General features: G+C 34.8%; 7 protein-coding genes, 6 non-coding genes and 1 pseudogene across 22 annotated transcripts in view; 10 read left to right on the top strand and 4 right to left on the bottom strand.

Annotated features, from left to right (window-relative positions):
- LOC107939737 (polygalacturonase) overlaps nt 1-1,071 on the top strand; it is a 1,621-nt gene extending 550 nt beyond the window's left edge. Inside the window, exons 2-4 of the mRNA XM_041110728.1 lie at nt 1-19; nt 144-659; nt 736-1,071. The exon at nt 1-19 is cut by the window's left edge and continues 290 nt beyond it. Of these exons, the coding sequence (XP_040966662.1) occupies nt 1-19; nt 144-659; nt 736-993 (793 nt within the window). The 3' untranslated portion in view covers nt 994-1,071. The remainder of the gene's footprint in view (nt 20-143; nt 660-735) is intronic.
- A 25,052-nt stretch (nt 1,072-26,123) lies between these two features.
- Nucleotides 26,124-27,590, top strand: LOC107939738 (polygalacturonase-like). The gene is made up of 4 exons (XM_041110727.1): nt 26,124-26,207; nt 26,299-26,607; nt 26,732-27,247; nt 27,324-27,590. The coding sequence occupies exons 1-4, from the start codon at nt 26,139-26,141 to the stop codon at nt 27,525-27,527; spliced, it is 1,098 nt and encodes a 365-aa protein (XP_040966661.1). The 5' UTR covers nt 26,124-26,138; the 3' UTR covers nt 27,528-27,590.
- Nucleotides 27,591-47,949: 20,359 nt separating this feature from the next.
- On the top strand, nt 47,950-48,031 carry TRNAS-GCU (transfer RNA serine (anticodon GCU)). Its single transcript has one exon. It is a non-coding gene; the product is annotated as a tRNA-Ser (tRNA).
- A 519-nt stretch (nt 48,032-48,550) lies between these two features.
- TRNAS-GCU (transfer RNA serine (anticodon GCU)) lies at nt 48,551-48,632 on the top strand. Its single transcript has one exon. It is a non-coding gene; the product is annotated as a tRNA-Ser (tRNA).
- A 13,180-nt stretch (nt 48,633-61,812) lies between these two features.
- On the top strand, nt 61,813-61,894 carry TRNAS-GCU (transfer RNA serine (anticodon GCU)). The gene has a single exon. It is a non-coding gene; the product is annotated as a tRNA-Ser (tRNA).
- A 312-nt stretch (nt 61,895-62,206) lies between these two features.
- LOC121227993 (uncharacterized) lies at nt 62,207-70,649 on the bottom strand. The gene is made up of 10 exons (XM_041111017.1): nt 70,589-70,649; nt 66,911-67,012; nt 64,816-65,639; nt 64,591-64,728; nt 64,396-64,518; nt 64,061-64,212; nt 63,728-63,832; nt 63,559-63,655; nt 62,680-62,859; nt 62,207-62,602 (listed from the first exon to the last, which is right to left on the bottom strand). Exons 1-10 carry the CDS (start codon nt 70,647-70,649, stop codon nt 62,207-62,209), a joined length of 2,178 nt encoding a protein of 725 aa, XP_040966951.1.
- Nucleotides 70,650-75,271: 4,622 nt separating this feature from the next.
- LOC107941771 (sugar transporter ERD6-like 5) lies at nt 75,272-80,267 on the top strand. 10 transcript variants are annotated; one of them, XM_016875385.2, is made up of 12 exons: nt 75,547-75,711; nt 75,855-75,972; nt 76,414-76,662; nt 77,090-77,161; nt 77,822-77,927; nt 78,593-78,721; nt 78,806-78,870; nt 79,111-79,226; nt 79,312-79,369; nt 79,455-79,539; nt 79,633-79,676; nt 80,030-80,267. In XM_016875385.2, exons 6-12 carry the CDS (start codon nt 78,673-78,675, stop codon nt 80,084-80,086), a joined length of 474 nt encoding a protein of 157 aa, XP_016730874.1. In that variant the 5' UTR covers nt 75,547-75,711; nt 75,855-75,972; nt 76,414-76,662; nt 77,090-77,161; nt 77,822-77,927; nt 78,593-78,672; the 3' UTR covers nt 80,087-80,267. The 10 variants fall into 10 exon arrangements, with proteins under 10 accessions (XP_016730872.1, XP_016730870.1, XP_040966659.1 ...); XM_016875379.2 differs by lacking the exons at nt 79,633-79,676; nt 80,030-80,267 and adding an exon at nt 76,881-76,926 and having other exon boundaries at nt 75,327-75,711; nt 75,867-75,972; nt 76,430-76,541; nt 78,806-79,369; nt 79,455-79,545; XM_016875378.2 differs by lacking the exons at nt 79,633-79,676; nt 80,030-80,267 and adding an exon at nt 76,881-76,926 and having other exon boundaries at nt 75,327-75,711; nt 75,867-75,972; nt 76,430-76,541; ... (1 more) ...; nt 79,111-79,369; nt 79,455-79,545.
- Nucleotides 80,268-84,319: 4,052 nt separating this feature from the next.
- LOC107941773 (uncharacterized) lies at nt 84,320-89,631 on the bottom strand. The gene is made up of 6 exons (XM_016875386.2): nt 86,447-89,631; nt 86,207-86,374; nt 85,929-86,123; nt 85,650-85,748; nt 85,008-85,571; nt 84,320-84,893 (listed from the first exon to the last, which is right to left on the bottom strand). The coding sequence occupies exons 1-6, from the start codon at nt 89,558-89,560 to the stop codon at nt 84,567-84,569; spliced, it is 4,467 nt and encodes a 1,488-aa protein (XP_016730875.2). The 5' UTR covers nt 89,561-89,631; the 3' UTR covers nt 84,320-84,566.
- Nucleotides 89,632-91,725: 2,094 nt separating this feature from the next.
- On the top strand, nt 91,726-91,807 carry TRNAS-GCU (transfer RNA serine (anticodon GCU)). The gene has a single exon. It is a non-coding gene; the product is annotated as a tRNA-Ser (tRNA).
- A 1,438-nt stretch (nt 91,808-93,245) lies between these two features.
- On the top strand, nt 93,246-93,327 carry TRNAS-GCU (transfer RNA serine (anticodon GCU)). Its single transcript has one exon. It is a non-coding gene; the product is annotated as a tRNA-Ser (tRNA).
- A 3,164-nt stretch (nt 93,328-96,491) lies between these two features.
- TRNAS-GCU (transfer RNA serine (anticodon GCU)) lies at nt 96,492-96,573 on the top strand. Its single transcript has one exon. It is a non-coding gene; the product is annotated as a tRNA-Ser (tRNA).
- Nucleotides 96,574-99,312: 2,739 nt separating this feature from the next.
- On the bottom strand, nt 99,313-100,683 carry LOC107941774 (cyanidin 3-O-galactoside 2''-O-xylosyltransferase FGGT1). Its single transcript, XM_041111016.1, has one exon. It carries the CDS (start codon nt 100,681-100,683, stop codon nt 99,313-99,315), a length of 1,371 nt encoding a protein of 456 aa, XP_040966950.1.
- A 6,635-nt stretch (nt 100,684-107,318) lies between these two features.
- Nucleotides 107,319-109,666, bottom strand: LOC107941775 (pectate lyase). Its single transcript, XM_016875387.2, has 4 exons — nt 109,314-109,666; nt 108,181-108,883; nt 107,855-108,097; nt 107,319-107,718 (listed from the first exon to the last, which is right to left on the bottom strand). The coding sequence occupies exons 1-4, from the start codon at nt 109,493-109,495 to the stop codon at nt 107,491-107,493; spliced, it is 1,356 nt and encodes a 451-aa protein (XP_016730876.1). The 5' UTR covers nt 109,496-109,666; the 3' UTR covers nt 107,319-107,490.
- Nucleotides 109,667-131,858: 22,192 nt separating this feature from the next.
- On the top strand, nt 131,859-133,464 carry LOC107941776 (polygalacturonase-like; annotated as a pseudogene).
- The last annotated feature ends 10,715 nt before the right edge of the window (nt 133,465-144,179 follow it).

Genomic DNA, 144,179 nt, shown 5'->3' with positions numbered 1-144,179 from the left:
TCGTTCCAAACTTCCCGTTGTCAGCTTTCTTCCCTCTTGCCAGAATTTATTTATTCTTTTTCCTCTTATTATTATTATCAAAATATAATTATAACTAACATCTTTTTTTCGTGTGTTACTTTGCTAACTCCAAAATTAAACAGAATATAAGGTTTGACTTTGTGACCAATGCATTGATACAAGACATAACTAGCAAAGACAGTAAACTATTCCACATTAATGTTTTTGCTTGCAAAAACATTACCCTCGAACGTTTGAAGATAGAGGCACCGGACGAGAGCCCAAACACAGATGGGATTCACATGGGCAAATCAGAGGGGGTCAATATTATTGCCTCTGACATTAAAACTGGTGATGATTGTATTTCTATCGGAGATGGCACTAAAAATATGGTCATAAAAGAAATAACTTGTGGACCAGGACATGGTATAAGTATCGGTAGTCTTGGAAAGTTCCAAAATGAAGAGCCAGTTGAGGGAATCAAAATCTCAAACTGCACCATCACTAATACTTCGAATGGAGCTCGAATCAAAACTTGGCCAGGCGAACATGGTGGGGCAGTATCAGAAATACATTTCGAGGATATTACCATGAATAATGTCTCTTCCCCTATCCTAATTGATCAACAATATTGCCCATGGAATAAATGCAAGAAAAATGTATAACATTCTTATCAAAATCCTAATTGAGTGACAATATTTAATCGATGATTGAATCATTGTTGTGTTGATGCAGGAAGAATCCAAAGTTAAACTAAGCAACATTAGCTTCAAGAACATCCGTGGCACATCTGCGCTTCCAGAAGCTATCAAGTTTATTTGCAGCGGTTCTTCGCCATGTCAAAATGTGGAACTTGCGGACATTGACATTAAGCACAACGGAGCTGAACCCGCAACATCCCAATGTTTGAATGTCAAGCCTATAACTAGTGGCAAATTAAACCCGATTCCATGTTCCGGCCCTGTCCCAAAAACCCCTAGCGCCACCGCTTAAAGCATACCAACAAATTCAATGCAATTGTAATCAATATATTTATTCATATTATATAAAAACAATTATTTTTCATTTTAATTCTTTGCTATTAATAAACTTTTGCTATGAATTCAATGCTTTTAATATACACATCAATACAAAGAGCCGAAATGTGATAAAATTTAGTTCATTTAAACTAATAACAAAACCATTACTGAGTTTCTATATTGAATTAGAATTAATTATTGAAGTTTTCTTTATCTAAGTATAATTTTTTTATAAAATCCATCTTCCAATGCAGTACTTTTAAGGAAAAATAAAATATTAAATTCGAGATTCTAATTAAAATAAAAGTTCGTCGTCCAATTTTTTTGAGCAACATATTCCTGTATTATTTGTGTGCTTAAACATATGATTATATTTGTGCATTGGTTTGTTTCTTTTCCCGTTGACTTTACATTTTTCATGGAATAAGATGTAATGGTTACCATGAGATATGACCAGATCATTTTGGGTGAACGGATATAAATTAAAGAGATTGAGGATATCCTATGAGGCTAAAGCACATACGAAAAATTCATTGGACGAGCACTTGGTGAGTTGTTTTCATAATGATATATAATAAGGAGAGGTCGGTCGTCGCACTTAATTACAAACTATTTGAGCTCTAATTATATATCCAGTGGGCCCCTCTACTTGCTCTATACAACCTTGATGGTTTGCATTTAAATTGATGAGATGAATAAATAAAATTGATGAATTATAGAAAAAGATCGAATGTATCATTATCTGTAGTGAATGGAATCATAAAACTCCCTAGATATTTTAGTTTGTTGGGTAGCTTATTCTGAAGAATGGTTGAGCAAACCGTGTTCAGCTCCACATGCGAAATTTCATCTAACTTTCATTTATTTGCTAGAAGCTCCTTTAAAAATTTGACTGCATTTGGCATCTGCGAAAGTGCTTCAATAAATGGTAAGTTAATATGTAGTTTCTTTAAAAGTTTAAGGAATTTACCAAATTGTTCATCTGAGCGGTCTTTCCTTGTCACATTGGGGTATGGCACACGAGGTTTATATTCTGTACTTAGCGATTTTCGTTCGTTTTGGCCTACCTCATTCTCACATTCGCTTACCACTGGTTCTGGCCTTGGTTTTGCAACTAACCCTTCCTCATCTCGAATGGCAATTACGTTGAGTTGCTCCCTTAGATTAGATTTAGTGTTGCTTGGTAGGCTACCTTGTGGTCGTTCGGAAATCAACTTGGCGAGCTGTCCAATCTGTGTTTCGAGCCCCTGGATTGATGCTTGTTGATTTTTTAGTGTCGTTTCTGTATTCTGGAAACGAGTATCTGACATAGAGATAAATTTGGTTAGCATCTCTTCAAGGTTTGGTTTTTTCTCCTGCTGGTACGGTGGTTGCTAAAAGCCTAGAGAGGGTGGTGGTTTCTGATTTCCTTGGCCTCCCTACAAAAAAATTGGGTGGTTCCTCCAACCTGCATTGTAAGTATTGTTATAAGGATTGTTTTGAGATCAAGGATTGTTACCCATGTAATTTAACGTCTCGTTGTCCAAGTTGTGGCCATAAGGTGGGTATTCTGAACTGCTTGATCCTCATCCACTTGCTTAGCACTGCATTTCTGGGTGAACCTTTAAAAAACTAAGAACACCATCAATTTTCTTATTCAAGAGTTCTACCTGATTAGAGAGCATGGTGACTGAATCGATGTTATAAACACCGTCTGTTTTCGTTGGCTTTGTCCTCATGACTTGCCATTGTTAATTATTCAATGACATCACCTCTATAAATTCATAGACATCTTCAGGTGTTTTATTATTGATGGTTCTGCCAGCAGCTGCGTCAACCATTTGTCAAGTCGAAGGATTCAAGCCATTATGAAATGTTTGAACCTGTAGCCAGAATGGTAAACCATTATGAGGGCATCTTCGCAAAAGGTCATTGTACCTCTCCCATGCATTGTAGAGTGTTTCTAAATCCATCTACACAAAAAAAAGATATAGCATTACGTAATTTAGCCGTTTTAGCCGACGGAAAGTATTTTAATAAGAACTTTTCTATCATTTGTTCTCAAGTAGTGATTGACCCCCGTGGTAACGAATTCAACCACTGTTTAGCTTTGTTTCTCAATGAAAAGGGGAATAACCTCAGAAACACCATTAATTTTAAATGTATCAAAAAACTCCAGAAAATTTGCCAAGTGAGTGCTTGGATCCTTATCCTGCAAACCATCAAACTGAACAAATTGTTGTATCATTTGAATTGTGTTAGGTTTCAGTTCAAAGTTATTTGCAGCAATAGCAGGTCTAACTATGCTTGATTCAGTTCCTGTTAAAGAAGGTTTAGCATAATCATACATAGTACGCGGAGCAGGATTCTAATTAACAGCAATCGCAGGAGGTAGCGGATTTTCTTGGTTTTCAGCCATCTCCTCGGTGGTGGTTGAAGTATCGTCCTCTTGCTCTTCTGTGTATCATAAGCTTCACCCTATTTCTCTTCAGTTTCTGCGAACGGTGCGATCGATCTCACTATCAAACAATAATGGTCCTGACGGGTTTCTCCTGGTCATAAACTAGAAAAACTGTCAGAAGAAAATAAATGAAGAATTAGAAAATAAAATAAAAGTTTAAATTGCAATAAAAGTAAAATGGTAAAGTAATAAAAATCGAGTTTTCTTAATATCCTAATTCCCCAACAACGGCGCCAAAAACTTGATGCGTGATATTCGTAACAAGTTTTAAAGATTTATAAATGAAACGTTCTTGAGACTAACTTATTATCACGATTGAGGGAAGTGTACCTATCGAACAGTAGTATAGTTCAGCAAGACTGGATTGTCGAACCCAAAAGAACTACAAGAACTAGTATTTACTTCTTTTTTATTATCTAGCCTAAAAATTAAGATGTTTGGTCATCTAAACTAATTACTAATGAAGAATGCACATAAAGAAAATTTGGGAAAATACTTTTGGGAAAATTCGATTGATTGAGACAATACCTAAGGAAAAATCCACCTAGACTTCACTTGTTATTTGACTCTGAATCGGACGATTTTTTCATTTGACTTGATTCGTAGAAATCCCTAAGTTATATTATTATCTCTCTCGAGACTAATAACGTCTAACCCTAGGTTGAATAATTGAAATCTCTTTCTAATTAACACTCTAGAATTGCATTAACTCGATCTATGGATTCCCTTATTAGGTTTCACCCTAATCCGGAAAAATCTTGTCACCCTATCTCTAGACGCGCAATCAACTCCGCTTAATTATGACAAATGTACTCTTAGATAGGGTCTATTCCTCCTCTGAATAAGAGCTTAACTTGAATCAATATCCTGGAATATTAAAACAAGAATTAAGAACACATAATTAAGAACAATTCAAATATTTATCATACAATTCAGATAATAATAACAAAATCTGTCTTAGGTTTCATTCCCCTTAGGTATTTAGGGGTTTAGTTCATACTTATGAAAGAAAACATCTCAAAAGCATAAAGATAACAAAACATAAGAAAACCCAAAGCTCCTGAGAATATTCAGTCATGATGACGAATCCTGCTTCTGAGATGGATCAATCGGCTTTCCTTGGGCAATTCCCTCTTCCTCCTCTGCGTCCCATTTTCCTCCTCCTCTAGGGTGTATTTATAGGCTTTAGAATGCCTAAGAAACCCTTAAAAGTGCTCTTTTCTAAATTTGACTCAACTTGGGCTCGACAGGGACAAGCCCGTGCGCGATTGCTCCAGGCCGTGGTCGAACCTGTTAAATGGGCACGGGCATGTGATCTACCCGTGTGAAGAGGTTCAGGTCATGCTAGAGCCTGTTAAACCTACACGGGTGTGTGTTCTACCCATGTGGCAAACTTTAGGCCGTGCTGATTTCCCAAGTTGGCTCGTTTTCTCCATTTTTGGCCCGTTTCTCGGTCCTTTTACTCTCCTATGCTCACCTAAGTATAAAACATGAAATTAAAGGATTAGGAGCATCAAATTCACCAAATCTAAGGAGAAATCATCCATAAAATGTGTTAAGCATGGGGTAAAAATATGTATAAATTACGGTTTATCAATTCTCTTTCTCAGCAGCAATATCCACCTCTGTGGCTACATGCAACACTGTCACCTCCGCTTTTGTCATATTCGCTCTACATTAGAATCAAAACTCAAAAATTTGCAAATCAAAACTTACTGAAACACAATGCTGCGGAATACCCGGAAAAGGTAGCAAATATTAGATTAAGAGTAATAATAAATATTCATCTATCATATTATATAGAAGTAAAAAGACAAAAAAAAAAGTGTTTGATTCCATATCAAACTCTTCAAAAAAATTATTATTTGTTATTTCTAGAAATTAATTATTTTTTTTAAATTTTAAAACTGAATTTAGCTCAGAAATTAAATTAAATTATAAAAATAATTATTCTTTTATAAATTTAAATTCTAATGTAATTAATTTAACACTTTCAGTGCTATTAGGATTTTTATTTGGAAATTAACTCACGCCACTGTAACGGGTGTCATGTCATTATTTTTTTGGGTATATTACACCAACAGTCACTCAACTTTGAGAAAGTTGAAAAAATAGACACTTAACTTTTGAAAAATAACAAAACAGTCACTAACGTTATCGAAAAGTGACAAATTAGTCACCCATTAGCATTTTCTATTACAGGCATAACAGGACAGGTGACGTGGCCAGTTAACTTGTCATGTTGGATGAGGCAAAGTTTCAGTTCAATCAATCAACTTTAAAAAAATAACAAATCAGTCACTAACGTTATCGAAAAGTGACAAATTAGTCAGTCATTAACATTTTCGGTTATAGGTCTAACGAGACAGGTAACGTAGCCAATAAATTAGCTAATGTGGTTAATTAACTTGCCACGTTAGACAAGGCAAAGTTGAGTGACTATTTTTTTCATCCTTCCTTTTTTTTCATAAATGGCCCAATATTTTTACTTTTTATGTAAAATACCCAATATGTTTATACTTATTCTTCTCCATCCCAATAATCTTGCCGTCACCATCCCCACCACAACCATCTTTAGCGTCACCATCACTGACCTCCAAACCACCACCCTATCTTTTTTTTCTTTTCCACCCCCTAATAGAGGAGCCACACGGTTGGGATCCGATTGTCTTTTTCTATCGCCCAAAGTCATTAACTTTGAAAAAACTAGATCGAAATGGGATGAGATTGAAGATAATTTTGGGTCAAACTATCAGTACCCACAACCAAATCGGTGAGGAGAAAATCCTCCAAAGCAATATTCAAGCGATTCAAGAACCAAAATGAATTGGATTTGTCGAGATCTTCATGGGATATGATGATATAAAAAAAAGATTCGTTGATTAAGCTAAACAACACTAACTTCATTGCCAACATTATCAAGTTGCATAAAACAAAATCAAAAGCAAAACAAGGGGAACATCCAGACAAACCAAACAATCGATTGAACCCATCATTTTTGGGAACAAAGGAAACAGTTCCTTTAAAGGGACAACCAAATGTCGAAAAGTGAAATTATAGGTTAGGTCAGTGATTAGTAAGATCCCAAAGTTGAAATCGGACTAGGTATTGTAGCAAAGGAGGATGAGAGATGGATTAGAAGAAGAGCGGCGGAGATGGTCGGCAACGAAAGTTGGGGTCGAGGTGAGCTAAGCCCAATCATTGGAAAGGGATTTGAATCGAGTCACAAAACTAAGGGATAATTTAGAAAGGATATCAAAAATGATATTTTAGGTTAATGACAATGAGGAATCCATGGTTCTCTACTTTCTTTTTGAATAAGAAGAATTCACTCAACGGTTTTATTTGTTCTTCTTTTTAGGTGTTCTATTTATTAAATTGAGTAGGACCGATTTGTTATTTTTTGTCATTTACCCTTATATATTTTTTGGGTTGGAAATAACGTGGTGGTTGGTTAATTGTCATGTCACTTTTCCATTACAGACGTAACAAAAAATGGTTAAAAGGATTGTTTTGTTATTTTTCAGAAGTTGAGTGATTGGATTAAAACTAGAGTGACTGTTTTGTTAACTACTTCAAAGTTGAGTGACTATTGATGTAATCTACCCTTATTTTTTGTGGGTTTTGAGTTACCTCAAAGATCCTCTATTTTTCTTCAACAACATGAAGAGCCATCACTATTGAACCCTCAACCTATCTTGTTTTTGCAGGAGCCATAAGTCCTATTGAACAAGAAGAACATGACGATTTTTCAATGAAATACTCGAAACCTTAGCTTCATCTTCGACCTTTAGCAACAAAGTCTTAACTTGACCCATAGTAATGCCTCACCAGAACCAAGAGTCGTCATCTTCGTTTTATTGGCTTTCTATTGCAAGCCCGATGATGGGTGAATCATTCGCTATATCGATAAGTGCAGGCCTTTCTTGTAGATGATGATGGGTCTCTATTGAAAAATCGATAAATTTGTTTAAAAATTAGATTTTGTAGCAGGAAAGAATGTAACAGCCCGTTTTTAGGTCAAATCAGAATAGTGATTTCGGAACCACAAATCTGAAGTCAAAATATTTATTTTATTATTTTAATAAGGTCTACATCATGATAGATTGATTACGTGAAAGTTTCGTAAAGAAATTTTACCGTTTAAATGCTTAATTCGATAAAAAGGACTAAATCGCGTAAAGTGCAAAAATAGTGTTCTAAAATTTACCTTTTGGTAATCATCAAATACACTAGCACCTCCTTGATTATTGTGAGTATTAAACTTTCTCTATTCTTTATTCTTCTAATCAAATAAATTATAAAGAGTATTAATTGTATCGATATCTAAACATAGATAAAAAACTAGTTTTTTTTTACCTGTGCATTGTTTTCAAAATGGATAATGTTGTTTCAAAGGGGCACAAACGATTTTTCCAGTCTCCATAAAAATATGTTAGTGAATCTTTACAAGGTCAGGTGCGAAAGATTAAGAATGCTCATGCATATAAGGGCATGCTTAAAGAAATTAAAGAAAATTTTGTTTTCATGAGAGCTATTAATTTGTTGAAGGATTTCAAAAAATAAAAATGGCGTAAGATATAAAATCAACCAGAAATTTTCAACATTACAACCAGACTCAGACTTGTGGTTTCCAGCAAGAGGTTGAAAATTTTGTAGTATATTTTACAAAATATAAGCTATGTTTGTAGCCAAAAAAAAACTATTTGAAAGCCCTTCTTCCATTCAACATTTTGAAATAGGGAGAGAAAAATGGTAACTATTCTTCCTTCACTTCATCTACATTAGCTTTTGCAGATTCAAGTTCATGAACCTGATCAATATATATATTAAATTTGAACAGATCATCAAAGTCTCCAGTTCCTCTGTGATCAACAAGCGATTACAGCTTTCCAACAACGATGGGTGGCCAAAATGTTGGGGTGCGATTATTACGTCACTTGCAGGAGGGGAAATCACAACTTAGGTTCTGATGCCTTTTCAAGGAAGCAACTGTAGCACCCCAAACCCGTCCCAGACGTTAAGTCCGAATCCAACGTGCCACATTGAAGTCAAAAACCCGTGTTCCCTTTTCAGTGTTTTAAAAGTCGACTTTTGTCAAACTAACCAAGTGAATGGAAGCTGGGCACCAGGTAGGTATCCATAATAGAGGAGGTGAGCCATGAAGGCTGCTTAAGTACCAAGCTCTCCGATTGGATCCAATCCTAGACAAGCCCACATCCATTGCCACACTTGTTATAACAAGTTGAAATTTCTTTGAGTGATTATCTTTGGTAAATTGAATATTCGTGACGTCGTGTTATTTAAAAAAAAGTATCATTTTGAAATCACGCCCTAAGTCTAGCCCATTTGAATTAGTATCCATCAATTTAAAGTTGTTTAAAATAATATAATCCTAGAAAATCAAAGAAGAAAATAAAGTTAAAATGGCCTTTTTACAACCCAAAAACTAAATAGTAATTAAAAATAACTTAAGAAAACCAGTCTCTTTTTCAAACCCAAAAGTATTCACCGTGGCCACTCTAAATCCCCTCCGGCTCCAAGTCACCCACATCAAGGCTCACCTGCAAGGTTAAAGAAGGGGTGAGTTTGGGGAAACTCAGTGTGTAAGGAAAACCCATTCAAAGCCCAAGTCAGCTCAAGCCCATTGGGCCTAAGCCCATTTAGGTAACAGTGATACTGGGCCAGAGCCCTTTTCAGATTACAATAAACTGAGCCTTAGCCCCTTATTCAGATAACAGTATGGCCCATAGGCCCATTTCAAAATACATGCAACATCAATAAACATATGCAAGCCCATTTGGAGAGACTACTCAACCCACCAACCACTACACTGCACCCGTACCAACCATACACTTCATGCGGGGAATAGCTCAACCCACCCAGCCCAACACTCCACAGTTGCAGCCTCGCTGCTCAGTTAACAGTAAATTGAGGCAAAGCCTCCAATACGTGGACAAGCCACTTTCAGTACTTCCTCCGTCAATATCCCAGTCCCATGCATCAGATAATAACAACATGGCATGCAGTAAATAACAACAGTCAACATGCATTTACGTCAATTTAACCCTAGGGGTATTTCGGTAATTTATCTCCTAGGGGTAAAACTGTATATTTTCCACTTTTAATGGTATTTCAGTAATTTATCTATTTTAGGATTTTTCATGCATATTCCTACCTTTCACATACTAACAGAATCACTACCGAGGGTTCTTACCGAATTGGGCTCGTTGGCCCATCATTCCAGTTTTGGCCCATTAAGCCCAAAAATATCGAGGGCACAAAAATCATTCACTTTGCAGTCCAAACATTGCAGCTTACCAAAAACATTAATCAATTTACCTCACAAGCATTCGCACACTCACAAATCTACAAAATACCGGTTTTCGGCATTTCGAATTTTCAACTTTTGCCGATCTAGACTAAGAAAGAGGGTGTTAGTTACACACCTGTTTGCGACGATATGCTGACGAGATCCACACACGAACTGCCTACAATTGGATTACTAACACGTTAATCTAACTATTCAAATATAAACTACGTATTAACCCCTTACGATATTCGGCCAACCACACCTACAGATCATAGTAAGCATATAAGAAATCAATAAGCAACTCATTAGCAAATTTTTGTCAATGTTTACCACATAATCATAATTTCACTGCAAGCTGTCTTCCTGAGCAACAGTCACTAAATTATTTATAAATGGAGCTACGAAACTCCAAATCAAGTTCCGTTAATTTTCCCTGAAAATAGACTCATATATCTTATATCCATAAAATTTTCAGAATTTTTGGTTTGGCCAATCAATACCAGATTTTTCTTAAAGTTTCGCATGTTTCAATGTTTGACTAATCTGACCACTCTTCATTATGAATCAAATTTCTCATTGTACAGAATTCAAAATATGTTCTCGTTTATTTCATTTGAAACTAGACTCAACAAGATTTAATTACATAATTTATTCAGCTTCTAATTCATCTCCCATAATTTATGGTGATTTTCCAAAGTCACGTTACTGCTGCTGTCCCAAGCAGATTTATTACCAAATTCACTCTTTCACACATAACTTGCATGCATGTTATTTAAACATGTATATCACCAATCAATCTTCACATATCTATGATTTTACTCAAGATTAATCTCCATTTCATTATTTTAAAGCACAACATGTTAGCCGATTTTTCCCCTTAGCATCCAAGGCACATGCATGCTCATTTGTTTGGCTCAACTTCACCTATCTTCCATTTTTCATCAAAAGAACATGAAACAACAACCATTTCCTTCATTTTAATTCATGACTAAATGCTCACAACACAACTAAAACCAAAATATGCTTCAAGAGTTAAGGTAGAATCAAGAAGAACTCATGAACCTCAAAATAAAAGCAAACTACCATGAATTTACCTTCAATTTTTCTTCCCCAAGTGACCGAACATTCAAGAGCTTTCTCCTCTCCTTTCTCTTCTCTAACTTTAGGCTATGATGAACAAAGATGGACAAAACTTTGTTCTTTTCACCCCTTTTTTTTAATAAAATTTCATATTTCATCCATTTAATTCTTTAATACAAAAGACATGAAATTCCCATCATGGAACATTTACCTAACCCATTATCAATTTGTATCAATTTGTACCATAAATTATGGATATCAAGTGCACATTTTGTCTACAACAACATGATGACCAACCACTACATGTAAAATGGGAGGTTTGTCATGCAAATCCTCCTATTTTGCACTCCTATTTATTTGGCCACTTCAATTTAGCCTATAGCATTTTCAAACATTTTCACATAGGTCCTATTTTATAATTTCACTCACAAATGACAAAATCAAAGCATGAAATTTTGCCAACATTCACAGAATTCCCGAAAATTGGGGCGTTACAGCAACAGGTTCAGTCTGGACAACTACTTCAAGTTACTGGCAGCTCGATTATCTCTGAACTGTTGGCAAGAGTCCAAGACTCTAGGCAGACAGATTCCAAACTTAACAAACTGTGTTTAGAAATTCAGCAGCAAGCATCCTCACATCCCAAATACTTGTGGGAAGGTGGCTTATTAAATTATTTCCTGGGATTAAAACATTAATCTCGATAGTGTATTTTTTTGGTTTTTCATGCAAATGCACCATTAGTCTTCCATTACCATTTAACTAAAAAAATCATATAAAGGATTTCACTAATAATTGTTACATGGGTGAAGTTTAGGCTGAAGTTGTAAACAGAAAAATATATAGGATCTTTCCTAAATAATTTCTCACTTTTTTACTTAAATTCATTGTTAAAACTTAGTAATTGTTTAATAAATTAATTAAATATGTGAAAATATAAAATTAGGACATAGAAATTATTAAAATATGATTTTATGCTTTATTATATAGTTTTCATGCATAAAATGGCTTATTTTATATTAATTTGAGCATATTATATTTTTATGACATAAAGTAGGTCATGCATGATTAAATTAAATAATAAAATATAAAACTATATTTAATAATTCATTCTAAAATTTTTCATTAATAATTTGGGTTTTGATTAACTAATTAAATTGGATAAATTTCATTCTTTGGTCTTCTAATTCATTGATTTATTTTGGACAAGTCTAGTAACTTATTTGATTACAAAACTGTCCAGATTGGGGAAAAAGTCAACCCAAAATTCGGCTGCACATGGCCCACTCTTTGGTTTAATTGCACAAGGTCCTTGAAGAGTTGAAGAAATTAGAGATTTACCTGAAGATTTGCACTTGACCGAGTCTTAGTCCTGAGTTGTTGTTGTAGACACTCAATTTTGCCCGGGCCCAGAAATAAGTCCAAAAATAATAACCCCCCAAAAAAAAACGAAGTCCAAGCTCAGTCCAGAATTACAAATATAATTTGGCCCGATCGGAATGGCCCATTACTTGAAAAGATTTAAGGTCCATCTACAAGTTTGACTCATATGGAAATATAATCTTCAATGATATGCAATCTTAGATGTGATATGCAATCTTAGATATGATACAATCTTAGATATGATTGCAATCTTAGATATGATTGCAATTTTAGATATGATTGCAATCTTAGATATGATATACAATCTTAGAAGATATGATTTTGTAATCTTGGAGATTTAATTTGTAGATATCCTTTAATCTTAACCGTTGATGTAATTGATCTGTACCGTTGGATTTGGGGAGGCTCAACTATAAATAGAGGCCTCTCCCCTCATTGTAAAACAACTTGACTTCACTTGAGTTTTGGGAAGCAATAAGAATTCTTGAGAGCATTCACTCTAATTTCTCTCCCTCTTGTGTTCTTATTTTCTACGGTTTGTTCTTATTTATTCTTTGTTCATCTTCTTTTTCAACATTTTTATTTAATCCCTATCTCCTTAATTTTTTTAAATTCTCTTTTATATTTTATTTTTAATAATTTTAGTATTTATATCAAATTATTTTTTATTTAAATTCTATATTATTCATTATTTTAAAAAATATATTTCATTTAATTGAAAAAGTTTTTTCTTAAATAAGGCAATGTTTGGTGTTTAGAAATTCGGAAAATAGTGCCCCAACATGCTGGGTTGCAATTTTTTTCGTTTGACTAAATAACCAAATATCCTTTTAATAAATTTTCAAAATCATGAGATAATTTTAGTTACAAGGATTTAAAACATCGTGTCCTAACATGCTGGATGTGATGTTTGTATACTTTTGGAACAAAGGAATCTCAAGTTTCAACTTTAAATTGTTCAAGTTTTAAAATCTTTTCAAATTTTCTAACATTAAGACAAAAAAATTATTCAATTTGGTACCAATTTTGGGCGTTACGAGGGTGCTAATCCTTCCTCATACGTAACTGACTCCCAAACCTATTTTTCTCATAATTTCGTAGACCAAAATTAATGTTTTAAAACAAAACATTTTATAAGGTGATCCAATCACACCTAAAAAGATTGGTGGCGACTCCCGTTTTCGTTTTTCAAAAGTCAAACCCCGTTATTAAAACATCCCTTTAAAAAATAGGTTTCGACAGCTTGGCGACTCTGCTGGGGACGTATAAGAGAGTCAAGCCAAAAATTGATTATTTTCTGTCTTAATGTTGGAAATTTGGAAAATTTTTAAAATACGTCATTTTTTACATGTGTTTGTTGCATATGTTTGTTATTGTTTACGCACACATTGCATTTGCATGACCGTTGAGGTCACACCCTTAAGTGGGAGTGAGAAGCTATGCTTTCGTGAGGTTTTCACCTCCGCATGGGCTAGTGGATTGCTTCCGGGATACATCCGTACCTATGTCTTCATGAGATTTTCATCTCCGAATGGCCATAGGGAAATGTGTCCCCCTGAACTGAACTTGGTCCATATGAGCCTATAATTGGTGAGGATCGAGGAATCTGCTGGTTCAGGTACCCTTGCTTTAGAACCGAACTACATATAGTGAACTTTAAGTGCTTGCCCCAGGCAGTATGATGATGACCTTTAGTGCCTACCTTTATAAGTTCTTATTTATTATATTTTTTTATATATGTGACACTGACTTGTTTTTCTTATTTTGCTATCATTGCATGTCATTTATCATTAAAAGATGTCGATTCAAGGTTCAATTTCTGAGTTAGAAAGTTTTGTAATGGGGAACGAATATCTTAATAAAGTGGAGGACAACTCTTTCGTTTGTGCTTGGTTAGACAAACCCCAGATAGAAAAAGAAAATAGTGTCACCGAAGGATACACATCAGAATTATGGGATTACACTCTCATTAGTGTGATGCAAAATAACCTCCAAGAGTTCAAGGAAATATTGGATTAATGGAGTAACGAAGCCAAGCAGTTGTTCTACAACAGTTATGGGGAATTGCAGTATTTATTTGACATGAAGATAGATGAACAATTCAAGGTGAGCGTGGGGAGTACTGATGGACACTTCTACTATTACAGATGAAGATAGTCACCTCGTGGATGGTAAGGGTTAAAGACCTACAAAATTGAATTGGATGGAAAGAATTTTTCTTATGATGGTAGAAAGGCTCACTTACTATAGGACCACTACCAAACAATAGGCTGGAATTTACTGTGGTACTTTAGGATGTTGTACTTATCAGAAATAATGGAAATGCAAACCCTGATGGCCGGGACAACCCAAATGAGCATGAAAGAAAGAGATTATAGAAGATCGTATCATTTAAAGACCTTTAAAGTTGAGATTAGCTATACTGCGAAGATACCCATGCAAGCAATTCGAAATGTTCTGTGGAGGCGGAAATTTAAAGACTCTCAAGAAGCACTGAGGATGTTTTTAAGGCAGTATGCTGCGAAGTTGGAATGCCTACTTGTTCGCTTATCTTTCTTTCAAGGTAATCAGAGCAACTTCACAGACATTGGAGGAGGAGTTTTTGGCTGTAGAGCTTACTTCATAGGTGAAGCCATAATTCAAATTCAAGAGATAGTTGATCATTTACAGATACTGGTAGAAAGGGCAAGCACGTTGAGCACCAATATGAGCTACAGTTAAGATAGAGGTCGAGATTTAGCTTTGTTATTAGATAGGGTTAAGACTCTGGGCCTACGAGCGAAAGCGTATTTGTAATCCATTTTATGAAAAGACTTTTGTTCCTTAAATAACGTTTTCTAAAATGAAACTGAATCGAGATTGATACCTTTTTGCATTCATGCATTTGCATTACATTACATCAAAGAAAAGAAGGTGTTGATTTGAAATTCGATTCCTGAATAGAATAGTTTGTCATAAGGAAACAAATTTCTTGATAAAGTAGATTATAGTACGGTCGTCTGAATATAGTCCAAGTAAACACGACGAGAGAAAGCTGGTAGTCCACGGAGGAATACATGATGTAATTGCCAGAGATTCAAGCCAACAAAGGTTATCCAAGAGCATGACAAGAGAAAGCCAGAAGTCCACGAAGGAATACATGACTTGATTTAATTGCCAACGAATATTATCCAAGAGCCAGCACTTTTTGATGAGTATCATGAAGATAAGCGAGCAAGAAATCGAGACTCAGATTAAGCAGCAAGGAGCTAGCAAAGGCATCTTTTGGAGAATTTACAGGATTCGACCATGAAGAAAAGATCAGCGTTTACTTGGACTATGAAGGGCAAGATCGCATATGTAATCTATTTTCATGTAAAGAAATCTGTTTTCTAGAAAAGTTATTCTAATGGAATTGAATTCAAGATCAAAATCTCCTTTTCTTTTGCATTCATGCATTTGCATTGCATCACATCAAATGCATTTAAATCTATAAAAAGACCCTAGTTAGTTAAAGTTATTAAAAAGAGAAAGAAAAAGAAAGAGAGAGAAGAGGGTCACGGCTGAGTGAAAAAGAAGTTGAATGGGAATTAACAATGTTCCCTTACATATCCTCGACTTTTGTGTCAGGAGGGATAGCTTACCCGGAGAAGGGGGTGTTTGGAAATGAAAATCATCCCATCAATGTCATACATGAGGAAGGGACTGAACAAAGAAACCGTGAAGGCATTCGCCCTTACGAACCGGGAAGTTCTTTAAACAATTGGACTGTAAAGGAACTTCCTGTAATCTTTAGAAATTTTATGGATTAATATTCAGAACACTCTTGTTGCTCTAAAGCCTAGGAGTAATGAGATTTCTTTTGAGAAGTGGGCTCATGTTCATACATTTTTATTTTCAATAAAACATACTTTTATTATTCATCTGAGTAAATATTCTTTCATTCTGATTCTTTTGACCTTTAACATTCTTTATAAATTTTCATTTCATGTAAATAGTCATTTTTGAATTCATTTATTCCTTGTATATTCTTTTGTGTGCCTATCATAGATCCCTAGATATCAATGACAGGAGCAACGATACTATAGATTCAGAGTTCCTTTTGAGTGCGATATGTGTTTAGAGGAATCTCAGTACTTTGAAGGTGACAGAAATTGTAACTTGTTTCTGAATTTGTTGAAAATGGTTTTTACCCCATGAAGTGGTGGTAGGAAATATAGCCTTAGAGGAAGGAAATATTGTGAAATTGGAATTAGCTGAGGAGACAAGACAAGACCTTGTTGAGACTATTATGGGAATTCAAAAATGTGGTCCAAAAACGCATGCAGGAGGATTTGCAATTGCCAGAATAAACATGAGGTTTTGGGGCACTGTTGGTCCACCATGAAAAGGGATCACATCAGTTGTACAATGAATGCCAAATTTAAGGGAGTCAAGACTTATGGGGCATGTATGTTATGGGCCCAAGCTCGTCAAAAGTTTCAAGCTGACAATGACTTATCTTTGTGGACGTCAACTGCTCCATTAGGAGGGGAGATAGCTTCATATGCCAATATTACAAAGTCAAAATTCATCCATCTCAAAAAAAAGAAAAGAAAAAAGATTATATATAACTGCACAATGCCAAAAGTTTGCAGTCTTTTCAAAGATAATACGCCACACCACAGTACAACAAAGGTTGCCAAAAGAAAAGAAAAAGAAAAAAAATTACAGAAGATGACCAAGACTGGTAAAAATTGGCATAAGAAACTACCACCTACTCTTTATGCTTACACTGGGGCAAACAACTTCAATTCCAGTTGTTTCAAAGGTTCCAACCATCATCCTTGGAATGGGTGCATTGTTTGGCTTTCCTGAGCAGTCTAATGTGCCGTCAATAGCTGCGATGGTTAGCTCCAGACGGTGGCCATTGATTTCTAGCTATGGAGCATTAGGCTGTACACAGTCTCTGAAGCTTAAAATGATAGATTCTTTCTTCAAAACCAGTTTCTGACAAAGTGGATGACGGTATCATGAAGGAAGCTCTCTTAGACTTCTATACAAGTTCAGGGAAGAAGAAACCTAATCAAATCATTATTTTCATGGATGGGGTTAGCGAATCTCAATTCAATCAAATTTTGATCAAGTTATTGAGGCTTGCAAGTTCCTTGACGAGAAGTGGAACCCGAAAGATTGTGGTTATTATTGTACGAAAAACCATCATACCAAGTTTTTTCAGCAGGGATCTCCTGACAATGTGCTACATGGTACTGTCATTGACAAAGAAGTATGCCATCCAAAGAACAATGATTTTTACCTTGGTACCCATGCTGGAATGATTGAAATCACGAGGCAAACCCACTATCATGTTCTCTTAGACCAGGCTGAGTTTTCGGCTGATGATCTGCAAGAGTTTATTCATTCTCTATCCTATATGTATCAAAAGAGCACCACAGCCATATTTTTTGTGGCTCCTATTTGCTATGCTCATTTGGCAGCTTCACAGTTGGGGGCAATTTATGAAGATTAGGGATGCTTCAGAAACATCATCGAGCCATGGTGGGATGTATGCTCCGGGAGTAATCTCTGTACCTCAGCTTTTCAGGTTGAAGGATAAAGTCAGCAACTTCATTCTTGTCTACTGAGAATCATTGAACCATCTTTTTGTAGGGTTTGACAAACAATAGCCAGGACTGTTGCTGGGGCAATCCTTTTCTCATAGGTTTATGAATCAAGATTTTCCCTCCAAGCTTTGATCGATTCAAGAATTCAATACCTCTAGTAAACTTAACTTGAAAGTATTCATCCTAAGCAAATGTACCAAGAATAGATGACACAGAATTATGACAAAGAAGGTTCGTCCAAAAGAATTTCATAAAGAAAACCTTGTGCTGAAAGAGATCCTTCCCATGCAAAAGGATGCCGAATTGGGAATGGTCATATGTTGCGAAGAGGGCTTTCTCTAGAGTGCACTGATTTTGACAAGAAATGGATAGGAAGAATTTATTTGATCCAGTGAATTCGGACTCGGTCAAAGAGTACTTTGTCTGAAAGAGAAAGGAAGCCAAGGTAAAAACCCGCAAAGGGCACTTTGGGACTTCTATTTCAAAAAAAAGGCAAAAAAATAAAAGAAAAAGAGAAAAATAAAAAGAAAAAATAGAGAGGCCAAGGTGAAAACCCACAAAGGGCGCCTTGAGACCAAAGGGGTTTTGAGTTGAAAAGCCGAAAGGGCAGCTCAAATTTAGAAAGTCATGCAGTGACCTTTCTATACCGGATTCAACGAGAAGTGAAGTATGTTACATATCGAGGCATCAACGAATTACTTTGGATCTTTTAAACACATGTTGAACTCAAGAAAGTCTTCATGGAGCTGGTATATAGACGCTCAACCGGCGATATCTGGGGCATTTGATTTCTGTCCTATTTACTATCTTTGGATTCTTTTTCTTCGCAAAGATATGTTCTCAGGTTAATCTTTTTGCATTCCTTCCAATAATTTGTCCAAATCTAATTATCCTTAGGATCAATTTATTTGTCTCCCATTATTCATAAAGCATGTTGCATTGAAATAATGATAGATGAACTAAAATATCTTCACAAATGAAGTTTTGTATATTACTTTGGAAATTTCTAGATAATACAAGAAACTGAAACAAGACAATTGTTTAAGGAATTCCCATATGTATGGGTTGGAGATACTCGAGAGATTTTCTTCTTCAGTCCAAAAGGTGGTTGGACGTTTTAAGCAATATTGATCTTAAGAAAGGATCATTTCATAAACATCTTCAGTGGGTCGTAACATTCGGGGAATGGTACGGTAGACCAATTTGATGGAGAAAATTCGAGGCATACGAGCAGAGTATGATTGATATGTCGAGAAGAATGAGGTGGGAAGCTCGATAGATGAATGAGTGATGACGTCCGAAATAAGAGTTATTTTCATAAACATTTTGCATCATAATATGTCTAATTAGGAGCATTTGACTCATTTCGATCATGGCATCTTAATTATTTGACATAAGCATAAATTCCAGGAAATCAATTCTACAAGTGGATTCCCCAGTGGACAATGTAGCAAGATTGACTGAAAATTACAAAATTCAGCGCCTTAATCCCCTAAGCAGTAGGGTAACAGGTTAAATTTGCAGATCTTATCTCTCTAAGCAGTAATGGAGCAGATCGAAGACTCGCCTTAACCCTCTAAGCAGTAGGGTAACAGGCTAAAATTACAGATCTTATCTCCCTAAGCAGTAGTGGAACAGATCAACGATGACTCGCCTTAATCCCCTAAGCAGTAGGGTAACAGGTCAAAATTACGGATCTTATCTCCCTAAGTAGTAGTGGAGCAGATCGAAGATGCGCCTTAACCCCCTAAGTAGTAGGGTAACAGGTTAAAGCATAGCAGATCTGGCCTTCAGATGTTTATACTGAAGTAAGATCCAAGATGGTTTGGCATCCTTGTGCTTACAAGGAACAAATCGAAGACATAGTTGATTTGGCTTTCACGTGCTTACGATGAAGCAAATCTAAGATGATTTGGCATCTCTGTATTGTCAGAGAACAAATCGAAGTTTGGCGTCTCTATATTCGACAGAGGGCAGACACATAGCAGATCTGGCCTTCAGATGTTTCTACTGAAGCAAGATCCAAGATGGTTTGGCATCCTTATGCTTACAAGGAACAAATCAAAGACATAGCTGATTTGGCTTTCACGTGTTTACGTTGAAGCAAGTCTAAGATGATTTGGCATCTCTGTATTGTCAGAGAACAAATCAGAGTTTGGCATCTCCTTATTCGACGGAGGGCAGACACATAGCAGATCTGGCCTTCAGATGTTTATACTGAAGCAAGATCCAAGATGGTTTGGCATCCTTGTGCTTACAAGGAACAAATCGAAGACATAGTTTATTTGGCTTTCACGTGTTTACGTTGAAGCAAGTCTAAGATGATTTGGCATCTCTGTATTGTCAGAGAACAAATCGAAGTTTGGCATCTCCATATTCGACGGAGGGCAGACACATAGCAGATCTGGCCTTCAGATGTTTATACTGAAGCAAGATCCAAGATGGTTTGGCATCCTTGTGCTTACAAGGAACAAATCGAAGACATAGCTGATTTGGCTTTCACGTGTTTACGTTGAAGCAAGTCTAAGATGATTTGGCATCTCTGTATTGTCAGAGAACAAATCGAAGTTTGGCATCTCCATATTCGACGAAGGACAGACATATAGCAGATCTAACCTTCAAATGATTAGACTGAAGCGGATCCAAGATGGTTTGGTATCCTTGTGCTTACAAGGAGCAAATCGAAGACATAGCTGATTTGGCTTTCGCGTGTTTACGCTGAAGCAAATCTAAGATGATTTGGCATCTCAATATTGTCAGGGAACAAATTGAAGAAGTAGATTTGGCGTCTCTGTGTTCGATGGAGAGCAGATCGAAGATATCAACATGACAGTCATGAGTTTGCAAGAAGTAGATTGAAGCCGTCAAGAGGCCATTTAAAGAAGATCAAGAACTCAAGACTCAGCAAGATAGGGCAAAATTGGTCTTTTATAGTCTTTTCTCTATTCCTATTACACAGCAATGAGCAAAGAGGGGCAGCTATAGACATTCAATTTTCCCGGGCCCAGAAATAAGTCCAAAAATAATAAACCCCCCAAAAAAACGAAGTCCAAGTTCAGTCCAAAATAAAAATATAATTTGGCCCGATCAAAATGGCCCTGTAGCAGCCCAAACCCGGCCCAGACGTTAAGGCCGAATCCGACGTGCCACTTTGAAGTCAAAAACCCGAGTTCCCTTTTTAATGTTTTAAAAAGCCGACTTTTGTAAAACTAACCAAGTGAATGGAAGCTGGGCACCAGGTAGGTATCCATAACAGAGGAGGTGAGCCATGAAGGCTGCTTAAGTACCAAGCTCTTCGATTGGATCCAATCCTAGACATGTCCACATCCATTGCCACACTTGGTTCTAACAAGTTGAAATTTCTTTGGTAAATCGAATATTCGTGACGTCGTGTTATTTTAAAAAAAAACAAGTATTGTTTTGAAATCACGCCCTAAGTCTAGCCCATTTGAATTAGTATCCATCAATTTAAAGTTGTTTTTAATAATATAATCCCAGAAAAATCAAATAAGAAAATAAAGTTAAAATGGCCTTATTACAACCCAAAAATTAAATAGTAATTAAAAATAACTTAAGAAAACCAGTCTCTTTTTTTTCAAACCCAAAAGTATTCACCATGGCCACTCTGAATCCCCTCCGGCTCCAAGTCACCCACATCAAGGCTCACCTGCAAGGTTAAAGAAGGGGTGAGTTTGGGGAAACTCAGTGTGTAAGGAAAACCCATTCAAAGCCCAAGTCAGCTCAAGCCCATTGGGCCTAATCCCATTCAAGTAACAGTGGTACTGGGCTAGAGCCCTTTTCAGATTACTATAAACTGGGCCTTAGCCCCTTATTCAGATAACAGTATGGCCCATAGGCCCATTTCAAAATACATGCAACATCAGTAAACATATGCAAGCCCATTTGGGGAGACTACTCAACCCACCAACCACTACACTCCACCCGTACCAGCCATACACTCCATGTGGTGAATAGCTCAACCCACCCAGCCCAACACTCCACAGTTGCAGCCTTGCTGCTCAGTTAACAGTAAATTGAGGCAAAGCCTCCAGTACATAGACAAGCCACTTTCAGTACTTCCTCCGTCAATATCCCAGTCCCATGCATCAGATAATAACAACATGGCATGCAGTAAATAACAACAGTCAAACATGCATTTAGGTCAATTTAACCCTAGGGGTATTTCGGTAATTTATCTCCTAGGGGTAAAACTGTAAATTTTCCACTTTTAAAGGTATTCCAGTAATTTATATATTTTAGGGTTTTTCATGCATATTCCTACCTTTCACGTACTAACAGAATCACTACCAAGGGTTCTTACCGAATTGGGCCCGTTGGCCAATCATTCCAGTTTTGGCCCATTAAGCCCAAAAATATCGAGGACACAGAAATCATGCACTTTGCAGTCCAAACATTGCAGCTTACCAAAAACATTAATTGATTTACCTCACGAGCATTCGCACACTCGCAAATCTACAAAATACCGATTTTCGGTATTTCGGCTTTTCGACTTTTACCGATCTAGACTAAGAAAGAGGGTGTTAGTTACACACCTGTTTGTGACGATATGCTGACGAGATCCACACACGAACCGCCTACAATTGGATTACTAACAAGTTAATCTAACTATTCAAATACAAACTACGTATTAACCCCTTACGATATTCGACCAACCACACCTACAGATCATAGTAAGCTTATAAGAAATCAATAAGCAACTCATTAACAAATTTTTGTCAATGTTTACCACATAATCATAATTTCACTGCAAGCTGTCTTCCTGAGCAACAGTCACTAAATCTTTTATAACTGGAGCTACGAAACTCCAAATCAAGTGCCGATAATTTTCCCTGAAAATAGACTCATATATCTTCTATCCATAAAATTATCAGAATTTTTGGTTTATCCAATCAATACCAGATTTTTCTCAAAGTTTCCCATGTTTCACTGTTTGACTAATCTGACCACTCTTCATTACGAATCAAATTTCTCATTGTACAGAATTCAAAATATGTTCTCGTTTATTCCATTTGAAACTAGACTCATTAAGCTTTAATTAAATAATTTATGCAGCTTCTAACTCATCTCCCACAATTTATGGTGATTTTCCAAAGTCACGTTACTGCTGCTGTCCCAAGCAGATTTATTACCAAATCACTCTTTCACACCTAACTTGCATGCTTGTTATTTAAACATGTATATCACCAATCAATCATCACATATCTATGATTTTACTTAAGTATAATCTCCATTTCATCATTTTAAAGCACAACATGTTAGCCGATTTTTCCCTTTAGCATCTAAGGCACATGCATGCTCATTTGTTTGGCTCAACTTCACCTATCTTCCATTTTTCATCAAAAGAACATGAAACAACAACCATTTCCTTCATTTTAATTCATGACTAAATGCTCACAACACAACTAAAAACCAAAATATGCTTCAAGAGTTAAGGTAGAATCAAGAAGAACTCATGAACATCAAGATAGAAGCAAACTACCATGAACTTACCTTCAATTTTCTTCCCCAAGTGACCGAACATTCAAAAGCTTTCTCCTCTCCTTTCTCTTCACTAACTTTTGGCTATGATGAACAAAGATGGACAAAACTTTGTTCTTTTCACCCCTTTTTCTTTTAATAAAATTTCATATTTCATCCATTTAATTCTTTAATACAAAAGACATGAAATGCCCATCATGGAACATTTACCTAACCCATTATCATGGAACATTTACCTAGCCCATTATCATGGAATATTTACCTAATCCATTATCATGGAACATTTACCTAACCCATTATCAATTTGTACCATGAATTATGGATATCAAGTGCTCATATTGTCTACAACAACATGATGGCTGGCCACTTCATGTAAAATGGGAGGTTTGTCATGCAAATCCTCCTATTTTGCATTCCTATTTATTTGGCCACTTCAATTTAGCCTATAGCATTTTCAAACATTTTCAAATAGGTCCTATTTCATAATTTCACCCCCTTTTTCTTATGGAACAAAAATTAACTAAAATTGTCGGGTTCTATCTTAAGCTTGGGCCTTCTAGAGGCCCACTAACATAATTAAATCTATGCCAACATTCACAGAATTCCCAAAAATTGGGGCATTACAAGCCCATTACTTGAAAAGATTTAAGGTCCATCTACAAGTTTGACTCATATGGAAATATAATCTTCATTGATATGCAATCTTACATGTGATATGCAATCTTAGATATGATACAATCTTAGATATGATTGCAATCTTAGATATGATACAATCTTAGATATGATTGCAATCTTAGATGTGATACAATCTTAGATATGATTCAATCTTAGATATGATTGCAATCTTAGATATGATATACAATCTTAGAAGATATGATTTTGTAATCTTGGAGATTTAATTTGTAGATATCCTTTAATCTTAACCGTTGATGTAATTGATCTGTACCGTTGGATTTGGGGAGGCTCAACTATAAATAGAGGCCTCTCCCCTCATTGTAAAACAACTTGACTTCACTTGAGTTTTGGGAAGCAATAAGAATTCTTGAGAGCATTCACTCAAATTTCTCTCCCTCTTGCGTTCTTATTTTCTACGGTTTGTTCTTATTTATACTTTGTTCATCTTCATTTTCAACCTTTTTATTTAATCCCTATCTCCTTAATTTTTTTAAATTCTCTTTTATATTTTATTTTTAATAATTTTAGTATTTATATCAAATTATTTTTTTATTTAAATTCTATATTATTCATTATTTTAAAAAATATATTTCATTTAATTGAAAAGGTTTTTTCTTAAATAAGGCAATGTTTGTTGTTTAGAAATTCGGAAAATAGTGCCCTAACATGCTGGGTTGCGATTTTTTTCGTTTGACTAAATAACCAAATATCCTTTTAATAAATTTTCAAAATCATGAGATAATTTTAGTTACGAGGATTTAAAACATCGTGTCCTAACATGCTGGATGTGATGTTTGTATACTTTCGGAACAAAGGAATCTCAAGTTTCAACTTTAAATTATTCAAGTTTTAAAATCTTTTCAAATTTTTTGACATTAAGACAAAAAAATTATTCAATTTGGTACCAATTTTGGGCGTTACGAGGGTGCTAATCCTTCCTCGTATGTAACCGACTCCCGAACCTATTTTTCTCATAATTTCATAGACCAAAATTAATGTTTTAAAACAAAACATTTTATAAGGTGACCCAATCACACCTAAAAAGATTGGTGGCGACTCCCGTTTTCGTTTTTCAAAAGTCGAACCCCGTTTTTAAAACATCCCTTTAAAAAATAGGTTTCGACAGTTGTGGCACTCAAATTGACCAAAAATCAAGCAAAAATCAGCTCAACTTCCCCAAATTATGGCCGGTCACCCATGGAAGATGCTTCAAAAGATGAAAACTCCTATTTTTAGTAAACTATCTTTCTCTCCTAACCTATAAATAAGACCTCACTCTCACATTTCTATTCATCCCTCATCATTCATCATTCTCTCTTCTCTCTAAATTCTCTTAGCCTTTTCCATTTCCCATGTCTAGCATCATCTCTTCATAGAGATTTTAGCAATTAAGCCTCTTAAAGAGCCCTTGGTCGGCCACCTTGGAGAGCCATCAGCAAAGGAGCAAAGGGAAGGAGCGAAAGAGCCTCGTCAGTTAGAGTATTGGGTGACAGCCACTTTGATTTGGGTTTAATCTTTCCTTTCTTTAATTTAATCTGAAAATGTTTGCTATGTGTTCTCTGTTCTTGTTTACAACAATGTTAGCTTAATTTTATTTAAGTTAGGATGATTATTTTGATTAAATAATATTTATTTGATTCATGCTTATAATGTTTGTGCCTCAATCGATTATGTTTTCAATTAAAATCAAGTCTGTATTTCATTAATACGTGATTGAAATGCATTTGAATTAGCTGAGTGATCCTAACCAGACGACAGCTAGTGCAAACATAATTGAAATGTGCATGCTCAATTTAGATCCTAACACGATTAAATTGCAGGTTGCATAACAGCTCTAACCAAGCTCTGTTATTTGCATAATTTTTAGATTTGTGTGATTAAACTGTTTCAAACCTAACACGTCTCTGTTACCTCACACGAACGTTAAGAAACCCTTAGTAAATAAGGATCAGTAAAATGCGTATTTACTAAGTAAAGGATTCCAAAAGGACCTAATGTGGTTTCCAAACTCATGAAAGATCAAGTTGCCATAGAATGTTTTTCTGAATATTATTAAGCATGATGATAATAAATTGAGTTGCATGTAAATATAATTTTACAATTAAGTGATTTAGCACAAACACAATCCCTCTGGAGACGATAACTCGATGCTTACTTATTACTTGATAATTAGTGAGTTTGGCGCAAAAGCTGACGGGAAAACGGATTTGAGCAAGGCAAGTTCAATTGCTCTTAACTTTGTACCCCAAAGGTGAAAATATGAAAAAATTATATTTCAAACTGATGTCTTTATTCATTTCATTTTAGCCATTTTTGGATGCTTGGAAAGAAGCATGTGCCTCTGTAACTCCATCAACAGTTGTGATTCCTAAAGGGACATATTTATTATCAAAAGTAAACTTAGAAGGTCCATGCAAGGCTCCTATTGAGATTAATGTTCAGGGCACTATACAGGCTCCAGCTGATCCTAGTGCTTTCAAAGACCCTAATTGGGTTAGATTCTATAGTGTTGAAAATTTCAAAATGTTTGGCGGAGGAATTTTCGATGGTCAAGGAAGCATTGCTTATGAGAAGAATACTTGCGAGAATTGTGAATTTCGTTCCAAACTTCCCGTTGTCAGCTTTCTTCCCTCTTGCCAGAATTTATTTATTCTTTTTCCTCTTATTATTATTATCAAAATATAATTATAACTAACATCTTTTTTTCGTGTGTTACTTTGCTAACTCCAAAATTAAACAGAATATAAGGTTTGACTTTGTGACCAATGCATTGATACAAGACATAACTAGCAAAGACAGTAAACTATTCCACATTAATGTTTTTGCTTGCAAAAACATTACCCTCGAACGTTTGAAGATAGAGGCACCGGACGAGAGCCCAAACACAGATGGGATTCACATGGGCAAGTCAGAGGGGGTCAATATTATTGCCTCTGACATTAAAACTGGTGATGATTGTATTTCTATCGGAGATGGCACTAAAAATATGGTCATAAAAGAAATAACTTGTGGACCAGGACATGGTATAAGTATCGGTAGTCTTGGAAAGTTCCAAAATGAAGAGCCAGTTGAGGGAATCAAAATCTCAAACTGCACCATCACTAATACTTCGAATGGAGCTCAAATCAAAACTTGGCCAGGCGAACATGGTGGGGCAGTATCAGAAATACATTTTGAGGATATTACCATGAATAATGTCTCTTCCCCTATCCTAATTGATCAACAATATTGCCCATGGAATAAATGCAAGAAAAATGTATAACATTCTTATCAAAATCCTAATAGAATGACAATATTTAATCGATCATTGAATCATTGTTGTGTTGATGCAGGAAGAATCCAAAGTTAAACTAAGCAACATTAGCTTCAAGAACATCCGTGGCACATCTGCGCTTCCAGAAGCTATCAAGTTTATTTGCAGCGGTTCTTCGCCATGTCAAAATGTGGAACTTGCGGACATTGATATTAAGCACAACGGAGCTGAACCCACAACATCCCAATGTTTGAATGTCAAGCCTATAACTAGTGGCAAATGAAACCCGATTCCATGTTCCGGCCCTATCCCAAAAACCCCTGGCGCCACCGCTTAAAGCATACCAACAAATTCAATGCAATTGTAATTAATATTTTTATTCATATTATATAAAAACAATTATTTTTCATTTTAATTTTTTGCTATTAATAAACTTTTGCTATGAATTCAATGCTTTTAATATACACATCAATACAAAGAGCCGAAATGTGATAAAATTCAGTTCATTTAAACTAATAACAAAACCATTACTGAGTTTCTATATTGAATTAGAATTAATTATTGAAGTTTTCTTTATCTAAGTATAATTTCTTTTATAAACTCCATCTTCCAACGTAGTACTTTTAAGGAAAAATAAAATATTAAATTCGAGATTCTGATTAAAATAAAAGTTCGTCGTCCAATTTTTTTGAATAACATATTCCTGTATTACTTGTGTGCTTAAACATATGATTATATTTGTGCATTGGTTTGTTTCTTTTTCCATTGACTTTACAGTTTTCATGGAAGAAGATGTAATGGTTACCATGAGATATGACCAAATCATTTTGGGTGAACGGATATAAATTAAAGGGATTGAGGATATCATATGAGGCTAAAGCACATATGAAAAATTCATTGGACGAGCATTTGGTGAGTTGTTTTCATAATGATATATAATAAGGAGAGGTCAATCGTCGCACTTAATTACAAACTATTTGAGCTCTAATTATATATCTAGTGGGCCCCTCTACTAGCTCTATACAACCTTGATGGTTTGCATTTAAATTGATGAGATGAATAAATAAAATTGATGAATTACAGAAAAGATCGAATGTATCACTATCGTAGTGAATGGAATCTCTCATTATAAAAGAGAGATGACTTAAAGACTAAATTAATTTATTCAAATTATTATTTAATTAATAGTAATCACTTAAATGATGCTTGAAGTAAAAATTAAATCAATTAATTAGTGCAGTCGTGTTGAACAAGATAATTAAATTCAATTACCCATACATTCTAGTGTGATAAACATGTCATGAATTTAATGGAATTAGAACTACGTTTGGAAAATAATTTAATTGTGTGAATTAGTAAAATTTATTTCAATTGATTAATTAAATTATTAATATTTTGGGAAATAGAAATTTTTTTTATTTGGTTGGTTAAATTATATGAGTCGATTAAATTTCTAAATAATACATATAATTATACCAAATACATCAGATAGACCCAATGACCCATCTCACGTAAGATAGGCGACAACCCTATCTCTAAAGGGTGTTGAAGCCCATACTTATTCCTACTAGAGAATTTTGTATATTCTCTCTTAAAATGTTATTATAATTTTTCTTCTTCTTGTTCGACCAAGACTCCTGCGATTTTTCTATAAATAGAGACCATAGGCTTGCGATGTGAAGCATCGACATTGTAAAACTTTATTGAGATTTAATTTCCAAAAAGAAAAATCTAAATTTGAATGTTTACATTTTCAGTTTTTGGCCCATAAAGAGACATCAATATTCGCCACTCCAACATCAATAGAAAGTTTTCATAGCTTTCATCCGTTCATGGATTAGAGCCTATGCTTTAACTATGTAATAGCCCAAATTTCAGTGAAATCGAAATAGTAGTTTCGGGACCACAAATCCGAGCCCGAAAAATAAAATTGTTTAAATTTCATAAAATGATAGGTAATATGATAGGAATATTGCATGAAAATTTTGATAGAAAAATTTTATCGATTATGTGTCTAATTGCAAAAAAAACTAAATTGAATAAAATGTCAAAGTTGGATTCTAATAGCTATAAGGATCAAATAGCATCCTTAAATAGCAATTAGACCATTGATGAAAAATATGTAGATATTCTTAGTGATTTATCCTTGGAAAAATTGAAAAAGGATAAGGACTAAATTGAAAATTGAATTAATTAATGTATGATAAATGATTAAATAGAAATAAAAACCTTATTTTATATCATCTTCTTCATAAAACACATGGAAACCCTAGGAGAGAGAAAGGAAACTTTTCAAGCTTGAATTGGTAAGTTCTATGTCTCGGGTTTTAGTGCTTTTTCATATTTTTGAAACGGGAAAAGCTTAATTTCTCTATTTGGGGGATTAATTTGAAAAGAAATCAAAGTTTAGAAAATTTTCCATTGATGAATATGCTGTAAATTGAAAGTTTATGATTGAAAATGAAAGGTTGTTGATAGATAAACAACTTTTACAAAGTGATTTTTAGTGAAAACATGTGTAGGGACTGAATTGAAAAGTGGTGAAATTCTTGGAACAATTCTAAAATTTGTGAAATAAATGTGCTGTAAAATTTATATTAGAATTTTGGTTAGGCTTGGAATAAGGAGTAAATTGCATGAATTTCAATTTTTGAGCCTAGGGACAAAACTAGAATTAATTAAAAGTTTAGGGGCAAAATGGTACTTTTGCCTAGAAAGTGAAATGGACTCAATTGAATGTGGAAATTATGGAATTGATGATTAAATTTATTTATATAGATCCAGATATATTGAATAAAGAAAAAGGTCGAGGAAAAGAAAAAGTCTCGAATTAAAAGATACGAACAATTGTCAAGGTAAGTTCGTATAACTTAATTAAGTATGAAAATGTATTAATTTAATTATTGACTTGTGCGAATTATGATATGTAAATGACATGTATATGTAGCATGAAATTACTGACACATGATATATGCAATTGATGAAAAGGTAAAAGAATCTGTTCAAATATTGATTTCCGATTGGACAAGTGATTACCGTTGTAAATGGGGTCCAGCATACGTTGCAGTAAAGGTTATTCCGAAAGAGGTAATTATTTGCTCTCATTATGAAAAGGAATTTCACCCGAAAGTTTGACACTTGAAAAGGAAACGTACACTTTGTGTGTACACTTGAAAAGGGTTTGTAGACTTTGTGTGTATACTTGAAAAGGAAACGTACACATTGTATATACACTTGAAAAGGATTTGTACACTTTGTATGTACACTTGAAAAGGAAATGTACCCCTTGTGTGTACACTTGAAAAGGAAATGTACACTTTATGTGTACCATTTGAAAAGGGAATGTGCACCTCGGGTGTGCAACAGGAAAAGGAAAGGTCTATCGGAAATTCAAATATTCAAACGAAAATGGTATAACAATTGAAATAAGAAGAATTGACATGATAAGCTCATCTATGCATATTAGTGTTTTTGTACTAACCAATTTGGTTGAATGTTTGTGAATAGGCAATATTTGCTAGTTTGTTAAATTGATGGATAATAGTTTTATATGTGATTTACTTGTTAAGCATGATTGGTAAGTGTAGTTTTAGTTATATGAACTTACTAAGCATAAAATGCTTATTAGGTTTATTTTCCTATTTTATAGTGCTCGAAGCTCGTGAAGGTTGGATTCGGGTCGAAGCAATCATCACACTATTGACTCTATGATCTTGGTATAAATGATAAACTTGTTTTGATATAATGGCATGTATAGGCTAATGTGGCCAAATGATGAAGTAATATGTTGATTTGTAAACTAGCCATTGGAATGGCTAGTAATGTGTATCTTGAGATGACTTGGTATGGTATGGTGTTATATGATAAGTTTTATATGTTTAACAAGTTAAACAACACTTTTTATGAGACATATTTTGTGAAGTAAAGAAAAGGTAAATTTGTGAGCATGATTAAGGTTAGTAATATATCAAATTGGATGATGGAAATTGGTTGGATTGGTTGGCATATACATGTAAGTTTCATGTAGGAAAATGGTTAAAGTTAGGTGAGAAATAGGGCTATGAAATGGCCTTATATTGTCCACACGGGTAAGACAAACAGGTGTGTGTCTAGGCCGTGTGTGATTCAAGGCCTGGGTACATGGGCATGTGATCCGGCTGTGTGTCCCCTACACCTTAATTAAATGAAAAAGAATGCTCAATGTTGGTCACACGGCTAAGACACAGCCGTGTGTCTTGGCTGTGGGAGAGACACGGTCTAGGGGTATGGGCATGGGCATATGCCCTGGACGTGTGAAGTTTGTAGCTATTTTTGAGAAATTAATTTACCGCAAGGCCTAAGCACACGGGTGTGTGCCTTAGCCGTGTGCCCCTAATTCGTTGATGACGTCATAAACAGAGAGTTACACGGGTGTGTCCCAAGTCACACGGGCGTGTGTAATCACACGGCCTGACCACACGGGCGTGTGTGGTACTATTATAAGTGAAATTTTGAAAATTTTGCAAAAAATTTTATGAGGTTTCGATTTAGTCTCGAATCGTTTCTAATGTTCATATTGGGCCTCGAGGGTCCAATTAAGGGATGTTATAAGTAATCTCGGAAAATGAATAATAAATTATATGTTTGATCTGTAAATGTTCTATAATATCGGTAATACCCTGTAACCCTGTTTCGGTGACGAATACGGGTTAGGGGTGTTACAAATTAGCTGAGGTTTGTGAATAGTAGAGAAGATCGTGTTGGTAGAATGTTGAGAAACAACTTAGACCACCTATTCTAGAACACAAGTATAACTTTGGTGAAAGGGTTTGTCCCTATAAATATGAAAACTGCTTGGTTTTAGAAATTTTTAATTTTTTTTGTTTAAAAAAATCATTTTCTAAATGAATGTTTCCAACACAATCAAGATTGATCTCTAATTTCTAAATTGAATAGGTCACTAATAATTACTTGGCCTTTCCAGTCCACAGCCAAACCTAGTGCTTTTCTAATCTCCCAAGCTTCTTTGACAGACTTGTGCAATGTCTTTCTTCTCAAACATCCGAATCTATTGATGACTCATTGACCACATTATTCGATAATGATGTGACATCATTTTATGTTTACTTATTACATATAAAAAAAATTGAACCCCAAAATGGAGAATGAGACAAAATTTTGTGTAACTATAAAGAGATTTTTAGAGAGGAATGATATTTACATCGAGATTAAGTGCAATGTTTGTGTATTTTGCGATTATCACTTAAAGATCCCGAAATTTGTTGATGCGATTTGGAGTTTTTGCTTTTAGATTCTCAATGGTTAGTCTCTTTTTTTGATTTTTGTGTGTTTTGGCTTGAAACTTTCTTTTTTCATGGTTTCTTTTCTGATTCGGGGTTCATTTTGGAAATTTATTTAGAAAAGTAGCCAGGGTAGGAACATTAGAGTTTTAATTTCTTTTGTAAAATGAGCGTTTACCGTGATATCTAATGTAACACCCCTTACCCGTGTCCGAGGCCAGGATAGGATACGAGGCATTACCGGACTTAAAATTTCATTCGAATTAAAATCAATCAAACACATGTACATTGTCCCTTCTACGGGCCTACGAGGCCCAAAACATACATCGGGGGTGATTCGAGACTAAACCGGGAACTTTAAAAACTTTTGGGAAACTTAAAAATTTTTATCATGAAACAGGGTCACACGCCTGTTTGGGTAGGCCATGTGGTCACACACGACCTTGTTGCTTGGGACACGCCCGTGTCCTCAGCCCGTGTAACTCTCTGTTTATGATGTCAGCAGTAAAATAGGGTCACACGGCCAAGGCACACGCCCGTGTCCTTAGGCCGTGTGTCACACACGGCTTAGGCACATGCCCATGTGTCTACCTGTGTGGACAACTTTGAGGCTATTTTCCAAGTCATTTGCCACCCTCATTTTCATACACACATGATTACTTTTATTAGCCATTAACATGGAACATTTAGACAATTAAACATCCACAATTATAGCTCAAGCATGACATTTCCACAACAACATACGCATACATAATACACCATTCTTATCAAGTCTAAACCTACCCAATCACTTGTAATATGCATCATTAGAATTGCTTCCATCTTACACATTTAAGTCTTAATTATCACCAAGCTAAAATGACACATTTCCATAATCAAGAATTCATGCAATATAACACCATCCATCTCTAGCAAACACCCACCACCACATCATAAAGGCATTGGCACATGCAAGCATGTATAATGAGATTTACAACACAATAATCAACATAAGCCACATCTCATGGTCATACACAAATTGAACGATAAATCATTATAGGCCATCATATTAGGCCACATTAATAATGACATAATTACAAAAGACAAAGCCCTATACATGCCATAAACTCAAGTGCTTGAATACTTATAACCCAAGTGGTAGCTTGATAGTTTGATAGAATCTCTGACGATTTCCAACCCGAGCTAGCTTACAGACCCTATAAGAGATGAGAAAGGAAGTGGAGTAAGCTATAAAGCTTAGTAAGTCCATATAAAAATAATAAGCAACTTATTAACATGCTTGTTTCAAATTCTAACATGTTTTCAAGGTAGCACAATCATAGTTGCACATAATTCTATTATTTGCTCATATTCCAGTCAAGCTATCTACTAGAGTCACAATTACTAAATTATTTATAACTTGAGCTAAAGAACTCCAAATTAGGATTCGCTAAATGCCTTTCATAAAATTTTCAGAATTTATGGATTAGCCAATAAGTACAGTTTATTTTTCAAAGTTACCCTTGTTCTGTTGTTTGATAGTTTCGACCTTCACTAAAAATTCATTATCCCTTAGTACGGGTTTCAGATGATGTTCCCATTTGTTTCTCTTAAAAATAGATTCATCAAATATTTTAAGCATATAAATTATAACCCATATTTTTTTATACAATTTTTAATGATTTTCCAAAGTCAAAATAGGGGAGCCTCGAATCATTCTGACCTTGTCTCACAAAAATTTAAATATCTCATAATATAAGATTTTTTTTGCTTACGTCGTTTCTTCTATGTGAAACTAGGCTCAATAGTATTTAATTTCATATTTTATTCAACCTCTAATTTGATTTTCACAATTTTTGGTGAATTTTCAAAGTCGAATTGCTGCTGATGTCCAAAACTGTTTAGTGCAAGAATAATGGTAACTAAGTTCATCACACCTTTGTTTCTTTTAAATTAGAAATATCTATGCATTTATAAACATATATCACAGTCCACAAAATTAACACAACACCATTTCACAATACTCATGGACGTACCATTCATGGATTTCATATTCAATTGAGTTTCTGTACATACCTGTACTCATTCATAACGTAACTCATATTCATTCTTACCATTGGCATACCCCATTGAGATTATCGTCAAACCATTCCTTAAACTACCCGTTGAACATTTAGAATACTAATGGATACTCCGGTGGTGGTAGAGGTTCATTAGTCCATAAGTCTTGCGCCAAAAGAATATTATATCTTGTGGTAGCTATGGTTGTGGCCGAGCAGGACATGGCAGTCGTGGAGAACCTTTTCCGGTGGAGTTTTTAATTCCTATGCTATGGTGAGCTTAGGAGCTCTTTATAACTGTGACAGAATTAGGATCTTTTTAGGAAATATAAGGAAGCATAAGTACTCATAATGGAATAGCTGAAATTGATAATTGTAAAATAAAAATTATAAAACCTAATAAAATAAAAAAAATAAAAAGTAGTCTGAAAAAGATAAAAGTAAAAACATAAAAATAATAAATAGAAGTTTTTAAACATCTTCATCGCTAGATGGTTCGCGAGGTGGGGGTGGCGATGAGATGTGGAAGTGTTGACAAATCTAGTGTAGTGTAGCATCAATGTGGTCGAAGCGCTGAAAACACTGCTGCTCGAATCGAGTTAAGCGCTCAGAGATGTCAGCGTATGAAGTCACCGCATAAACTGGACGAGAAGGAGGTGGTGGCTGAGTCGGTGGGTCCTCGTGACGTGGAGGGACATCATCAGTAATATCCTTCAGGGCCTCCTTCGCAGTGGATTGGGTGAGACAATATTGAGAAGGGTAGGTTCCACGACGCTTTTCAATCATCCTCATACTTAGCATGCTCAAGATGCCTTGTGGAGACATTTGACCAATGAGGGTGAGAGAGGATGATTGGACTGCTGTGTCGAGGAACCCGAAGAGTCGTGCTAGTCGAGTCACATAGGGGCCAATGGAGATGACTCCCTTCTAATGTCGCTCCGTCTGATGGCGAATGGCAAGTACGGTGAAATAGGCGAGGTCGAAGACGTGCCCGTGCGACATACACCATAAGTAGTAGACGTCGTGCGTGTTGATGATGCCGGTGTTGTTTCTCCGCCCTGTCAAAGTGTGAGATAAAATAGAATATAGGTGCCTTAACGACGAAGGGAGAGCTGATGCCTTGGAGTGACTAGGGTCGTAGGTGGCCAAATGTGGTACTAGCACGTTCTAGCTCTGTGAAGGAGAATGATGGATGTGGCGATTGAAAGTGTCAAGGTCGTTCTCTTTCATGAACTCTTCCGTATATAGGCCCAGTACGATACCAAACTCGGGGACGCTCAACTGGTGTACTAAACCGCTGAGCCTAAATTGGACCATTCCTGGATCATCATGGTTGGTCACCACGGTCTGAAGATGGAAGGTTGAGCATAGTTCCATCGTTGGCTCAAGATACGTCGGTTCAACAATCTCAAAGAAAAGCCCCCAAGGGTCAATGGTAAGGAGGGCCCGAATTGCATCTGCCCATTGGACCTGCTCAAGTGCAACCCAGTCAATGCAGCGGCCCGTTTCCAATGGTCGGGCCCGTAGGATTTGAAATAATTCCTCTTGATTGCCTGGTGGAAATTGGAAGAAGGGGTGTCGGATTTACAAAGTGGGGCTTGGAAAAGATAATGCCCCTTTCCTTTTCTTCGAGGTGGCGACGATAGTCTTTTTCCCACATGAGCTTGACATTGCATACCTACAAATGGAATGACAATACTTTCATGGGGCTTACATACTAGATTAAAAACAATGAACTAACACAATCAAGAATCAAGTTATGATGATGGGTAAGACTTTGTTAAATATGCATGTGGGTTTTAAAGCATGAAACCTTAAGAACAAAATGGGTGAATGTAGCATAATATATTAACTAAAAATGGCAAATTTCAAGTAAAAAGAATAAGCATTATTATCTTTTCTATGAATATTTACTCAATATAGGCAAATGAAGCAAAAAGAATCATGGAATAAGTAAAATAATTGAATAAAGTAGAGAGAAGAGTGCAAACAAACGCAAGGGGGTGCTTGAGTCGTCAGGAACACTGTTGTCGACGGCGCACGGGCGTGGAAGGTAGGCCGTGTGGACTTGCAGCTACTAGGGTTAGGGATTTTGGGTGAAGAAGATGATGAATAGTGAAGGGTATTTATAAATTTGGGGACACACGGCCAGGGGACACGCCCGTGTTCCCCAATTTTTGCCCGTGTGTTTCGCAAATGTCTGACATTCGGCCCACACCCATGTTCCTTGGGTGTGTGGGTGCACATGGCTATGTCGCATGGCTGTGTCTTGCTCCATTCACTTTTCCCACGCCCGTATGTGAAGGTCTTCGCCCGTGTTGTTTTGGCAGGTTCACCCACAGTTGCTTGGCACGGGCGTGTCGCACACCCGTTGTTAATTTGACAGGTTCGACCATGGTTTCAAGGCACGGGCATGTCGCACGCCCGTGTTATTTTGGCAGGCTCACCCACGACTATTTCGCACGGCCGTGGTGATTTATCGCAACCCATGTTTGGGAAAAAATTTACCCTATTTTCGCACGGTCTACGGCACGCCCGTGTTCCTGGTCATGTGGTCTTTAGAAATCCTGCGTTCCATGATTCGGTGAGTATGTTAGATGTTATAAAACTAAAATTTAAAGAAATTAATTTTGTTAGTGCTCGGGTTGCCTCCCGAAAAGTGCTTATTTATAGTCTAAGCTCGACTTACCTCCCCATTGAATGGTCATGGTGGTTTGAGCAGTTTATACTCCTCATTCCTGCTATGAATATCATCAAAATAAGGTTTTAGGCGGGTATTGTTTACCTTAAAAGTGCCAAATTTGGGGTGACTTACCTCGACTGTACCAAATGGGAAAATGCTAAGTACCGTAAGAGTAATTTCTTCATTTGGCTTGGCAGTGTCAATGTGAGGATCTGTGGCATCTAATGAAACTTTATCTCCAACCTTAAGTTGATTTGGTGATGCATTGAGCTCGTTCTGGCGTAGTTTTGGTTTATCATGTTCTCTAGGTTTAAATGTCAGCCATTCATCTAACTCCTCAATTTGTAACCTTCATTCTTCATGGGTATATCCTTTGTTGTGGAATGAACATGGCTCATATTTGTCCTTCGAACTTATTTCCTGTACAATAGGTTGTACTGTATGATCAATCTTAGTAGAACAATTTGTACAAACACCTTCAATTTTTGATGTGTTGCTCAGGTTCCGAGGTTGAAGGGTGATTGTTTCGTCTCCTACACGAAGTGTGAGTTCACCTGCGCCAACATCAATACCTATTCTAGCAGTTGCTAAAAAGGGCTTTTTCTAAGATTAAAGGAACGTTACTATCCTCTTCTATGTCTAACACAACAAAATCAACTAGGAATATAAATTTGTCAATTTTAACGAATACGTCTTCAATAATACCCCTAGGGAATCTGATAGTTTTATCTAATAATTGAACGCCCATCCTAGTTTATTTGGGTTTCCTTAGACTTAGTTGTTTAAACAATTTGTAAGGCATAACATTGATACTAGCCCCTAAATCAGCCAACGCATTATTAACATCTAAACTACCAATTAAACAAGGAATCATAAAACTCCCTGGATCTTTTATTTTGTTGGGTATCTTATTCTAAAGAATGGCTGAGTAAACCATGTTCAGCTCCACATGCGACGTTTCATCTAACTTTTGTTTATTTGCCAGAAGCTCCTTTAAAAATTTGACTGCGTTTGGCATCTGCGAAAGTGCTTCAATAAACGGTAAGTTAATATGTAGTTTCTTTAAAAGTTTAAGGAATTTACCAAATTGTTCATCGAGCGGTCTTTCCCCGTCTCATTGGGGTATGGCACATGAGGTTTATATTCTGTACTTACCGATTTTCGTTCGTTTTGGCCTACCTCATTCTCACCTTCGCTTACCACCGGTTCTGGCCTTGGTTTTGCAACTCACCTTTCCTCATCTCGAATGGAAATTATGTTGAGTTGCTCCATTGGATTAGATTCAGTGTTGCTTGGTAGGCTCCCTTGTGGTCATTCGGAAATCAACTTGGCGAGCTGTCCAATCTAAATTTCGAGCCCCTAGATTGATGCTTGTTGATTTTTGAGTGCCGTTTCTGTATTCTGGAAACGAGTGTCTGACAACGAGATGAATTTGGTTAGCATCTCCTCAAGGTTCAGCTTTTTCTCCTGCTGGTACGGTGGTTGCTAAAAGCCTGGAGAGGGTGGTGTTTTCTAATTTCCTTGTCCTCCCCACAAAAAATTTGGGTGGTTCCTCCAACCTACATTGTAAGTATTGCTACAAGGATTGTTTTGAGATCGATGATTGTTACCCATGTAATTTAACGTCTCATTGTCCATGTTGTGGCCATAATGTGGGTATTCTGAACTGCTTGATCCACCTCCACTTGCTTCGCACTGCATTACTGGGTGAACTTGTGAAGAACTAAGAAAACCATCAATTTTCTTATTCTGATTAACAGCAATCGCAGGAGGTAGCGAATTTTCTTGGTTTTCAGCCATCTCCTCAGTGGTGGTTGAAGTATCATCCTCTTGCTCTTCTATGTATCGTAAGCTTCGCCTTATTTCTCTTTGGTTTCTGCGAACTGTGCGATCGGTCTCACTATCAAACAATAATGGTCCTGACGGGTTTCTCCTGGTCATAAACTAGAAAACCTGTCAGAAGAAAATAAATAAAGAATTAGAAAAGCAAATAAAAGTTTAAATTGCAATAAAAGTAAAATGGCTAAAGTAATAAAAATCGAGTTTTCCTAATATCCTAGTTCCCCAGCAACGGCGCCAAAAACTTGATACGTGATATTCGTAACAAGTTTTAAAGATTTATAAATGAAAAGTTCTTGAGACTAACTTATTATCACGATTGAGAAAAGTGTACCTATCGAACAGTAGTATAGCTCAGCAAGACCGAATTGTCGAACCCAAAGGAACTACGAGTACTAGTATTTACTTCCTTCTTATTATCTAGCCTAAAAATTAAGAGGGTTGGTTATCTAAACTAATTACTAACAAAGAATGCATAGAAAAGAAAATTTGGGAAAATACTTTTGGGAAATTCGATTGATTGAGACAATACCTAAGGAAAAATCCACCTAGACTTCACTTGTTATTTGACTCTGAATCGGACGATTTTTTCATTTGGCTTGATCCGTAGAAATCCTTAAGTTATATTATTATCTCTCTGGAGACTAATAATGTCTAATCCTAGATTGAATAATTGAAATATCTTTCTAATTAAAACTTTAGAATTGCATTAATTCGATCTATAGATTCCTTTATTAGGTTTCACCCTAATCTGGCAAAATCTTGTTACCCTATCTCTAGACGCGCAATCAACTCCGCTTAATTATGACAAATGTACTTTTAGACAGGGTCTATTCCTTCTCTGAATAAGATCTTAACTTGAATCAATATCCTGGAATATCAAAACAAGAATTAAGAACACATAATTAAGAACAATTCAAATATTTATCATATAATTCAGATAATAATAACAAAATCTGTCTTAGGTTTCATTCCCCTTAGGTATTTAGGGGTTTAGTTCATACTTATGAAAGAAAACATCTCAAAAGCATGAAGATAACAAAACATAAGAAAACCCAAAGCTCCTGAGAGAATTTGAAGGGAGATCTTCAATCTTGATGATGAATCCGGCTTCTGAGATGGATCAATCAGCTTTCCTTGGGCAATTCCCTCTTCCTTCTCTACGTCCCCCTTTTCCTCCTCCTCTAGGGTGTATTTATAGGCTTTAGAATGCCTAAGAAACCCTTAAAAGTTCTCTTTTCTGAATTTGACTCAACTTGTGCTCGACAGGGACACGCCCGTGCGCGATTGCTCCAGGCCGTGGTCGAACCTATTAAATGGGCACAGGCATGTGATCTACCCGTGTGAAGAGGTTCAGGTCGTGCTAGAGCCTGTTAAACCTACACGGGCATGTGTTCTACCCATGTGGTAAACTTTAAGCAGTGCTGATTTCCCAAGTTGGCATGTTTTCTCCGTTTTTGGCCCGTTTCTCGGTCCTTTTACTCTCCTATGCTCACCTAAATATAAAACATGAAATTAAAGGATTAGGAGCATTAAATTCACCAAATCTAAGGAGAAATCATCCATAAAATGTGTTAAGCATGGGGTAAAAATATGTATAAATTACGGTTTATCAATTCTCTTTCTCAGCAGCAATATCCACCTCCGTGGCTACATGCAACACTGTCACCTCCGCTTTTGTCATATTCGCTCTACATTGGAATCAAAACTCAAAACTTTGCAAATCAAAACCTACTGAAACACAATGCTGCAGAATACCCGGAAAAGGTAGCAAATTTTAGATTAAGAGTAATAATAAATATTCATCTATCATATTATATAGAAGTAAAAAGACAAAAAAAAAGTGTTTGATTCCATATCAAACTCTTCAAAAAAATTATTATTTGTTATTTCTAGAAATTAATTATTTTTTTTAAAATTTTAAAACTGGATTTAGCTCAGAAGTTAAATTAAATTATAAAAATAATTTTTTTTATAAATTTAAATTCTAATGTAATTAATTTAACACTTTCAGTGCTATTAGGATTTTTATTTGGAAATTAACTCACGCCACTGTAATGGGTGTCATGTCATTATTTTTTTGGGTAAATTACACCAACAGTCACTCAACTTTGAGAAAGTTGAAAAAATAGTCACTTAACTTTTGAAAAATAACAAAACAGTCACTAACGTTATCGAAAAGTGACAAATTAGTCACCTATTAGCATTTTCTATTACAGGCCTAACAGGACAGGTGACGTGGCCAGTTAACTTGTCATGTTGGATGAGGCAAAGTTTCAATTCAATCAATCAACTTTAAAAAAATAAAAAATCAGTCACTAACGTTATCGAAAAGTGACAAATTAGTCAGTCATTAACATTTTCGGTTATAGGTCTAATGTAACACCCCTCGCCCGTATCCCTCGCCGAAATAGGGTTCGAGGTGTTACCTGACTTAAACTCAGTCAATCACACAAAAACCATGTCGAAAAATTTCAATCAATTTAAAATTTTTCTTTTCACATGCAATATGTCCCATATATGGGCTTACGAGGTCCAAAACATTAAAACCCTATACATGCCATAGACTCGAAATACTAGGATTTACTTACACCATTAGCGTGAGCTCGACAGTGTGATAATATCTTCGGCGAACTCCAACCCGAGCAAGTAACTGGAGCCAACAATCTATAAAATAGAGGAATGTAACAACGGAGAAAGCTTTCATAAACTTAGTAAGTTTTAAGCAATGCAAACAAACAAACGCAATTATACTTCGATTATTCAATTTCTCAAAAGGCCATTTTCTAGATATATTACCATTTGGCCGAATATACACAAGCACATACTGCATATTCAGCATTCTTATAATATTCAATCTAAATTCATATAACATAAATAAATCAAATGCTCTCACTTACTTTCACACCTTGACCGAATGTTTCATGGTCATAGATATAATTATAACATTTATTCACATATGTATCACATTATACACTTGTGATTCCATTCAAATCGAACTCACATATGAGTACATAGTGCGTACCTGGCCCACTTAATGTATTGAATGTATTCATTTGTCAATCTAATACGAGGTGCCTTAACCTTAGACTTTTATTCATTCACCGGCATTTTGCCTGTTAAACTGGAGGCCCGATATTGAAAGCCCGAATAGTATCTCACCGGCATTATAGCATGCTAGGCTCAAAGGTCCGAATAGTATTCCACCAGCATCATAGCCTGCTAGGCACGAAGGCCCGAATACACATCACCGGCACGCAGACTGCTAGGCACAAAGGCCCGAATACACATACCGGCACGAAGCCTACTAGGCACGAAGGCCCGAATACACATCACCGGCATAAAGCCTGCTAGGCACGAAGGCCCAAATATAATACCAGCACTAGGCCTACGGGATTTATCCCGGATATAATTCCAGCATATAGTCTGCGGGTCTTTAAGCCCGGATACACATCAAATATCATGCATATTAAATCATATATTAACACATCTCATTCAATATATCACATTAGTAGTTATTTGCTACATTCAAATATAAGCTCCATATGAACACCATCATTTACATTTCAGTTCAAAAGTCATACATAAATATCACACATCCATTTCACCATTCAAACTTAACCCATAGTGACTATTCGACTATAAGTCATATACATAAATTATTTATCGCACAACTTAATTCCAGTAGAACCAAAAGGTCACGATTCATCTAATATGTTCATATTGCTCACTGGTTTGTACACAATCTTTCAAATTAGCAATTATAAGATGGTTCCGCACATAGTCCGTCCTTATCGATAATTTACGATGGTTTTACCCTTACTCACATATAGGCATTTTTACCTATGCTTCTCAATTCACATTCATGATTCAATTCCAATCGATTTAACATGAATAAGTACATATCGCATACCTGACCAACTTAATGTATTTGAATGAATTCGATTGTCGATTTAACACAAGGTCTCATAGTTGAACATAAACATGAAACCATTTCTTATATGTTCGATTCACATCAATCATCAAATTCATTTAATTCACATGTACTTAATTAGGTTGTTCGTACTTGAATAATTTACTATACGGAACGAATCCACATATCGTATTAGCCCATAGTCTTATAGCACCACACTTTTAATAGTTTACCTCATCGAAGTTCACATTTAATCACTTTAGTATCAAGCCACCTTCGGCTACCACAACGGACTAAATATAATAATTTTATACACATCATGGTTTCCTTTAGATATTCAATAATCACAAATTGTGATATCTCCACCAGCACATATACGGCATAGTTTATTCATTGTAACACTCATTTAGTGCATCAAATTTCCAAATCCAATTCAACTTAGGCATAATAGCCATAATTGGCTAATAGCCTTAAATCATTACATATTCGGCACATTAACTAAATAAAATTTACATTCCCTTTACCATATTAATTTAACTCTTAGGCATATAAAAAGGAATCAAGCTTAAACACTTAAGAACTTACCTTGAATGTTGCCGAACGATTACAATGGCTATTCGATTACTTTCTCTTTTCCTTTATCTGAATTTTGCCCCTCTATGCTCTTGAGCTTCAATTCAAAGATTTTAAACTAGTCATTATTCGACTATTCGAGCATCACTTTCAAAATATAATATATATAATATTCGACTTTCACACCTACTAATCATAGTAAGCTTATAAGAAATCAATAAGCAACTCATTAACAAATTTTTGTCAATGTTTACCACATAATCAAAATTTCACTACAAGCTGTCTTCCTGAGCAACAGTCACTAAATCATTTATAACTGGAGCTACGAAACTCCAAATCAAGTGTCGTTAATTTTCCCTGAAAATAGACTCATATATCTTCCATCCATAAAATTTTCAGAATTTTTAGTTTGGCCAATCAATACCAGATTTTTCTTAAAGTTTCCCCTATTTTATTGTTTGACTAATCTGACCACTCCTCACTACGAATCAAATTTCTTATTGTACAGAATTCAAAATATGTTCTCGTTTATTTCATTTGAAGCTAGACTCATTAAGGAGTCTAAGCATATAAATTTCATCTTATGACCATTTTTGTACAATTTATAATGATTTTATAAAAACAGAACAGAGGATCTAGAAGTCATTCTGACCCTGTCCCACATCACTTCAAATATCTCATTATCGGCAATTCTTTTGCTTACACGGTTTCTTTTATAAGAAACTTTTTAATTACATAATTTATTATGCTTCTAACTCATCTCCCACAATTTATGGTGATTTTCCAAAATCACGTTACTGCTGCTGTCCCAAGCAGATTTATTTCCAAATCACTCTTTCACACATACCTTGCATGCCTGTTATTTAAACATGCATATCACAAATCAATCATCACATACCTATAACTTCACCTATCTTCCATTTTTCATCAAAAGAACATGAAACAACAATCATTTCCTTCATGCAAAAATTTATCATGTTTGCTAGTAAATATTAAGATAAAACCGAAAGTGTAAAGGTTTAAGTACCTTACGGCAACAGCATGGAAATAATCAATTTAGGTCATAAAACAACAATAGAAATTCATATTTGAACAGCATAAATTTGCTTACATTGGAACAATAAATCAGCAGCTATAATTCTTATTTCAACAATATAAAAACCCAAAATTTTGGACATTAAGGCAGCAACAAAAAATCATATTTGCGCACCACAAAACACATGATTTTGGTCAGCAAAAACCCATCTATTCATCTCATAAACTCAAGCCAAAAACCGAGAATCATGCATGGGGTTTGCATGCTATAACAACTTACTCAATAATCCAAAATCATCAAATTTTATTTCATTTCACTTACCAGCCAAAAGAATAGCAACGTACCAGTCGAATCCCATTCCGAGCCTAGCCTTGTGCAAGCTCCTTCCCTTTCTTCCTACTACATTCTCCCTTTCCCTTAGCAAGTTTCTTGAGGAAATCAGCCCCTAAAGCAAACATGCAATAAGCTATCCCCTCACCTCACCCTTCCAATGAACAAAGAAATTCCAGCTGAAAAATTCTCTCCTCCCCTTTTTTTTTCTCTAACTTTCGGCTATCAAGAACAAGGATGGACAACCTTGTTCTTTTCCCCTTTTCTTCTTCTTTTTTTTAATACTTATTTCCTATTATAAAACCATGTAGTCATTATAATATTAATGACTAGTGTTATGGTGTTATGTTTTGAGTTATGAAATTAGCCATGAGAGTTGGCTTATGAATGATGTAAATGTTGTTGTCTACTTGGCCATTTAGGTTGGCTTAATTTATGAGTTTGGTAAGTGATATATGATGTATAAATGGCCTTGTGTTTTGGCATGTTTGGTATAGTTGTTGTGATGGTTAGCTAGTTGTCAATTAGCTAGTTGTCAATTGGTGTATTATTGCTTGAAAAATGGCATGTTGTGGCTTGGTTTTAAGATGATGAATTGGTATGTTTGAGGCATGAAATAGTTGATAAGATGGTGAGAAAATGCATATAGAAGTTAGGTGAAATTTAAGGTTATGACATGTTGATTTGGTATGTTTTTGGGTTATGAATTTTAGTAGTGGAATGGATGGTTTATAAATGGCATTAAATGTATATGAAATAGTAAGTTTTGGCTGCCTATAAATGTATTGAAATTTTATAAAATGATGTGGTTTAGGTAAACTTGAGAAGGGTGAGAAATGTGGCTTAAACCAAGCCTAATTTCACCCCACAGAGTTGAGCACACGGGCATGTGACTCGACCGTGTGCCTATTGTAACTTAGTTAAAACAAGTCAGTGAGTTTCACGGCTTAGACACACGGGCCTGTCTATTGGTCATGTGTGGCACACAGGCTGGCACATAGGTGTATGGCCGGCCGTGTGACTCAAGTCAGTATACCCTCCTGATTTCATTCGACAATGGCACACGGACGTGTCTCCGGCCTTATGATGCAAGTCAGTATGTATGCTTTGTTTCCACACGACATGTGACACGAGCATGTCTGGAGGCCGTGTGAGGACATGACCTGTTCACATGGGCGTGTGAACCTTGTATGCATGAAAATTTTATAAGTTTCCCAAAGTTTTCAAAATGTTATCAATTTAGTCCCGAACCTCTTCCAAGCATATTTTAAGGTCTCGTAAAGCCTTATAAGGGACAATGTGATTATGTTTGATCGATGTTTATATGATAATGGATTCATGAATGAGAAATGTGTGTTGTGTGCTGTAAATTGATCGGTAATGCCTTGTAACCCTATTCTGGTGATGGATACGGGTTAAGGGTGTTACAAAGAAAGCCTTTTTTCCAAAGACCGATGATAGAGGGAAGCTATTCAAACTTAACTTTGAAATGAAATCAATGGAAAATTTTAATGGGCAAGAATTTGAAGGCCGCACCTTTTGAGAGAGAGAAAAAAATAAAAATTAATAAGAGGGAGAAATTATTTTAGGGATCTTTTCTACCACATCATCCATGTTCTTTTCTAATTGTTTAATTATATTTCAATAATTATTTTTCATATAATTGATACATAATTTTGGTAATTTTTTATCCTGAACTCTTGAACCCCAAATCACAATCTCAAACTTTAAACCTCGAATTCGAACTCAAAACTTTAACCTTGAATCTTGAACCTCGAACCCTAAATTCAAGATTTGAGGTTCAAAATTCAAGTTTGAGGTTTAAGGTTTGAAGTTCGAAGGGTTTAAGGGTTCAGGTTTGAGATTCGAGGTTTAAGGTTTAGAGGTTAGGATTTGATATTTATGGTTTAGGATTCAATGTTTAGTGTTCAAGTTCGAGGTTTAGGGTTTTTCAAGATTCAAAATAAAAAAATTACTAAAATGATATATTAATAATATGGAAAAAATTATTGATATGTTCTTAAATAATTGGAAATGGACTATGAATGACGTGGTCAGAATGGTCCACAAAATAATTTCTCAATAACTTGGCCCAACATTTAGTGAGTCACATGTGATTTTTTTTACACTTTTAATGGAAGATAATGCACAATGTTCAAAGTGTTATAAATCGATAATATTAATGATTAGATTTTAATAATTGAAACATATGTGACCAAAATATAAATTTAAACAAATAAACAAATAATATAAATGTGTATCATAGGCATTCAAATTTCTTTACAATAATATAATTTAGAAATAATTTTATTTATATAGTAATATCAAACTTGTTAATTTCATTTGATTCAATGCATGCACCACCGATGCACAACACAGTAATATATTGATTCAATGCATGCACAGCCAATGCACAACTCAACAATGATGTGATCGTAATGATTAGTTTTTCAGCCATGACAAGACCTCCCGAAACCGAGGGCTAAATGTCACCCTCTCAAATGCCAAACTGACGGATTTCTACAGTGAGATGATAAAGTCAAGGCCCGATCGGCTTCTTTAGGTGTCAGTTTCAAGGTTTTTTTTTTCTTTTTCAGTTTCTACGGCGTTGAAGCTGAAGTAAAAGGATCAAAACCTGGAACATTATTATCATTCAAAACATCTAAAAATAAAGATGATAAAATAGATTATTCAGTGTAACTGTAATGTAATGAGATTACATGCGAAAGCCAGTGAACTGTCTTATTGATGGACCAACATATTCAACTATAAGATAAATGCTAAAATAATATTAAATAATCTGAAATTTATTTTTAAATGCTAAAACAGCACTAAACCCGAGATTCTTCCAGCCCCTAAATACGGTCCTGCTCTCATCCCGACCTCGGCCCCATCCTCCAACCCCGAGGTGGACTGCCTTTTTCCCAATTATTGGTATAGCTTCAGCAATTTAGCTTGGACAGCATCTAAAATTATTTATTATTCTAATCTTAATTTCACTTGATCTATCAGTGTCGCTTTGGCCGAGTGGTTAAGGCGTGTGCCTGCTAAGTACATGGGATTTTCCCGCGAGAGTTCGAATCTCTCAGGCGACGCTAAATTTTTGTCAACCCCAGATGAGGTGCCCCCCACCGGCGACGTCAGGGGCGGGTGTTGGTGTTGATGGATCCTTCTTCGACAGTTGCGTGCTTGATCTCCTCTGTTGAGGTTCTCTCCCTATGTTGGCAGAGCCGGGAGTTTTATGGTGGTTTAGCTACGGCTTCATTCGCAGCTCGTTTAGCCTCTCGGGCTTCGGCCTTCTCCGCCTTTCGCCTCTTCCTTTCTAGTGCTTCCTTAGCTTTAGCTATCTCCTCCAGCCGGCGTTGCTCCTTTAATTTAGCCGCTTCCTCTTCCTTACTCAATTCCTCTGCCTTCCTGTCCGATTCGTCCTCCTCCTCTGTTCCCTTCGGCTTCTCTTCTTCCGCCTCATCGATTTTATCCCCATTAGAAGCAGTTGCTGAAACACTTTCTGTAGGAGCAGATTGCATAAACTTCTTTTGCTCCACAACCTTTGCATTTTCGACGAGGCATCTCGATATATTTCATAACTTAACATTCATTAAGGAGATGTGAAGGTCGCTTTGGCCGAGTGGTTAAAGGCGTGTGCCTGCTAAGTACATGGGATTTTCCCGCGAGAGTTTGAATCTCTCAGCGACGTAATTATTTTACTATTTTTAAAAAAAATTGCTTTGAGTACTTATTTTATTTTTGGATAAACTACATTAAAGGTCATTGAATTATTAATAAGTTTATATTTTAGTTATTTAATTTTAAAAAATTATAAAATAGTCATTGGACAGTTAAGATTTTCTTTTTTTAAAGTTCAGTTAGCAAGCCTAAGCGACAATTCGACGATTGATACGGTAGATTAGTATTCATTGACGAGTAGAAGAACATACTTTATATCTAACTCATTTAATCTTTTGCTTCTAAAAAGAAAGAAATCTCTTGCTTCTGATCCATTTGCACACAAAATTGGAACTCTTTATTTTGATTTAAAACCATATCCTGCAAGCACTTGAGATATTTTCTTTCTCTCTCGTTCCTAAGTATTTTCTTTAGGTTTTGTTGTTCCTCCCTATTTTTCTTGTAACAAAATAGCTTTTTGAACATTGAGGATACACTATGAACAAAATTTCCTAAGGACAATGTCCAACACGTCTAAACTTTAGCTTTTATATTTTCTACATTTCCTTGAAGTTAAACAAAAATGAATACATGTTTGAGAGTGATTCCGTCTAGGAAAAACTTAGTACTTAAAATCGTATATTGTGACCCACCTCTCTTCTTTAGGAATTTGCTTGGAGCACAAATTCTCCAACTTATGCATCATATTAATAGAAAGTATTAGACAAATGTGTTACATTAGGGATGCTTTGGACACCATAAAGTAGTAATTGGATAAAAGCATAATCACTAAGGAAGTAATTACACCCTTTGCAATTTTAAGGAATTATAATTTTCTATACATGCTTAGTTGATAGAGTGTAATTACATCATAATTCTCTATGTCATGTTTGATAGAATAAATTGTAATTACACAACTACATATAACTTTTAAATTAAAAAAATAATATTACTTTTTATAAAAATTATCAATAACACTTGAGAAAAAATTTCTTTAAATAAGTAACAAAATTTAAAATCGAATCATCATATGTGGAATGTTAGTTCGAGAAAGTATTCCATAACACCTATTACTATTAGCAAGAAAAATTAACACTACATGCAATTTTACCCAATTACTCTAATATAAAACGACGGCATTGTGTTTACTTTTTTTGCTCCTTTTTTTGAAAAGCGCCGCTAATAGTCGACCTATAGCGGCTCTTTTTGAAAAGCGCCGCTAATGCTCAAGCGAAAAACGCTGCTAATGCTCAATCTATAGCGACATTTTTTCAAAAAGCACCACAATCTATAGCAGCGTTGTGACAGCCCTAATTCGACCCTAGTCGGAATGTGGTTTCGGGACCACAAAACCGAGTCATAAAATTTAGTTAAAATTTTATTTGCATATCTTATATGTGTGATAGTACTTGTATAAAAATTCGATGTTTTAATTTTATATTAGGAATGTGAATTTTGCTTGAAAGGATCTAATTGAGAGACTTGGAAAATTATGATAGGTAAATAAGTAAGGACCAAATAGTATTAAAATAGGAAAGTTTGGGTTTGCATGTCAAAGTGCCCAATTCATGTTAAGTGGCCGGCCAAGCATGGTTCCATTCCTCCAAGTTTATGTTGTTTATTATTTAATATTGGTAAGTAAATTAGAATAAATAAAAGAAAGGAATTAAAAAGGAAAAAGATGAATAAAATAAGGGAGGAAGAAGGAGTGTTCATCCTTTTCCTTATTACAATTGCCGTACCTAAAGAAAGAAAAAGAAGAAATTGAAGTTAAGGCATTTGGTCACCTTTAAGTTGATTAAGAAGCTCTTGAATATTCGGTGCCTAAGGGAAAAGTTTCTAAGAAGTTTGGCCATGCATGTAACTAGATTGAGGTATGTTTGATATTATTCTTTGAGATTCATGTATATTTTAAGTTGTAAGTTTGAAATCTACCTAGCCATGGTTCAAATTTTGTTAATTGATGGAGATGATATTCGGCATGAATGTTACATTCTTGGTTGGTATTTTGATGTCTTTGGTGATGAGGTATGAAGATGGTTGATTTTGAGTTTTAATAAAAAGGATACATGAATTATTGTTAAATAATGGTCGAATGTAGCATGATTAAAGATGTGAATAAATTGAAGTTAAGGAGGTTGTCAATGAAAAATATGAGTTGGATGAGTTTTAAAGAATAAAAATTTAGGTGACTAGAGGTCAAGGACATTCGGTCAAAGGCTTGTGTGCTTGCAAAATCGGCCTAAATGTCGTTTTGATGTGTTGAATTGAGTAAGCTAGATGTTGGAACACATAAGGATTCGGCCTTCTAAAACAATAGAGATAAGTGTATGAAAGGCTAAGTTTAAGTAGTAAGGCCGAATAGGTTGTAGATAAGGCACTTGTGAGTTCTTGGCCAAGCAATTGACAAATTAAATTAGAGTTCTTGTGACGTATAATGTCAAGTCTAACTTGGTATATTTGGCCACCTAATTAAGTACATCGGTGGTGTTGAATGTAATCTTACACATTCGGCCATATGGGGTAAAAATGGGTCGAGTGTTCATGAGATGAAATTAGGTGTTTAAATAATGTTATAGTTGACATTGTGCATATATACATGCATTCGGCCATCTAATTGAGTATGAAGGTGGTGTTAAATCTAATTGTGATGCCCATTCCGAAGTATATATATATACATATATATGTATATATACATAAGTATGCCCATTCGTGATGTTACCTTTAATTATGTGTATAATCGACTAAATGGGTAATTAGTGAGGATGGTTGCTGAATATACAAACATACATATGCATGTGTAATTGAATTATGAATGTTTAGCAAGATGGTTAAACTAGTTGATTTATTGATTAAGCTCAAGGAGTTAAAGGAGGAGAATCAAGCAAAGGCAAAGAAAAGATCATCGAGTAGCCGAGTTGGAACCGTCTTACCCAACACAAAGTAAGTCACCAAGCATATATTTTGTATTGATCTAAATAGACATAATGTCTATGTAATTATGCCGAATGGAATGATAAATTTATATACATGTATGCATGTGGTGATGAAAGTGTTGAATGAAAAGAAAAGAGGTGAGATGTATTGAGTTGTTGATCTCGGCACTAAGTGTGCGGGTATAAACATTTATGATCATGAGATTGGCACTAAGTGTGCGGGTTTAAATTGTACAGCACTAAGTGTACGAGTTTGATTATATAGCACTAAGTGTGCGAGTTGATTATATAGCACTGAGTGTGCGGACTTAATATATATTTTTGAATCACTATGGGCACTAAGTGTGCGACATTATTGAGTTGATCACGGACAGCGGATTGGGTAAGTACCTTGAGTTCATGACTAATAGGCGCTATGTTTATATTTGGAGTTGAGCTTGGTAAGTTTGAACCTATGTGACAATTATAATTGAAGTCACGTACATAAGATTTATCGTGGAATAGGTGAAAGGTCATTTAGTTGTATGATTGTAACGAAAATAAAATGATGTATGAAAATGCCTCAAATATCCTATTGATTAGTATATGGAATGTGAATGCATGACTTGGTATGAGATTGAACCGATAGGTTTAAGGAACTATGGTATGGTTCGGTATGGATGGAGTAACTAGCCTCGTTCCATTTTGTTTCCTCTTGTGATAATGTTATTAATGGATGATAGTGCATTGCTTATGACTTACTGAGTTATATACTCACTCGGTGTTTCCTTGTCACCTATTTTAGGTTTCTTGGACTCGTCTCTTTTTGCGTGATCGGGCCGTCATCGAAGTCATCACACCGGCTAGCAACTTTTGGTATCTTCTTTTTAGTCGGTCTAGGAGAACATTTCGGCATGTATAGGCTAATATGTTTTGTTGAAATTTGGTATGTAAACTTTTAGCCATGCGAAAATGGCATAAATGTTCGGTTGGATTTGGTTCTATAATGTTAGGTCGTAAGTCTTGGAAATTCGATTTTTATGCCATATGTCATGGTTGATTATTTTTGGTGTTAAAATTCATGATATGGCAATAGTATAGTAGGGAGATGTTTGACAATGATTAGCCTTTGGCATGGCTAGTCATGATCATAATTTGTGATATGTATGATGAATTACTAGTTAGATCAAGGAGAAATCACGAAATAGGCATAGTTGCTTTAGTAACAGATGCTGGCAGCAGCAATGACGTGAGATTGAAAAATCACTAAAAATAGTAGGAGAGGAATTAATTAATGAATAAATTATGTAATCGAAGCTCGATGAGTCTATTTTCATATAGAAGAAATGAAACAACCATATGAGCTGTATGTTAGGAGATAATTAAACTCTTGTGAAACAGGGCCAGAGCGATTTCTGGATTCCCTGTTCCGACTTTGGAAATTCATTATAAATTAACCAGAGATAATTAGAAGTCATGCCATATGTGCATAGATTCCCCTTTGAGTCTAGTTTCTATAGAAACAAACCAAATCAGTATTGAAGCCCTGTACAGGGAGATATCCAAGTCGTAATGTGCAAAGGTCAGTGTAGTCGATCCCTGTAACATGGGAGACTTTGACTAATAAACTGTACTAATTGGCCTGACCAAAAATTCTAGAAAAAAATATGTAGATGGGCATATGAGTCTAGTTTCAGGGAAAATTCACGGAACTGGATTTCGAGTTTCAGAACTCAAGATATGATTTTTAAAGCGACTAGTACGCAGAGTGACAGCTTGTCTGGGAAATTTTTAATAAGTGGTTTGAAGTCTGTTAACACCTCGTGTTCGACTCCGGCGACGATCTCGGGTTCGGGGTGTTACAAGCGTTTTTTGTCCAAACGCCACTAAAAACTTGTTTTGTTGTAGTGATGCCATAATTGTTAGATTATTCCCTATCTAACATCAAACATATACTCATTGTCATCATCAATTAATTATAAGCGCTATTCAATTTAATTAAAATAAATATAAATAATTTATAATAAATACTATTTAATTTAGTAGGTTAAAAAGTATGTTAATCTATCTCTCTTCAATAAAAAAATTCAGATCACTTAAATAGAAAAATAATATACAACAATATGTTCAAAATAAAATATATGCCTTTTTAAAAAATATCTATGCTATACAATTAAAACACTATTGTTATCACATAAAAAATAATATTTTAAACTTAAATCATGTATGGGCGTGTGAAAAGTCACAGAAAAATTGGATTTGAATGTAATTGTTTGTAACCTGCGTAATTAATCCAACTTTTATTCTGTAGTTAGTTGCTCTAATTACACTCGGGGACGTTTGGTTAGTTGAATCTTACATTATAGTTTGTATTGTTACATTCTTGAATGAGATTACAGTGTTTGAATTCTTTAACATTTTAATCATCCCATTTTCACATTCTTAAACAGTGTCAAGATATCGTAATAAAGTATAATTTTGTTACAACTCATTTATTAGGTTATCTCATATTTTGGATGGAAGACAAAAGTAACCTTTGTTTTTATTATATTAGTGAATATAATCTTCCCAAAGTAAATATAATTAAAAACCAAAATGGTTTTTTTTCTTTTTCTTTTATCTCTTTACTTTAAAAACCTTGGTTTAACTTTTTCAATTTCTTCATGATGGAAAAAAAAAATGAATCACAGATTGTGAGTAATGCATAAGAAACAGATTGTGATTATATATATATATATATCACAACTATTTTGTGGAATTTTTAGTTTCAGATCTCAAAGGTAATCAATTCCTCAAAAAATAAATCATATAAACAAATAAGTTATCATAATTAAATTTAGAAAACTGAATTTATATGATAAATTAATATGAAATAAAAATTAATTTCTTAAATTATTATAATTTTGTGAATAAATTTAAGATTTTATTCAAGCCATTGGACGGTTAATGTAACACCTCTCACTCGATCCGGTCACCAAACCCGAGTTACAGGACGCTACATTATTGTCGAAATTTTATCACATGCACACATAGTTTCAAGAAAGATCAATTTCATGATAATTTATTGTTGGACAAAATACATTCGCGAACAAAATATTTAAATATAAATAAACACATATTTATATATAAAATAAAATATAAATAGAATGATTTATATTTAAATTGCCAAATATGTAAAATAATAAACACCGTAACAAAAAGTTAAAATCAAAAGGAAGAATAGAGATTTACTAAACGTAGAGGTATGCTTAACACAGTTTCTTTAAGACAGATTCATTTGCTCCTACAGTACTTGGAAAAACGTTAGTCGAATGTCTCCCAAGATATAACAACACAATGATCAAAAATAGTAGCACCTCTGTAGCGATCAATGATCGAACGTTGCCTTTTTCTATCTACAAAACGTTGGAAAAATATGGAGAGGAAAAGAAGAATTTTGAGAGAAAATAATCTCGGTGTGAAAGTGAAAATTTGAGCAAAAAATTCTGAAGAAGTCTTAGCCTTTTAGAGGCATTCAAAGTGGAGGAATTTTTGTAAATATCTTTGTATAAGGAGATTAAAGAGGCAATTGAATCAATTTGATTAAAATCAAATTAAATTGATTAGAATCAAATAAATCAAGATATATATGTCCTTTAATATCAGATTTTGTATCTATTTGCGGAGGAAAAATAAATTTCGTATTGGGCTAAAATATCCGTCGGACAATTCTGGGCCCAACCAGACTTAAAATTTTGCATCGCCCACGTCGTGTGGGTGTGCCCCAACCCTGACTAGTTTGGAACTGTACCCTCTGCACGCGAGATAAGGTTCCAAGCTTAATCATTCAATCACCCTTCAATAGGGTTCCCATATATAAGCGCATCTCACACTTGGTTGTATTTAACAAATGTAGCTTTTTTTTCACACAAGGTTCTAAGTTTTTTCTTTTCCTCAACAAATATTTCCATGTAGCTTACTTTAAGCATCAATTGCTCATTCATCACTCAACCATTTTGAGCATATGATATACCATTTTAAAGGTCTCATGGATTATTCAACTCTCCACCTTTACCTATTGAGAATATGTCTCAAAGTTCCCATAAATTACAATTTTACAAACATTTATAACATTTACAGAGGTGTTCGTGGTTAAATAAATATCATACGACCTCAGAAATAGTTTAATATGTGCTTAGGGACCATTGAGCAAATTTTCAAAGAAATCAATGTCGGTATCGATACGCAAGATAAGGTATCGATATTTTGTAAAATGAGTATCGATACTAACAAGAAAAACAATACCAAATTAACATTTTGTCAAATCTTGAATCCAAACATTCTATCGATACTCAGGCACAAGTATCAATATATTTACCCCAAGTATTGATACTCGTGGTATTGATACCAAATCGAGCTACTATTTTCCTGCACGATCATTCCAACACTAAGGTATCGATACTTATACCCTAAATATTGATACCTATGTACAAATGGACGAAAATACAGAAAAACAGGGCAAAATTCATGCTCAAACATTTTCCATTTCAACATGTATCCTTAACAGAGTATCTAACATCAAATTGACCATACTTATAGTCCAAAACAATATCAATACTTCGAGCTATTCAGACCCAAATAAAACCAATAAAATAACGATAAAATCCAACCAAACTCTTGTTGTTCCAATAGGGTCGGAAGCGTGTAATTTATTGTACTAAAAAATCACACAAAGTTCAATTCCCAGGGAAGAGAGGTGGATCACATGGATCTCTTAAATACCAAGTCTTTCCTTAGTCAGAATATCCCTTCTATAGTAATTTAATAGCACAATTAAATACTACTATTATACCCTCAAATATTGAAAGAAAAATAGGACAAAAAGAACACAAGAGTTTTAATGAGGTTCGGTAAATTATACCTACGTCCTCGGGCACTAACACCAGATGATAACTTTACTATTTCCAAAATATTACAAACAAATAGAAGTCCTTAAGAATTCTCAAATGGGAGAAGAGAGAAAACTAATAGAGAAAGATTGGTTGGGATAAATTGAAATGAGAAATGAGAAGGCCTATTTATAGTTGAGGTTCAAGGACCAAACAATAAATAACCCATTATCTCAAGGACCAAAAAAAATTATCCCATGCCACTTTTCCAAAGTTGGTGGTTGTCATTATTGATTGTCTCCCATTAATGTTAATGGCAACCATTATTAATTGTCTTCCATTAATGTTAACAATCTCCACCTTGAAGATTTGATTAGGATAATCACATCTTCACACACTTCCTTCAACTCCCCAAATTCGATAAAGCTATCTTTTGTAGTGCCTACAAATGCGCTCTCGAGCACCATACACCTGAAGGTGCTCAAATTCTCAGGATGTTAATCAAGTTCAAACAATGATTAAACTTGATTGTTGTTACCACCTTGGTCATCATATCTGCGGGATTATCTGCTGTCGGAATCTTCTGAAGTAGAATTTTTCCTTTTTCAAAGACTTCCCGCACAAAGTGATATCTTACGTCGATATGCTTGGTTCTTGAATGATAGACTTGATTTTTCGCTAAATGAATAGCGCTCTGACTGTCACAATATAGACTAATGTGACTTTGAACAACTCCCAAGTCTTTCAACAATCCATTAAGCCAAATAGCCTCCTTAACAGCTTCTGTAACTGCCATATATTCTGCCTCTGTAGTAGACACAGCTACTGTAGACTGTAAGGTAGACTTCCAACTCACTGGGGCTTTCGCAAGAGTAAACAGATACCCCGTAGTTGAACGACGTTTATCTAAATCACCAGCAAAGTCGGAATCAACATATCCAACTACAAACTGACCAAGTGCTTCATCCTGTTCAAAAATTAAACCAACATCTACGGTTTTTCGAAGATACCGTAGAATCCATTTTACAGCTTGCCAATGTCCTTTTCCAGGATCATGCATATACCTGCTCACAACTCCAACAGCTTGTGAAATGTCAGGCCGCGTACACACCATCGCATACATCAAACTCCCAACTGCATTAGCATATGGGACTTTTGCCATATATTCTCTTTCTTCTTCAGTCTTCGGAGATAATTGAGCACTAAGTTTCAAATGAGAAGCAAGTGGGGTACTTACATGTTTTGTGTTTTCATTTACACCAAAACATTGTAATACCTTTTTCAAATATTGCTTCTGATTCAAACAAAGCTTGCCTCTCTGTCTATCTCTACTTATCTCCATACCGAGAATCTTCTTGGCCTCACCTAGATCTTTCATCTCGAACTCTTGATTCAACTGAGCCTTCAGCTTATCTATCTCTTTTTGGCTCTTCAAAATGATTAACATATCATCAACATACAAGAGTAGATAAATGAAAGATCCGTCATACAGCTTCTGCAAATATACACAATTGTCATATTTGCTTCTTGTGTACTTCTGCCTTCTCATAAAGCTATCAAATCGCTTGTACCACTGCCTTGGGGATTGCTTCAATCCATATAGCGATTTGTTCAGCTTACAAACCCAATTTCTACCACCAGCATCTGTGTATCCTTCGGGCTGAGTCATATAGATCTCCTCTTCTAACTCACCATGCAAGAAAGCCGTCTTAACATCAAGTTGAGCTAGCTCCAAATTCAACTGTGCTACCAAGGCCAACAAAATTCTAATGGAAGAATGCTTCACAACAGGGGAAAATACATCATTGTAGTTAATTTCCTCCTTCTGAGCGTAGCCTTTAGCTACCAATCTTGCCTTGTAGCGAATATCCTTCTTGCTAGGAGATCCATCTTTCTTTGCGAATACACACTTGCATCCGATTGCCCTTTTACCTTTCGGTAATTGCGCCAACTCCCAAGTATTGTTCTTCCGAAGAGACTGCATTTCTTCATCCATGGCGCTTTTCCATTTATCACTTTCTAAGCTTTGCATTGCTTCTTGATAAGTGATAGGAATATTATCATCAACAACGGGAAGGGCGTAGGCCACCATATCAGTAAATCGAGCAGGTCTACGAATTTTTCTCCGTGGCCTTGTAACTGCAACTGGTTCTGGTGTACTTAACGGTTCTTGGGTCAGAACCTCTTCAACCTCTAATTCCTCCATTGTGGCTGGAGAATTAGACTTATTAACTGGGCAAATCCCCATCTGCTCAAACTCCACCTGTTTTGGAGTACACTCCACCTATTGTGGAGTATCGCTCGTCTGAATATCTTTATCTGCTACCTTTTTCAATGTTGCAGATTCATCAAAGGTAACATCTCTGCTACAGATCATTTTCTTTGTGTCTAAGCACCAAAGACGAAATCCCTTCACTCCAGAAGTGATTCCCATAAAGAGAGCTTTCTTTGCCCTCAGATCTAACTTTGATTCCTTCACATGGTAATATGTAGTGGATCCAAACACATGTAAGGAATCATAATCTGTAGTCGATTTTCCAGACCATACCTCCATAGGAGTTTTTCTTTCTAATGCAGATGATGGCAAACGATTAACAAGATGGCCAGCATATGTCACAGCCTCAGCCCAAAATTGCTTGTCCAACCCAGCATTGGACAACATACATCGAACTTTCTCCAGCAATGTTCGATTCATACGCTCTGCCACTCTATTCTGCTGTGGTGTATCCCTAACTGTGAAGTGTCGAACAATACCATACTCTTGGCACATATCAAAGAACGGATCACTTTTATATTCCCCTCCATTGTCCATCCTGAGCTACTTAATTTTCTTGCCAGTCTGGTTTTCAATCATAGTTTTCCATTTAAGAAAAACTTCAAGCACTTCATCCTTAGTTTTCATGGTATACACCCAAACTCTTCTAGAAAAGTCATCAACAAAAGTAACAAAATAGTGTTTTCCTCCCAACGAAGGTGTTTTGGAAGGCCCCCACACATCTGAGTGAATATATTCCAAAATACCTTTTGTATTATGGATAGTAGTGTCGAATTTCACTCTCTTTTGCTTTCCCAGAACACAATGCTCGCAAAATTTTAATTTGCAAGCCTTTGCACCTTTCAACAATCCTTGCTTTGCCAGAATTTGCAAGGATTTTTCGCTGGCATGTCCCAACTTCATATGCCACAACTGCATTGAGTCCAATGCTTTGTTACCGGAAGCTGCAGCGACTGCTCCAATAACTGTACTACCTTGGTAGTAATACAAGTTATTTTTCCTGATGCCCTTCAATATCACAAGTGAGCCAGATGTCACTTTCAAAACCCCATCTCTCATAGTAACAACTGAACCATTGGATTCCAAGGCTCCCAATGAGATGAGATTTTTCTTCAAACTGGGCACTACCGAACATCAGTCAGAACTCTAGTTGATCCATCTTGATTCTTTAATTGGATTGAACCTATCCCAACAGTTTTACAGGCATTGTCATTGCCCATATAAACAACTCCTCCATTTAGCTCAACTAAATCAGAGAACCACTCTTGGTTAGGGGACATATGATAGGTACAACCCGAATCCAATATCCACTCATCTGAATGGAACGACGATGATGATGCAACCAGTGATAGTTCAGAGTCACTGGTATCATGCTTTACAACACAAGCATTTACAGCAGCTTTTCCCTTATTCTTCAGCTTTGGACAATTTTTCTTCCAGTGGCCTTTCACATGACAAAAGGCACATTCATCTTTCCTGAGTCTGGACTTGGACTTTGATCTCCCCTTCTGAGTTTTCTTCTGAGTGTATGAACGACCTCGGACTACTAAAGTTTTTGTATCTCTGATTGAGGTTTTCTGTTTGTCCTTCTTTCTCTGTTCATAACTGTATAAGGCCGCACAGACTTCGCTCAGAGATATATCACTCCTGCCATGAAGTAGAGTAGTTTCTAGGAACTCAAACTCCTCAGGAAGTGACCCCAACAGCATCAAAGCCAAATCTTCATCTTTGAATGTCTCATCCATATTTAGCAAATCAGTGACTAACTGATTAAATTTGGTGATGTGATCATTCATTGTAGTACTTGGGACGTAAGTGAAGCGAAATAGTCTTTTCTTCAAGTGGAGTTTATTTTGACTGTTTTTCTTCAAAAAATTTTCTTCAAGTGCCACCCACAACTTATTTGCAGAAGTCTCCTTTGAAAAAGCATACCTCTGCTCTCGAGAAAGGCATGATCGAATTGTGCCACATGCCAACCGATTGATCGCCTTCCAATCTTTCTCCTATACATCATCTGGTTTCTCTTCATCAATGGCAATGTCTAGACCCTGCTGAAAAAGGGCATCTAGAACCTCACTTTGCCACATACCAAAATGGCCCGTGCCATCAAAGATCTCCACGGCCAATCTTGCATTTGCAATTGTCAGTCTTGTCCACATGGACGATGTTGAAGCTCCTACACCGACCGTTTTCTCCATAATCTTTCAATATACCTAAGGAAATCTTTTCTAATGTGGAAGATCAGTTTAAACTGCAACTACAGAGCATACTACGATTAACCTTCGGCTCTTGATACCATTTGTTGTTCCAATAGGGTCGGAAGCGTGTAATTTATTGTACTAAAAAATCACACAAAGTTCAATTCCCAGGGAAGAGAGGTGGATCACATGGATCTCTTAAATACCAAGTCTTTCCTTAGTCAGAATATCCCTTCTATAGTAATTTAATAGCACAATTAAATACTACTATTATACCCTCAAATATTGAAAGAAAAATAGGACAAAAAGAACACAAGAGTTTTAACGAGGTTCGGTAAATTATACCTACGTCCTCGGGCACTAACACCAGATGATAACTTTACTATCTCCAAAATATTACAAACAAATAGAATTCCTTAAGAATTCTCAAATGGGAGAAGAGAGAAAACTAAGAGAGAAAGATTGGTTGGAATAAATTGAAATGAGAAATGAGAAGGCCTATTTATAGTTGAGGTTCAAGGACCAAACAATAAATAACCCATTATCTCAATGACCAAAAAAATTTATCCCATGCCACTTTTCCAAAGTTGGTGGTTGTCATTATTGATTGTCTCCCATTAATGTTAATTGCAACCATTATTAATTGTCTTCCATTAATGTTAACAACTCTAAAATTCCAAAATCATAATAAACCATTAAGAACATAATAATAACCTTGGACATCCACCTCTCATCCCGACCTCGGCCCCATCCTCCAACTCGGAGGTCTACGTCAACTGCCCTTTTCTCAATTACTGGTAGATAATATTATTGTATTAGAACTAAATCTTTTTATATTATTCGCTGAATATTAACTGACCATCTATTCTTCCCACACGTAGCTTCAACTATTTAGCTTGGACAGCATCTAAAATTATTTGTTATTTCAATCTTAACTTTAGTTGATAAATAAGTGTCGCTTTGGCCGAGTGGTTAAGGCGTGTGCCTGCTAAGTACATGGGATTTTCCCGCGAGAGTTCGAATCTCTCAGGCGACGTTAAAATTTTTTTCAACCCCAGATGAGATGCCTGCCATCGGCAATGTCAGGGGCGGGTGTTGGTGTTGATGGATCCTTCTTCGACAGTTGCGTACTTGGTCTCCTCTGTTGAGGTTTTCTCCCTATGTTGGCAGTGCCGGGAGTTTTGTGATGGTTTAGCGACAACTTCATTCGCAGCTCGTTTAGCCTCTCGAGCTTCGACCTTCTCCGCCATTCGCCTCTTCCTTTCTAGTGCTTCCTTAGCTTTAGCTATCTCCTCCAACCGGCGTTGCTCCTTTAATTTAGCCGCTTGCTCTTCCTTTCTCAATTCCTCTACCTTCCTGTCCGATTTCTCTTCCTCATTCTCTCCAGCTTCTCTTCTTCCGCCTCTTTGATTTTATCTCTATTAGAAGCAGTTGCTGAAACACTTTCTGGAGGAGCAGATTTCATAAACTTCTTTTGCTCCACAACCTTTGCCGCAAGTACCTTTACAGCTTTTTCCACCGCCACTTCCTCTTGTGTTCGACCTTCCAAATTTAAGCCGGACATTGTATAATCCATGACCGCTCTTCCATTTACTGCTTGAGGAATTACAGGAGGCACTTCACCAGGACCAAGTGAACGTCCATCTAATGTCCTCAGTCTCCAAAGTGTGCTCCTTTCATTGCATCTAACATATTCTTTTTGGAATGCGTCGTTGTTTTTCCATAAGTCCATAAATTTCTCCACCTGGACCATCAACTGTTTACATCAAATATTGTACAAAATTTTCTATTTCGAAGAATAAAACAAATGCACAACCTCACCTGGTTAATACAAAAATTTTGGAGTGCCACTTTATCCCCTTTCCAACCCAACTCATTCGCTTTAATAAATTCATCCCTGTACTGTCGAAAGTGTTGGTTCTTGTTGGGATTATGAGCTAAGTTTAAGCAAGATTCAATAGAAGCTTCAGCACCAAGGCTCGAAGCTTGCAGAACAAACAACTAAATTTGCTTAAGAACAGAAAAAGAAAAGAAAGAAAAGAGAGAGTATTTTGAATGAAATGCTGATGATTTTCATTAACAATTGAAATTGGCATAAATCCAATACATATACCATACATGAGCTAGTCAAAAAGAATAAATTTCCCCTAAACAATCACCTACTACCACTAAGCAACATTGAAACTTGTTAAACATTGCTTGTACACTTTGACAAGCTAATTATCAGCTCAATACTACCTAATTACATCAATTACATCAGTGTTGAGTTTTTCACACAGGAAGAGAAACAAATCTATTTTACCCGGATAAAATATGAACCTCTTGTTGAAATTGGAGCAACAAAGTAATAAACCCGGATAAAGTATGTGTTAAGTTTCAATCAAATGATCAATGAAACAAAGCAAAGAAATTTTGTGTTTGAAAGCTCAAAACAGAAGCAAAATCGGATGAACAAATTGAGAGAACAAGTTGGCTATGCTTGTTACTTGAAAAGTTTAAAAATCCATATACATAAGTAGATGGATTACATTGGTAAAAAACAAAGCTTGCTTGTGCTAGTAAATAACCTGTTAAATCAGTATAATGACTTCCTAAACAGCTACTAAAACAACTAAGTATCTAACTAAACCTTAGCAAATACAAAAGGTTACATTGAAACAACAAAAGTCAACTGTCACATGGACATGCCAATCGAATTACTCCTTGGACAATAACATGCTTCAGCTGTGATGCTCGGTCACTTGCATGCTCGTGCATGATTGCATGGTTGCATGAATGTTGCTGCTGTAGTTGCCACCTTTGAACAATCAGCAAGTAAGTTGAAAACAAACTAAATTACATAACATCAACTTAAAGTAACAAAATGAACCAAAATGGAACAGCTGTATTGTCTTCAACTGATGCGCTTGGCTCGGGCTGCATGGTTTCTTCCTTGGCTGCTCCTTGTGCCACATGCTGGCCAACTTCAACGGTACTGCAAAATTCAAACAAGAGTAGCGTCGGTATATCTTTATCGGTACTTAGTTTATCAGTTTCAAAGAGCAATAGATTCAATCAGAACCAGAACAAAAATGCAGGTTTGTCTATGAGTCTCGGATATGATTAAGTGTCCAACACGATTATGTTCATTCACTCTAAGCTTACAGAATTTAAAAGTACCTTCTCATATAATTGTTTCTTCAAACTTTGCAGCTGTGCATACGCTTCTTCTTGGTTGTCATCTGCAGCTTTGAGCAGGTACAGCGATTCGCTTAACTTTTCGCTTTCCTTATAGTATTTCCTCCTAGTTACCTCAGTGATCGCCACAGCGTTTATGAGGTTGGCTCTCAATTGATCAGCTTCCTTCTTTAAAGACTACAGAAACAGAAGAATCTAGTAAGCAACCAAAAACCGTATTCAAATACGTGTTTTGAAAGGTTGTTGTTGGATTATATCCATCATCATACCCAAATTAGATTCTCATACTCGTATTCAAATATATACTTTCAAAAATTCATGGTTCCAACAGGTAACAAAGCAGATGTATATATATAATACCTTCAGACGCTCTTTCCGGTCCAAACCTTGTTGATTTTCTTCCTGTCTACTCATGGTAGATGACAGCTTTTCATCCTTTAGCGGTAGAGTTTGGTGTTGTATTGTCCATTCCATGTTTCGTATCTGCTTACAAAGTATATATTTAGAACAAATAATCACATCATCCTCTTCCATAAAAGACTGAAAACAGGTTACCTTGACTTGAATATCTTCAATATCAATCACGGATTGCATCCACTCTATTTCCTGACATTTGGACCTATGCAAGTCTCGAGCCACTTGTTCTTGAAATACAGCATCACTAAAATCATTGCGATATTCCTCAGAAGTAACCTATCGGTAGAGCATTTAATCAAACCATAACAACATAAACAAGTGATTAAAGAATTTAATGAAAAATAAAAACACTTAGTTACATACCCACGTGCTTTGCATATCGACATGAAGCATACGTTGAATTCGAATCTTCTCATCAACCTTATTTCGAGCAAGTCTTATCATTACTTTCAACCTTTCATCGTCGTTTCTCGGGACCCTGATCATGTAGTTGAACGGTGTTTCCCTTTCAGCCTTGTCGTCGAAACTACCAAACTGAATTCCTCCGTTTGTAACACCACAAGTTTTCTCTGCAGGATTACTTTCTACAACCGATATAGAATCAGAACTAACATTCGTTTTCGATTTCAAACCCGAAACCACGTCCAAAGACTTACCAACCAGTTTGGAAGCCATCTCCAAATCAGCCAGATTACCACTATACTGATTACTTTGAACATCAACTACAAACGATATTCCACCAACAGAGACTATAGGATTCGAACTAATGGAGTTAACAGAGACTTTATGTGTAGCATCATCATCCGTAGATACACCATTAACCAAATCATCGACTTTATCATCACTCTGTTCAACACTGGAATCAATAACAGCAGCAGCTTCCGAAGCAGATTGTTTAGTTATACCATTAGCCAAACAATCATCTCTATCCCCTAATTTTTCTTTAGCATACCCTCCTTTTTCTTCAACAGGTTTCTCCACCGCCTGCTGATTCATAGTAATAGTAACCAAATCAGATCCGGATTTCACTTCGTGGTCTTCTTCGACAATGCAATTTCCACCCCATTCCACTACAACTCCATTATCGGAGTCCTTTCCATTTACGTTAACATAAACATCAGAGCCAACCTTAATGCTACTCGCGTTGCCGCCATTGAGAAGATATCTCGTTTCATTCTCTTTCTCAACTACAATATTGATGAAGTTGGTTCAGCATGCAGCAAACTCGACAGCATGCAGGCCATGAAGACCAAGACATGCAGGAGCTGCTGATGCAAGCTTATTTTATTTATTTTGTAATTTCTAGTCAATGAAATGTAATCTTAGTTCATTTCTAACTAAGTTAGGTTGTTGACTGATGTAATTAGATTATGTATGAGCTGTAAACACAACTTTGTATAGGTTTACAAGCTAAAATTTCAAGTTTCCATGTAATTAGTGGGAGTAGGTGATGTTTAGGTAATTATTTGCTGTTTTTAACAAGCTTAGTGCTTGGTTTATGTATTGGCATTATGCCATTATTCAATTTTATGAATGAAGTTCAGTTTGTTCATCAATTTTTCTCTTCATTTCTCTTAGCTTTTCTTCCTTTCTCTTGCTCGAATTCTCTTGTTTGCTCAGCAAGTCTCGAGACTTGCTCGACAAGTCTGTACTGAATCTGTTAGTTTCAGTTACAGCACCAACAATTGGTATCTAGAGCCTATTTCTTAAGGGATCTGTTATACAAATACATGGCTTCATCAAGCTTTTCACCAGCTGCACCTCAAGTCTTCAATGGAGAAGGCTATCACATATGGGTGGTCAAAATGAAGACCTACCTGCAGGCATACGATCTGTGGGAGGTGGTCAACTTAGATGTTGAACCAGAACCACTTAGAGGCAATCCAACAGTGGCTCAGATCAGGCAGCATGCTGATGAGAGGACCAAGAGGCACAAAGCCATGTCTTGCATCCAGAATTCAGTGTCTGATGTGATTTTCACAAGGATTATGGCCTGTGAATCACCAAAACAGGCCTGGGACAAGTTGCAGGAAGAGTTTCAAGGGACAGAGAGGACAAGGCAGCAACAGTTGTTAAACTTGAGGAGAGATTTTGAGAATTTGAAGATGAAGGAAGAAGAAACTGTCAAGCAATATTCTGACAGGATTATGGCTGTGGTTAACAGCATCAGGCTCCTTGGAGAGCAGTTCAATGAAGCTAGGATAGTGGAGAAGGTTATAGCAACTCTGCCTGAGAGGTATGAGGCAAAAATCTCATCTCTCGAGGACTCAAGGGATCTGTCCACCATCTTCCTGACAGAGTTGATCAATGCTCTATATGCTCAAGAGCAGAGGAGAGCAAGCAGACTGGAGGAGCACTAAGAAGGTGCCTTTCAGGCAAGAACAAATACTGCCTACAAAGGCAAGAAGGCCTGGAGAGACAAACCAAAGAATGATGCTGCAATGAGAGAAGGTCAGACTTGCAAGCACTGCAGAAGGGTTGGTCATCCAGAAGAAAAGTGCTGGCTTAATCCAGAAGCTGTATGTCAGTATTGTAAGAAGAAGGGTTATGTTGAGAGAGTCTGCAAGAGTAAGACCAAATCGAGGCAGAATCAGTTTCAACAGATGAAAGCTGAGGCTCGAGTAGCTAAGGAGGACAGTGATTAAGAGGAGCAAGTCTTTGCTGTGTCATGCTCAGCTGCTCAGGAAAGGTCCTCATCTAGTTGGCTCCTAGACAGTTGATGCACCAACCACATGACACCTGATGCTGCAATCTTCAAGTCTTTAGACAGAAGTTGCAGAACTAAAGTCAAGATAGGAAATGGTCATTTTATTCAAGCTGAAGGCAAGGGTGATGTGCTGATATGCACCCTTATAGGTACCAAAGTGATTTCAAATGTGCTGTTGGTGCCTAAAATTGACAGAAACCTGCTCAGCATAGCTCAGTTGCTGGAAAAAGGTTATTCAGTTGTGTTTAAAGACCACCAGTGCCAAATCAGTGATCCAAGTGGATCCAAACTATGGCAGTCCCTATGGCTGATAAGAGCTTTGTGGTTGACTGGACAAAAAAGTCAGACATTGCCTACACAGCCACTTCAGATGAATCCAAGCTGTAGCATCAAAGACTGGGACATGCCAACTTCAGATCGATGGCCCGAATGGTCAGAGAGGACCTGGCTAAAAATTTCATCAACTCAGTGGACCATGATGATGTATGTAAAGTATGTCAATTAGGAAAGCAGGCCAGACTCCCATTTCCCTCGAATCAAGCCTGGAAAGCCTCTGAAAAACTCCAACTGGTGTATACTGATGTGTGTGGCCCTATGAAGACTGAGTCATTAAGTGGAAACAGGTATTTTATACTGTTCATTGATGATTTTTCAAGATATTGCTGGATTTACTTCTTAAAACAAAAATCTGAAGTGGCCTCAGTGTTTTGGAAGTTCAAGACTGCTTCTGAGACTGAAACAGGCTGCAAGCTGAAGACCATAAGGTCTGATAATAGGACTGAGTACACCTCAGCTCAGTTCCAAGCTTTCTGTGATAAGGTAGGTATCAAACATCAACTTACCAACACATATACACCTCAGCAGAATGGTGTAAGTGAAAGGAAGAATAGGAGTTTGATGGATATGGCCAGGTGCTTGATGATTCAGAAGAATCTGCCTAAAGCACTATGGGCAGAAGCAGTTAACACTGCAACATACATTCAAAATAGACTTCTAACCAAGGCTTTGGATCAGAAGACTCCATTCGAGGCCTGGTTTAGCTTCAAGCCATCACTGGCTCATCTGAAGGTCTTTGGATGCATCTGTTATGCACATGTACCTGCTGTTAAAAGGGACAAATTGTCTGAAAGGGCTCAACCTGGTGTACTGGTGGGCTACAACACTGTTAAGAAGGGCTATAGGATATTGGATCCTTCAACAAACAAGGTGTCAATTAGCAGGGATGTGGTATTTGATGAAAGGTCATGTTGGAACTGGGAAAGACATGAACCTGAAGAAGTTTCTGAAGAACTAGCAACAGACTAAGCTGAGCCAGACCAAAATGTTCCAGAAATGGACATTGATGATGAACCAGTTAGAGGAACAAGGCCATTGACTGAGATTTATGAAAGGGCTCATGTAGCCATAGCTGAACCAAGCAACTTTGAAGAGGCTGAGGCTCAGCAAGGGTGGAAGCAGGCAATGGCTGAGGAGATCAGCATGATTGAGAAGAACCAGACCTGGGAATTGGTTGAAAGGCCAGTCAAAAGGAAAGTGATTGGGGTGAAATGGGTGTACAAAGTCAAGCACAATGCTGATGGAACCTTGAACAAACTGAAAGCAAGGCTAGTTGTCAAGGGGTTCAGTCAGAGGTATGGCCTGGACTACCTGGAGACCTTTGCACCAGTGGCCAGGCTCGACACCATCAGACTGCTGATTGCCTTAGCAGCACAGCTCGAATGGAAAATCCATCAACTTGATGTGAAATCAGCCTTTCTGAATGGTTTCTTAGATGAAGACATCTATGTTGAACAACCACAAGGGTTTGAAATAGCTGGCAGAGAGCATATGGTCTACAAACTGAAGAAGGCCCTATATGGATTAAAACAGGCTCCAAGGGCTTGGTACAGCAGAATCGATGGCTACTTGACTGATCTGGGATTCGATCGAAGTAAGAGTGAGCCAACACTGTATGTCAAGAAACAAGGGACACAAATACAACTCATTGTGTCCCTATATGTTGATGACCTTCTGGTGACAGGAGGAGATCGAGTAGTGCTGGCTGATTTCAAGACCAAGATGCAGGAAGTGTTTGAAATGTCTGATCTTGGGGAGATGTCCTATTTTCTTGGAATGGAGGTGTCTCAAGTACAGAATGAGATATTTCTAAGCCAGAGAAGCTTTGCCACAAAGATTCTGACCAAGTTCTCCATGCAAAACAGCAAGGCAACTAAAACACCTGTTGCTGTTGGAGAAAAACTATCGAGCCAAGGTGATTTTGAGAAAGTATGTGAAACAACCTACAGGAGTCTAGTTGGTTACTTGCTATACTTGACTGCCACTAGACCAGACATCATGTATGCTGTAGGATTGCTCTCAAGGTTCTTGCATTGCTGCAATGAGAAGCATTTCTAAGCTGCAAAGAGAGTGCTGAGATATGTCAAAGGCACTTTAAACTATGGTTTGAAGTACAGCAAAGAAGGAAATTTGAAGCTGGTTGGCTACACTGATAGTGACTGGGATGGCTCGATAGATGACATGAAAAGCACCTCAGGGTATGCTTTTAACCTTGGTTCAGCCATGTTTTGCTGGAGCTCGAAGAAGCAAAGTCTAGTGGCTCAATCTACTGCTGAAGCAGAGTATGTGGCAACAGCAAGTGCTGTCAACCAAGCCATATGGCTAAGGAAAATATTGGCTGACTTGAATGTGCATCAAGAGGAAGCTACTGAGATCTTCTGTGACAACCAATCTGTAGTAGCAATTGCTAAAAATCCAGTGTTCCATGGAAGAACAAAGCATTTTAGCATCAAGTTACATGTTGTTCGAGAAATGGAGCAAGCTCAGGAAGTAAAGCTGACCCACTGTAATTCAAGGATCAACTTGCAGACAATTTAACGAAAGCCCTTAGTGTCACAAGGTTCGAATGTCTAAGGAAGAAGTTAGGTGTTTGCTCCATGCAAACCAAGGAGGAGTGATGAAGTTGGTTCAGCATGCAGCAAACTCGACAGCATGCAGGCCATGAAGACCAAGACATGCAGGAGCTGCTGATGCAAGCTTATTTTATTTATTTTGTAATTTCTAGTCAATGAAATGTAATCTTAGTTCATTTCTAACTAAGTTAGGTTGTTGACTGATGTAATTAGCTTATGTATGAGCTGTAAACACAACTTTGTATAGGTTTACAAGCTAAAATTTCAAGTTTCCATGTAATTAGTGGGAGTAGGTGATGTTTAGGTAATTATTTGCTGTTTTTGACAAGCTTAGTGCTTGGTTTATGTATTGGCATTATGCCATTATTCAATTTTATGAATGAAGTTCAGTTTGTTCATCAATTTTTCTCTTCATTTCTCTTAGCTTTTCTTCCTTTCTCTTGCTCGAATTCTCTTGTTTGCTCAGCAAGTCTCGAGACTTGCTCGACAAGTCTGTACTAAATCTGTTAGTTTCAGTTACAGCACCAACAAATATCCATCTCCGCGGCTACATGCAACACCGTCACCTCCGCTTTCGTCATATTCGCTTTACGTTAGAATCAAAACTTAAGCAAAGCAGAAGCCAAATCGAGACTTACTGAAACACAAAAGGTGGAGCACAGATTAGATTAATAGAAATAATTTTAAAAAGAGAAAAAAATTGAGCAATGGTTTGACTCCATATCAAACTCTTCAAAAGAAATTATTTTTTTAATATTTACAGAAATTAATTATTTTTTATTATTAAAATTTAAAACCTAATTTAGCTTAGAAGTTAAATTTAAATTATAAAAATAATTTTTTATTTTATAAATTCAAATTCTATTGTAACTAATTTAACACTTTCGGTGCTATTAGGAGATTTTATCAAATAAAAGATAGGAAAACTGACTCATGCTATATGTGGAATACTTAAAATTACCAAATGCATTCCAACAATTATAATATTAAAATGGGTAAACTATAAAAATAGTCCCTTATAGTTGTTTAAATTTACATTTTAGTTACTGATATTTTAATTGTTATGATTTGGTCATTAACATTATGAATTATGATAATTTGGTCACCATTAGACAATGGAAATCATGTGCTAAATGTTGACGTGGGTGTCATGTCATTAATTCTTTTATTGTAGGTTCCACCTCTTATTTCTTCATCTTCATCGTGAGTGCTTGCATTCACCTGCATACTTTTATTGCTTGCATTCACCTGCATACTTTCATTGGTCACCGTCGAGTAAACAATATTCTGATGAATCCTCCGAAGTTTCGTATTTCTCAAAAAACTCCATCAGCAATGGTCTTGTAATCTCATTTTTGTCGGAACTGAAAATTTGTAGAATAATTTCGAGATTCTTTTCTCACAATATCTAACAATTTTTGCACTGATCCTCTTTTTTCATATTGTTATTTTTTGGCAATATTCAAATATACATTCAATTGTTGTTGTCAAAATTACTCCATCAAAATAAATGTATACGAAAAATTGATTATCTATCTTCAATATTAAATCTTTAAAAATAATTAAATTTCTCAATTTTTTATTTCAAAAAATATATACACTGTAACATTTTTTTCATATGTATTAACATTACAAATTCTTCTTTGTTTTCTCTTCTTTTACAATTCTTTTTCCCATTCTCTTCTTATCTTCTAAACTGCTCAAGAAAACACTGCTTAAATAGGGCCTCCACACTGGGTGCCGCCTGCAAGAAACCCTTTATTGGGTGTCGCCTATTAGAATCCCTCCACCCCTGTAACCCATATTTTAACCCGATTTCACCAGTGTATAGGCACAAAATATAGGTGCCGCCTCTCCTACTCCCTTCACCATTTAAATATATATATTTTAAAACAAAGCATATGCTTAATGTTGGGGTTGTGATTGTCATAGATGTTAGTCAAAACCTAAAAAACTCTCAATCTATAACTAAACATTAACAAACATTGACAAAACCTCTAGCCAACAGGTTAGTATTAAAACAACATTTCTACATGTTCAAAATGGCCGAAGGTGAGTCCATTAGAACTATTATTAGTATCAAAGTTTTTCATCTAAAATTAATCATCCTTTTTTATTCCTAACTCTCTAAACACAAAATATCTTTTCAATTTTGAAGAACACTCATGTTTTCATCCTTAAAATCCTCAAGCGATCTTCACACGTTTTAGCTTGAATTAGTTCCATAGCATGTCGATTTTGTAAAATTGAGGTGAGATTCTAACTTTTTATGACTAAACTAAGTGATTTGTTAATTCAATTCCAGATTTAAATGGTTTAATCAAGATCACAATAAATCACTTGATTTTAAGTTGATTTTTGGCTTGAAAATGGTAGATCTCGTATTTCTTAGCTAAGTTTTGGTTTTAAAGTGATTTCTAACTCATTTTAATCCAATTAAAATATATTTGATCTTAATTTAACAAATCCTTAATGAATTTAAGCAAATTGAATGTTTTCCCCTTTTAAAAGATCACACAAGCTTGATTTTTTTGGAAAAATTAGATCGGTGTAATTGGGTGAAATTGATGATTTAGATCTATAATTTGATGATATTTAGGATATATGAAGTTGAAATCCAAGTTTAGAAACGATATTTGAGTTGTTAAACAACTACTTCGAAAAAACTAGTTAAATTTTCGGTATAGAAGTTAAGAGGGTTGGATCTATGATTTTGGAATAATTTGATTATGTATGTTGCTATTAATAATGCCTTTTAATTGTACTTGATGTGTATGTAAAGTGCCAAGTCATTTGGGAGCCTCTACAAGCATTAACAAAGGAAAATTAAAGCTTACTTGAGCATGGTAGTTGAAGCAAGAACTAAGGTAAACGGTTTGACATACTGCATTTAAATTCTAGTACGCAAGTTAAATTCTTGTACGCAAGCTAAGGTAATGCAAACATTGATTTCTCCTAGTGCAAACCATTACAATTTTGTTGAGTGTTGGGTATGCATGTTGTGCGATTTTAATGAGTCAAATGCATGAATTTGAAATGTGTTTATAGTTAAACAGGCCGTAGCTGTAAAGTATGTACTTGACATGATAAGTATTTGTGAATTGTGAATTTAATTGTTGCGTGTGTGAGTGGATTATGTATTAACAGTTGCGTGCGTCTAGTGCATATTACTAATAGTGAGCTATTGCACTAAGTGAGTATATATATTTGAGAGTTGTTGTACTAAATTAGTAGGTGTATATATAATATAAATATGTGTGCATGGTTTTGTTATATATATAATATAAGTATGGGTGCATGGTTTTTTCATAAATAATATATATGCGTGAGTTTTGTGTTATATTTAATCTATATATATATTCATATATGGTTATATAGTGCTTGCGAACAGATATAAAAATAAATAATATAATGCGGACTTTTATAACATGCGAATTCTATTGATAATGCACATTTATGCATGCACGAACCCATATGAGAATTATGAGTTGTATAATAATGCAAACTCTGATTAGTGCAAAATTATATTATCATGAAATGTTAGGTGCGAGTTCAACTATCACTACAGGAAAATAGGGCTTTAGCAGCGTTTTTAGCGGCGTTTTATCAAAAAACGCTGCAAAAATTGTAAAACACAGAGCAATAGCGACGTTTTACCAAAAACGCCGCTAAAAACAGGGCAATAGCAACGTTTTTACTAAAAAATGCCGCTAAAAATAGAGCAAAAACGCCACTAAAAAATAGAGCAATAGAAACGCCGCTAAAAACTAGAGCATTAGCGGCGCTTTCGGTAAAACGCCGCAAAAATCCAAAGCATTAGCGGCGCTTTCAGTAAAGCGCCGCTAAAAACCAGAGCATTAGCGGCGCTTTCGATAAAACGCCGCTAAAAGTCATATAACCCCTAAAATCCTAAACCCAAAAAAAATCATAAACACTAATTTGTAACCCCTAAAATAATAAACCCCAAACCCTATAAATCCTAAACACTAAACTATAACACCTAAAACCCTAAATCCCAAAAAACATCATATGGATGTTGATGTGTATATACATAGATATTAATGTAAAAGCTTATGTTCATAATAAATTATGGAAGCAATACTTAATATTGATTAAATTTATTTTTGGGTTTAGGGTTTAATATTTAAGATTTAAGGTTTATGGTTTAGGGTTTTATGGTTTAAGTTTAATGGCCATGGGTATATAGTATGTTAATCTCAAGTGAATCATATTCAATAATTAAATCCTAAACCCTATAATTAATTATTGTTATCGATAATAGATATCTTGATTTTGATAAAAAAAATTATATATTAATAAGGTGTTATACAATGGTTTAGTGTGCAATTATTGTTATATTAATAAGGTGTTATACAATGGTGTTATATATTAAAAATATTTTTTCGAAATCCAAAATCCCTGGTAAATGTTTCTTTTTCTAACAATGGTTTAGTGTGCAATTGGATACATGAATTTTAATTTGATCTAGTTCTTGTAAATTACTAACACAATTATTGATATAACATCATTTTATATTTATATATTACATAATAAATATTTATATTTATCCACTATAAAAATATATTATTGATGTATTTATTTTTTTAAAATGTGCATGATTAAATCAAAATTAAAGTTTCAACTATATATACATTTAAACCACAATTAGAATTTTACGTCTACAATTACACATTAAATTGAAATTCATATATAATTCTGAGATGTATCTCTATCAAAATTTAGGTGTATACATATAATTAAATGTCATTTATATAAAAATCTAAACAACTAATGCAGACCATACTTAAAATAATAATGTTTGTATTACTGTGTCATTTTGTATTTTTTTAATTCATCGATTTCATTTTATTTCTGTTAAAGTTTCCTTTTGTATTTTATATGATAATTTAAAATGATAAAAATCTTCAAAAAATTTTAAAAATTAAAAATTAAAAATAAAAAAACTTAAATATTTAATATTTAATATTTTAGTCCATATTTCACTTAAAAAGTTAAATATTCAAAATTTAAAAAAATTTTAAAAAATGATAATCTTAGTACAAAATTTTTGAAAAAAAATAAAAAATATATTAAAAATAGGAAAAAATTAAAATTAAGCAAATAGTGACGTTTTTTATTAAAAACGCTGCAAAAATTTAAACTATAGTGGCGTTTTTATTGAAAACGCTGCAAAAAGGCCATTACTTTATAAATCAAAATCCCGCTCACTCCCCAAAAATAACTTTTGGTTGCCGCTCGTTTACTCCCTCTTCTTCTCAACAGTGAACACACTTCAATTCATTCACCAAAGTATCACCTGACAGAATCATTTCCAGTTTTCCATTTTTCATTTTCTTCCAAAACAAAAACCCCTTTGTTGCAAACTGGAATTTTGTGGAAACTGAGTCTCCCTTTTCTTTTTCTCTTCTTTTGGCTCTGGAATTTGAAAAACGAAAAAGTAAAAACTGGATGAGTACTGAAGCAGCTAAGAGAAGCACCACCGGAGCTCTGATGATGAAACAACGGAAAACCGATGAATTGAAGCCTTCTCCGGCGCTTACTGCAGAACCCAAGAAAGTTATTATCAAAAGCGCCGACATGAAAGACGACATGCAAAAAAAGGCCGTCAATATAGCCATATCTGTTAGCTCTTTTTCTCTACCTTACAAGATTCCTAATTTTTATGGCTTTTTTATTGGAATTATTTTCTGGGTTTTCTTCGTTTGATCTTGATTTGTTAGTAAATACTGTAAATTTGCTGACTTGGAGTGGTTTTTCCTTCGGAGGGTTTTGACTAGGCTTTCGAGAAGAACAATGTAGAGAAAGATGTAGCAGAGTACATTAAGAAAGATTTCAACAAGAAACATGGACCTACTTGGCATTGCATTGTTGGTCGCAATTTTGGTAAACCCAAATTTCCATTAGATTCAATTTTCATGGAAAATAGAGTCCAAGATGTCTGTTATTTTTAAGCGATGTTGTTGTTTTTACTTGAAAGCAAGCATATCATAGCTTAAATGAGCTATCATTTCCATCGTGTGTTAAGCTATCATAACTACCATTGATGTTAGATTGGATTGTCTTAAGCTTAGACCTTATGATTTAAAAACACACCCACAAATGACGAGGAACCAATGCCCAGTCTCTACTGATGAGTTGCAATATGGCTTTTAAAACTTCACAAATTAAAAAGAAAAATGTTAATTTGTAATTCAGTTTTCCTTTTTTTCCCAAAAGAAATTATCAAATACTGCTGGTTATCAATGTAATTTAGAATCCCTTTACAGAAGAATCTTGTTCAGTATAAAATAACTAAATGAGCTCCACTGTATGTTTTGAATCTAGTTTATTTGATTTTTAGATGCTGGTAAGTCTACAACTGGAGGCCAGATACTCTTCCTCAGTGGTCAGATCGATGACCTTACAATCCAGAAGTATGAGAAAGAAGCGAAGGATAAAAGTAGAGAAAGCTGGTGAGCCATAGGTTTGCTTCATAACTTAGATAGTGGAAATCAATGCTGTTCCATCTACATTTGTTTTCCAAAAGAGCATGCCAATACTGGGATTTGTTCTTTTATAGAACTTGTTTTGAAGGTATTAGTATACTAGTACAATTCAAATTAGTAATTTCGTTCTATTGATGTTATAATTATGCACTCTGTCTGAGATGCACACACATGCATGCTAATACACACACCTATATCCAATATTTTCTTAGTTTACTACTTTAAAATAATGGCAAACAATAATGCCTTGCATGCAGAGGATTTTCAGCTATTTCATTATTTGACTTGACTATATTCCTTGTTTTGGTATATGGCTTATATTATGGACACTAATGAAGAAGAGAGAGTTAAGGTACCATATAATGGGAAAATGATTTTACCAACTTTGAGAATATATGTAGTAGCTGTAGTTAATATTTCTGGATATAATTTTTATTATACTGTCTACATTTATTCTTGATTATCTAAACTACTGTTTATCTGAGCATTAATTAAATTTGAATTATTGATTGCAGGGTAAAACTGTTGAGGTTGGAAGAGCACACTTTGAGACTGAGATCACTAGATTTACTATTTTGGATGCGCCAGTAAGGAGATTGCCTAGGAATTATATTGTTATTCCTTTTTCATTTAAATCAATCCTGTCTTCTATTCCTATTTAATTGTTTGTAGGATAATTGATAATACTTTTCAAAATTGAGTTATTTTCTGTAACCTTTTTTGTGGCTTTGTTGAAATGTTTTCATTTAGCACCTGTTTTACACTATAGAACACTATTCACATTTTAAAAAATTAAATTTTTTTTCTCAAGTGAAATGCATCTACTTGAATTCAGATTTGGATACGTTTTTTTCTTTTTAATTAAGACTAACTACAATTTTGCATTTGAATCAAAAGTTAGTCTAAAATTTTTAAAGCAGGCTTATGTTTTCTGTCTTTTCAATTCTAATTTGTATACATTGTTTTATGTTTACCGTTCTTGTTATGAAAAAGTGGATAAGATATATCTTAGTACACCAACAAAAATTGCCATCCTGGACCACGAAAGGAAGGGAAATACCATTTTTATTTAAAGCATTTTTGCCAATCTTTTGTACGTAATTAAAGAGTGAGATGTTTGAGGTTTATCATTCACTTTCATGTCTTGATAAATTATAGTTTGGGGTGGAATTGAGCAAAGGCTTTAGAACTGTAATTTTGAGTTGAGTTTATGTTTACTCCTTGATGTACTGATAATAATTTGTCAGGGAATCTTATGCATTGGCTTTCTCAAATGTTCTCGCCAGCAAAAGGAAATTACAAGGGAACAAGCAGTTCAAGCTCAAGAATGGTTCAACTTAAAGATGCTTCCTTGTACTCATTCTCATCCTCTTTATATTTTCCGATGCTTTCTTCAAGTAGGATACTAAGAAACATCATTTCCTGTACTATTCTTTCTGATTGCTTATAAAATAGTTTGTTCATTAGAACCTTCATTTTCTCTTGTCTTTTATTTATTTTTGTAAATCATGTTTCTTTGTTTAGCGACACAACGAATCTTTGAACATAATTTCTGTTTAGTTACATATAAATGATTTTTTAAAAATTGTGTTTATAACTTTTTTAAAGTATTATATATATGTCAAATTCTGCTGTTTGTCATTGCACTATGTGTATGTTACTGATTTAGTATTTATACTCTAATTTGGCTATTTTTAATCGTTTTTTCCTTTAAAAAAATGAAATTTAGTTCTGACATTAAATTCTTTAAACTAATTTATATAATTTCAAAAATCTTTATGATAAATAAATTATCTATAATGTTATGTCAATTTACTAGCACTGCCATATCATTGATTTGATTTTCAAAAATTTGAAAACAAGGTTACTCAATTTTAACTTCAAGTCACACATTCCATTTGTTAGGAAAAGCTATATCTTTTTTCAGAATTTTATAAAAAAAGAGTTTATTTGAATTTTCTACTGTGGTACATTGAAGTTCATATGTAGCTCAATTCCATGTGTTGCTTTATTTATAGGTGCTTCGAGAGTTCAATCATGTTAATCCACAAACGAATGAGAAAGGAAAAGTGTTTTAACTGGTTGGGGTGTGTCGTTCATGTTTGTTGTTGGTTCCTTTGTCCATTGGCGCACATTGGCTCTGTTAGGTAACTAGAACTTCCTGAATTGCATTGGAAATTGGTTAGGCAATCAGATAGTTTTGTACAGTTATTGAATGATTTTACAAACAGCCACGATTCCCGCTCTGCTTCAACTCCTACTTCTCTTCTTCATACCAGAATCTCCTCAATGGCTGGTGAGTACAATTCGAGTTTCTCTTAAATTTTACAGCTACGGTTCGGTGCCTATCTTAAAGGCTCAAGTAAAAAGAAAGCAGAAAATCTCAATACTAACCTGCAAGATATTGTCCGTTTTGATATGGAAATCTCTAGTTTTGTCCTACAGCGACCAAATGGCTTTGAGTTTCTACAAATATATCATAGTAGATCATCATAAGTTTTCTCTTTCGGTTGAAATCTCCTTTTGTGATATATAGCCACTGAGAATATTTCTGTGCGGGCAAAATTTGGTCGTGAGAAAGAGCTTGAAGCCGCTTTGTTGTGCCTCAGGGGAGATAAAGCTGATATTTCTCATGAAGCAACTGAAACAAAAGTAACCTTTGTTTTTTTTCTTAGGAAAAAAGTATAAACTTTTATAATGGTTCAATTTCTGCTTGTCTGAGCTTATCTTTTTACAGGATTATGAGTGAAGGAATTTTAGACATATTTCAAAAGAAGTATGTTCAGCCATTATTTGTAAGACACGTAACTTCGTTGAAATTGATCAATTGCTCCATATTTGCTATATAATCCATTGATATATCTCTTGTTTTCCTTATAGACTATTGCTGGAGTGTTGGTCCTGATGAATTTGGGAGGAATCAATGCACTTACATATTATTCTGGTGCTATTTTTGTCTCAGCTGGTAATATTACTGGTCTTAACAATCTCCATAGAACTTCAAGAAAATTTATGAATAGTTCAACTACATTAAGTTCTATTTTATGACAATTGAAAAGTGTATCTAGCATGGTTGGGCTCATCACACTAGCTGCTACTCAGGTTTGCTTCACTATCATTTTGGATAGCAAAATTCTCCATTGATGGGATGATGTCTCGGTAACTAAAGAAATGTTCTGTTTTGCAAACAGTAATTGGTATTTTGGGTGCAACCTTAATTGATAAACTCTTAAACTGGAATAACAACCATCAGTATGAGTTTCTATTAATGTCCTCTAGATATGAAATCAAATTGTGTTGAATTATATTGTAAAACCACCGGAAAATGTTTGTGTCCTCTTAATATCAAACTCTAGAGTCTAGAATTCAGGCACCTCGGTGTGGATAATAGATTGTAACCAGATTTATCTGCCAAAGTGACGATGAATCTGATCATTTGGTTTTGCATCCTTTAGATATTGAAGGTGCGGCAGGGGATTCAATCTCTTCAAGCTGGAAAAGCCAAGGCTTAGCACTTCTTCAAGTGGAACGTTATCTAATGTTGCATTCCATGGTCATTCATCTTAGTCGGAACTTGAATTTTATGTTATGGAAACAGGTTTTTGTAGCTACCTTGTGTACCAGCTTCTTTAACCATGATTGTTAATTATTACGAGTTTTGTAGCTTCTTTTATAATTGGCTGAGTTAATATAGATCAAATGAGCTGTGAGGTAGATTGCCCATTTATTTGAACATAATATTTAAATTCTAAATTTAAATTCATTAATTTAGTTTTAAAGTTAAAATTTTAACATAAAATTTAATTTAATTAATATTTTTTATTTATTCTTAAAAGTATATAGTTTAAAGTTCAAATTTCAAAAATAAAACATAGTATAATATTTATCATAGAAAATAAATATTATTTAATTAAAATATATTTTTTTAAAGTTTATATTTTTTAGCGGCGTTTGTGGGAAAAGCACCGTTAAAGGTCATGGTTTTTAGCGGCGTTTGTGGAAAAAGCGCCGTTAAAGGTCATGTCTTTAGCGGCGTTTGCGGGAAAAGCGCCGCTAAAGGCAAAAAAAAAGTTGCTAAAAGTCTATTCTCCTGTAGTGTATAGTGGGAGCCAATTATATTTGTGTATTGTGTATTGTGTAATATTGTGAATAGTATTAACTTGGTCAATTATATTATTATGGTGAACTATGTTAATTTGATAATTTGTATTAATATGGCGAATTGTATTAATTTGCCAAAATGTGTATTGTGAGATTTTGAGTTGTATTGTATGTAAGCTAAGATATTGCATGTCCTATGCTAAATAAAATATGCGAACTATGATTTATGTGAGCTATGACATGAATGGTATGTGAACTATGATTATGAGTGCGATATATGTTGCATGGAAGTTATATTATTTGCGAACCATGCTTTATTGTGAATTGTGAATTGCGAACTGTATTATATTGTGCGAGCTCTGCTTAATTGCGAGCCTTATTATACTGAATATTGTGAATATGTTAAAAGAGATATGTTGGCATTGTGACCTTATGGGAACTATTGGATATAGTTAGCATGCCATAGGGTTGTGAGTACTCACTCTTTTTATTGTGATGGGCATTATGGCCAGGCGATTTGTCTGAAAGATAAGAGAATGTCAAGCATAGCTCCATTCACTATAGATAGCGTGGTGTGTTTGGAGAGTGTGAGCATTTGTGTTGTACTTCTATCAGAGACAACGTAGGGCTCTTTTGAGTCAATAGCAAAGTGTTTTATGGAGATCCATTTATCTAATGTGTGGTGATAGAGTCCCCTATATGTTTCATAATCACAAAAATGTCAATTTATCATTATTTGAAATATATGAGTTATGATAGAGTATGAACTATTATTTTGCATGAGCTGTCATTTGATATGAACTGTTATTTTATATGAACAAATGTTTGATGCAAATTGATAATTTATGGGATCTGCCTAGTTTACGTGAATTACTTATTATATGTGCACTACTTATTTGATAAGAACTATTGTGTCGTGTGAGTTACTATTTTGTGTAGACTGTAATAATATGTGAACCGTTATAGTATATTGTATCCTGAACCGTTATAGGGTATCCTTCAAATCCATCTGCGTAAGAATTGTCTATATCTTTACTTCTATATCTTTACCTGTCACAACGCGAATCTGGTGTTGCGATCTAACAACGAAATATCATATACTTCATTGTCGTCATTACCGTGATCGAGACAAGCAATCTGGAAAGCTCTGATACTAGTTTGTTAAAACTAAATGTCAATAATGAAAATATAAAACTATCCCAAAGAAATAAGAAAAGAAAAAAAAATAAGAACACAGATTTTACGTAGAAACTCTTTCAGGAAAAAAACATGAAGAAAGGAGGAGATTCACTAATGTTAAAAATTGAATGATACAAGAGGAGTTTCGACTTAATCTATTTAAAGGTCGAAAAACCTTATTCTAATCAATGTCAAATAGAAGAAGTATAATTCTATATGGATTCTACACAGATCCCCTTGTTTACCATTGTATTTTTTTAACAAGGATTTGGGTTACCCAACTCTAACAATGACCTAAATTGGTTTATTCGGTGGAGTTGTCGATTTAAAGTTTTTCACCAAAAAATTTAAATAAAAAAGCGATCAAAATTAAACCGAATATGAAAATCCATTAAACCGAAAAAATTTAATTTTTTCTGATTAATTCGTCATGCTTGGATTAGCTAAGTGCCATACCTGAATTAGCAGGGCATAACTAGGGGGTTTGCAGGGACCCTGACCCCCCTTAAAATGAAATTTTTTCTATTTAGGCCCTTTAAAATTTTTAATTAGTAAAGGTAAAATTGCACTTTAACCCCTAAAAATGATAAACTTTTGATTTAATCCTTTAAATTTTATAAAGATATAGACTATTAAAATGATGAAATTGTATTTTTATTATCGTAAAAATTACAATTTAATTTCAACTCCCTAAAAGAATTTTTTGGCTTCGTTCCTATGAATTAGGCTCATGTTCATTCTTTCAACGCCGAGGGCATTCCTAGCTTTCCATAAACTAGCTTCTACAATCAAGATTTTTTTTTTGAAAGATGTACCATAAGAAACTTAGATATTAGATTTTAAGGATAATATAATTTTTTAGTCCATAAATTTGGCAATTAGATTTATTTTGATATCTATATCTTTTATCCATTTTGGTCCTTGAATTTGACAACTAGATCTACCATTTTAGTCCATGAACTTGAATTTTATCAAAGGTTGATGATATGATCAATGTTATTGGAACATGACTGAATCAATTATTTGTAAAACAAATGCTAGTTGTTTGTGTATTCACTCGTTAAAATTTTTGTTTTGTTTTAATTCAACCCATGGATGGCATAATATAAGGTTTTTTTTTACTTAGATAATACAAAAATAATATTTAAATATCAAAATGGTATTCCAATGCCATTATTTAACAAAATGGTATGTTATGAACAGTGTCTAGGGTTGGAGGATTTGAAGATGGCAGCACCACCATTGCTTTTAATGGCAGCACCACCATTATTTATCAAGCTCAGATCATTACGAATTTAGGCTAAATTGGTCTTGAGCTTTGATTATTTTAGGTCCAGGTTTTTTTAAGCTTGAATAAGCAAACACAAATTTTTCGAGCTCAAATCATTATAAACTCGAGTTTATTACATTCTATTGTATTGTAAGTGATTTGATAAAATTAGACACATGGTGCAAAATTATTGGTCAACTGGTAAAAACTAAAAGTGTCCGTACCTTATAAAGGTACCACTTTGACTTAATGTTACCAACTTTAGGTACCATAAACTTGTCAAATTAAAAAAATTTAAAAAATTGTTACAGTATAATTAATTTTGTGTTAGAGCAAATAAATTTGAAACTATATATATTTGAAATTTTTTTTAAAGCAAAATAATAAAAAACACTTCAGTATGATAAACTTGAATTATTAATTAACTAATTTAGATATCCAAAATTCTTATTCTAAAAAAATTTTTATTTTTTTTACTTTCTTTATATATTTTTTAGAATTTTTTTAAAAATATAAATTTTGGAATTTTTATAAATATTTTGAATTTTAAAATTTATTTTAAATTTTTGAAAATAATTTTGAATTTTTTTTGTAATTTTTGTTGAGAAAGACCAATTTGATCATCTCCAAACTTGATAGGGACTAAAAGGGTATTTACCCAAATCTGTTATTCTAATTATTCGAGTTATTCGAATTTTAAAATTCAATTCAATTCAAACTCGAATTACTTATTTGAGTTTACTCGAATAATTCAAATAACATAATTCAATTAACTTGAAATTTAAATTTTTTTCGAATTTTCGAATCAAATCGAGTCAAGAACCTTTTTATATATTAATCCTTAAATTAATACTATTAAGATTTAAAAACTCAAATTAGAACAAAAAAAAGCCCTACCAATTAAATTATTTCAAGTCATGTATTGATTATAAATAAATATATAATGATTACATCAATTGCCTCAAACAAATAACTAGAAATTTTTTTTCTTTTGGACTTTGAAATAAATCAATTTATTAAAACCTGTTTAAAACAATGACTCTTTCTTTCTTTCCATAACTTAAGTCTTAAATCCTAAATCAGTAGACTTCAATCTCAAATTTGAGTTTGGTGATCAACTTTAATCTAACTCACCCTTATATTTCCTTTTAAATTTTCAAAATGCAATGATGAAATCATTTATGTGTAAATCACATTTTAAAAAAATAATTTATTATTACAAAACATAGTTTGGAAGGAATGGGAGTGAAAATGAAGGGAATATATTAGAGGGGACAACTATAGTAGATCATCTTTAGATGTCTCCCTTTCCCCATGCGTAAAGCAAATATTAATAAATAACTACTATAATAATTTATTACAAAAGAAATTTTTTAAAAGAAAACTAGGAAAGAATTGCCTATTTATAGAGATCCCAACCTTTGCAGCCCAAAATCAAATAATTAGATATAATTTCCTAAAAAAAACAAAGCCAAAATAACCAAGAAGGTTAAAATGACCCGCATCCATGGCCGCATCTTTTGCTTACCCCGATTTCGAATAGGAGGGGGAATAGCTGTTACTTTGGCTTGTTTCACAAACTTTGATGCCTTTTGAGGCCTTTCCGTAGTAGCGGCAATGGGTTTCTCTTTGTTTTCGATTTCTTTCGAAGTTTCAGCAAGAGTTTCAGAAGTCGAACAAGCGGATAGAGCTTCGTCTTCAATGCCCGTGTCAGCAGCTGTTGCGACGGCTTTTTGCTTTTCCTTCTTCTTTGCCCTCTTTTCTCTTTTCTGAAGAAAGAAAAATGTTGCTTGATCAGCAAGGAAACAACCAAAAAATGTTGATACTTAAGGAATAAGTGACTAAACGGAAAATAAACTAGGGATAATTTTAAGAGAGTTAACCTTTTCTTTCTTTTCAGCTTCTTTTGCAGCTCGGTTAGCCTCTCGAGCTTCGTCCTTCTCTGCCTTTCGCCTCTTCCTTTCTAGTGCTTCCTTAGCTTTAGCTATCTCCTCGAACTGGCGTTGCTCCTTTAATTTAGCCGCTTCCTCTTCCTTTCTCAATTCCTCTGCCTTCCTGTCCGATTCCTCCTCCTCCTTTGTTCTCTTCGGCTTCTCTTCTTCAGCCTCTTCGATTTTTTCCCCATTAGAAGCAGTTGTTGAAACACTTTCTGGAGGAGCAGATTTAGTAAACTTCTTTTGCTCCACAACCTTTTCCGCAAGTACCTTTTCAACTTTTTTCGCCGCTTCTAACTCTTGTGTTCGATCTTCCAAAGTTAAGCCGGACATTGTATGATCCACGACCGCTTTTCCATTTACTGCTCGAGGAATTACAGGAGGCACTTCACCAGGACCAAGTGCACGGCCATCTAATGTCCTCAGTCTCCAAAGTGTGCTCCTTTCATTGCATCTAACATATTCTTTTCGGAATTCATCGTTGTTATTCCATAAGTCCATAAATTTCTCCACCTGAACCATCGGCTGTTTAGATCAAATATTGTACAAAAATTTTTATTTCGAAGAAATAAGACAAATGCACGACCTCACCTGGTTAATACAAAAATTTTGGAGTGCTACTTTATCCCCTTTCGAAGCCAACTCATTCGCTTTATTTAAATCATCCTTGTACTGCCAAAAGTGTTTGCTCTGCAAAATTCAAACAAGAGTAGCGTCGGCATATCTTTATCTTAGTTTATCAGTTTCGAAGAGTAATGTATTCAATCAGAACCAGAGCGAAAATGCAGGTTTGTCTATGAGTCTCGGATATGATTACGTGTCCAACACAATTATGTTCATTCACTCTAAGCTTACAGAATTTAAAAGTACCTTCTCATATGATTGTTTCTTCAAACTTTGCAACTGCGCATACGCTTCTTGTTGGATGTGATTTGCAGCTTTGAACTGGTATTGCAATTCACTTAACTTTTCGGTTTCCTCATAATATTTTCTCTTAGCTGCCTTAGTGATCGCCTCAGCGTTTTTGAGGTTGGCTTTCAATTGGTCAGCTTCCTTCTTTAAAGACTGTAGAAACAGAAGAATCGAATAAACAACCAAATATACTAGTCGAATGTCAAAAGCTAACAAAGCAGATGTATATATAATACCTTCAGACGCTCTTTCCCGTCCAAACCTTGTTGATTTTCGTCCTGTCTACTCATGGTAGATGACAGCTTTTCACGAGTTTGCTTTAATTGCTTGATATCACTAATAAATTTCTTTTCATCCTTTAGTGGTAGAGTTTCGTGTTGTATTGTCCATTCCATGTTTCGTATCTGCTTACAAAGTATATAATTAGAACAAATAATCACATTATTCTCTTCCATAAAAGACTAAAAACAGGTTACCTTGACATCAATATCTTCAATATCCAACATGGATTGCATCGACTCTATTTCCCGACATTTGGACCTATGGAAGTCTCGAGCCTTTCGTTCTTGAGATACAGCAGCATTAAAATCATTGCCATATTCCTTACAAGTAACCCTCGTGCTTTGCATATCGTTTCGAATCCCATCTCGAATTCGACTTTTCTCATCAACCTTAGTTTGAGCAAGTCTAATCTTTACTTTTAAACTTTCGTCATTGTTTCTCGGGACCCTGATCATGTAGTTGAACGGTGCTTTCCTTTCAGCCTCATCGTCGAGGCTACCAAACTCAATTCCTCCGTCTGTGACACCACAAGTTCTCTCTGCAGGATTACTTGCTACAACCGATATAGAATCAGAACTAACATCTGTTTCCGATTTCAAACCCGAAACCACGTCCAAAGACTTATCAACCAGTTGCGAAGCTATCTCCGAATTAGCCAGATTACCATTATATTGATTACTTTGAACATCAACTGAAAACGAACTACTACCAACAACGAAATTTGTATCAGTTTCAACTGTGGTAGAAGACTGACTAGACTCACTGCCGGTTTTGATTTCTATATGTGTGGCATCATCATCTGTAGTAACTGAATTAATAACTATGGAATTAGCATCAGTTTCAACCGAACCATCAACTTTACCATCACTCTGTTTAAGACCGGAATCAATAACTACGGAACTTTCCGAAACACTGTCACTTTTTTCAACTCTGGAATCAATAACAACAGCAGCTTCCTGAACAGTTTGTTTAGCCAAACAATCATCTCCATCCCCTGATTTTTCTTGAACATACCCTCCCTTTTCTTCAACAGGTTTCTCCCCCTCCTGCTGATTCATACTAATAGTAACTGAATCAGATTCCGATTTCACTTCGTGGTCTTCTTCGACAATGCAATTGTCACCCGATTCCACTACAACTCCATTAACGGAGTCGCTTCCATTTACGTTAACATAAACATCCATGCTGCTGGAGCCAACCTTAACGCTACTAGTGTTGGCGCCATTGAGAAGATAACTCGTTTCATTTTCTTTCTCAGCTTCAATACCCACCTCCTGCTGATGCATAGTAATAGTAACTGAATCAGATTCGGATTTCACTTTTTGGTCATCTTCGACAATGTAATTGTCACCCGATTCCACTACAACTCCATTAACAGAGTCGCTTCCGTTAGCATAAACATCAAAGCTGCCGAAGCCAACCTTAAGGCAACTCACGTTGGCGCCATTGAGAAGATAGCTCGTTTCTTTCTCTTTCTCAGCTACAATATCCACCTCTTGTTGATTCATAGTAATAGTAACCGAATCAGATTCGGATTTCACTTCGTGGTCTTCTTCGACAATGCAATTGTCACCCGATTCCACTACAACTCCATTAACAGAGTCGCTTCCATTTACGTTAACATAAACATCCGTGCTGCCGGAGCCAACCTTAACGCTACTAGTGTTGGCGCCATTGAGAAGATAACTCGTTTCATTCTCTTTCTCAGCTTCAATACCCACCTCCTGCTGACGCCTAGCAATAGTAATCGAATCAGATTCGGATTTCACTTCGTGGTCATCTTCGACAATGCAATTGTCACCCGATTCCACTACAACTCCATTAACAGAGTCGCTTCCATTAACATAAACATCAAAGCTGCCGAAGCTAACCTTAACGCAACTCGCGTTGGCGCCATTGAGAAGATATCCCGTTTCTTTCTCTTTCTCAGCTACAATATCCACCTCCTGCTGATTCATAGTAAAAGTAACCGAATCAGATTCGGATTTCACTTCGTGGTCTTCTTCGACAATGCAATTGTCACCCGATTCCACTACAACTCCATTAACGGAGTCGCTTCCATTTACGTTAACATAAACATCCGTGCTGACGGAGCCAACCTTAATTCTACTCTTGTTGGTGCCATTGAGAAGATAACTCGTTTCATTCTCTTTCTCAGCTTCAATACCCACCTCCTGCTGATGCATAGTAATAGTAACCGAATCAGATTCGGATTTCACTTCGTGGTCATCTTCGACAATGTAATTGTCATCCGATTCCACTACAACTCCATTAACAGAGTCGCTTACGTTAACATAAACATCAAAGCTGCCGAAGCCAACCTTAAGGCAACTCGCGTTCGCGCCATTGAGAAGATAGCTCGTTTCATTCTCTTTCTCAGCTACAATATCCACCTCCTGTTGATTCATAGTAATAGTAACCGAATCAGATTCGGATTTCACTTCGTGGTCTTCGACAATGCAATTGTCACCCGATTCCACTACAACTCCATTAACGGAGTCGCTTCCATTTACGTTAACATAAACATCCGTGCTGCCGGAGCCAACCTTAACGCTACTAGTGTTGGCGCCATTGAGCAGATAACTCGTTTCATTCTCTTTCTCAGCTTCAATACCCACCTCCTGCTGATGCATAGTAATAGTAACTGAATCAGATTCGGATTTCACTTCGTGGTCATCTTCGACAATGTAATTGTCACCCGATTCCACTACAACTCCATTAACAGAGTCGCTTCCATCAAAGCTGCCGAAGCCGACCTCGTTGGCGCCATTGAGAAGATATCTCGTTTCATTCTCTTTCTCAGCTACAATATCCACCTCCTGTTGATTCATAGTCATAGTAACCGAATCAGATTCCGATTTCACTTCGTGGTCTTTTTCGACAATGCAATTGTCACCCGATTCCACTACAACTCCATTAACAGAGTCGCTTCCATTTACGTTAACATAAACATCCGTGCTGCCGGAGCCAACCTTAACGCTACTCGTGTTGGCGCCATTGACAAGATATCTCGTTTCATTCTCTTTCTCAGCTTCAATACCCACCTCCTGCTGATGCATAGTAATAGTAACCGAATCTGATTCGGATTTCACTTCGTGTTCTTCTTCGACAACGCAATTGCCATCCGGTTCCACTACAACTCCATTAACGGAGTCGTTTCCATTAACATCAACATCCGAGCATCCGGAGCCAACCTTAGCGCAACTCACTTTGGCGCTGTTGAGAAGATATCTCTTTTCATTGTCTTTCTCAGCTACAACATCCACCTCCGCGGCTACATGCAACACCGTCACCTCCGTTTTCGTCATATTCGCTCTACGTTAGAATCAAAACTCAAAACTAAGCAAATCAAAACACAATGCTGCAGAATCCCCCGAAAAGGTAGAGCACAAATTAGTTTAAGAGTAATAATTGATATTCATCTATCATATTATATAGAAGTAAAAAGAGAAAAAGCAGAACAAGTCTTTGACTTTATATCAAAGTCTTAAAAGAAAATTTTTATTATTATTTACAGAAATTAAATTTTAACTTAAAATAAAATTATAAAAATAATTTTTTTATTTTATAATTTTAAATCCTAATGTAATTAATTTAACACTTTCGGTGTTATTCGGAGATTTTACAAAAATTGACTCGTGCTATGTGTGGAATTCTTAAAATTACCAAATGCATCCCAACAATATTATAATATTAGAATAAGTAAACTATAAAAATAGTCCATTATTGTTGTTTAAATTTACGATTACTGATGTTTCAATTATTACGATTTGATCATTAACATTATGACTTATGACAATTTAAGGTCTATTTAGTATTGCTTCTAAGAAACATTTTTGAGACAAAAACATCCTTAAACAAGCTGCTTTTTAAGAGAAAAAACTGTTTCTCCCAAACTAAACATTTGCTAGAAGTTGAAAATTTTTGTAATTGATACATAATTTTGATACTTTTTTTTTATCTTGAACTCTGACTCGAAATCGAACTCAAATCTTGAACCACAAACCTTAAACTCAAGATTCGAGTTTGGGGTTCAAGATTTAGGTTCAAGGTTTTAGGTTCTAGGTTCAAGGTTCGAGGGGTTTAGGGTTCGTGTTCGATATTTGAGGTTAAAGGTTTAGGGTTCTGGATTTGATGTTTATGGTTTAGGTTTCGATGTTTAAGGTTTGAGGTTTGAGTTCAAGGTAAAAAATTTGCTAAAATTTATATATCAATGACATGGAATAAATTACTAAAATATTATTAAGTAACTAAAAATGAACCATGAATGACGTGGTCAGAAGGTTCCATAAAATAATTTCTCAATAACCTGGCATTCACCCCAACATTTAACGGGTCACATGTGATTTTTATTATACTTTTAAAGGAGGATAATGCACAATGATCAAATTATTATAAATTGATAATATTAATGATTAAATTATAATAATTGAAATATATGTAACCAAAATATAAACTTAAACACACACAATAAATTATTTTTATAGTTTATCATATTAAAGTAATATAATATGTGTATCCCAGGCATTCAAATTTATTTACAATAATATAATTTAGAAATAATTTTATTTATATGGTAATATTAAATTTGTTAAATTCATTGTGATTCTTTTCTTCTAAAAATTGCAAAAGCAATGCAATTTTTCAAAAGGTAAATTTTTATTTAAAAATCTATAAACCTTTTTGTCGGTATTTAAATAATAATATTTTTATATTAAAAATTATTTTTAAATTGATTGAGTCTCCTAGATTAGTATATATATTATTGTTAATACATAATGATATAACTTCTAAGACTAAAGTAAACCATTCAATGTGATTTGCATATAATAAGGCTACCCATAAAAGCGAATCGGCTGCCTTCTTGGCGGATGGATTACCCAACTATAAGATAATTGCTAAAAGAAAGTACTCAATATTAAATAGTACAAAATTAAACAACTAAATTCTCTGAGTCGTCAACAATATATTGATTCAATGCATGTACCACTGCCGTGCAACTCAACAATGATGTGATCGTAATGATTAGATTTCAGCCACAACAAGGCCTCCCGGATGGCGAAGGCCTCAGCTAACCGAGGGCTAAATGTCACCCTCTCAAATGCCAAATGACCTTTTATCAAATCACCACGACTGTCTCCAAGAACCAGCCCGATCCGAACAGTCAGTTCATCTACAAAAACAGAAGCATCAACATTATATTTGAACAGCCCAGAAATAGGTGGTTGCCACCTTAGAGCGTTCAACAGTCCCCCTCTCATCCCGACCTCGCCCCCATCCTCCAACCCCGAGGTCGACTACCCTTTTCCCATTTATTGGTAGATAATATTATTGTATTAGAATTAAATCCTTATATTATTGGCTGAATATTAACTGATCATCTATTCTTCCCACACGTAGCTTCAGCTATTTAGCTTGGACAGCATCTAAAACTCTTTATTATTATAATCTTAATTTTGGCTGATAAATCAGTGTCGCTTTGGCCGAGTGGTTAAGGCGTGTGCCTGCTAAGTACATGGGATTTTCCCGCGAGAGTTCGAATCTCTCAGGCGACGTATGTATTTTACTATTTTTTGTTTAACTTTGTTTTTAGTCCTTATTTTTTTTTGAATAAACTATATTAAAAGGTCATTGGGTTATTAATACGTTTACATTCTGGTTATTTAATTTTAAAAAATTATAAAATAGTCATTAGACGGTTAAGGTTTTTTCTTTTTTAAAGTTTAGCTAGCGAGCTACAAGTAATGATTCGGTAATGAATATAGTAGATTAGTATCCATTGACGAGTAAAAGAACATACCTCATAACCAACTCATTCAATCTCATGCTTCTAATCCATTTGCACAGAAAATTGGAACTCTTTATTTTGATTTAAAACCATATCCTCCAAGCACTTGAGATATTTTCTCTCTCTCATTCCTAAGTATTTTCTTTAGGTATTGTTGTTCATCCTCTTGTTCTTGTAACAAAAAAAACTTGTTGAATATTATTGGGGATACGCTATAAGCGAAATTTCCTTAAGGATAATGTCTAACACATCTAAAGTTTAACTCTTATATTTTCTACTTTTCCTTGAAGTTTAACAAAAATGAATACATGTCTATGAGTGATTTCTTTATTTTCTTAGTCTCATCTTTTCATTATTTGAGTGGGTGGGAAAGGAGAGAAAAAGTGGTCTAATTATTTGTCAATCCCTCTAGTTTTTAAACTTTTAGAATTTAATCCATCTACTGGCATTTAATTTCAAAATTTTACTCCATCTATTTATCTAATTTAAAAATTAAAGTTTAATTGATAACATTATTAATAAAAATGTGATAAAAGTGTTACCAATTGGATTTTAATTGTTTAAATCACTTGGAGAGAGCCTAAGTTCTTGAAATTAAACGAAAAGACTAAATTTCAAAAGTTCGAATAGTACATAAGTAGAATTGTATATACGTGTTCATGTTTGTTCCTATCATATATGTTCTTTTTAATATAATGCCTAAAGCTACCCATAGCCTCTCCTCAACCCTTAATTAGGAAGATAATGACATTCAGTGCGCTCGAACCCGCGTCCTCCTGCACTAACAACAATATCAATACCAATTGAACTAAGACTCAGTCGGCAATTTTTATTTAATTGTTAAATAATGCATTTAGAGTGATTAGTTCAAATGTTGAAATAAATCAAGTATTTAAATGATTTTGTTTGTGTATTTACTTCCAAGTCGACTTAATCCATGTTCGATTTGCTTGCAAACTGTTATATTTATTTTTAGGATTATAAATTCTTATAAAATAAAATATACTTAAACCAATCGATTTAATATACTTAACCAATCTTAAATAATTTTTATAATTAAAAATAGCATAATATTTAAAATTAATTATTATTTAACTTGAAAAAGACTAAAACACTTGATTCGATCTTTTATCTTTTTGGCTGAATATATATTTTCGACGGCATCTCAAATTTCTTAATTTAACATTCATTGAAGAGATGTGAAGGTCGCTTTGGCCGAGTGGTTAAGGCGTGTGCCTGCTAAGTGTATGGGATTTTCCCGCGAGAGTTCGAATCTCTCAGGCGACGTTAAATATTTTTGGTTAGTCCTTGTACTTATTTAGAATTTATGATTTAGTATCTGTACTTCCTATTTTTGCAATTTAAAAGTTCTAATCCCAATCATTAATATTGTTTGTAATTTTTGTTTATAAAGCCCGTCTAATCAACATGTCAACTTTTTAAATACATGGACTAATAATATATTTTAATTAAATATTTTCAATTTTACATGTGAGACCCAAACTTTAATCATTCTAAGGCTAAATGATGGGTGTCGAATCCATAAAAAATGAAGCTGGGTTGTTTTCACGGCGAACGGTTTGGTTAATTTTATGAGTCTTACGTCCAGAGTGCTTTGTGGTTAGTTTTGTACCTACGACCTTCGCGGACCTGCGGAATTAAATGTGGTTTTAAATTGTAGTGTAAGTAAATAATAAAAATCCAAATAAAATAAAAATAAGATAGAATAATGGAATTCGGAAATTAAAATGATTTTAACCAAAAACTCTAGCCTAGCCATGACTTCGGTTTCGATTTTGAATTGATCACAAACTATGAATTCACTTGATGATAAATCGTTTATAGAAGTCAAGGAACAACCTCAAATCTCCAATTCTTTCTTTGTGGTAAATTAACTAGGGAAATAGCCTAACAATTTACTCTTACCAAAACAACCTCAAAATCAACTCCTGTGATGTAATTATTCAATAGCCTTATGAACGAGAAGAATTTGACTCAATTCAACTATCTCAACTGTGCAGACTGTTTAAACTAGATTGCTAACTCGCTTGACGTCATCCAACTATACACTCAATTGAACTACGCAAATTTGTTCTTTAGTAAATAAGATAACAATTGTGTTAAATTATTTTATCAATAGTATATTGCTCCAAGCATCGAACAAGGAGCCCTCTCGAAATGATGCTCAAAATGATACTAATGATTCACTTGATTGTTTCTATTTTACGTTTATTAATATATGAGATTCCTTTAAAAAAAGTTTATTTTTCTTGTTAAGAGTAATTGTATTGTCAGATATTTTTTTAGACTAACATATTACATATAATGATTTGATTTTAAGTCATACTACTTATTTAGAGAATTTTTTCTCAAGTATTATTGATAATTTTATAATAATTAATATTTTTAAAAATTTTAAAATTATATAATTGATGTTGACTAAACTAACTAATAAATTGACTAAGGCAAGTACACTTATAAATTAATAGTATAGATATGGTGAGCACATATATCATTCCCTCGAGGACTACAATTACTAGTAATTATCACCCTTCTATTATTTAACCTAATAATTTAAAGGATTGGTTAAAAATAAAATTAACTATTTAAATTAACTAATGAATGTACCAAAGACTAAAACACAAAAACATTCAAGTATCAACCAAGTGACAAAACAATACCTAGGTAAGAATCCACCTAATTTCATCTATAATTCTCAATCTAATTTATGCACTTTCTTTTCTTAGCTCTTTGATCTGTAGAAATTCCTAATTTATGCTAATACCTCTTTTGAGCATAAGAGCAACTAACTCTAGGCTGATTAATTGAAATTTTTTTCTAATTAAAACCCCTATTATTGCATTAATTCATTCTATGTATCCTCCTATTAGATTTGACTCTAATCTGGTAGATTTATGTCCTCCTATTTCTAGTATTACATTCAACTCCCTTCAATTGTGCAAGATCTAATCACAAGAAGGGTCTATTTAACCTCAGACTTATGCACATCAAACATGGATTGACACTCTAAAATTATCAACCTAAGAATAAGTAAGCATTCATAATTAAAAACTAAGAAACTAAGATTTTATTACATAAAACTAGAAATCAAACAATAGAATCCTTCCTAGGGTTCATCTCTCCTAAGTATTAAGAGAATTAGTTCATTATTGCGAGAATAAACACAAAAAATATAATATAACCACTAAAATAAAATAAATCCATGATAACCCCCTTGGAAATCAACTTGGACTCTTGAATCTTGATGAAGAATTACTTGGAAATCGACTTCAATGGTATTTTTTTTTGGTAATTTTTGTGCTATCTCTTGGTGATTGCATTCTTTTCTCTTGTATTTCCTTATTTATACCTTCTCAAAGTGCCAAAAAACTTAAAAATCGTGACTTCCATCTGTTAGCGCACATGGTTCCCGAAATTGACATGCCCTGGATACATGGCCGTGTGAAAGTTTGATGCATGTGTACAGCTTCCAAAATGCTCCAATGTTCTAATTTCCACTCATTTTTTACTCCTATTACTCCCAAGTCCCCTATTAAGCATCAAAATATGAATATAAAAGGATTAGAAGTATATCATTCACAATTAATGTGACATAATCATCCAAAAATGCACTAAGAATAAAGCTAAAATATGTTATGTTTTAAATTATCAGTAATTGTCTAATTACAATTTATATTATCAAACATGACAAAGAGAATTATGATGTAATTAAACTTTGGCAGCTAAACATGTCTAGGGAGTTAAAATATATATCTTGTAATTACAATAGGTGTTATTACACTTTCATCAAATTACTATGTGGTGTCCAAATGCAATCCCAAGAATTGGAGTGATGTTGACTGCTCTAATTACACTTAATTTAATGTTACCTAGTGGTTACCGAAAGTATCATGAGTAATGTAATTACAAATAATTACATTCAAATTTAATTATTAGGTGGTTTTCAAAAGACATCTTAAATAATTTATAATAATTCAAGGGCCACATAATATATTCTCTCTTTTTCCAATTTTAATTATTAATATTATTGTATTAAAACTAAGGTTTTCAAAGCTAGCTCGGTGCTCGAACCGGTTAGACCAACAGTCTATTTAGTTTGGCCAATTTGATTAAATAAATCATCAAAAATCATAAAATAAAATAAAAAATGGTTCAACCTACTTTTTGCCCAATTCAACCCGTCCATGTCGATTCGCAAGTAAACTAATCCAATACCTTTTTCAGAAATGAAAAACCAACCAATTTTCAATCCAACCAATCCAATCCAACTCAAACAACTATTATTAAAACTAAAACACTTTACTCAATCTTTATCAGTTGGCTGAATATTAAGTGATTATCTGTTCTTCCCACACGTAGCTTGAGCTATTTATTTTCGACGTGGCATCTCAAATTATTTCCTAGTTAACATTCATTAGAGAGATGTGAAGGTCGCTTTGGCCGAGTGGTTAAGGCGTGTGCCTGCTAAGTACATGGGTTTTTCCCGCGAGAGTTCGAATCTCTCAGGCGACGTTAAATTTTTGTCAACCCCAGATGAGATGCCCACCACCGGCGACGTCAGGGGCGGATGTTGGTGTTGATGGAGCCTTCTTCGACAGTTGCGAGGTTTTCTCCTTATGTTGGCAAACCGGGAGTTTTGTGGTGGTTTAGCGACGGCTTTGGCCTCATCTTGGTGGTGTCAAGCCGACAACCATATCACTGACTTCTTGTTTCTTCAGTCGCTCGGCGCTTGCGGTAGGCGACTTCGAATTTACTCGGTTTTGGGCAAATATTAATGCTATTACCATTTTGCTTTATATTTGTTGTGAAGCTAAAGGAAGCGGTCGGTGGTTTTTTCTTTGTGTTGGAGGATGGTGTTCGGCCTATTGATGGCCTCAACCTGGACTTCAACGGCATCACTAGGCAAGCAAGGACTCGAGTGTTTTCCATCGTGTCAGTTTATCGTTTTAAAATCTAAAAAATAGAGGGAAGAATTAAATAAAAGAATAAAAAATAACTTTTAAAATTTTAAAAAGTATAAGAATTTATGCCATATTTTAATTTTTTATTAAAATAATTTAATTTAACACAATTCACAAAAACTGACCAAACCAATAAATGATCAAAATAACCAACAAAATCGAACTTATAATTAAAAAAAATCGCCCAAACCGAAATTGGCTAAACCTGTTGAGTCGGTTTTATTAGTTTAAACCAAAAATTGCTCTCCTCTACTTACTTTCCATTGTTTTTCTAATTGCCATGGGTAAACTGCCAATGTTACAGTTGAAGGTCTCCTCTCACATCGGAAAAAAAAAACTAAAATTCAAGTAGTTAGTAGGGATTAGACATGTTTGTAAGTCGAGTTGCCCAAACATCCATTTGAAATTTAGTAAGGTTTCGCTAAAAATATTAAACACGCTTAAAATATAAATTGTGCTCGAGTTTAAACATTCAAAATGTGGCTTAACTCATTTTTTTTAAGTTTTAATGTTTTACATTATTTATTTTTATATATTATATTATTTATAATACATAAAAGTTAAATCTACAGTAAATCATGTATAATATTATTATAATATAACATTAAGAAAATTTAAGACGACTATATATAAAATTTTAATAAATAAAAATATAAAATTTTAATAAATAAAAATATAAAATTATTAGATATTAAATTAGATATATATATTTATAATTTTAAAAAATTAAATATGGGCAGACCTAAAATAGACATGTATTATTTATTTACAGATATAGGTAGAATTGAGCAAAATTTTAAACCTATATTTTAGGTCGGGCTTAAGCAAGAATAAAAAGTGTTAATATTATGCATAAGCCCAACCTTATCCGAACCCGACTTATAAACACATTTATTTCCATTTAATTTTCTAATTGAAACTTTGTATACTATGTCAATGTTGATTGATCTTTCCACGTCAGTGTCGCGACACGACTGGCAATTTACTAGCTTGGGCATGTCTTCAGGGCTATGTTGTGACACCAAAGGCAGTATGCTCATTTGATAATTCTTTTGTTATGTTGCGACATCCTCTAGATAGTGTTGCAACATTTCAGGCAGTCTATTGCCTCCATGCCTTTAGATAGTGTCTTACACACTCACTGAACATGTTAGTTTACCTTTAGGCCTCTCTTGGCCCACACAATCATATAAATAGTCAAAATTGTTCATTTTATTATCTGTGAGTTAAAAATGAAAGCTAAATAAGGACATAACTAAATTGCTTTCCTACAAGCTCATTATGTACGGGGAATTGATTAATATGCTACAATGAATTATGATAGATTACTATACAAATGTGTTTACGCTGAGAATTGTTATCTTGTATGTTATGCTTACTATTACACACTGATTTTCTTGTGATTGGACGCATACTGAGCTTCTTAAGCTAACTAGCTCCCCCATTATTTCCATCTTTACAAACAACCCACCAGGTTAGGATGCGGACTTGACATATAGAGGGCTTGATGCAGTTTGATCTTTTTATTAAAAAGTATTTTAGATTTATTATTTGAAATTTTTGCTATTTTGGAACCGTAATGCTTTACTTGAATTGTGGCATGGGACTTAAGTTTAGGGTTCATATAACATGCATGACATTTAATTTGAATTTAGGATATTGAAACATGAAATTAGAATTAATTATGTATAAAATAATTCTGATTTTACTTAATTAAAACAAAGTTGAATATCACTTTTTCGCTGTTAGTTATTCAATTAAAATTTGAGGAATAAATAAACAGGAAATTAACAAAGTTTTTAAAAGTAGTGATCGGTACAAGGAAAATGTTTTATTTAATCGATTTTTGTAACTCATGAGTTTTTATGAAAATAGACTAAGTTTTCTTTTAAAATAAACAAATATACTAAAATGACTGTTTTATAAAACGCATTAGTTTACTGAGTCGTTTTGATGGCTAATCTTTCAAATTCAAGTCTAATATCTAAACCGGGTTAAAGAGGTTACAAATATAATCTAATGCCAACAAAATACCAATTCATCATTTACCAAATTAACCACCACGACTAATCGGGCCAAGATATGGAAAATTAAGTTGAGTGGATGACTGAAATAATTTCACAAATTTTCACTTCTGTGATAATAAATATTATTTTATAATCAATTATTATATTTTGGTGTTAGTTAGTGATATTAATTAAAAGATTTTAGAAATCAAATTATATTAATAGTAATTTTTTAAAAAAAAAGATAATATTACAATTTAGAAACAAATTTACATTAGAAATCATCACACCAATGCGTGTAGTTGCTTAACAAAATCATCCATGTAAGAGTTTTCAAGTCCTGGTTTTAAAAGGAACTCCTTCCATTTAGCATGGTTGGTCCTTACCTCGTTCCCCAACTCATTATCATGATCCATTACAGTTTTTACTGCTTTGCAAACATCATATTTTGTAAATACTCCATCTTCATCACCTTTCTCAACCTCTACTCCGATTTTTAGGTCTCTGGCCATCAATCTTGCATTAATTATTTGATCTCCAACATGGGGTAGCAGCACCAATTGACAATCACTCACCATGGCCTCTGCTAAAGAGCCTGAGCCGCAATGAGTGACAAAATACCCTACAGAGCGATGCCTTAAGATTAGTTGTTGTGGTACCCAACCTCCATGAAGTATCCCTCTTCCTTTTAATCTTTCTTGGAATCCTTCTGGTAAGGCTGACTCGATTGTTTTAGCTCCCATTGGTGGTTTTAGGGCAACTAGAAATGGCAAACCTGTTAACTCAAGGCCTAAAACCAATTCTTGAAATTGATCCTTTTTCAAAACACACTCACTTCCGAATGCACAAAAAATCATAGTCTTAGGTTGAAACTTGCTTAATAACTTTTCCCATTGTTTTTCTAGTGCTATTTTAGGTGGATTTGGTACTACTGGACCTGCGAAAATTACTGGCTTTCCAAATTGGCTCCCAATATATTCACCATAAGGCCCTTCAATTTCCCTACATGTCTTGAAACCAATAATATAACAATCACTTAAAGACATCAATTGACGTTCTACAAATGAAAGACCGCTTCCATAATCCATAGTTGTTACAGCGGCTAATGCTTGAGCTTCATGTGTGCGTAACTTAATACTTGAAGAAGGGAAACCTTCTGGAGGCTCTAAAAAATCAGACCCTATCATACCTTTCTCAAGAGTCTTTCTTGCTGGACTAAGAAGATAGCCAATAGTGCCAGAGCTAATGATACAATAAACCACGGACTTGATACCTAGCTTACGAGTTAAGGCTGGCAACCAACAAGTGAAATCATAGAAAACAAAATTGGGTTTGAGTTCACGAAGGTAAGCTTCAATATCAGGTTTCGTGAGGTCCATAGCGGTCATAATAAGAGGATGCAAAGGGAAAGGGACATCATTTGTTGTTTCGGCACCAAGAGGTAAACCTTTAACATGAGGAACAGTGATTGGAATAAAGGTTATGAGATGTGGATGGAGATTGAAAGCCTCAACCTTATGTTGTGTTTTGGGTGGTAAAAAAAAGGAAATTTTATGGCCTCTCTCTGCTAGTTTGTTGGCCATATGAACATATGGAGTGATATGACCAAGGGCAAACCATGGGTACATTGCGATGTGAAAGCTTCTATCTGCCATAATTCGTAAGTTTTGCAAACAAAACTATCACAAACTTAGATCTTAACCTAACAAATTCGCTTTAGGTGAACCAGAATGACTAAAATCTCTTTGAAATTATCAACTCTGGTAATTCGAAAGCAAAGTAAGCTCGAATGCCTTAATGCAATCCATGAAATTGCTTATATAATACCAAGGTCGGAAACTCTTGTATGCTTGTAACTATAGTTGATTGGGTTTCTTACAAAAAGCAGTAGTTAATTTTGTTTGAAGAGAAAACTAAAAACCAAATTACGCCGGAAATTTTAAAGTGCACCAAAATATTTGTTAAAGAAAATATGTTTACAGTGAAAACTAAAACAAAATTAATTACTATAATTTAATATTAAAACCTATTTAGTTGTGAAATGCTATTAGCACATAAATTGGTGTAATATTTTTTGTTTAAAATGTAAATTTCTTGTAAGATATATCTCTAATTATTTTAATAAAATAATAACAAGTAAGAGAAAAGATAGAAGAAGATATTGTAGAAAATTTTGCTATTTATGTTTTTTATATATGTACATGAAGGGACATTAATCATTTCCTTCCCAACCAAAATATAACCTAATTATTACATCCAAAACCAAAAAAGTTAATAACTTAATTTTTTTTGTTAAACAAGGAACATTTGGATAAACATTTCCTTCCTCCCAACTTTGAACAACATTCAAACAATAAGATTTGGTGTGCCCATAGTATATTTTACCATTTATTCCGTAATCTAATTTTATGTCTTTCATGCGAATATTTTTGCATGGAACTGACTTACTACAAGAAAATTCTACCGCAATTTTACTATTTGTTGTCCCTCTTAGATCATTATACAAGATATTGCTAACCTCCACATCTGTACTCTGTAAAATTAAAAAACAAAATAGAAAAATATCATTACAATATATATGTTAAATTTCGTGAAAACAATGATTACATTAATTAAAATAAAACTTACATAAATCTTGCAATGTTGATGAGGAGGACAATTGTTTTGATCAATAATAATAGGTCTAATTACTTTGTTAAACGATATACATTCAAATCTTATATGTCTTGCATATCCATGTCCTCCCATATTAATTACCTGCCATGTCTTTATTCTAACTCCATTCTCTGTAGTATAAAAGGTAGCTCTCCTTACAGTAACATATTCAACTGTCTCCCTTCTTCTATTTTTACCAAGACTTCCAATACTTCATATAAAAGTGAAAAATAAAAACTAAATAAGTAAAAAGTTTGAGTAATAAATAAAAAGATGTCAAAAAATAAAATAAAATCAAAATACCTAATTCTATAAGGGTGAAAAACAAAAACAAACAAATAAATGATTTTTTTATAAAAAAATTACTTAATTCCATGACCTGGACCACAAAAAATCCCTTTAATGTTAATATATTTTGACCCATCTCCAATCACTATACAATCATCACCTGAAAAAGGAAGAAGAAAAGGTCAAACCCGATACTTGTTATATGAAACTCAATATATTATGTTATGAAAATAAATACTTATTTTTTTTATATACTAGTCTAATGATTGAGGAGGCTATGGTAACATTGGTGGAATGTTGAATACGAATGCCATCAGCGTTAGGGCTATCTTTTGGAGCTTTGATATTGAGTTTAGAGGCATGAACGGATGAAGATCTTTCAATTGAAATATGCCATTTTCGACTATCTACGGAGTCTAAAATGGCAAAACTCTAAACAAAACAAACAATAAAGATAAATAAAATTGAGACTAAATGCTTGTTAAGAAAAAAATCTCATAATTTGTATACCGCTGCTTTTTGAGATGAACAAAGCTGTCAACATAGAAAAATTGACAAATATAATCAGAAAAAGAAAAAGTTTAAAAAAACTACGTCTTTGTGTTGCAAATATTATGAATACATTAAAAAGCTGCAAAATATCTAAAATTATAGTATTTGTGTGATAGACTTGCCACTTTATTTTGTATGCAACTCATTTGCCACCATTTTTGTCTTGGCCATGGAGGCTTCCGGTCCTTTGAATGATGAGTCCATCAAAATGTTGAAAGGTTATCCAATTGTTACAATTTGTATCATTGCATTTCCATGAAGATGGATCACTTGGGGCAATGAGTATGCCATCAATATGAACGGCCCAAAAATTTTGTCAATAATATCATTAAAAAAAAAAAGATGAAAATAATTATTATTATTACTAACTGAAAAGTAATATTTTTTGATTGACATAGACAACATTCCATGCATTCTTGAAGGCCTAAAATAGTTACATAAATAAACAATCAAATATCATAAACTTCTCAACTATAGCACTTAAGAAGAAAATAAATCTCTATATCATCAGTTTGTCCATCTCCAATAGCTCCTGCAAAGTCGACATCATAAACAAAGGGTTCCAAAGATTGAACCAATAAAACCCATTGAAAGAGAAACAAAAAAACATAATTTCTAAACCCATATTAATCATTGTGAATATTTAATTCTGAATAATAAAACATAGCAATGATGTGATATATATAGGAGAAAAATATAGGTTTACTTTTATTATCATTGGAAAGATAATTATTTTTACATTATCCTTTAGTTTTTTAAATTTAAACATTAAAATTTTTAAATCTATTTATCTATTTTTTAAAAATATTTATTTAAATCCAAATTGAAATTTTGTTTTTAAAGTAATTTAATTAATTTGGTTCTCAATTTTAAAATTATTGATTTTGAAAATTAGTTTAGAATTGACCATTTTAGTTTTTAGAATATTATATTTATATAAATAAACCTTAATTATATATGTACCATTTATGGTATAATATTATATACAATATACAATATTTTTAATATAATAACCTATATAATTATATATGTATATAAAATAAAATTTAATTTAACAATTATTATTATTTTTTTTATGGGAAAGATAACTGAAACAGTGGTATGACTGATTAATATTTTCTCTGGCATTGGGTTGACATGGTGTGCGCTCTTAGGTCTTAATAAAGCTGCTCGGAATTAAAGAAAAGGAGAAGAATTTGATAAAAGTTTTTGTACATAACATTCTGGTGACCATGCATTGGAATGGTCTATGGGTGTTGTTTAGGTACCATGGAGAGGTCATTAATGCATTCATTCTTGTGAAAAAAAGTAAGAGTGGAAGAAGATTTTGTTTTGTGAGATATGATAAAATGATGGACGGGAGAAAGGTTATAAATAGGTTAAATAGTTTTGTGATTTTATGGAATAGGTTATCGGAAGTTTAACGACTAATTGGGAAGTATGGAAAAAGATAGAAGAAAGGGCTTCAGGGGTTGAATCGACATCAAACCTTAATATAGGAAGAAACATGCCGTAAGATTTGTTTGATATTTGATATTCAATATAGGATTCCCACCATTATGGAGAAGAAGAAGAGAGATTGGGCGCTAAGGAGACAAAAAGGAAAAGGAATTTTGGATACAGAGCATGCTGACGTTAATGCTTCTCTTTCGGATTTAGATATCAATAATAGGAAAAGATTGATTCTCAGGGATGCAAGGAATGCGTGGGAAGTTGGAAAAAAGTTGGGTTTTAGCGTTAGAGGTAAATGAAATAATGAGTTTAGAAGGTTTGTAGTACCATGTGCCAGAGGGACGGGTAGGTACCGGTCTGTCCCAAGCAAGTTAGTTTTTGAGTGGTTTATGGTTTTCTTTCAATGTTTCTATGTTATTTTTTATGTGGTGTGTAAGAAAATAGACCGTCGACAATGGCTAAGAATAGAAAAGAAAATAAGAAGACAATTTTACGTGCAAACCCTTTCGGGAAAAAAACCACTAGTAGAGGAAAAGATAATTTACTATGTCGAACTCAAATCATACAAGAGGATAGACGACTATGTCTATTTATTGGTTTGTAAAACCATATTCTAATCAAAGTCCAATGAAAGTAATACAGTAAGGTTAAAACATTTTATTCTAATCAATATCAAATAGAGAACGTAAGCTTCTATACGGATGCCACTTGTAAATCACCCTATCTTGCCACTTATATTTTATTTTCACAAGAATTTGAGTCACATAATTCTAACATGGTGGAAAGTATGAGAATTTTGTCTTGGAACATAAGGGGATTTACTACTGTGTTAGTAGAGTTATTTGTATAGCTATAGTGCATATGTGTTTTATTCATGAATTAATCAAAGTTAGAATTGGTTATCATCGAGGTTTTTAGGAATGTATGGAGTGATGATTATTTTGATTTTGATTTTCGATAGCTAAAGGGGGTCTGGAGGTGTAACTATAATACGGGACCGATTTTTATTGGTAGTACAATGGCTGCTTCATGTCAAGGTTTTTAATCAATAAGGAATTAATAAATTAGTTTCTAATCAAATTTCGGTATTGTTAGTAAATGAATCAGTAGATTGGGGATTGCGTCAGTTCTAATTCTTTAACGCGTGGCTTTCCCAAAAGGAGTGTTCGAGTCTTATAAATAAAGTAAGGGGAGAGATGGGATTGTAAATCCTACTATTTTTGGGTAAGATATTGAGGAGTTTGAAGTTGGCTCTTAAAGATTGGAATGAAAATCTGGTGGTAATGTGGATTAAAAAAACCTTTTGAATTGATAGAGAAAAAAAAGAAGCGAAGTTGGATGATAGCAGAAATCATAAAGATCTGAATGGCTCAGAAATGGAAGAGCTTGTTCGGTTGAATATGGTGCTGTGAACCGGTGTGGCGTTAAAATACACACAGGTCCTAATTAAAAGAAGAAAAATCCAACTCTGCCTTTTTTTCATAAAGCAATTAATTTGTTTGAGGGTCATTGAGAGACGAAAAAAGAGTGGCTTGTGCTCTGTTATCTAGACTGATTGAGGCTGCAGGACCGAAAATGGAAAAACAAAATAAATTGTAATATAAAAAAATTAAAATGTCAAAACAATTAGTAATCTTCTAAAATATCAGTAAAGAAACTCAACTGCAATTTTCAGATAGGGGAAGGGGGGAATTTCAAAACTTTTTTTTTCTCACTTCAAATACAAAACTGATGTGTAGGGGTTGGGAACCAAACCAACCCCTTTTTTAATAAAAATAATATAATAATAAAAGACTTTTTTTTAAAGCCGAGAGGAAAAAAAAAACACTGATATTTTAATTTTTGGGCCTATGATCGACGGGTCACATCTATCTTGACGGCCTGCCATAGATGTGACCCGTCCGTCACTGGCCCGCAAGTTAAAATACCAATATTTTTTTTTTCTTTTTAGTTAAAAAAATTATTAAAAATAATAAGGTGACGCCTAAGACATCAACAGCACCAATAAAAAAATTCGTTTTTATGCATATATTGTTAAAAAAAAACTCGTATTTTTTGTTTTAAATAAGGATGCCACGATTGGGCAAACAACACCCAAAAAATTATTTTTGAAAGAGGAAAGCGATGTCGCCAATTAGTCCGGCGGCACTAATTATTTACTATTGTCTTTGCCTAGTTCTGTGAATATTAATCCCCTTATCCTATTCTAATTTTTTAAGGATGATTTTAATCGTCTCTAAAGACATTAAATTTTCGTTAATTATATTCTATCATTGAAATATTGGTTTTTTTATGTAATACAAATAATATAATTAATAAATTACTTTACATTGTATTATCTTAATAAAAAAAATTCTATAACATAAACTTTAAAAGGTAAATTGCAGGGTTCACCCTATCGTTTGTAGGTCTGATGAGGAAGCATGGGATGTCACAATGATGCAGCAACGATGTCTTGATGAGGAAGCATGTGACATTGCAACGACATGACATATTCCTCAAGCAATGCAACCACGTTTTTATAGCTAAACATGACTTTTTTTTCCACTCAAATTCTGATTACTCTTGAGAAGTTTTAGTCAAATTACTGCTCTATTTGTAGCCTATAAATTGAGTCATTATAATTCTAACAGGGGTGATCATAACACAACATTAGAGAGAAAACCAAGAAAGAGTTTTAGAGAGTTTAAAGGGAAATTTGTGTTTTAGTCATAGAGTTTGTATTTAGGGTTAGGATTTGTTTTGAATTTGTCCATCTTGTACTCTTCGTTTGTTTTATCATTAGTGAAGTCTCTTTTACTTATAGTTTTTTATCCTCTTGATTGAAGGAGTTTTTCCACATAAATTATGTGTACCCAATTTTCTCTATTCCTTCTCTCTCGTTGTTTATACATGCCTATCCCCAACAACAAACTATTTGAAAGCCCTTCTTTTATTCAAGATTAATGTAGATTGATGTCAATTTCCTCTAAATAAAAGAGTATGGTTCAAATTAAATAAATATATATGACCGGGGATTAAATTTATTATTATTTCTTATATATTAAACACCAAAAAAAATCTTTTAAGGCAAAATTTTAATGAATGCACTATTTTAATCCACCTAAGATACAAATGATTGAAATGTCAATTTTTTCTGTACGTGGACCAAAGTGCAATTCGAGGCATAATACAAAGGTTATTATGGTAAATATGTATATAGTATTTTGCTTTAATTTAGATGACATAGCATTTTAAAATATTTTGCATTGGATGATGTTTGATTTTTAATTTTTATTAAAAAAACGCAATAATACAATCATTCTTATTATGTGTTAAATTTGAAATTCACCATTGTAGAAACTTTTACATCTAATGTATTAATTTTATTAAATTTAAGAAAATTTAATACATTGGTTACATCTATATATCAAGTTAGCCAATACCATAATCACATTTCCAAAGGATATTTAAATTTTTTTATGCGTCAAAGGAAAACAAATTGTTGTGAACTTCAGTAGAATCGAGAGTTATTTCTAGCACTTAACTCCTTCCTTACATTTAAGAGTCCCAGAAAATTTAGTGAGTCTTCCAACAAATATTGCAGGCTTAGGTTTAATTATATCTTTCTTTTTGAATTTCAAACGAGGAGGTGAGGGTGGCCCAGATGTTACAAAAAATGCTCCATTCATGAACCGGTCTCCTTCTGATCTCCATACCCAATGCCTCCATTCTGACTCTGATGCATAGTTCCTATTGGTTATCTATAGAAATCCATTAAACAAAGACAATTTAGTGGTATAACCATAGGTACATTTTCAGACATTTTCAGTCACATTGTGGATACTACGATTACAAAATTAGTAAATGTTATTGATTAATTTGTTATATTTCATTTACCTCTTTAGTTAGGGGGTCATCTGGAGCAATGAACCTATTGCCTTGGCTAATAATGGTGGGATGTGTGCTACCACCAATGGCATACAATTTCCAATGAGTGTAGTCATTGTTGACGACATGAAAGTATCCCCATCTGCATCTAGGCATTCTTTGTATCAATTCCTTACCAAAATGGTTGAATGCAAGTGTGACTTGCATAAATTGATCTCTAGAATAGGTATCACTTGCACCTAATAAGATCACCTGAAAGAAAAATCCAAGAATGTTTAGTTGAAAACTAGGTTACAAAATGTGTACCATGTTGAGTATTTTAAGGTAAAACTTACATGATCATGATGGGTGAAATGGCAATTTGAGATGGTGATGGCAGTGGAACCTTGTATTGCATCGATGAGCCCATCTTGACACTCAGACATGGAAATATGATCAAGCCAAATCTTTGATGATCCAAATATGGAAATCCCATCTCCATCGCCAACTGTGCGAAAACCATAATGATCTTCAGAGTCCCTAATTAGGCCACCACTACTTCTAACAACGCGATGAATGTGAATGTTATGAATTATGACATTGTGCACAAATTGAAGTGTAATGCCACATCCATATGCTATATGAACATTTGCTCCACGACCATCAATTGTCTTATGGCTTTGAACCATTAGCTCTTGTGATAATTTAATGTTCATATCATGGGCAAAAATTATCCATAATGGCCTCTTTTGAATCACCGCGTGACGTAAAGTTCCTGGTTTAGGGTTTACGACATCATCATCAGAATTATCAGTGACCAAATAGTATTCTCCCTTTTTCCCTCCACGAGTTTTGTAGCCAAAACCAAGGACACACTTTGCTAGTCTTTTGCGATTCTTGGCCCAGTTCTTCCTGCATCTCCAACACCTATCAATTGGATTGATCGCCATGCATGGTCCAGTGTACTTCTTATGTTTACCCCTCAAGTCTCTTCTCGTGCTGTTAGTAATAACATTCTTAAATTCTAAGGGTTGGTTGGACATAGGTTTTTCAAGAACCCTGCAACAAATTATCAACAAATTATCTAATAAAATATATAATGTCTGCATTTAACATACAAATTAAGAAAATTTCAGGAGATGGTAACTTGTTTAGGGAACTAACATTGGAACCATTGGCTTTCATCCATCTAAATAATGATATTCTTATCATTAAGCTAAAGGCCTATGATTATTACAACTCAATAAGAGTTAATGGTCCAAAATACAAATATGACAGATTGCTAGCTGTTTCACATAGACAGTAATGGAAACAAGAGTAACTAAGAGTTTAGCTTAGTTAGTCCTTGTAGATATTTTTAATTTGTTACATTCAACGGGTCTATATTTCAAATTTCAGTTCATGTAATTTATTTTCTTATGTTTAATGTATGACCCTTTTTGTATAAAAAAATAAGAAAAGAGAGATAAAATAGAAAGTTATAATTTACTTGTTAACATGATAGTTCAGGTGACTGGTGACATTTTCTGGGCTCGGTTCATAAGCTGCTAGAGCAATCTTCCAAGCTTCTTCTTCACGTTGCTTCCAAAAATCATCAAATTCAACAATATTTGCCCATAACTTTGGAATTAGGGTGAATAAAGAAAAAAGGAAAACAACCCTTAGCTTCATTATTGTTCTCCTTTTATATGTTTCTCCTTTTTAGGATATTTTCTTGATTTAATTATTTAGGTAATATGGTAAGCCCTAGGTTTTAAAACTTAATAATATATAAAAAAGTGCTAAAACCTAAATATCTAGTACTCTAAATTGCCGACTTTAGTCGGCTAAGGCCTTGATTTTGATAAGCCGTGAGTTTACCCTTAAATAAACCATCCATGTAACTGTATGGTTCTTAAATTAAGGTGCATTGAATGGCAAGCATTGTCATTACCAAGTTAGCAACCAAAATTTTCTCTACAAATCCAAAACTTGTTTAACCCGCATTTTTATGCATGGAAATCTTAGGTTGGCTTACTCAATTTATCTTCTTAATTGCATTAATGTCGCCAATTGGCAAAACCATTAAGAATTTAACCATTTTGAGCACTAAAATCTAACTGTCATTTTGAACAAAAAAATTCAACAATCCATTGACAAATTACACAACTGTCAACAAAAAGTATTTCATTATTCCACATCATACTACTGTTTGTATCTTCTTTGCATAAGCTTCAAAATCCCAAAAGAAAACACTAAATCTATTAAGAAACAATAGGGCATGATCAAAGTTCCTATGCATGATTATATTTCATTGGTTACTCGAATTTAGTAATCAATGTATGATATGAACTTGTATTTGTCATGAAAATGTACTATTCTTTTAAGACTTCCATTTCTTGTAGAGCCTTTGAAGGATCATATCATCATAATATGTGTGAAAATGTGAAAGATGCATATATTGAATATTGGGTACTTCAAGAAAGGTAAAGAGCCAAAGCAATATAGCTAAATATTGTTGACAATTTTGACAAAAAGTTAGAGCTATAGTTCATATGTTTATGAACTTGTATTAATGAACTATATTTTTATTTTTTGTTTAGTACACCAAAACCACACACCAATATTAAGGGAATTAATTGTTGTAAAATGGAAAATTTACCTTTTGGTAATCATCAAATACACTAGCACCTCCTTGATTATTGTGAGTATTAAACTTTCTCTATTCTTTATTCTTCTAATCAAATAAATTATAAAGAGTATTAATTGTATCAATATCTAAACATAGATGTACAAGCCCAATTTTGGGCCCAAAACCCCTAAACCCACTAAGCCAATAACCCCAAAACCTATTAAACCCAGACCCAAACCCAAGCTCACTAAAACCCACTACACCCAAAACAAATAACCTACCCAAATCACCCCAAAGACCCAAACCTACCCATGCCCACACACACAACAAAAGAAAAAAGCTAAGGAAACCCTAGCCGTTCAGCACCTGCTCCCCATCCCATCTACCACCGACGTCTGCAAGCATTACCACTGTGCCACCACTCCACTTACACCTGCAAAAGGAAGAGAAAAGATAGATAATATAAAATAAAGCATGTAACAAGGCTATAAAAGCCATCAAAACACAATGTAGAAGGGACTTTTTTTTCATCAATAAAAAGAATAGATTTAAACACAAGAAAGAGATAAAGATACAGGCATAAAATCGTAGCAAAAAAAAAAAAAACAAAGAAGAGTTCAAAGGCTTCAATAAAAGGTTTATTATCTTCGTTTTTGTTATTTCATTTTATTTTTTTTAGAACCTATTTCTCTTTTACTAAATACATATATATACATATTTAAAAAAAAAATTTACCTTTCGGAGTTCCGGCCACCGTGTGCGGTGGCCGACGACGGTGGCCGGCGATGGGCGACGGCGGTGGACGGAGCTGGACCCATGGCCGGAATGAAGGCTGAAGAAGAGGGGGAGAGAGAGCTTCTTGAAGTTTTTTTTAAAAACAAGGGATGAAATGATTTTTTTTCCAAAAATTTGACTTATATAGGCCCCTAAAACGACGTCGTTTTGGGGCTGGCCTCAAATGCCCAAAACGACGTCGTTTTGCTCTTGGACCGACCCGACCTGACCTGTCCAACTTTAGATCCGCGTGTTTTTTAAGCGGAGGGGTTATTTGCGCTTTTGGCCCCTCTGCTTTTTCATCATTTTTCAATTAAATTTGTTATGCTTTTAAATTCGCCCCTTTAATTTTATTTCGTTTACATTTTGGTCCCGATTAAAGTGCAGCGTTTTGGGGAAAAGAAAATTTTCTTTTTTAGTCACCCATATTATTCGCGCGCTCCAAATGGGTCCTTCCCCTTATTTTTATTTTTTTGATTCGGCCCCGAACTTTTACTGTAGGTTTAATTTAGTCCTCTTTCTTATTTTTTGATATTTTAATTAAATTAATGAATTAAATATATTATTATTATTATTATTATTATTATTGCTGTTATCTTTATTACTATTACTATTGTTATTACTACTTCCATTATTTTTATTTCTAAATATTATTTTTATGTATATATTATTATTTATATCATCGTTATTATTACTATTATTAAATATCTTTATTATTACTATTATTTTTGTTCCTTTTATTATTGTTTATCATCATTATATTATTATTATTACTCCTATTATTATTATCATTACTTCTTTTTTTGTACTACCATTATTGTTCACACATATACGTTATTGTTTATTATTATTACTATATTTTTGTATTCTTTCTATTATGTATTACCCATATATTATAACTACTATTGTCATTATTTTACAATTGTATTTTAATGAACTATTAATATTACTCTTATTTTCATTATTATTATTACTACCATTATTCTTTATTGCCATGGTTCTTATTTTTATTTTTATAGCTATTATTTTTTTTATTTTTATTAACTGATATCACTATTGTTATATTTAGTAGTATTCTTACTTTTATTATGACTACTACTATTATTATTATGGTTTCTCTTTTATACACTTACGTTTTTTTTTATATAATACTTTGATTTTATTATGTATTCGTTTACACTTTCATGTAATTTCGAACTTTGAAAATTTTTTATTTTGTATCATTATTTTGTTTCATATAATACTTATTTATATTTATACCACTATTATTATTTTATCATTTTTTAAGTTTGTTTATTTTCTCATATGTTTATTTGCTTATCCTCGATTTAAAATCAAATTTACACTACAATTTGTTTTGTTATTTCATTTATCATCATATTTATTTCATTTTATTTCGTTTTGTTCTCATTATCATTATTTCATTATATTTATTCGTTTATTCATACATGTATCTATATATCTGCAAGTTTATGTTACTCGTCATTATTATTGTGTTTATATCATCACCTTTGTTATTATTATTATGCATGTTAATGCTGCGATTTGTTTCTCATTTCACCATATGATTATGATTACGTTGGTCTTTTACTCGACGCATATAATTGTGTTTTCTAAAACAAAACAAGTTTCGTATTTAGACAATTTGAGAAAATTGTGCCCTAACTTACTGGGTTTCGATTTTTTCTCATTTAATTTAAATAACGGAATACTCTTTTAAATCGCTATACGAGTGTTTTTTAAAAATAATACTTATTTTCTGAAGTATGAGGTGTTGTGCCCTAACTTACTGGGTATGACACTTTGTCACCTCGAAGTAAGAATTTGTTTTAAAATAAAGGCAATATTTGGTATTAGGAAATTTGAGAAAACGTGCCCTAACTTACTGTGTTTCGACTTTTCTTGTTTATCCTAAATAACCGAACAACTTTTAAAAATTTTTAGAATATATGAATTTTAAATAAAGGCAAGCTCATTCTCGAAGTTTGAGATATAGTGTCCTAACTTACTGGGCGTGACATTTTATTACTTCGAGATGAGAAAGTCTTTAACATTTGTTTTAATTTATTTGGTCATTTTCAAATTAGCGTTTTTACGAAGAAGGATGGTATTTCAGTGTCTTTCAAGCTTTCAATTTTTGACACTAAGACATTAATTAATCAACTAGGTACCAATTTTTGGCGTTACGAGGGTGCTAATCCTTCCTCGTGCGTAATCGACTCCCGAACTTGTTTTCTTGATTTACGTGGACCAAAATCGTTGTTTAAATAAATCAAACCATTTATTAAAAACAACCGCTTTTACAAGGTGATCCAATCACACCTAAAAAGATTGGTGGCGACTCCCAATTTTCGTTTCCATTTTCAAAAGCAAAGTCGATCCCCGTTTTTTTCAAAAAAATGGTTACGACAGCTTGGCGACTCCACTGGGGACAAAATAAGAGAGTCAAGCCACAAGTTGATTAACTTTTGTCTTTTTGTCGAGAATTGAAATTTTGATTTTGATATACGATCCTTTCATTGCATTTCACTTGTTTTCCTTGCGGTTTTCATCATTTTATTCCTATTTTCTTTAATCGCTTCGAGTTTTTATGCATATATCCTCGCACATTGCATTGCATGACTGCTGTGGTCACACCCCTTTAAGTGGGAGTGAGAAACTACTCCTTCGTGAGGTTTTCACCTCCGTGCAGGATAGTGGATCGCTTTCGGGATACATCCTTACCTATGTCTTCGTGAGATTTTCATCTCCGTACAGCCATAGGGAAATGTATTCCCCTGAACTGAACTCGGTCTGTATGAGCCTATAATGGGTGAAGATCAAGGAATCTGCTGGTTCAGGTACCCTTACTCTAGAACCAAGCCCCATGTAGCGAGCCTTAAGGACCCACCTTAGGTAGAGCCACTCCGAAACCCTAGTGGTTACCTAAGCAGGTGCTATATTTATTATTCTTTGTTTGCTTTAAACTGTGTATAAATTACTGACTTGCTTTGTTTTACTTTTATTGTATTTGCATGGCATTTTCATCATAAAAGGTGTTGATTCGCATTTGGTTCCTAAATAGATAGCTTATCATGGAAAAGGGGTTTTTTTTGATAAAGTAGAAGACAACGCGGCTGTTCGGATATGGGCTGAGACAACACAACAAGAGAAAGGTGACAGTCTTACCAGGGGGTACGTGTCAGAGTTATGGAACTTTACTCGGATCAGCGTAACACAGAATAATCTCCAAGAGATGAAAGAAATTTGGGGACAGTGGGATGACGAGGTCAAACAGCTATTCTATTGTCATTACGGTGATTTACCTTATCTGCTCGATGTCAAGGTAGATGAACACCTGTTTTGAGCCCTTGCCCAATATTGGAATTCTGCTTACAATTGCTTCACTTTCGGGAAAGTGGATTTGGTACCTACTATAGAAGAATACACGACCTTGCTCCATTGCCCAAAGATTCAGATAGACAGAATTTATGCCAGACCTGCTAACATCCCAACATTTTCAAAAAAGCTGATGAACATCACAGGGATGGGCGAACAGTGGGTGACAACTCGGATCAAACAAAAAGGAGATGGTAAATGCATTCCTTGGAGGAACCTGAGGGAGCTAATCTTAGCGCACCCCGATGTGAAGAAAAGGGTAGATGTCTTCGCCTTGAGCATTTATGGACTGGTCATCTTCCCCAAAGCTTTGGGGCATGTAGACGAGGCTGTTGCCGACCTTTTTGATAGGCTTGGTAAAGAAACCACACCTCTACCCGTAATCTTGGCTGAAACTTTCAGATCATTGAATGCTTGTAGAAGAGCGGGTGAAGGGAGATTTATTGGATGCGCACAGCTCTTGCTATCTTGGTTCCACAGCCATTTTTGGAAAGTGGAAAAGGTCTCGTATCGTATCTTCTCTGAAATTTACTCTCTGCTGAAAGAGTTAGTGGCTACACCGAGGCGAGATGATGTTATAAAAGAAAACTGGATGACTGTTCTCCAAAATTTGCAAGAAGATGTTGAATGGAGAGCCCCGTGGATGGTTCTTGATGAAATATTATACTGTTGCGGAGACTTCGATTAGGTTCCCTTGTTAGGAGTATGGGGAGTTGTCAGGTATGCTCCTCTGCTTGCATTACGACAGTACAGATCCAGACAATTTACACCACCAACATACGGGTTAGCCCAGTGCGAGTTCGTGTTCACAGGGAATAATTACAAAAAGAAAGTTCGCGAGATATCAAATGCCTGGAACCAGACTCGTAGAATGAAAAAAATTTACTGCCAATCCCATGACTACTCCTGAGTACGACCGATGGTGGAATCAGAGACTTAACGACAACATCCCTACATCAGATCAAGGGAATCCCCAGTCGATAGAAGAGCACTTGAAAGTAATCCCCTCTGAGCTAGAAATCATCAGGCAAGATTTTGAGAGAAAGAGTTTGGAGCTAGAAAAAAGGATCAAGCAGTTGGAAGAAGAAAATATGCAGTTAGGGTTAGATGTAGATGTCCAGAAACTAGAAGCTGAAAAACTCAGAAAAGGGAAAAACAAGGCTGAAGAGGACGTGGATAGTTTGAAAACAGACTATAAGAAGTTGCGCAGATCAATGAGAACTGCTGGGTTAGGAAAAACATCCGAACAGTGGCGACATGAAGTTAAAGAAGAACAAAGCAAAGCCAACCAGTGGGAAGAAAAATTTCGCGATGCTCAAGCTCGAGAAGATGCTTTGAAAAGAAGTTTGGTAGAAAGCCAGAATGAGAAAGAAGGGTTAAAGACCCGGGTATCAGAGTTAGAGAGGTCATTGTATCAATATCGCTCTCTTAACTCTACAATCGAGTTGAAAGCTAGTCAGAACAGAATCGAAGAATTAAAAGAGAATATAGAAGAACTCAAAACAGTGCTGCAAAATCGTGAACTTTAGATAGAACTTCTCGAGGTAAATAACGAGCGATGGAAGGAGCAACTTCATCAATCTCAAGACCAAGTCAGGAGCAGGAACTATGTCATGGGCGAAGCTTTGACTCAAGTGCGAGAAGTGGCTGACCACTTGCAAACATTAGCAGTACAAGCCGATGTGCTGGGTTTAAAATACGAGTCAGAATCGGACCGAGGTCGAAAGCTAGCTTGGCTTCTTAGGCAGGTCAAGGCCTTAAGTATCAGGGCCAAGCCTTATATGTAATCTATTTTATGTAAAGAAACTTATTTTCTAGAAAAGTTACTCTAATGAAATTGAATTGGGATCAACGAATTTTTTGCATTCATTACATTCATGCATCGGCATTGCATCACACGCACTAAAACTCACAAAAAACCCTAAAAATCATGGTAGTTACCCTGAAACATCGTTACGGTACAAGAGGAAAAACAAGAGCAATGGATCAAAGGTTAGAGAGATTGGAACAAATGCAAAAAGCGATGCAGGATCAATTACAAACACGTATGCAAGAACAACTTGCCAAAATCCAGCAAGATATGAGGGACCATATGTTGGAGTCCCAGAAAAGCATATGGACCAATTAACTCGTCTATTGGCTGGCGGATTAGAAAAAGGGAAAAGCCCTTTGATCAATGTGGGAGAAGATAATGAAGATCCTACCTACCCTCCGGGTTTTGCTCCAGCGGACGTTCAGACACAACCTGACATGTACCCAAGAAGGTCATCGGTCAGAATTAGGCCCCAACCATTTCAGGCCAGTGTTTCAACACCGATGAATTATCAGGCCGGCTCGGGCTCTAATTCGGGGGACAACTTAACCAACCCTATGGTCCTCAATCTTGATGAAGTAACAGAAGAAGAAAAGACAAGGGTAGAACTCCCGAGAGAGCTTGAAGAAAGGTGTAGATGGTTGGAAGAAAAATTTAAAGAAATGGAAAGCACCGACTATCGTGGTAGAATCGATGCTAAGGAATTAAGTTTGGTTCCGGACCTGGTACTCCCTCCCAAGTTCAAAACTCTGGAATTTGAGAAATACAACGGGACTAGCTGTCTCGGAGCTCACATCACTATGTTCTACAGATGAATGGCAGGCCATGTCAACAATGACCAACTATTAATTCACTACTTCTAAGAAAGTCTGGTTGGGGCCGCTTCTAGATGGTACAACCAACTGAGTCGCACCCATATCAGTTTATGGAAAGATTTAACACAAGCCTTCATGAAGCAATACGATCATGTGGCGGACATAGCCCTGATAGAATCACTTTACAGAATATGGAGAAAAAGCATAATGAGAGCTTTAGGTAGTACGCCCAGCGATGGAGAGAAGTGGCTACACAGGTCCAACCCCCTCTGTTGGAAAAGGAAACCACTATGCTTTTCATCAATACCCTGAAAGCACCTTTTATTAACCACATGCTGAGTAACGCAACCAAGAGTTTTTTAGACATAGTAATGTCCGGAGAAATGATAGAAAATGCCATAAGATGTGGGAAAATAGAGGCTGGGGAAAACGCTAAGAGGTCAGTGCCGAGAAAGAAAGAGCACGAGGTGAATAATGTGAGCTCATATTCGAAATCGATCACCGTAAGCCAACCAAGGCCGACAACTACTGGACAGCAGGACCCACCCAGACTAGAGCCCAACACAAAACAAAATAGGGAGAAACTTCAATTTACGCCCATTCCAATGACGTACAAGTAGTTAGACCAGAGTTTATTTGATACACATGTCGTGTCTCCCTTCTATCTGAAGCCAATGCAACCTCCATACCCCAAATGGTATGACGCAAATGCCCAATGCGAATACCATGCGGGAGCCACAGGACATTCGATAGAAAATTGCACCACTTTCAAGAAATTGGTTGAAAGACTCATCAACATGGGGATTGTGAAATTTGATGATGCATCCAATACAGAGAACCCATTACCTAACCATGGGGATAAGGGAATAAAGGCGATAATCGAGAGTTCGGGGAAAGAAATTAAGATGAGTATTGCAGAAGTGAATACCCCGTTGGAGGAAGTTTGGAAGAAAATGGTGGAAAGAGGGTTGATAGCACAGAATTCAGGGGTCAGACCTCGAGAAGCGGAGAATTATTGCGAGTTCCATGATCAAGAGGATCACGAGATTCAGAAATGCAGCGAATTCAGGGATTTGTTACAAGGATTGATGGATAATAAGGAGCTGGAATTCTTCAAATATGTCGGGAGCCCGGAAGAAACAGATGTGTGTGCCTCCGAAGAAGGATCGATGAAGGGTGTTTACAAAGCCAACCACCCAGTGGTTATCATATCACGTCCGAGAATGAATGAAGCCGGGGCACAAGTTGCGCCAAAGGTCGTGATCCATAAGCCTATTGCTTTCCCTTACAGGGATAGCAAAAGGGTACCGTGGAACTATAGCTGCAATGTGACATTCCCGGGAGAGGAGACCCCGATTAATGCATCAGAGGAAGTTCAAGACGAGGGTTTTTATACGCGCAGCAGAAGACGTTATACCCCAAGTACAAAAGTTGAACAGGTTAAAGAAAAATCATTAGCAATTGAGCAAAAGAAAGAGAAGCCGGTGGGGCCTGAACCAACTGTTAATGAATCAGTGACTGACAAAGAAGCCAATGAATTCTTAAAATTTCTAAAGTACAACGAATATAGTGTCGTAGAACAGTTGCACAAACAGCCAGTGCGTATATCAGTACTGGCCTTACTTTTAAGCTCTGAAACCCATCGCAGCGCATTGATGAAGGTGCTGAATGAAACTTATGTTGCTAATGATATCTCTGTAAACAAACTGGACCGCTTAGTCAACAATATAAGTGCCGACAACTTCATATTCTTCAATGACGATGAGGTACCGCCAGGGGGCCGAGGACTAACTAAATCTTTGTACATCACGACTCGCTGTAAAGGGTACGCATTACCGGGGGTATTGATCGACAATGGGTCTGCGCTGAATGTCCTACCCCTATCTATGCTGAGTAGGTTGCCAGTGGATAGTTCCCATATGAAGACATGCCAAAGTGTAGTGAGAGCATTTGATGGCACGGAAAAGAAGGTAATGGGGAGAATTGAAGTACCCCTCTTAATCATGCCGAGCACGTATGAGGTAGATTTCTTGGTCATGGACATTAAGCCTTCGTATAATTGCTTATTGGGGAGACCATGGATACACTCGGCAGGGGCAGTCCCTTCATCACTGCACCAAAAGTTGAAATTAGTGACTGAAGGTCGGTTAGTAATGATCAATGCTGAAGAGGACATCATCGCAACAATAACCAGTGACGCCCCATATCTCGAGGCAAATGATGAAGCAATCGAGTGCTCTTTTCAATCTTTGGAGTTTGTGAACGCGACGTTCATCATCGAAGGAAATAAGATTCCAATACCCAGGTTATCTAAGACTACAAGAATGGGACTACGTTTAACTATTAGAAAAGGGGCTCTACCCAGAAGAGGACTCGGGAGATACCTCCAGGGAGGGATTAATGTACCAATGATGAAGGACAAACAAGATTGTTTTGGGTTAGGGTTTAAGCTGGACATAAAACAAAGAAAGAAGGAACTTGAGAAGAAGCAAGAAAGAAGGAGAGCACGATTGAGTGGGGGAGAAATTGAATGGGAACCAATGATCTTCCCCCATATATCGAAGACTTTTGTGTCTAGAGGGGTCATTCACTTTGAGCGAAAGACGTCGGGAAAGGAAATCTTGGAAGGAATGATGGAGAGGTTGGACATCAACGCCACGTATGAAGAAGGAACTGGGGTAGAGAATTTGTCGAGCATTCGCCCCTATGAGCCGGGAAGCGTTCTGAATAATTGGACTGTGGAAGAGATTTCTGTAGTCTTTAGAACTAACTCAGAGTAATGTCCAAAACACACTTATTGCTCTAGGCCTAGGAGTAAGAAGTGTCCTTTTGTGAAATAGGCTTATGTTTGAAATCGTTATTTCAATAAAATGCATCCTTTTGACTTATTCCATGCAAATATTCTTTTATTCTTTCATTCATGATCATACCATACATATCTTTGTTCTTAGATTCTCTTGTTCTTTGTATCTTCCTTCGCACCTACAACAAGTCTCCAAATATCAATGATGTGAGTGACGTTGCTACTCATTCAGAGTCTCCTTTTGAGCGGGATATGTGTCTAGAAGGATCTCAGGACTTTGAGAATGACGGAGACTGTAACTTATCCCCTGATTTGTTAAGGATGGTAGAACACGAAGAGAAACAGATTCTACCCCACAAAGAGACCGTAGAAATCGTGAACTTGGGAGATGAACTAGAAAGGAAAGAAGTAACGATCGGAGCTTGCATTACCACAGAGACAAAACGGGACCTTATTGAGTTACTCCAAGAGTTCAAGGATGTTTTCGCATGGTTATATCAAGATATACCTGGGCTAAATACTGACATTGTGATACACAGGCTCCCCATCAAAGAAAAATGCAAGCCAGTTCAGCAAAAGCTTCGAAGGATGTGGCCTGATGTTTTGTTGAAAATAAAAGAGGAGGTCAAGAAACAATTTGAAGCAGGCTTCTTACAAGTAGTTAAGTACTCGGAATGGGTAGCCAACATCGTCCCCGTCCCTAAAAAAGATGGAAAGGTACGGATGTGTGTAGACTACAGAGACTTAAACAAAGCCAGCCCGAAAGATAATTTCCCGTTGCCTCATATTGACACTTTAGTGGATAACACGGCAGGCTACTCACTCTTCTCCTTCATGGATGGTTTCTCGGGGTACAATCAGATCAAGATGCATCCTGAAGACATGAATAAAACCACATTCGTGACTATGTGGGGAACCTTTTGCTATAAGGTGATGCCGTTCGGATTGAAAAATGCGGGAGCAACATATCAGAGAGCCATGGTAACCCTATTCCATGATATGATGCATAAAGAAATTGAAGTCTATGTCGATGACATGATCGCCAAATCTCGAACTGAAGAAGAGCATGTGCAAGTCTTGAGGAAATTATTTTTTAGGTTGAGAAAATTCCAGCTGAAACTCAATCCAGTGAAGTGTACCTTCGGGGCCAGGTCTGGAAAACTACTTGGATTCGTAGTCAGTGAAAAAGGGATTGAGATTGACCCAGATAAAGTCAAAGCCATACAAGAGTTACCTCCGTCGCGTACTCAAAAGGAAGTTCGGGGATTCCTAGGAAGATTAAATTACATCGCTCGGTTTACTTCACAACTAAACGAGAAATGTGACCCCATATTCCGTCTCCTTAAGAAACACAACCCTGGTGTTTGGGATGAGGAATGGCAGAAGACCTTTGACAAGGTTAAGCAATATTTGTCTAATGCCCCAGTGTTGACACCACCTAGTCCAGATAAACCACTGATACTGTATTTGACGGTATTTGAAAATTCTATGGGATGCGTGCTTGGCCAATACGATGAATCGGGAAGGAAAGAAAGGGCGATATATTACCTCAGTAAAAAGTTCACAGAGTACGAGACGAGATACTCGTTCATTGAAAAGTTGTGTTGTGCCTTAATCTGGACAACCCGAAGACTGAGACAATACATGTTGTATCAAATAACTTGGCTAATCTCTAAAATGGACCCTCTGAAGTACTTGATGGAGTCGACTGCTTTGAACGGGAGGATGGCCCGATGGCAAATTCTACTTTCTGAATTCGATATAGTCTATGTGAACCAGAAGGCCGTAAAGGGGAGTGCAATAGCAGATTTCCCAAATGAAGATCTAATGTACATAGCAACCACTGAAGAAGACCCTCAAGAAGGTCATCCTTGGAAGCTAAACTTTGACAGAGCATCAAATGCAGTGGGCAATGGAATCGGGGCAGTCCTGGTACCCCCGAACGAAGATCATTATCCCTTCACTAGTAAATTGGATTTTGACTGCACGAACAATATAGCAGAATACGAAGCATGCATCATGGGAATACGTGCAGTCATAGAACGTAAAATTAAGGTGTTAGAGGTATATGGAGATTCTGCCCTAGTGATTTATCAACTCAAAGGTGAATGGGAGACAAGAGACCCTAAATTGATCAATTACCGGAGGTTGATCCTTGAGTTAATTAAAGAGTTTGATGATATTGTCTTCTACTACCTCCCACGAGAAGAAAATCAGATGGCTGACGCCCTAGCAACTTTAGCTTCTATGATCAAGGTGAACCAACCAGAGGATGTGAAAGCAATCTATATGAGCATTTATGAAGCTCTGGCTCATTGTTACAACCTCGAATAAGAAGAAGAAATTGATGATCACCCTTGGTACCACGATATCCTGCCATATGTGAAGAATCGTGAGTACCCCGATCAAGCTACCGAGAATGACAAAAGAATGTTGAGAAGACTGGCCCATGACTATGTCTTAGATGGGGAGATCCTATACAAAAGAAGGAAGGATCAAATACTGTTGAGATGTGTAGATGCTATAGAGGCTAAGAAAATCTTAGAGGAAGTCCATGAGGGCGTCTGTGGGACACATGCTAATGGGTTTACAATGGCCAGGCAAATTATGAGGTTTGGATATTATTGGTCCACCATAGAAGGAGACTGTATTAACTACGCCAAAAGATGTCATAAGTGCCAAATCTATGGAGACAAGATTAATGTACCTCCCTCACCTCTGCATGTCATGACTTCGCCATGGCCTTTCTCGATGTGGGGCATGGAGGTGATTGGGCCAATTTTACCAAAAGCTTCAAATGGGCATCGTTTCATCTTTGTGGTCATCGATTATTTCACCAAGTGTGTGGAAGCCGCTTCATATGCCAATGTTACAAAATCGGCAGTTAGCAAGTTCCTAAAAAAGGAAATCATTTGTTGATATGGAATGCTGGAAAGGATCATATCTGACAACGCATTGAATTTGAACAATAGCATGATAGTGGAAGTCTGCAGTCATTTCAAGATCAGACACCACAACTTGTCGCCGTATCGCCCAAAAATGAACGGTGCAGTTGAGGCAGCTAATAAAAACATTAAAAAGATAGTGGGGAAAATGACTGAAACTTATAAAGACTGGCATGAGAAGTTGCCATTCGCCCTCTATGCTTATCGAACGTCTGTCAGGACTTCTACCGGGGCAACGCCTTTCTCATTGGTCTATGGAATGGAGGCGGTTTTACCTATCGAGGTCGAGATTCCTTCCCTCAAAGTTTTGTCAAAAGTAAAGTTAGATGAAGCAGAATGGATCCAGTCCCGATATGATCAGTTGAATTTGATTGAAGAAAAGAGGCTAAGGGCTATCCGTCATGGTCAGATGTACCAAAAGCGAATGATGCGAGCTTACAACAAAAAGGTTCGTCCCAGAGAATTCCACGAGGGAGACCTAGTATTGAAAAAGATCCTGCCCATACAAAAAGATTTCAGAGGAAAATGGATGCCTAATTGGGAAGGACCTTATGTGGTAAAGAAAGCCTTTTCTAGAAGAGCATTGATATTGGCTGAAATGGATGGCAAGACCTTACCCAATCCCATGAATTTGGACTCAGTTAAGAAATACTTCACCTAAAAAAAAAAGGGGGAGAGGCCAGGGTGAAAACTCGCAAAGAGCACCTTGAGATCAAAGGGATTTTAAATTGAAAACCCGTAAAGGGTGATTCAAATTTTGATCAAAGGTGGGGTATGCGATGGTCTTATGATACCTAAAATTAACAAGGAGGAGAGATGTTACATTTTGGGGCATCTACAAGAGTACTCTAGATCCCCTAAATGCATATTGGGCAAAAAGGAGTCCTCAAGAAGCCAGTACAGAGAAGCTCACGTTGCGATATCTGGGGCACCTATTCCCTTTTTATTCATTTTGTATTCCAGCAATGTTTGTTGACCGTGATGAATCTATTCCCTTCAAATTTTGTTTCTGATAAATTTTAATTCCATCATTACTATAATCTTTTTCAATCATTTTGTATTGAAATGATGATTAATGGACTAAAAGCCATTTTCACAAAAAAAGTTCTGCATATTGCTCTGAAAGTTTCTAAATAGTACAGGAACCTAAAACAAGACTATTATTTAGAACTAACCAAACTCAAAGATTGGAAGCATATGGGAAGAAAGAGTTTAAATTGAGACTACCTCTTCGGGTTTTCTGTTCAAAATTTGAGCTGAACAAGAAGACAGGGTACCATTTCAGTGAAAGAACCTTGATGAACAAAGAGCAATGGCAACCTAAACATTAAAAGGGATTCTCGCTCACAACATGTTGCACCTATACATTCATAGATTATTCATAACGCATCTGATTAGTAGCATTTGATTTATTTTGATCATAGCATCCTAATTCATTGGCATAAGCATAAATACATAGAACTGATTCTATAGGTCATGTTCCTAGAATCAGTGAATTCACCAGACCTTAACCCCCTAAATAGTAGGATAATAGGCTGAAAATTACAAATCTAGTCTCCCTGAAGTTCCAGTGGAACAGATCAAATCTAGCGAATCCTGTCTTCCTGAAGCCTCAGCGAAGCAGATTGAAGTCACTAGCTTTATCTCCCTGAAGTGCAGTGGAGTAGACTGAAGTTACAAGTCTCATCTCCTTGAAGTCACAGTGGAGCAGACTAAATGTACAGACCTTAAACCCCTAAGCAGTAGGGTAACAGATTGAATTCAAAGGGCTTTAACCCTCTAAATAGTAGGGTAACAAGCCGAATTTGCAGATATTATCACCCTAAGCAGTAGGGAAACAGATCAAAGAAGATGGGCCTTAACCCCCTAAGCAGTAGGGTAATAGGCTGAAAATCACATATCTTGCCTCCCTGAAGTTGCAGTGGAGCAGATCAAATACATCAAATTTTGCCTCCTCGAATACAATGAAGCAGATTCAAACCACCAAGCTTTAACCCCCTAAGCAGTAGGGTAACAAGCTGAAGTTTATAGATATTATTGCCCTAAGCAATAGGGCAATAAGCCTAATTTTCAAACCTTAAACCCCTAAGTAGTAGGGTAACAGGTTGAGTTTACAGATCTAAACCCCTAAGCAGTAGGGAAACAGATCAATGATGACAAGCCCTAACCCCTTAAGCAGTAGGGTAATAGGTTGAAAATCAAATATCTTCTCCTTGAAATGGCGTTGGAGCAGCTAAAAGCCACAGCAGATCTCCTTAAAGTTTCAGTGGAATTGATCGAAGCTACAGCAGATCTCCTTGAAGTTTCAGTGGATTAATCGAAGCTACAGTAAATCTCCTTGAAGTTTTAGTGGAATTGATTGAAGTCACATGTCTTATCTCCATGGATTTGCAGTGGAACAAATCAAAACAAACCTTACCTTCTTGAAGTTGCAGTAGAGCAGTGAAGCGAAGCGAAGCAACAAGATTGGAATAAAGCTACCTGGAGAAAAGGAGCGCTAAACAAGCCCAGACACAGTGAGATCGGGCAAAATTGGTCTTTCTTAAGTCTTTGCTCTGTTCTCGTTACACGAAAACAAGCAAAGAGGGGCAGCTGTACAAGCCCAATTTTGGGCCCAAAACCCCTAAACCCACTAAGCCAATAACCCCAAACCCTACTAAACCCAGATCCAAACCCAAGCCCACTAAATACCCACTACACCCAAAACAAATAACCTACCCAAATCACCCCAAAGACCCAAACCTACCCATGCCCACACACACAACAAAAGAAAAAAGCTAAGGAAACCCTAGCCGTTCAGTACCTGCTCCCCATCCCATCTACCACCGACGTCTGCAAGCATTACCACTGTGCCACCACTCTACTTACACCTGCAAAAGGAAGAGAAAAGATAGATAATATAAAATAAAGCATGTAACAAGGCTATAAAAGCCATCAAAACACAATGTAGAAGGGACTTTTTTTCATCAATAAAAAGAATAGATTTAAACACAAGAAAGAGATAAAGATACAGTCATAAAATCGCAGCAAAAAAAAAAAAACAAAGAAGAGTTCAAAGGCTTCAATAAAAGGTTTATTATCTTCGTTTTTGTTATTTCATTTTATTTTTTTAGAACCTATTTCCCTTTTACTAAATACATATATATACATATTTTAAAAAAAAATTACCTTTCGGAGTTCCGGCCACCGTGTGCGGTGGCCGGCGACGGTGGCCGGCGGTGGGCGACGGCGGCGGACGGAGCTGGACCCATGGCCGGAATGAAGGCTGAAGAAGAGGGGGAGAGAGAGCTTCTTGAAGTTTTTTTTAAAACAAGGGATGAAATGATTTTTTTTCCAAAAATTTGACTTATATAGGCCCCTAAAACGACGTCGTTTTGGGGCTGGCCTCAAATGCCCAAAACGACGTCGTTTTGCTCTTGGACCGACCCGACCTGACCTGTCCAACTTTAGATCCGCGTGTTTTTTAAGCGGAGGGGTTATTTGCGCTTTTGGCCCCTCCGCTTTTTCATCATTTTTCAATTAAATTTGTTATGCTTTTAAATTCGCCCCTTTAATTTTATTTCGTTTACATTTTGGTCCCGATTAAAGTGCAGCGTTTTGGGGAAAAGAAAATTTTCTTTTTTAGTCCCCCATATTATTCGCGCGCTCCAAATGGGTCCTTCCCCTTATTTTTATTTTTTTGATTCGGCCCCGAACTTTTACTCTAGGTTTAATTTAGTCCTCTTTCTTATTTTTTTGATATTTTAATTAAATTAATGAATGAAATATATTATTATTATTATTATTATTATTCTTGCTGTTATCTTTATTACTATTACTATTGTTATTACTACTTCCATTATTTTTATTTCTAAATATTATTTTTATGTATATATTATTATTTATATCATCGTTATTATTACTATTATTAAATATCTTTATTATTACTATTATTTTTGTTCCTTTTATTATTGTTTATCATCATTAAATTATTATTATTACTCCTATTATTATTATCATTACTTCTTTTTTTTGTACTACCATTATTGTTCACACATATACGTTATTGTTTATTATTATTACTATATTTTTGTATTCTTTCTATTATGTATTACCCATATATTATAACTACTATTGTCATTATTTTACAATTGTATTTTAATGAACTATTAATATTACTCTTATTTTCATTATTATTATTACTACCATTATTCTTTATTGCCATGGTTCTTATTTTTATTTTTATAGCTATTATTTTTTTTATTTTTTATTAACTGATATCACTATTGTTATATTTAGTAGTATTCTTACTTTTATTATGACTACTACTATTATTATTATGGTTTCTCTTTTATACACTTACGTTTTTTTATATAATACTTTGATTTTATTATGTATTCGTTTATACTTTCATGTAATTTCGAACTTTGAAAATTTTTTATTTTGTATCATTATTTTGTTTCATATAATACTTATTTATATTTATACCACTATTATTATTTTATCATTTTTCAAGTTTGTTTATTTTCTCATATGTTTATTTGCTTATCCTCGATTTAAAATCAAATTTACACTACAATTTGTTTTGTTATTTCATTTATCATCATATTTATTTCATTTTATTTCGTTTTGTTCTCATTATCATTATTTCATTATATTTATTCGTTTATTCATACATGTATCTATATATCTGCAAGTTTATGTTACTCGTCATTATTATTGTGTTTATATCATCACCTTTGTTATTATTATTATGCATGTTAATGCTGCGATTTGTTTTTCATTTCACCATGTGATTATGATTACGTTGGTCCTTTACTCGACGCATATAATTGTGTTTTCTAAAACAAAACAAGTTTCGTATTTAGACAATTTGAGAAAATTGTGCCCTAACTTACTGGGTTTCGATTTTTTCTCATTTAATTTAAATAACGGAATACTCTTTTAAATCGCTATACGAGTTTTTTTTAAAAAAATAATACTTATTTTCAGAAGTACGAGGTGTTGTGCCCTAACTTACTGGGTATGACACTTTGTCACCTCGAAGTAAGAATTTGTTTTAAAATAAAGGTAATATTTGGTATTAGGAAATTCGAGAAAACGTGCCCTAACTTAATGGGTTTCGAGTTTTCTTGTTTATCCTAAATAACCGAACAACCTTTAAAAATTTTTAGAATATATGAATTTTAAATAAAGGCAAGCTCATTCTCGAAGTTTGAGATATAGTGTCCTAACTTACTGGGCGTGACATTTTATTACTTCGAGATGAGAAAGTCTTTAACATTTGTTTTAATTTATTTGGTCATTTTCAAATTAGCGTTTTTACGAAGAAGGATCGTATTTCAGTGTCTTTCAAGCTTTCAATTTTTGACACTAAGACATTAATTAATCAACTAGGTACGAATTTTTGGGCGTTACGAGGGTGCTAATCCTTCCTCGTGCGTAATCGACTCCCGAACTTGTTTTCTTGATTTACGTGGACCAAAATTGTTGTTTAAATAAATCAAACCATTTATTAAAAACAACCGCTTTTACAAGGTGATCTAATCACACCTAAAAAGATTGGTGGCGACTCCCAATTTTCGTTTCCATTTTCAAAACCAAAGTCGATCCCCGTTTTTTTCAAAAAAATAATTACGACAATAGATAAAAACTAGTTTTTTTTACCTGTGCATTGTTTTCAAAATGGATAATGTTGTTTCAAAGGGGCACAAACGATTTTTCCAGTCTCCATAAAAATATGTTAGTGAATCTTTACAAGGTCAGGTCCGAAAGATTAAGGATGCTCATGCATATAAGGGCATGCCTAAAGAAATTAAAGAAAATTTAATTTTCATGAGAGTTATTTGTTGAAGGATTTCAAAAAAAAAAAATGGTGTAAGATATAAAATCAACCGGAAATTTTCAACATTACAACCAGACTCATACTTGTGGTTTCCAGCAAGAGGTTGAAAATTTTGCAGTATATTTTACAAAATATAAGCTATGTTTGTAGCCAAAAAAAACTATTTGAAAGCCCTTCTTCCATTCAACATTATGAAATAGGGAGAGAAAAATGGTAACCATTCTTTCTTCGCTTCATCTACATTAGCTTTTGCAGATTCAAGTTCATGACCCTTATCAATATATATATTGAATTTGAACTGATCAACACATTCTCCAGTTCCTCTGTGATCAACAAGTGATTACAGCTTTCCAACAATGATAGGTGGCCAAAATGTTGGGGTACGATTATGAGGTCACTTATAGGAGGGGAAATCACAACTTATGTTCTGATGCCTTTTCCAGGAAGCAACAGGTTCACTCTAGACAACTACTTCAAGTTACTGGCAGCTCGATTGTCTCTGAACTGTTGGCAAGAGTCCAAGACTCCTGGCAGACTGATTCCAAACTTAATGAACTGTGTTTAGAAATTCGGCAACAAGCATCCTCACATCCCAAGTACTCGTGGGAAGGTGGCTTATTAAATTATTTCCTGGGATTAAAACAATAAACTTGATAGTGTATTTGTCTGGTTTTTCATGCAAATGCACCTTTAGTCTTCCATTACCATTTAACTGAAAAATCATACAAAGGTTTTCACTAATAATTGTTACGTGGGTGAAGTTAAGGCTAAAGTTGTAAATAGAAAAATATATAGGATCTTTCCTATATAATTTCTCACCTTTTTACTTAAATTCATTGTTAAAACTTAGTAATTGTTTAATAAATTAATGAAATATGTGAAAATATAAAATTAGGACATAGAAATTATTAAAATGTGATTTTATGCTTTATTATATAGTTTTCATGCATAAAATGGCTTATTTTATATTAATTTGAGTATATTATATTTTTATGACATAAAGTGGACCATGCATGATTAAATTAAATAATAAAATATAAAATTATATTTAATAATTCATTCTAAAATTTTTCATTAATAATTTGGGTTTTGATTAACTAATTAAATTGGATAAATTTCATTCTTTGGTCCTCTAATTCATTGATTTATTTTGGACAAGTCTAGTAACTTTATTTGATTACAAAATAGTCCAAATTGGGGACCAAGTCAACCCAAAATTTAGCTGCACATGGCCCACTCTTTGGTTTAATTGCACAAGGTCCTTGAAGAGTTGAAGAAATTAGAGATTTACCTAAAGATTTGCACTTGACCGAGTCTTAGTCCTGAGTTGTTGTGGCACTCAAATTCACCAAAAATCAAGCAAAAATCAGCTCAACTTCCTCAAATTACCGGCCACCCATGGAAGATGCTTCAAAAGATGAAAACTCCTATTTTTAATAAACTATCTTTCTCTCATCACCTATAAATAATGCCTCATTCTCACATTTCTATTCATCCCTCATCATTCATCATTCTCTCTTCTCTCTAAATTCTCTTAGCCTTTTCCATTTCCTACGCCTAGCATAATCTCTTCATATAGATTTTACCAATTAAGCCTCTTAAAGAGCCCTTGGTCTGCCACCCTGGAGAGCCATCAGCAAAGGAGCAAAGCGAAGGAGCAAAAGAGCCTCGTCAGTCAGAGTCTTGGGTGACAGCCACTTTAATTTGGGTTTAATCTTTCCTTTCTTTAATTTAATCTAAAAATGTTTGCTATGTGTTCTTTGTTCTTGTTTACAACAATGTTAGCTTAATTTTATTTAAGCTAGGATGATTAATTTGATTAAATAATATTTATTTGATTCATGCTTATAATGTTTGTGCCTCAATCGATTATGTTTTCAATTAAAATCAAGTCTGTATTTTGTTCATACATGATTGAAATACACCTGAATTAGCTGAGCGATCCTAACCAGACGACGGCTAGTGGAAACATAATTGAAATGCGCATGCTCAATTTAGATCCTAACACGATTAAATTGCAGGTTGCATAACAGCTCTAACTAAGCTTTGTTATCTGCATAGTTTTTAGATTTGTGTGATTAAACTATTTCAAACCTAACACGTCTCTGTTACCTCACACGAATGCGTATTTACTAAGTAAAGGATTCCAAAAGGACCTAATGTGGTTTCCAAACTCATGAAAGATCGAGTTGCCATAGAATGCTTTTCTGAATAATATTAAGCATGATGATAACAAATTGAGTTTAATTAAAGTAATTGTACCAGTTTATTTTTGTTATAATTGTTGCAATTTGTGTTTAACTTTGCTAAAATCTATTTCATTCATATAGTTGCATGTTTAGGATAAATTGCATTAGGGATCGTTGCATTTATTTTAATATACTTAATTTTAGTCATTACTTCCAAATCATAATGTGTTTTTATTTACCAAGTTGTTAATATAATTTTACAATTAAGTGATTTAGCATAAATACAATTCCTGTTGAGACGATAACTCGATACTTATTACTTGATAACGACTGTGTACACTTGTACAAACCCAGCGTTACAGAAGTCCGGGGTGAATGTTAGCTCGACTAGGTATTATAGGGCCAGGAAAACAGTGATTGAGAAGAGTGCCAGAAACCACCAGAATTGCTTTCAGAAATATGGTGTGAACCTTCGTCAACCACCAAACCACATTCCTGTATCAACAATTTTTATTTAATAATTAGGATTATACATTTCGAAATAACATTTATAAATTTGATGGAACATAATTATATTCGCCACCATCTAGTAAAGATATTATTTTGAAGATAAAATGTAAAATAATGCTTTTCAATCTTTCCATAATAAAATCCTCTCACATAGTTTAAATTATTCAAGTTGTGAAAAAATTAACCACAAAACTATCTAACCGTGCGAAGTTGATATTAAAGAAACAAGCTTATCATAGAAATTGAAGCTTGGCCATATGACTTTTCCAAATTGATTAAATAGTAATATATTTGATTGGTTGTAATTTTCTCAAACTTTCTATATATTTGGAACAAAACAAAAGGAAAAGCCATTCTTCCTTTAATTTCAAAACCAAATAAAAACATGGCACTACACCTTAATATTGTTCCTTCCATGTTTGTACTTTTATTATTATTCATTTCAGCCTCTAAAGTTCAATCAGATGCTTTTGATGTTGTGGCCAAGTTTGGCGCAAAAGCTGACGGGAAAACGGATTTGAGTAAGGCAAGTTCAATTGCTCTTAACTTTGTACCCCAAAGGTGAAAATATGAAAAAATTATATTTCAAACTGATGTGTTTATTCATTTCATTTTAGCCATTTTTGGATGCTTGGAAAGAAGCATGTGCCTCTGTAACTCCATCAACAGTTGTGATTCCTAAAGGGACATATTTATTATGAAAAGTAAACTTAGAAGGTCCATGCAAGGCTCCTATTGAGATTAATGTTCAGGGCACTATATAGGCTCCGGCTAATCCTAGTGCTTTCAAAGACCCTAATTGGGTTAGGTTCTATAGTGTTGAAAATTTCAAAATGTTTGGCGGAGGAATTTTCGATGGTCAAGGAAGCATTGCTTATGAGAAGAATACTTGCGAGAATCGTGAATTTCGTTCCAAACTTCCCGTTGTCAGCTTTCTTCCCTCTTGCCAGAATTTATTTATTCTTTTTCCTCTTATTATTATTATCAAAATATAATTATAACTAACATCTTTTTTTCGTGTGTTACTTTGCTAACTCCAAAATTAAACAGAATATAAGGTTTGACTTTGTGACCAATGCATTGATACAAGACATAACTAGCAAAGACAGTAAACTATTCCACATTAATGTTTTTGCTTGCAAAAACATTACCCTCGAACGTTTGAAGATAGAGGCACCGGACGAGAGCCCAAACACAGATGGGATTCACATGGGCAAATCAGAGGGGGTCAATATTATTGCCTCTGACATTAAAACTGGTGATGATTGTATTTCTATCGGAGATGGCACTAAAAATATGGTCATAAAAGAAATAACTTGTGGACCAGGACATGGTATAAGTATCGGTAGTCTTGGAAAGTTCCAAAATGAAGAGCCAGTTGAGGGAATCAAAATCTCAAACTGCACCATCACTAATACTTCGAATGGAGCTCGAATCAAAACTTGGCCAGGCGAACATGGTGGGGCAGTATCAGAAATACATTTTGAGGATATTACCATGAATAATGTCTCTTCCCCTATCCTAATTGATCAACAATATTGCCCATGGAATAAATGCAAGAAAAATGTATAACATTCTTATCAAAATCCTAATTGAGTGACAATATTTAATCGATCATTGAATCATTGTTGTGTTGATGCAGGAAGAATCCAAAGTTAAACTAAGCAACATTAGCTTCAAGAACATCCGTGGCACATCTGCGCTTCTAGAAGCTATCAAGTTTATTTGCAGCGGTTCTTCGCCATGTCAAAATGTGGAACTTGCGGACATTGATATTAAGCACAACGGAGCTGAACCCGCAACATCCCAATGTTTGAATGTCAAGCCTATAACTAGTGGCAAATTAAACCCGATTCCATGTTCCGGCCCTGTCCCAAAAACCCCTAGCGCCACCGCTTAAAGCATACCAACAAATTCAATGCAATTGTAATTAATATATTTATTCATATTATATAAAAACAATTATTTTTCATTTTAATTCTTTGCTATTAATAAAATTTTGCTATGAATTCAATGCTTTTAATATACACATCAATACAAAGAGCTGAAATGTGATAAAATTTAGTTCATTTAAACTAATAACAAAACCATTACTGAGTTTCTATATTGAATTAGAATTAATTATTGAAGTTTTCTTTATCTAAGTATAATTTTTTTTATAAAATCCATCTTCCAACGTAGAACTTTTAAGGAAAAATAAAATATTAAATTTGAGATTCTAATTAAAATAAAAGTTCTGTCGTCCAAATTTTTTGCACAACATAGTCCTGTATTATTTGTGTGCTTAAACATATGATTATATTTGTGCATTGGTTGGTTTCTTTTTCCGTTGACTTTACATTTTTATGGAAGAAGATGTAATGGTTACCATGAGATATGACCAGATCATTTTGGGTGAACGGATATAAATTAAATGGACTGAGGATATCCTATGAGGCTAAAGCACAAACGAAAAATTCATTGGACGAGCACTTGGTGAGTTGTTTTCATAATGATATATTATAAGGAGAGGTCGGTCATGGCACTTGATTACAAACTATTTGAGCTCTAATCATATATCCAGTGGGCCCCTCTACTAGCTCTATACAGCCTTGATGGTTTGCATTTGAATTGATGAGATGAATAAATAAAATTGATGAATTACAGAAAAAGATCGAATGTGTCACTATTCGTAGTGAATGGAATTTCTCGATATAAAAGAGAGATGACTTAAAGACTAAATTAATTTAGTCGAGTTATTATTTAATTAATAGTAATCACTTAATTGATGCTTGAAGTAAAAATTAAATTAATTAATTAGCGCAGTCTTGTTGAACAAGATAATTAAATTCATTTACCCATAGATTCTAGTGTGGTAAACATGTCATGAATCTAATAGAATTAGAACTAGGTTTGGAAAATAACTTAATTGTGTGAATTAGTAAAATTTATTTCAATTGAATAATTAAATTATTAATATTTTGGGAAATAGAAAATTTTTTATTTGGTTGGTTAAATTATATGAGTCGATTAAATTTCTAAATAACACATATAATTATACGAAATACATCAGATAGACCCAATGACCCATCTCACGTAAGATGGGCGACAACCCTATCTCTAAAGGGTGTTGAAGCCCATACATATTCCTACTAGGGAATTTTGTATATTCTCTCTTAAAATGTTATTATATTTTTTCTTCTTCTTGTTTGACCAAGACTCTTGCAATTTTTCTATAAATAGAGACCATAGGCTTGGTCAACCACACACGATGTGAAGCATCGGCATTGTAAAACTTTATTGAGATTTAATTTCCAAAAAAAAAATTCTAAATTTGAATGTTTACATTTTTAGTTTTTGGCCGATAAAGAGACATCGATATTCGCCACTCCAACATCAATAGAAATTTTTCATAGCTTTCATCCGTTCATGGATTAGAGCCTACGCTTTAACTATTTAACAACCGAAATTTCAGTTAAATCGAAATAGTGGTTTCGGGACAACAAATCCGAGTTCGAAAAATAAAATTGTTTAAATTTCATAAAATGATAGGTAATATGATAGGAATATTGCATGAAAATATTTATGGAAAAATTTATCGATTATGTATCTAATTGCAAAAAGGACTAAATTGAATAAAATGTCAAAATTGGATTCTAATAGCTATAAGGATCAAATAGCATCCTTATATAGCAGTTAGACCATTGATGAAAAATATGTAGATAATTTTAGTGATTCATCCATTGAAAAATTGAAAAAGGACAAGGACTAAATTGGAAATTGAATTAATTAATATATGACAAATGATTTAATAGAAATAAAAACCTTATTTTAATCATCTTCTTCATAAAACACATGGAAACCCTAGGAGAGAGAAAGGAAACTTTTCAAGCTTGAATTGGTAAGTTCTATGTCTCGTTTTTAGTGATTTTCATAGTTTTAAAACTGGGAAAGCTTAATTTCTCTATTTGGGGGATTAATTTGAAAAGAAATCAAAGTTTAGAAAATTTTCCATTGATAAATATGCTGTAAATTGAAATTTTAAGATTGAAAATGAAAGGTTGTTGATAGCTAAACAACTTTTACAAAGTGATTTTTAGTGAAAACATATGTAGGGACTAAATTGAAAAGTGGTGAAATTCTTCGAAAAATTCTAAAATTTGTGAAATAAATGTGCTGTAAAATTTATATTAGAATTTTGACTAGGCTTGGAATAAGGAGTAAATTGCATGAATTTCAATTTCCGAGCCTAGGGATGAAATTGGAATTAATTAAAAGTTTGGGGGCAAAATGGTTTTTTTGCCTAGAAAGTGAAATGGACTCAATTGAATGTGAAAATTATGGAATTGATGATTAAATTTATTTATATAGATCTAGAAGTATCGAACAAAGAAAAAGGTCGAGGAAAAGAAAAAGTCTCGGATTAGAAGATACGATCAATTGTCAAGGTAAGTTTGTATAACTTAATTAAGTATGAAAATATATTGATTTGATTATTGACTTGTGAGAATTATGATATGTAAATGACATGTATATGTAGCATGAAAATATTGACACATGATATATGTAATTGATGAAAAGGTACAAAAATCTATTCGAATATTGATTTCCGATTGTACAGGTGATTACCGTTGTAAATGGGGTCCTGCATACATTGCCGTAAAGGTTATTCTGAAAGGGGTAATCTTTTGATCCTATTATGAAAAGGAATTTCACCTGAAAGGGTGACACTTGAAAAGGAAACGTACACTTTGTGTGTACACTTGAAAAGGATTTGTAGACTTTGTGTGTACACTTGAAAAGGATTTGTACACTTTGTGTGTACACTTGAAAAGGAAACATTCACTTTGTATGTACACTTGAAAAGGATTTGTACACTTTGTGTGTGCACTTGAAAAGGAAATGTACCTTTTGTGTGCACACTTGAAAAGGAAATGTACACTTTGTGTGTACCATTTGAAAAGGGAATGTGCACCTCGGGTGTGCAACTAGAAAAGGAAAAGTCTATCAGAAATTCAAAGATTCAACGGAAATGGTATAATAAGTGAAATAAGAAGAAATGACATGATGAGCTCATTTATGCATATTAGTGTTTTTGTACAAACCAATTTGGTTGAATGATTGTGAATAGGCAATATTTTCTAGTTTGCTAAATTGATGGATAATTGGTTTATATGTGATTTAATTGTTAAGAATGATTGGTAAGTGTAGTTTTAGTTATATGAACTTACTAAACATATAATGCTTACTAGGTTTATTTTCCTATTTTATAGTGCTCGAAGCTCGTGAAAGTTGGACTCGGGTCGAAGCAATCATCACACTATCAACTCCATAATCTTGGTATAAATGATAAACTTGTTTTGATATAAAGACATGTATAGGCTAATGTGGCCAAATGATGAAGTAATATGTTGATTTGTAAACTAGCCGTTGGAATGGTTAGTAATGTGTATCTTGAGATGACATGGTATGGTATGGTGTTATATGATAATTTTATATGTTTAACAAGTTAAACAACACTTTTCATGAGACATATTTTGTGAAGTAAAGAAAAGGTAAATTTGTGAGCATGATTAAGGTTAGTAATATATCAAATTGGATGATGGAAATTGGTTGGTTTGGTTGGCATATACATGTAAGTTGTCATGCAGGAAAATGGTTAAAGTTGGGTGAGAAATAGGGCTATGAAATGACCTTATTTCGTCCACACGGGAGTGTGTCTAGGCTGTGTGTGACGCACTGCCTGGGTACATGGGCATGTGATCCGGCTGTGTGTCCCCTACACCTTAATTAAATGAAACAAAGTGCTCAATGTTGGCCACCAGGCTGAGACAGTCTAGGGACATGGGCATGTGCCCTGGCCGTGTGAAGTTTGTAGCTATTTTTGAGAAATTAATTTACCTCATGGCCTGAGCACACGGGTGTGTGCCTTAGCTGTGTGCCTCTAATTCGTTGATGACGCCATAAACAGAGAGTTACACAGGCGTGTCCCAAGTCACAAGGGCGTGTGTAATCACACTGCCTGACCACATGGGCGTGTGTAATCACTCGGCCTGGCCACACGGGCGTATGTGGTATTGTTCATAAGTGAAATTTTGAAAATTTAGTGAAAAATGTTATGAGGTTTCGATTTAGTCCCGACTTGTTTCTAATGTTCATATTGGGCCTCGAGGGTTCAATTAAGGGACGTTATAAGTAATCTCTGAAAATGAATAGTAAATTATATGTTTGATCTGTAAATTTTCTGTAATGATCGGTAATATTTTGTAACCCTGTTCCAGAGACGGATACGGGTGAAGGGTGTTACAAACTAGCCGAGGTTTGCAAATAGTTGAAAAGATTGTGTTGGTAGAATGTTGAGAAACAACTTAGACCGCCTAATCCATAACACAAGTATGATTTTGGTGAAAGGGTTTGTCCCTATAATTATGAAAATTGGTTGGTTTTAGAAATTTTTAATTTTTCTGTTGTTTAAAAAATCATTTTCTAAATGAATGTTTCCAACACAATCAAGATTGACCTCTAATTTCTAAATTGAATAGGTCACTAATAATTACTTGGCCTTTCCAGTCCACAGCCAAACCTAGTGCTTTTCTAATCCCCCAAGCTTCTTTGACAAACTTGTACAATGTTTTTCTTCTCGAACGTCCGAATCTATTGAGGACTCATTAACCATATTATATGATATACGATAATGACGTGACACCATTTTATGTTTACTTATTACATATAAAAAAATTGAACCCCAAAATGGAGGATGAGATAAAATTTTGTGCAACTGTAAATAGATTTTTAGAGAGGAACGATATTTACATCGAGATTAAGTGTAATGTTTGTGTATTTTGCGATTATCACTTCAAGATCCTGAAATTTGTTGATGCGATTTGGTGTTTTTGCTTTTAGACTCTCAATGGTTAGACTATTTTTCTGATTTTTGTATGTTTTGGCTTGAAACTTTCGTTTTTCATGGTTTCTTTTCTGATTTGGAGCTCATGTTGGAAATTCATTGAGAAAAGTAGCCAGGGTAGGAACATTAGAGTTTTAATTTCTTTTGTAAAACGGGCGTTTACCGTGATATCTGATGTAACACCCCTTACCCGTGTCTGAGGCCAGGATAATATACGAGGCATTACCGGACTTAAAATTTCATTCGAATTAAAATCAATCAAACACATGTACATTGTCCCTTCTACGGGCCTAAGAGGCCCAAAAAATACATCAGGGGTGATTCGGCACTAAACTAGGAACTTTAAAAACTTTTGGGAAACTTAGAAATTTTTATCACGAAACAGGGTCACACACCTGTGTGGGTAGGCCATGTAGTCACACACGACCGTGTGGCTTGGGACATGCTCGTGTCCTTAGCCGTGTAACTCTCTATTTATAACGTCAGCAATAAAATAGGGTCACACGGCCAAGGCACACGCCCGTGTCCTTAGGCCGTTTATCACACATGGCTGAGGCACATGCCCGTGTGTCTACCTGTGTAGACAACTTTGAGGCTATTTTCCAAGTCATTTGTCACCTTCAATTTCAAACACACATGATTACTTTTATTGGCCATTAACATGGCACATTTAGACAATTAAACATCCACAATTATAGCTCAAGCATGACATTTCCACAATAACATATACATACATAATTCACCATTCTTATCAAGTCTAAACCTACCCAATCACATGTAATATGCATCATTAAAATTGCTTCCATCTTACACATTTAAGTCTTAATTATCACCAAGCTAAAATGACACATTTCCATAATCAAGCATCCATGCAATATAACACCATCCATCTCTAGCAAACACCCACCACCACATCATAAAGTCATTGGCACATGCAAGCATGTATAATGAGATTTACAACACAATAATCAACGTAAGCCACATCTCATGGTCATGCACAAATTGAACGATAAATCATTATAGGTCATCACATTAGGCCACATTAATAATGACATAATTACAAAAGACAAAGCCCTATACATGCCATAAACTCAAGTGCTTGAATACTTATACCCTAACTGGTAGCTTGATAGTGTAATAGAATCTCCGACGATCTCCAAGCCGAGCTAGCTTACACACCCTATAAGAGATGAGAAAGGAAGGGGAGTAAGCTATAAAGCTTAGTAAGTCCATATGAAAATAATAGCAACTTATTAACATTCTTTTGCCAAATTCTAACAACATGTTTTCAAGGTAGCACGATCATAATTGCACATAATTCTATTATTTGCTCATATTCCAGTCAAGCTATCTACTCAAGTCACAGTTACTAAATTATTAATAACTTGAGATAAAGAACTCCAAATTAGGATTAGCTAAATGCCTTTGAAACTAGACTCATATATATTCCTATCATAAAATTTTTAGAATTTATTGATTAGCCAATAAGTACAGTTTATTCTTCAAAGTTACCCTTGTTCTGCTGTTTGACAGTTTCGACCTTTCTTCACTAAAAATTAATTAGCCCTTAGTACGGGATTCGGATGATGTTCTCATTTGTTTCTATTAAAAATAGATTCATCAAGGATTTAATAATATAAATTATAACCCATATTTATTTTTATACAATTTTTAATTATTTTCCAAATTCAGAACAGGGGAGCCTAGAATCATTCTGACCTTGTCTCACAAAAAATTTAAATATCTCATAATTTCTTCTATGTGAAACTAGCCTCAATAGTATAATTTCATATTTTATTCAACCTCTAATTCGATTCTCACAGTTTTTGGTGGATTTTCAAAGTCGAATTGCTTCTGCTGTCCAAAACTGTTTAGTGCAAGAATAATGGTAACTAAGTTCATCACACCTTTGTTTCTTTTAAATTAGAACTCTATGCATTTATAAACTGTTAGAATCAAGTGATCCGAATCCTTATTTAAATAAAATACAATGGTAAAATAAAATAAAAGAGAAGCCATATAGAATTACACTTCTTTTGTTTTATTTTTAAAATAAGGTTTTTTAAACTTTATTAAATTCCATCTATTTGATATTGATTAGAATAAGGTGTTTCAGTCTTACTAGAATATAGCTTTACAAGCCTATAAATAAACATAGTCTATTCCTTTTGTAATCATTCGAATTTGACATAGTGAATTTTCTTCTCCTCTGCCCGTGGTTTTTTCCCGAAAGGGTTTCCACGTAAAAATCTGTGTTATTTTATTTTATTTTATTTTATTTTTAACAAATTGGTATCTGAGCTTTCGGGTTGTTCATCTCGATCACGGTAATGGCGTATTTGAAGTATGAAATTCTGCTGTTGGATCGCAACACCAGATTTGTGTTGTGGCAGATTAAGATGCAAGCAATTCCTGCATAGATTGATCTAGAGGATGCCCTACTAGGGATAGATAAGATGCCTTCGACATTAACAAATGAAAAGAAGAAACGTAAGGATCGAAAGGCGTTAACACAATTACATCTATATTTGTCCAATGAAATTCTGCAGGATGTGATGAAAGAGAAGACTGCCGCTGCATTATGGAAGAGGCTAGAACAAATATGTATGTCGAAAACTCTAACAAGCAAGTTGCATATGAAGCAGCGTCTTTATGCTCATCGTTTGGAGGAAGGTGAGTCTGTACACGAACACTTAACAGTGTTTAAAGAAATTCTCTCAAACTTGGAGGCCATGGAGGTTCAGTATGATAAGGAAGATCTAGGGTTGATTCTACTTTGTTCATTGCCCCCGTCTTATTCAACCTTTAGAGATACAATTCTATATAGCAGCGAGTCTCTCACAGTTGATAAGGTTTATGATTCTTTGACCTCGTATGATAAGATGAAACATCTTGTGGTTAAACCCGACTCTTAGAGGGAGGGTCTCATTGTTCGTGGGAGACAAGATCAAAATGCTGATGATAATCATGGAAGGATATAGGAACGAAATCCTAGCTGTAAATCTAAGGGTAGATCAAAGTCTTCAAACAGAGGTAAAACTTGTAACTTCTTCAAGAAGAAAGGGCACATTAAATTTGAGTGCTATAAGTTACAGAACAAGATTAAAAGGGAGGTTGCGAATCAAAAGGGAAAACAACCAGAAAATTCTGGTGAATCTGATGTTGTAGAAGACTACAACGTTGGTGAACTTCTAGTCGCTTCTGTCAATGATTTTAAAGTAAGTGAAGAGTTGATACTTGATTCAGGTTGCACCTTCCACATGAGTCCCAATTGATATTGGTTTACAACTTACAAAATAGTGTCTGAAGGTGTTGTTTTGATGGGAAATAATGCTTCGTGTAAAATCGCAGGTGTTGGAACAATTAAAGTTAAGATGTCTGATGGAGTTGTCAGAACACTTAGTGACATACGACATGTTCCAAAATTGAAAAGAAATTTAATTTCGTTGAGTACTCTTGATTCAAAAGGGTACAAATATACAACCAAAAGTGGGGTTTTAAAGATTTCCAAAGGTTCCCTTGTTGTGATGAAAGGGCAGAGACAGATTGCCAAGTTATATGTTTTGCAGGGTTCTACTATTACTGGTGATGCAGTTGTCACTTCCTCTTCCTTGTCAGATGATGATATTACTAAACTTTGGCATATGCGCCTAGGGCATATGAGTGAGAATAGAAGGGCAGAATTGAGCAAAAGAGGACTTCTTGATGGGCAAGGTATTTGCAAACTAAATTTCTGTGAGTACTGTGTTTTTGGGAAGCAAAAGAGAGTTTGATTCACCAAAGGAATCCATAACACGAAGGGAATGTTGGATTATATTCATTTTGATCTGTGGGGGCCATCTAGTGTGCCTTCGAGAGGTAGAGCTAATTATATGCTAACATTTATTGATGATTTTTCCAGAAAAGTTTGGGCGTTCTTCCTGAAGCAGAAAAGTGATGTGTTTTATGCATTTAAGTCTTGGAAAATTATGATTGAGAAATAGACGGGAAAACAAATAAAATACCTCCGCACAGACAATGGCTTAGAGTTCTGTTCTGATGAGTTTAATAGATTGTGCAAGTTAGAAGGGATAATGAGACACTTGATAGTTCGTCATACTCCACAGCAAAACGGCATTACAGAACGAATGAATAGAACGATCATGGAGAAGGTTTGATGTATGTTGTCAAATGCCAACTTATCGAAGTCGTTTTGGGCAGAAGCAGCCTCTACTGCATGTTTTTTGATCAACCGATCTCCATCCGTTGCCATTGAGAAAAAAACTCCACAAGTGATATGGTTTGGTAATCCTGCTAATTATTCTGATTTAAAGATCTTTGGATGTCCTGCGTATGCTCATGTTGATAATGGAAAATTGGAACCAAGATCCATTAAATGTGTTTTTCTTGGTTATAAAGTTGGTGTAAAAGGGTATAAGTTATGGTGTCCTGAAAATAGAAAAGTTGTGATTAGCAGAGATGTTGTTTTTGATGAAACTGCTATGCTACCTAACTTATCTCTTAAAGACTCTTCAAATAAAGAAAATCAAAAGCAGGTGGAACATCAGATTAATACATAGTCAACTCATCAAGCCAGTACAAAAATTGAGAATAGAGTTGCTTCTTCACCACAATACTCTATCGCCAAAAACAGAACTAGAAGAGAAATTAAACCTCCAAAGAAGTATGTCGAAGCTGATTTAGTTACTTATGCTTTAAATGTGGCTGAAGATATAGATGCAAACCAAGAGCTATCTAATTATTCTGAGGCGGTTAGCTATAAAGACTCAGAAAAATGGATGTTTGCTATGCAAGAGGAGATGGAATCACTTCACAAAAACAAAACATGGGATCTTGTGAAACTTCCTAAAGGTAAGAAGACTGTTCGTTGTAAATGGGTGTTTAAAATGAAAGAAGGGACTCTAGGAGTTGAAGAACCCAGATATAAAGCAAGGCTTGTTGCAAAGGGTTAAAGTCAAATTCCAGGAGTGGACTTCACAGATGTGTTCTCCCCAGTTGTGAAGCATAGTTCGATTCGATCTTTGCTTGGTATTGTCGCCATGTATGATTTAGAGCTTGAGCAGTTAGATGTAAAAACTGCATTTTTGCATGGAAAACTTGAAGAGGATATTTACATGCAATAACCAGAGGGTTTTACAGTCTCAGAAAAAGAGGACTATGTTTGCTTCCTGAAAAAGTCCCTTTAAGGTTTGAGACAATCACCAATGCTGTGGTACAAGAGGTTTGGCTCCTTTATGACTTCTCATAATTTCAAAAGAAGTAGTTTTGATAGTTGTGTTTACTTTAACAAAAATAGTAATGGTTCTTTTGTGTATCTATTTCTCTATGTTGATGACATGTTGATAGTAGCAAAAGATAAAGGAGAGATAAGAAAGGTCAAAGCCTAACTAAGTGAAGAATTTGAGATGAAAGATTTGGGACCAGCAAAGAAGATACTTGGTATAGAGAGTCTCAGAGATAGAAAAGCAAGTAAATTGTACCTAAGTCAGAAGGGGTACATTGAGAAAGTTCTTTGCAGGTTCAATATGCAGAGTGCTAAGCCTATTAGTACTCCTTTAGCAGCCCATTTTAGACTTTCATCGGCTTTGTCTCCACAATCAGATGATAAGATTGAGTACATGTCACATGTTCCATACTCTAGTGCAGTGGGATCTCTCATGTATGCTATGGTTTGTTCAAGTCCAGATTTATCATATGCAGTTAGTGCAGTTAGCAGATATATGGCGAATCCTGGTAAAGAACATTGGAAAGTAGTTTAGTGGATTTTAAGATACTTACGAGGTACTACTGATGTTTTCTTAAAGTTT

The sequence above is a fragment of the Gossypium hirsutum genome, chromosome A04, assembly GCF_007990345.1.
Source record: "Gossypium hirsutum isolate 1008001.06 chromosome A04, Gossypium_hirsutum_v2.1, whole genome shotgun sequence".
NCBI classification, from domain to species: domain Eukaryota; kingdom Viridiplantae; phylum Streptophyta; class Magnoliopsida; order Malvales; family Malvaceae; genus Gossypium; species Gossypium hirsutum.
This window is presented reverse-complemented; position numbering and strand designations above follow the sequence as displayed.

What these genes read in the sequence shown, in the direction of transcription:
- LOC107939738 (XM_041110727.1), top strand. Translation starts at nt 26,139, where the DNA reads ATGCTTACTTATTACTTGATAATTAGTGAGTTTGGCGCAAAAGCTGAC. An exon ending in GGAAAACGGATTTGAGCAAG is followed by an intron (nt 26,208 to 26,298) that starts GCAAGTTCAATT and finishes ATTTCATTTTAG; the next exon opens with CCATTTTTGGATGCTTGGAA. An exon ending in TTCGTTCCAAACTTCCCGTT is followed by an intron (nt 26,608 to 26,731) that starts GTCAGCTTTCTT and finishes AAAATTAAACAG; the next exon opens with AATATAAGGTTTGACTTTGT.
- LOC121227993 (XM_041111017.1), bottom strand. Translation starts at nt 70,649, where the DNA reads ATGACGAAAGCGGAGGTGACGGTGTTGCATGTAGCCGCGGAGATGGAT. An exon ending in TTGAAGATATTCAAGTCAAG is followed by an intron (nt 64,519 to 64,590) that starts GTAACCTGTTTT and finishes CTTTGTAAGCAG; the next exon opens with ATACGAAACATGGAATGGAC. An exon ending in GATGACAACCAAGAAGAAGC is followed by an intron (nt 63,833 to 64,060) that starts GTATGCACAGCT and finishes TGAATTTTGCAG; the next exon opens with TACCGTTGAAGTTGGCCAGC.
- LOC107941771 (XM_016875375.2), top strand. Translation starts at nt 75,538, where the DNA reads ATGAGTACTGAAGCAGCTAAGAGAAGCACCACCGGAGCTCTGATGATG. An exon ending in CATTGTTGGTCGCAATTTTG is followed by an intron (nt 75,973 to 76,429) that starts GTAAACCCAAAT and finishes TTTGATTTTTAG; the next exon opens with ATGCTGGTAAGTCTACAACT. An exon ending in GATAAAAGTAGAGAAAGCTG is followed by an intron (nt 76,542 to 76,880) that starts GTGAGCCATAGG and finishes TTCCTTGTTTTG; the next exon opens with GTATATGGCTTATATTATGG.
- LOC107941773 (XM_016875386.2), bottom strand. Translation starts at nt 89,560, where the DNA reads ATGACGAAAACGGAGGTGACGGTGTTGCATGTAGCCGCGGAGGTGGAT. An exon ending in ACGGGAAAGAGCGTCTGAAG is followed by an intron (nt 86,124 to 86,206) that starts GTATTATATATA and finishes CTGTTTCTACAG; the next exon opens with TCTTTAAAGAAGGAAGCTGA. An exon ending in AAAATTTTTGTATTAACCAG is followed by an intron (nt 85,572 to 85,649) that starts GTGAGGTCGTGC and finishes CCGATGGTTCAG; the next exon opens with GTGGAGAAATTTATGGACTT.
- LOC107941774 (XM_041111016.1), bottom strand. Translation starts at nt 100,683, where the DNA reads ATGGCAGATAGAAGCTTTCACATCGCAATGTACCCATGGTTTGCCCTT.
- LOC107941775 (XM_016875387.2), bottom strand. Translation starts at nt 109,495, where the DNA reads ATGAAGCTAAGGGTTGTTTTCCTTTTTTCTTTATTCACCCTAATTCCA. An exon ending in CTGAACTATCATGTTAACAA is followed by an intron (nt 108,884 to 109,313) that starts GTAAATTATAAC and finishes AATTTGTTGCAG; the next exon opens with GGTTCTTGAAAAACCTATGT. An exon ending in ATTTCACCCATCATGATCAT is followed by an intron (nt 108,098 to 108,180) that starts GTAAGTTTTACC and finishes TTTTTCTTTCAG; the next exon opens with GTGATCTTATTAGGTGCAAG.